This window comes from Heterocephalus glaber, unplaced genomic scaffold (assembly GCF_053883595.1).
Source record: "Heterocephalus glaber isolate CG9 unplaced genomic scaffold, H.glaber_assembly_v1.0 deba00001452, whole genome shotgun sequence".
Classification (NCBI taxonomy): domain Eukaryota; kingdom Metazoa; phylum Chordata; class Mammalia; order Rodentia; family Bathyergidae; genus Heterocephalus; species Heterocephalus glaber.
Window position 1 is genome coordinate 15,453,492 of NW_028258302.1, and position 143,543 is coordinate 15,597,034.

Consider the following 143,543-nt stretch of genomic DNA (forward strand, 5'->3'; position numbering starts at 1 on the left):
TTCGGCCTTTCAGAATTCAGGTTGGCTAAGGCTCAAAAGGTCTGCAACTGGAGATGGGTGCTTGGAGGGACAGACCCAGACTGCTGGCTGCTGCTCCCATGCCCCTCCTGGTTTCGTTGTCTCCTTAAACTCCAGAGCAGGGCTGACCAGCCAGAACAAAGCTGGCATCTGTAAGGCAGGATCAGCACACTCGCTGTAGGCCCACCCACAGACCCAAAGTCAAAGCGGCACCAGTCAAGGGTTTGGCAAGAAGGTAATCTTTATTTTGGTTATAAAAGGTACAGGACAGCAGACAAGCAGCCCCAGCCCTGGGCTTAGCTGATTTTCTGGGTCCTGGCTGGGCTCTTTAGATCCTGTGAGTAACATGGGGCTGGGCAGAGCCAGCTCCATCCCTTGGATTCCCCTGCATCCTACCCACAGGGGAGGGGCTGTGAGAACAGCACTGAGCTGAGCTGCTCAAGCTTTGAACAGTCACCAAACTTGCTCAGCAGCGTCAGCACCCCAGCTGGCTCCAGAAGAAACCTGCTCAGCTTGACTATGGCTATGCCAGATTTTGATGGGGGGGGGGGGCGGGCTGTAAGACAAGGTTCTCAGAGTCTCCTCACAAATCTGGGGAAGGGGAAGTGGGGAGGAGGAGTTTCAGCATAGTGCTACAGCATTGCGCTGATGCTGGCTATGGCTTTCTGCACTCTGGCTGGCATGGAGTGGAGGTGGGGGCCACAGGCCAGCCCCTGCCCCCAGGGGGGACCCATAAGGGCCCTAGAGACCATGTAGGGGAGGCTGGGGGCAGACCCTGTAGGCACAGATGGTGGCAGACGGGCCACAGGTTAGGCAGGTGGAGGTGCCGGGTGCCTGGCTCCCCCCAGGCCACTCCTGGAGAGGCAGAGAGCAGCGGTCCTCAGGAGGTCCTTAAGCCCTCGCACACACTGGAGATCCCCGGCAGGATAGTAAAGGAGAAGAGAGAGGGTTAGTGGGAGGGAGGGGAGGTGGCCTGCAGGGCCACATGGTGGGGACAGGGGCTGCCACAGCATCTGCCTCTTCCCCAAAGAAGGGCAGCAGGCAATCAGGCAGGACAGAAAACGGGCAGGTGAAAGAAAGCTTAGCAGGGACAGAAAGCCGGGACACAGGAGTGTTAGTGACCAAGGTCCCGTGCACACCAGGACACCACAACAGGCCCAGGTACCTCAGAGGGGCCTCACCCTTCACCTCCTCTTCCAGTGGGACAGCCGTTCTGTGAGAAGCCATTTCCTCAGTTCAGCCCCACCTGGGGGAGCCCTGGGGACCTACCACCACCAGTACACACACCACACTACACACCAGACAGATGGAGGGGCTCCATGGGGTGGGTGAGCATGCGATGATGATGATGAGATGGTGTGTGAGGGAGCAGCAGTGCTGGCCAACAGGTGAGTACAGTCTTACCAGCTAACCCTCTGCAAAGAGGCCTGTTAGCTCCCCTCAGGCTGTGCAGGAGATGGCAAAATCCTGACAGGTGTCCTCCTGGGGGGGAGATACCAGAGAGGTGAGCCCATGTTATGAGTTGTCTGGCTGGGCCCTGCTGCCCAGGTGGGGCTGGTGGTGGTCAGGGAGGCTCTGGCTGTCAAACTGGAATCTACTGTCTTAAACATTCTCTTAGCTGAACAGTTACTGGGGATCAGGGTGGAAAGGCGGCAGGGGGAAACTCAGGGGGCCCCAAGCCCCCGAAGCAGGGGAAAGTAGAGGGGCCGAAGAGGGGACAGGATGGCTCAGCCAGGCGCCCTCTACTCTGCCCCCAGCAGACAGAGCTGCAGTCAGGCGAGGGGGACCCCAGCCAGATGGCTGGGCTGCTTGTGTTCTTTCTGTCTCCAGAGGAAACACCTGTTTGTCTCAAAGAACCCAGAACTGTCAACTGGAGTCTCAGCAAAGCAAAAGCAAACAAAAACCAAACCAAAGCAAATCAACTCTTAAAAACAGAAGTTTTATTATAAGCAGGAACAAAGAATACTAGCTTAAATAAAAGGCAGTTGGGAGTCCCCACTAGTCAGCTTCCCCCCACCTCCCAGGGCCACTGTAGGGTGGCTCAGGGCCCTGAGGCTGGACCAGAGCTCTTTCTCCCAGTGGGGACCCAGTGGCCTCTGCAGCAAGAAAGGGTAAGACCTGGTGACTTTCTATGTCACTTTCTAAGGGCATCAGCCCACTAGAAGTTCCAACGAGGGGGTCAGAGGGACAAGTCTCCATTTTGAAAAGAAAGTACAGTTCCCAGCTTCTTGGCCAGACTTAGGCCAACCCTCACTTGTCTCTTAGCCTACCCTGCTGCTTCCTTCCTTTGCTTTTGATGAAACCCCTCAGTTGGCAGAAACACTTTGTCCTTTAGGCCCTAGCCCTGGGTCTCATACTCAGAGCTCGGGGGGGGGGGGTGTGGCTTGTAGGATGGCAGCCGTTCCCCAATGCCATCAGCCCACCACTGCTCCCAGCCTCAGCCTGTCTGGACAGGTCCCAGCTGGAAGCCTAACCTGGGGGCTGGGTGGCAGGGGGATGGGGTGGCAGAGTGTCCAGCTACTGGTTGTCTCAAGTCCATGGAGGAAGGAAAGATAAACTGGGGGGCTGAGCCTCAGTGGGAGCCCAAGGGTCTCTTGTGACTGATGCACATGCTCCCTGTCCCCATGACTCAAGCTGCTCCTGAACCCCAACAGGGATGGTGGAAGGGGGCAGCCCAAAGGATATGGGAGCCAGCCACATCATACAGGGACACACGTGAACACACACACACACACACACACACACACACACACACACCATACACTCACACACTCACAGCCAGAAAGTCTCTTGTAATAAACTTATTAAAATCCAACTAGCCTTCTGATAACCCTTTACCTGGCACTACACAGATAGCAACATGGCTGACTTCTTTTTAAAAAAGGTTATGTAAAAAAGAGGTCTATAAAATTGTGCAAAATACCCAGCATTAATAAACCCGTTTCAAGTATTGCCATCATGAGCAGCATCTGCCCATCCTCAGCTCTGCCTCGGGAGAAAGATGAGACAGGCTGGTATCCCCTGCAGAGCCTCCAAGGGCGGGGAGGGTGCGGCCTCCCTTCTCACTGTGCTGCCCAGGACTCTGAGCAGAGGTTCTGGGTGCCTGGCTGGCTGGTTCAGCTTCCTCAGACACAGACTGCCCCCTAACCCGATTCCATCCTACAGGCCAACTCCATACAAAACCCTCAAACCCACCAAAAATCCAACAGAAGAATAATGATCATCACAAACAGAGTGCAGGAGCCCCCAAGCCAAAGCAGCCTGAGGCATCTCTCCAGCCCGAGGTCCTCAGCCCTGTGAGCAGTCCTGTCTCACCGGATCAGCAAGGCCCAGACAGTGTCCCGCCTGGCACTCAGGTCACACCCTCACTCACACGGAGCTCACCCTGGCACAGGCAGACACTTGGCATAGTCCCCTTGGTGACCTTCAGAGGCTCTGGCTGTCCTGTCCCTTCTGCCACTGATTAGGGTCCAGGGGGACATAGGACCCAAGGCTGTGGGAACCTGGGTGTGAGGAGCAGAGAGGACAGCCATGGAACCATTCAGGGAAAGCCACACAGGTGGGAAATAAATATGAAAAGACTTGAGTCTTTGGCAGCCTTGCTTCCCTCGGATGGAATGGGGAGGGTCTCAGCAGGTGTGGAGGGCAGCAGGTGAGTTCGGAGGGGCAGACAGGCCAGAAGGTGGCAAGTGCTGAGCCACATTCAGGGGTGGCCTCCTACCATGCTGGCGTCTGGCTTGGCTCCACAGGCTGCCTCGTTGCTTCTGACAGGCGAGGGCAACACGGTGTCAGACTGCACAAATCCCCTCCGGTCAATGAGACTTCCAAAACACAAGAACAGGGACACATGAAGGATGTGGCCAGTGCCAAAACTCCAGGCCAGGGGCTGGATGGCAGAATCCAATTCCCGGCCAGAGAAAGACCCAGTCCCAGAAAGGCTGTGGAGAGGGGAGCCACTCTCCACTGGTGGGCTCAAGAACCTCCCTTCTGTAAGGCCTCTTTCTGCCCTCTAGGGACCTGGCTTTCATTATAGAATTTTTTCAGTGACCTACCTATCTGTCTGCCAAGAAGCCAGGATGCAGATGATAGGAAAAGCCAGGATGAAAAGGTGTTAGAAGATAGTGAGATTCCTACTGCGCCCCTCCAGGCTGGGCAGGTAGCTAGAATTCTAGGTGGGGGCAGGGATGGGGGGGACACACTGCATCGGGGAGGTCCTGTCCCACAGTGCCCATAGCCCTGTAACTCCCGTTCTGGAGCTCTGGCACCCCCTGGCGTTAGGATGGCAGGGCTGAGCCACAGGTTCCCTTCTGCCAGGAGAGCCTGCATGCCTCACCCAGTGCCGGCAGCAGAGGCCCTCTGGCTCAGCTGTGACCACAAAAGTCACTATGGTCATCCCTGGGGAGTAGGATCATATGTGACACATTTAACATTTGTACTTAATTTTTCTTTCCTTTTGGTACTAGGGATTGAACCCAGTGTCTTTGTGCTGAGCTACATTTCCAGCCCATTTTTATTTTGAGACAGGTTCTCGATAGGTTGCTAAGTTGCCTGGGCTGGGCTTGAACTTACAATCCTCTTGCCTCTGCCTCCTAGAGATCTGGTTTTATAGACATGGTGGTGCACCATGCCTGGCTTGTACTTAATTTTTTCCTACAATGAGCATACATGACTAAAAATGACAAGCTGTCACCCAATTTCTTTACTTGACAAACACTAAGTGCATTCAACGGGTGATGGTGGAAAGGGGGTGTCTGTGGCACAGTGAAAGTTCTGCTAAGGCCCAGAACCTCTCTGAACGGGGGCTGACTCACAGGGTCACCATGACCCCTCCCCTGTGCACCATCCCCTCTGGCTTACCTGGGAGGTAAGGGGCCACACAGCACAGCACAACAGTTGGTGATAATACTTTTATGGCTGTAGGGGTTGACAGAGGCCTCACTGCCCCTCTTGCTGGACCATGAGCCTTTGATCTGCAAACAGGAAGGAGGCCTGGGTCAGATACCTCTTTTTTTTTTTAAACATGGTGCTGGGCACTGAGCCTAGGACCTCATGCATGGTGGGCACACACTGCACCGCTGAGCAGCACCCTCAGCCCAGCTATTTCCTTCTGCTTTATTTTCTAGGAGGGAGAGAGATGGACAAAGCTGGCCAATTCTGAAACCAGTTCTGCTTAGACTATGGAAGGACTATGTCTTTAACCCAGGCCATTCAATAATGATATGGGGGATTGCTGGATGTAAGGGGGTCCCCAACAGAGATTAGGAGGTCCCAACCAGGAGAGAAGATAGTGAAACCAAAGACAAGTTTCCAGAGGAAAGTTTGTTGGTGACTCCTCCCTCCTCTGGCTAACCGCCACAGAGAGAGGGTGGTACTGGGGTCACAGGGCTGGGGGCTGACCTGGCTGGGAACCCTGGCCTTGGCAACTGGCTCCATCCCCCTGGACAGATCATCTCTCTGAGTCTGTCCTCTTCTGAAAAATAAGGACAATGGCACTCATTCTCAGCACCATTGGAACATTAGGTGATAGCTTGTCCATCTCTAGCCCTGTGAAGTCAGCTACTGAAGGTACTGAGGGATTTGGGAGTAAAGAACACCCACTTGACTGCTACCCAGTCCATATTATTGGGCCATGATGTCCCTTTCTGCTTAAACTCTGTAATATCCTGTAAACCAGCATCCAGGAAATCTCTCTGGGAGATGCTACCTGTTGTCTTTTCTGCTCTCACCAATCATCCAGCACATGATATGCTGCTGTGTCTGTTGAGTTTTGTTTCCATTTGAAGGGCTGAGTCTTAGATATATATTTTCTGCTGATCATCATCAGATGGCAGGCCAGGGAATGTGTACTCCTCTTTGCTTTTTATTGTTTGGCGGGTCGGAGGGGTCAAGTCTGGCCCAGGACTAGGCACAGTGGGTGCTCAAAACAATGTTTGATGGTGGTGGTCTCCAGGGACTAAGTAGGGAGGGTCAATGGAGTCCCACTGTCCTGTCCTGCTGCACCCTTCAATAAGGGTGCCTAGGGAGCCCCAGTCACAGCTCTGTTGCCTCCAGGTGCAGCGTGGTGGAGCAGAAAGAGCATGGCCATGACTTCTGGGCACCAACCTGGCTCTGCCCCTTCCCAACTGTATGACCCTGATGCACATCTCTGAGTCATCCAGTGAAGGAGAAGCTTCCCTGTTACTCTGCCTCAGGCTTGGCAAGGAGATGACAGGAAATGGAAGAAATCGGTAAGCAGTAAATGTACTGGCCAGACCCGAGTCTATGGCACGTGTGCTGCCCTATGGGCATGTGAGGAGAGCAACTCAGGGCCCGGGGAGTCTGCACTGAGGGGGTGAAGTATGCAGGGACCTCAGAGCACACAGCAGGGCTTCTGAGGCTGGGCCTGGGCACTGGGAGATGCCCGGCTGCTCCATGCCTCCACCCAGCTTCCCCCTCCGGAACTCCAGGCAAGACTGTACCTGGCCACCCCAGTTTCCCATGGCCCAGCTCCTGTCATACTCACGTCTTCATTAGTTGTCAGGTTGGAGGCGACGAGGTAAGTGTGAAACCCTGAGAGGCCCAGGATGGACCAGATGGAGAAGAAGCATATCACCAACTCCAGCACAGTGGCCCGGTCAAGGACACACACAGCAGTGCAGGGTGGGCCTCTCCGGGCCTGGGAGCTCACTAAGCTCAGCGTTTCTCCTCTAGCCTTCCCTGGGGCTCCTTCCCAAGGAGGGGACACATATTGAGACCTTCCTATGGCCCAGTTATCACTTCTCAACAGGATCACCTCCTGGGACCCCAGGAGGGGTTAAGAGTTCCCTAAAGTGCAAGAAATTGGGATGATGAGTGGCAGAGGAGACTGAGGATTCCAAACACAGGTTTGGGGCATGACACGGTCCTGAAAGCTTGGCATCTCAAGGGACATGCTCTCTTCCAGGCCCTTCAAGACAAGGACGGTGCCTTCTAAGAGTTCTCAGACAGTCCAGGTCCATGATACCCCATTTAGAATTAGCCCCAGCCTGGGGACAACAGAAGCAGCTGGTACACTGGATTCAATATGAACGCTAGCATTGCCCTGGGGGACCTACCCAGTGAAGGGACCCAGGTTCCCACAAGGGTATCCACTAGCTGACAAAGGATATCTCGCTGGTGTCTCCTTTAGAGTGGAGAGGAAGTTGCTTCCCTGAGAGCCTGAGGAAGAAGAGACAACAGAGGGCACAGCTCAGAGGGGTGGTGACCACAGCACCTTGACCTGGCTCAGCCTGCTGGCCAGTCCCTCCTGCTTCCCTCTATTGTCCCCTGAACTCACGCAGCGTCAGGTGAGTGACCACGCAGGCAAAGATGAAGGCCGTCAGGAAGGAGAGGGAGAGAATGAACGCATAGAAGAAGCGGTAGTTCCGTCTTCCCACACAGTTCCCCACCCAGGGACAGTGATGGTCAAAGCGTTCTGGAAAAGGGTAAGGGATGACAGGTTAGTGAGGTCTGGCCTACAACCAGCACAGGGTTTCAGAGGTTTCACCTCACAGCTGGGGCTCACCTACCCTTTCACTCTCTCCACCCAGCTGACTCCAGCCCCCTGGCCACGCTCTGCTGCTGTCTCTTGAGACTCAGTTCCTGCCGCCTACATATTCCTCTCCATCTCTTTCTGGGGAACAATAACTTCTCCTTCATATCTCAGCTACAGAACCACTTCCTTAAAAAGTCCCCTCCAGCCCAGACTAGGCCAGAGTCCCCTGATGTCTGCCCCCTTGCTCCTTTTTTGCAGCATGTTGCCCATGTGAGGTTTTTCAGATTTATTTATAATGACCAGAGCAGCCAACTGGCCCGCTGGATCACAAGCGCCATATGGGACTGTGGGGACCTCACACTGTGTTGACTCCCCAGCACCCAGTACAAAAACCACAAAAAGTACTTCTCTGACCTACTACTCTGGCCACATGCCAACAGCCAACAACCTGTCCCTTGCTCTAGGATGACTAGAGGCCCAGGGAGGGGCCAGGTCACTAGGTAACCATGGAGAGCCGGCCTCAGAGGCCAAGGCAGAGGGCTGAGCTCCCCGGGGGTTGGGATCACACCCAGACTGGTGAGGAAAGTCCCCGTGGGAATGTGGGTCACAAGTCTGATGTGAGCCTCTTGCCAAGGCTAGCACCCTTGCAGGAGGTGGGTGGAGCAGATGCTCAGGGATGAATGACACCCATTGAGTCACCCCCTTCGTTGCCTGCCGTCATGGGTGGCTCCCCACTGCCCTCTTGCTTGGGGCATGCTGAGCTGGCAAGATGAGGTCACTGTCCCAGGAACTGTGCACTGTCACTGTGGCTCAGCTCCCCTGGGCCTTCACGCAGCGTCTGCCTTAAGACACCTTCCGAGATGAGCCACCCTGGGTCCCCACAGAGCTGGGTGGCCTCTGGAAAGCACTGCGGTGTGAGTCAGGAGCTGCTTCCAGCCCCAGTTACATCTTCTCCACCTCACCAGCTCCACATGGACTCTGGTCCCTCCCTACCCCTGGGAACAAGATCAAAGTCTGCAGAGCTGGGCGGTAAGACACTCTCTCTTGGGCCCAAATGCATCTGGGATGTTGTTCCAGTCTCTCTTGGGGACTTGGACCTACTGAGGTCCAGGCTAACATGGGAGGAAGGCCTAGGGCCTCTCTGTGATCACCTTGCCCTTCATAGCTGGGGAAAAGGAATCTGCCAATCCTGGACTGAAGCCAATACATCACTATTCACACTCATAGCCCTTCCCCAGTCAGGGCAAATCTGGGTGAACTGGACCTGCTACCTGGCTCTGGATATTTCAGACATGGCACCTTGCCCTGCACGTGACCTCCTGTCCTCAGGACTCGGTCTGTCTCAGGGATCCCTGAAGGCCTCCCACTCACCCACACAGTTGTCACAGACGCTGCAGTGTGAGGTCCGAGGCGGTCGAAACATCTTGCATGTGAAGCAGTACTTTAACTTCACCATCTCCCCATTGATCATCACCTCCCTTGTCCTAGGTGGTGGCCGGTATGTGGAGCTGCCTGTGTTGTCTGAGGGTGAGAAGAGAGAAAGGTGAGGGGAGCCCAAGGCAGCCCAGTGCAGGAGCCCCAGCCAGGAGAAGATTCAGGAAAAGCACTGCCAAGGTAGCTGGGAGTGGTGGCTCATGCCTGTAATCCCAGCCCTCCAGAGGCTGAGACAGGAGGATCCCTGAGTTCAAGGCCAGCCTGAATTACATAGTGAGACCCTGTCTCAACCCCCTCCCCCCAAAAAAGAAAAAGCGGTGCCAAGGAATAAGCATAGGAATCATTGTCCCTGGACTAAGGCAGGGATAAATCTTAAGAGCTACCAGGAACTGAAGTTTCCTTTGTGCCAGGCACTGAGGTACAAGTTTACACCACTGCTCACACACCTGCTCGCCTTCCTCAACTCTGAAAAGGATCATCAGAGATGGGAGGCCCAGGAAGGCTTGGTGAGGCTTATGGACAGCTAACCTAGCCTCCACATAGGCACTAGCTTACAGGAGGTTTGGAACATGAAGGAACAAAGTAATCCCACAAGAAAACAATCAGACCTAGAACAAAAGACACCTACCAGACCACTGGCCTCACTTCTATTCAAAGTCAACGTCAGGTCCTGAGTTTGATCCCCAGTACCAAAAAAAAAAAAAAAAGTATATTGCCCTCACAAAGTCAATGCCACTTAGAAAAAAAGAGGAGCCAGTTGTGGCAGCACAAACCTGTAATCCCAGCCACTCAGAAGGCTAGGCAGGAGGATCACAAGTTCAAGACCAACCTGAGCAATTTATGAGAGCTTGTGTCAAAATTAAAAAAAAAAATAGGGCTAAGGATTCAGCTTAGTGGTAGAGCCTTGTTCATGTGCTAGGCCCTGGGTTCAATCCTCAGCACTACAGACAGACAGATGGACACACACATACACCCCCCCCCCCCACTGGGGATTGAATCCATGGGCTTCACATTGAGCTATATCCTCAGTTCTGTTTTTTTGGTTTTGTTTGCTTGTTTGTTTTTTTGGTACCGGAGATTGAACTCAGGACCTTGCGCTTTCGAGGCAGGCAGTGGAACCACTGAGCTAAATCCCCGGCTCTTTTTTGGGTTTTTTTGAGACAGGGTCTCACTATGTAATTCAGGCTGGTCTTGAACTCATTATATAGCCCAGGCTGCCCTCAAAATCATGCCAATCCTCCTGCCTCAGCCTCCCGCGTACTGGGATTACAAGGTGTGGACATCATGCCTGTCTATCCTCAGTACTTTTTAAATTTTGAAATAGGATGTTAATAAGTTGCCAAATTGCCCAGGATGGGCTTAAATTTGCCACCATCCTGCCTCAGCTTCCCAGAGTGCTGGGATAAGAGGTATACACCCCCACACCCAGTGAGATGGTTCTAAATAAACCATTAGATTTAGAAGATTTAGAAAATTTTTTAAAAAGCAATACTTGATCCTTGAATGTATTTTGTTTTGAAAACAAAACAAAAACAAACAAAATCCCAGTGACAAAAGACATTTGGAGAACACCTGGAAAAATATGACTGTGAATTAAAAATGAGGGAACCAGGGCCGGGGATTTAGCTCAGTGGTTCCGCTGCCTGCCCTGAAAGCACAAGGACCCGAGCTCGATCCCCAGTACCAAAAAAAAAAAAAAAAAAAAAAAAAAAAACAGAGGGAACTATTAATTTTCCTAGACATAATAATGGATTATGTAGGAGACTGTCTTTAGGTTTTAAGGATACACATTAAAATGTTTGTGAGTAAAGTATCTATGATGTCTGTAATGTACTATGAAATGGTTTAATATGAATAAACACAGATGACATAAATAAAATACACTACTAACAATTAGGGAATCTGGATGGTGAATGTATAGGCATTTGTTGTATTAATTCTTCTACCTTTCCGTATGTTTGAATTTGCATAGGTGTGTGTGTGTGTGTGTGTGTGTGTGTGTGTGTGTGTGAGAGAGAGAGAGAGAGAGAGAGAGAGAGAGAGAGAGAGAGAGAGAGAGAGAGACTCAGCCTTTGCACTGAGCTATATTCTCAGCCCGTTTTATTTTTATTTATTTATTTATTTTTTTTTTTGGTACCGGGGATCAAACTCGGGTCCTTGCACCTGTGCAGCAGACAGCGGAAATCACTGAGCTAAATCCCCAGCCCCAGCCCTTTTTATTTTTTGAAACAGTTTTGCTAAGTTGCCAGGCTAGGCTTGAATGTGTAATCCTCTTGCCTTAGCTTCCCAGAGTGCTTGGATAACAGGTGTGTGATACCACATCTACAAATTCAACCTGGCAAGACAGTCTCAAAAAAAAAAAAAAAAAGGTAAAAAGTTGGGTGTGGTGGCACACACCTGTACTCCCAGCACTCCGGGAAGCTGAGACAGGAGAATCACAGCAAGTTCAAGGCCAGCCCGAGTTACAGAGCAAGACCCTGTGTTATGGCTTTTGTCTAGATGTCCCCACAAAGCCTCATGGAGTCACAAGTGGGCTTTTTCAGTGGTGGGTGAATTTAGAGTGTGTGATTGATTCATGGTGCAATGCTAGGATTAAGGGTGCTAGGATTAAGGATATGTGATTATTAAATCAGTCCACTGATTGGTTTGGCACAGCCCTAATCCCAGTGGCCTGGATGCAATATAAGGGACAGAAAGAGGCTTGCCTTCTCCCTTGCTTGCTTTTGCTGTCTTCTGTCTGCCATGAACTGTTTCTCCCCTGCAATGTCCCTCTGCCATGCCACCCTGCCTTGGAGCCAGGTGATTATGGACTGAAACCTCTGCAAACTGTGAGAGTTAGGTATTTTGTCTCAGCAAGGAGAAAAGTAACTGAGACCCCCTGTCTCAAAACAAACAAACAGGCAGGAGATGCAGCTCAGTTGTAGCTCAATTATAGAGCATTTGCCTAGCATATGCAAGCCCCTGGGTTCAAACCCTAGTACCATAATATAAAAGAAGAAAAAAAAAGGGAAAAGAAATGAAGAAATATATCACACTAAATGACTAGAAGACTCAGTATTATAAGATGATTTATTTTCCCTAAACTAATCTGTAGATTTGACATAACTCCAGTCAAAAGTATCAGTAAAATCTACTAAGTGGGTTTAAACTTGCAATTCTCCCGCCTCAGCATTCCAAGCAGCTCGGATTTCAGGCCTTTACTACTGAGCTGAGATACTAGGGCACTTTTTTTTTTTTTAAAGAGTAGGAAAAATTTATTGAGAGAAAGAAAGCTTCTGTCTAAGAGAGACAGAAGGGGGACTGGAAAGTGGGTTACCCACCCACCCCACATTTCAAAGATTTGTTTTTTGGTACTTGGGATCGAACTCAGGTCCTCGCACTTGTGCAGCAGGCAGCAAAACCACTGAGCTAAATCCCCGGCCTTCAAAGATATTGTACACAGCAAAGCCATGTGGTGAGGCAGGTACAAAGTGGGACAAAATTATAAGACCCAATGGAAATTTACAAGGTGGGCATGAGGTGGGACAAAACCATGACCAACCAATAAGATTACAAGTACAGGGCTGGGGATTTCGAGGCCGCCTGCCTCGAAAGCGCAAGGACCTGAGTTCGATCCCTGGTACCAAAAAAAAGAGAAAAAAAAGAAATTGAAATAGTTGCCAGGGATTTAGCTCAGTGATTCCATCACCTGCCTCACAAGCAGAAGGACCTGAGTTCGATCCCAGGTACCAAAAAAAAAAAAATTGAAGTAGTAAAAAAGAATAAAAAAATAAAAAAAAAAGAAATTGAAATAGTGATTGTAACCTGCTGACTCTTAGATTCTTTCATTGATAAAAGGTTATCTATAAGTCTGATACTTTGTCATAAGTCTCTAGTTTCAGCTGTAAGAAGATAACAGACAGTTTGAAGAACAAATTTCACTAAGAAATATAAAACTCTAGCTGAGCTCTTATAGATTTTACCATAGTTTTTTTTCTAATGATCCATAATCATGGTCAGCCACTGGTAGAGCTGGAAACTGCCAGAAGGGGTCAGTGACTGGAGCCCCTTTTTATGTCTAGCTTTATTACTATGGCATTATTTTATACCTCTTGTGGTTATTCTTTTCTGCGGGGTGTTTAAGACCAAGTTAAAGTGAGACCTGTGTCAATCAGCCTGAACCCCCTGCTATCTATCAAGGTCAATTAAGTCTCCTCAGGCCATTACTTTGGAACCATGCATAGAGCCTCTCAGCTCCTCTATCAGTGTCAGCCGTTAGGATGGGTCACGGCCTTACTTAACCATGTTGCTTTCAGTGAAAGCATGGGAGATTTTTTCCTCTTGGTGACCCTCCTTTGGCACATGGTACATTTGTCCTCTGGTGCCCAGCTATCTCCCTGCTCAGGAGGTTGATTGACTTACCAAAGATGTAGGATCCTGTAGGAAAGGTTCCTTTGTGTCCTGGATCTTTGACCTTGAGGGGCCAGGGCCAAAATATTGGCTGTCCTCATAGCCCAGTTACCTTTCTAGTTTTGATCTCCAAACTTTAGTTGTTGAACACCCAGAAGAAAAGATCAGTGACTTAAGCATTTCAGTAGGAGCAGTGAGCTTAACTATTATAATAGTTAAGACATCAAGCACTTTTGAAGTATAAAGCACAGTTAGAGGGCTGTTATTTTTTACCAACCATGGTTGTTTTCGTAGCTGAACCCCTGTAGAATGTCAACAGACAACAGTTATATATTATAGAGAAACTTAAGATCAAGAGCCACACATAGTATTTCAGCATGACAATCATGATGACATTGTCTTTGTAACACTTACATGTCTATCTTAGTACAGAACAGTCTTTCAGTCAAACATCATCTGATCACAAGACATTAAATGACATAAAGAAAACTCTTATTTGTTATCCTTTAGTAAGACGCCATCTAAATTGGCCTATAAATGTATTTTAGGAGTTCATAATATCTAGCCTCTAATTTTAGTGTGTGACATTGTTTCAACTGTTTGGCAACTGAGCATCCACCAGGGCATTCTTGACAAACAAAGCTAATTGTTCATCATGCCAAACATCAATAATATGATCTGGTCAGGTCTGGTGGCACATGCCTGTAGTCCCAGCACTTAGGAGGCTGAGGCAGGAGATCTCTGTGAGTTCAAAGGCCAGCCTAGGCTACATAGTGAGTTCAAGGTCAGCCTCGGCTGGGAGACCCTGTTCCAAAAAACAACAAAAACAAATAAACAGATATGATAATGCTTAAGACAGTCCGGTTTTGGTGCAAGGGTAAAAATGCTGACCAACAGGACAGAAGAAAATCCAGGAACACACCCAACATGTAAATTGATAGGTCTCCCACCACCTCAGCAGCTATTATGTATAGTAGCTGCCCTCTTCCTATGGTGCCTTGCCCCTTCCCCTGTGTGATGTCATGCCAAGATGATTGCTCCCACCAAAGAACAAACTCTTCTTCCCAGCATGCCCGTTCCCACCTAGAGAGTAACCTAATACTCGCTCACCTCCTACCACCTAGTGACATCACCAGCTCCTCCATTCCCTAGTCTCTACCTCAGTCAACCCCGCCTCAGCCCCTACAAACCCCACCTCAGTCTCTATAAAAGACTCTCCCTGCCCCAGCCATATTGTTTTTGTCTCTCCTTTGTTCAGAGACAGCCCGGCAGATCTATTCCCCTAATAAAGGCTTGTTGTGGCCTGGTCTGGTCTTGGTCTTCGGCCCTTTTACCTGACATAAATGATCATGTGCTTTATGACAAAAGCTACAGTGGTGCAGTAAAGGAAAATGGTGCTGGAAGTAAAATGGGGAAGGGGTGTGTGCACCCCTGCCTCCCACCAAATACAAACTTCAAATCCAGACGGACTATAACCCTAAATAGCAAAGTTTTAGATTTTAAAAAATACACACAAACACACACACACAGAGCACCAAAATTTTCTGAAATAAGATATAAGGAAGCTGGGCATGGTTGTGCACATCTGTAATTATCCCACTCTGGAGGCTGAGATATGAGGACTGCCTTGAGTTCAAGCCTACAAGACCAGCCTGAACTACATAGCGACATCCTGTCTCAAAAACAAACAAACAAAAGGCTGTTATGGCTTGGGTCTAGATATCCCCCTAAAGCCTCATGCAGTCATAGGTGGGTCTTTTTCAGGGGTGGCTGGATCTAGAGTGTGTGATGCTGGGATTGACTCAGGTTGCAATGCTAGGATCAAGGCACTAGGATTGAGGGTGTGAGTGCTACCCGCCCTAAGTAGCCTGGATAAGATATAAGGGACAGAAAGAGCTGCGGTCATCCCTTGTTGCTTTGCTACCTTCTGCCTGCCATGAACTGTTTCTCCTCTGTGATGCCTGTCTGCTGTGCCACCCTGCCTTGGGGCCAGCCAACTATGGACTGAAACCTCAACAAACTGTGAGCTAAATAAACCTTTCCCCTTTAACTTTGGGTGTTGAGTATTTTGTCTCAGCAACGAGAAGTGTAACTAAGACAAGGGCTAAACATAAAAGAGTAACTTGATGAACTACATTACATCAAAATTAGGAAGTTTTCTTCAGGTAAAGGTACAAAAAGAATGAAAATGTAACTTCAGAGCGGGAAAAATATTTGCAATATATTTATCTAACAAAGGATTTATATCTAAGGTACATAATGAATTTCTATAAGTCAGTAAGAAAACTGAATACAAATGTGGATAAATATATAAGCAGGCATTTCATAAAGAGGGTGTCCAGTCAGGCTTCATGGTGCCTACCTGTAACCCCAGCATTCTGGGAGACTGAGGCAGGAGGATCACAAGCTGAAGCCCAGCATCAACAGAGTGACTTAGCAAGACGCAGTCTCAAAATAAAAAATAAAAAGGTCTAGGGATGTAGCTCAGTGTGAAGGCCCTGAGTTCAACCTGAGTATAGACACTCAGAGAGAGAGAGAGAGAGAGAGAGAGAGAGAGAGAGAGAGAGAGAGAGAGACTGTCCAAATGATCAATACACACAAGAAAAAGTGCTTCAGCTGGGAGTGGTGCATGTCTGTAATCCCAGCAGTCAGGAGGCTGAGGCAGGAGGATTGTCAGGAGTTCAAGGTCAGCCTAGTCTACACAGTGATACACAGTGAGTTCAAGGACAGCCTGAACTACATAGCAAGACTCAAAAACCAAAAACAAACAGGACCCAGGATTTAGCTCAGTGGTGCCACCACTTGCCTGCCTGCCTGCCTCACAAGCACAAGGTCCCGAGTTTGATCCCCAGTACCAAAACAAACAAATAAACACGTGCTTGTATTCATTAGTCAGCATGGAAATGCAACTTAAAACCACAATATGCCACGACTACACATATACCAGAATGGCCAAAATAAAAAAGATTTAAAATATCAAGTGTTGGCAAAAAATGGGAATCTCATATGACCATTGGACAACCGCTTAGCAGCAGCTACCCAAGCAGAGCATTTGCACACCCAGCATTCTGCTCCCAGCACCTGCCTGAGAGAGCTGTGTGTGAGAAGACGCATACCCACGGACGCACACAGGATCCTGCACAGCAACAGTTCTCACCAAAGCCAAACCCTTTGACTCCCAACTGCCCAAAATGCAGAACAGATTAGAAACATGTACGCATTCACACCACAGAATTCTATACAGCAGTGAGAATCAATAATCCTCCACTACACACAATATAAATAAATCTCACAAATATTGTGTAAAATGAAGAAACCAGATACCTAAAAACAATAATGTTCAAAACAGGCAAAACCTATCAGGAAAACTGATTAGAAATAAGGATCACAGTTATCTCTGAAGGGGAACAGAGAGTGGAGGGGGTCACTACCAGGGTATTGGTCATAAACTGCCTTGGTTGGGTGCTGATCCTGTGTGTGGTCGGCTTGGGAACATTTATGCAACAGAACACTGATAATGGGCAGACTTTGGGTAAGGCCCTTATATTTCTACTAAAAGAAAAAAGAAAAAGAAAGGCTGCAGTAACTTATTGAGGGACCTGTAGCTGGTATGGGAGCAAAGCAGAATCTGAATCCAGGTGTGCCATATGCAAAGTCCCAAATCCCACCCAGTGAGCCTTGCGGTAATCTGGCCACAGAGGGCCAAAGTCTCTGGTGCAGTGGCTCCATCTGAGACAGAAGCTGAGAGTCACGTGGAGCAGCCTGTGGTCCTCGGCCCTCAGCTGCACTCCCAGCTTGGCTCCTACTGAATGATGCCTCCAGTTTGGCCACCTGCTGCCAGTGATTATTCACTGAGTGCCTACCAGTGTGCCAGGCACTACTGTAGGTGCTTGGCACACATTGGTGAAGCACAGACACCAGCCTCACATTTCCAACTGACAAAGAGATCTCTGTTAGGCTGTTTCACAATCATCTTGACCCTAAGGTGTTCAAAATAAAACAAAGCATCTGAGCATTTCCTCCTTAAAACTGGCAGCATGAGCTGGGTGTGGTGGCACACAGCTGTAGCCCCAGCTATGCAGGAGGCTGAGGTGGGAGGACCAATTCAAGATCAGCCTGGCAACACAGCAAAACACACACACAAACACAAAAAGCAACACAGAGAAACCCTAAAGGGCAAGGGGCTCTGAGGCCAGTGGACACACTCTGAAACCTGGTTTTGTCACTGGTTGTGAGTCTGGGTCAAGTGAAATTCTCTAAGCCTCTTTTCTCACCTGTAAGATAGCAGGAAGAGGTAGAATGGTGAGTAAATCCTGGCTCCACTTCTTACTAGCGGGGGTTTCTCTGATGATATGATTTGCTACAACTGTGACTCGTAAAATCAATAACCTGCCCCATGCCCCAGTTTCCCCAGTCACTGAAAGGTATAATAATAGTACCCACCTCACAGTGTTGTTTGGAAGAGTAAATGAATTAATGTAAGTGTGAAATGCTATTATTAGCTCGAAGAACTACTGAGGAAGGGAGGAAGGGAGGAAGGGAGGAAGGAAGGAAGGAAGGGAGGGAGGGAGGGAGGGAGGGAGGGAGGAAGGGAGGAAGGGAGGAAGACAGGAAGGGAGGAAGGGAGGAAGGAAGAGAAGGAGGAAGGGAGGAAGGAAGGGAGGGAGGGAGGGAGGAAGGAAGGGAGGAAGGGAGGGAGGGAGGGAGGAAGGAAGGAAGGGAGGGAGGGAGGGGGCTGGGAGAGGGAGTGCTTCACTGAAAGCCTACTGTGTGCTGAGCACATTGCAGATATGATCTCCTGCATTGCCCTCTCAAGGCAAGATCATACTTGTCATCTCTGTGTAACAGCTGAGACTTGTTCAGTGAGGTTAAGTGACTTGCCCTGAGCTGGGATGTAGTTCAGTGGGACAGTGTTTGCCAAGCATGTGTGAGGCTCTCGGTTGATCCATAATCAATAAATCAGTTATTGATGTGCCCAAGGCCACACAGCTAGTACATGACAGAGCCTGGATGTGAACCCAAAATTATAAACCCTGGGCCTAAGGTCTTTCAGTAAACCAAGGTGTCATAGTAGGTGCCGTTTATCCCTTCCTGGTTCCTTATTTTTGCTGATGGCTATAATCCAAGAGCTGAAAGAATCTCAGGAACCATTTAACACAGACCCTGGTACACGGTAAATTCTTAAAAAATACCCCATTTGCTGAATGTCTAATGAGAAAACAGAGGCTCAGAGAGATCAGGGGATTTGCCCAAGGTCACACAGTGGAGAGTCTCAGTCTGGAGTCTTCTTCAAAGATGTTTCTTTTACCTCATGCCTGCCTGGCCAGTTGCCAGGTCTGGTCTGGTCCTTCCTTCCATCTTTTTTTTGGTACCAGGGATTGAACTCGGGTCCTTGCACTTGTGCAGCAGGGGGTGAAACCACTGAGCTAAATCCCCGGCCCTTGGTCCTTCCTTCTTCATAATCCTTCACCCTCCACTCCTATCATCCCAACAAAGCCAGGCTGTAATCACCACACAGCTTTCCTGAAGAATCCTTGCCCCTGGCCCCTCAGCCTTTCACCCCTCCTTGTACATGCTGCTGAATTCCTCTAAACACCCCTTCCAAGTCACTTCCTAGTGCAAACGCCCTCACTGGCTTCCCTGAAACGAAGCTCAAGGATAAACTTCTCACCTGGGACCCAACTTCCTTTCCCTGATTTCCTGAGCCTTGGTCTGCCCATCCCCACTCCAGCCACGACTCTCGTCCCTTCCTGGGTCCTCGGTCCATGCCAGCCTCACACAAAGCACCGAGCTCACCCTTCACTGCCAGATACTGTGGCGGGACTCATGTGCATATCTCATCGCTCTAACCAAACTGTAGGTCCTCAGGAGCAAGGAGAGCATAATAATAGACAGGCCTGAGCCTATGAACTATGAGGCAGGTGACAGGAGGAGAGAAAGAAACAAGCTTTGGGCTGAGGCAGGCCTGGGTTCAAATCCTGACCTTCCCATGTATAAGTGCTCAGGAAAGTTCCTTTACCTCTTTGTGCCTGCTGTTGCATGTGCAGACACACAGCAACAAGTGACACCGACCTGGAGAGTTGTAAGGATTGGAAATAGCACACACAGTGGCATGGGGTAAGCACTTACTAGTATTGTTTGCATGACAGAGCAATGCACTGGCTCTGGAGTCTGAACCCTGGTTGGAATCCTACCTGCTTGTCACTTAAGGAAGTCCTTTCACCTCTCTGAGTCCCAATTTCTTCATCCATAAAACAGATGAGATGGTCTCAACCCCACAGGATTGTGGTGAAGGCTGAGTGAGTCGCTCTAATCTCTAAGGACAGCACTGGGCAGTGCTGCTGGCACAGAGGCACTGACCCTGGTCCTGAACACACCAGAGAACAGAATTCCCATCTCTTTCAAGGCTGTTAATGCTACTGCAATCCCAAGCCCAAATCCTGCCCAAGCCCCCAGGGTCCCAGCTCCTGGCCATGTGTCCACTGCTGTCTCCTAGAATTGAACACAGGCTTTGGAGTCAGACAGGCACACTGGTATGAGTCTCTACCCAACCATTTACTGGCTGAGCAAAGTGGGTCAAGTCACTTCTCTGTACCTTCATCTGTAAAACAAACAAATAAATAAAATGTAATGGAATCTACCTCAGAAGCTTGTTGGAAGGACCAAGTTAGAATTCACCACGTTTGGTTTAGCAAAGAGTCTAGCACCTAACGGGAACCTCCTACTGGTTGAATATCCCCTATCCAAACTTGGGACCTCATTCACTTGTGACCAGGAATGTTTTAAATTTCAGACTTCTTCAGATTTTGGAATATTTGCATATGAATGTGATACCTCAGGGATGGGGCCCAAGTCTAAACATGAAATTTCATTTATGTTTCATATTCACCTGATACATGTAACCTGAAAGTAATTTTATACAGTATTTTTTGTGTGCCTGTGTTTTGACTGTACACTGTCATATGAAGTCAGGTGTGGAATTTTCCACTTGTGGTTTCATATTAGCTTCAAAAAGTTTTGAATTTTGGAGTATTTTAGGTTTTAGATTTTCAGATTAGAGGGCTGGGGGATTTAGCTCAGTGGTTCCAGAGCCTGCCTCACAAGTGCAAGGTCCTGAGTTCGATTCCTGGTACCAAAAAAAAAGAGAGAATTAATTTTCAGATTAGGGATACCCAGACTGTAAATATTAGTCAGACGTGGTGGCACATCCCATCTCTGTAATCCTAGCACTCTGAGAGGCTGAGGCAAGAGGGATACAAGTTCGAGCTCAGACTGGGCAAGAACCCAACTCAAAATAAAAAAATAAAAAAGAGATGGAGATGTAGCTTAGTGTGAGAAGGTCCTGGGTTCAATTTCCAGTAGACACACACACACACACACACACACACACACACACATTCACATGCGTGTGCACAACTCTCATCATTATTCTACGAAATACTACATACCACACAACTGAATAAAGAAACCTTTAGAAGACAACCTATCTGTCAATGAGGACAGCCACAGATCCTCTTGAGCCTTTGAGAAGTTACTGAAATCCTCTCTGAGTTCCCAGTGGTCCTTCCCAGGGCAGAGAGGAGCCCAGCCCCAATGTCCCCCAAGGCAGGAAAGGCGCATCACATCCTAGAAATATGCTCTGACCTCAGGCGGCAAGGCCTCTTCCCCTCTACACTCTAGAAATAGGAAGTGAAGCTCTGCAAACACAACTTCCTTAGCTGCCAAGAGCCTGGTGAAGGAGGTGAAGAGAGATCCAGGAGAGCAAGAGAACCACCCAGGCGGAATGGAGGTCACTAGAGCTGGGTCAGATGAGTCTTCGCAGGGCAGCCGTCCCACTGCTTATTCCCAGACCCAACACCGCTGAGCAGACACCACTGCAGACTCAGCCTCAGAACTTCTGCCCTGCTCCTCCCTGTAGCTACCACCACTGGCAGCCTATCAGTGCCCAGAGCAAGTCCACTGGCCGTTCCTGACCGAAAGGCTCACAGCTGCCAAAGTGCTGACACTGCCTGTCTCACTGGATCACAGGGAGTTCTCTGAGCTGGGCAAGTGGATGTGTGCCCACATTTACAGAGGGGCAACCAAGTTCATGCCAACAGTATGGGAAGGGGGCTGAAATTAGAACCCGCGTCTCCCAAGGCATTTGTGTGCTCCTTCTTTCAAACACGAGTGCAAGATATTATATAGGGCTCAGATGTGGCAGGGACAAGTACATATAGGTGAGTTAAACATACAGTATTTGTTTATTCATCCTGTGCCTATCTGGTAGGTGTTCAAAAAATATTTGCTGGAGCTGAGTGTGGTGCACACCTGGAATCCCAGCACTCTGGGAGGCTGAGGCAGGAGGACTGTAAATCTGAGCCCAGCTTGAGCAATTTAGTGACTTAGTAGACCCTGTCTCAAAATAAGAATAATAATAAAAAGGACATGGTATGTAGCTCAGTGGGAAGCCCCTGGGTTTAATTTCCAGTATGGAAAAAAACAAACAAAAACACCCAGAAAAATCAAACAGCTTGTTGAAGGAAGGATAGAGAGACTATGATCCTTGTCTTTAGGAATCTAAGATCAATTCCAGGGCTCTTTCTGCTATGTCCTGCTCTTTCCCAAGAACAACAAAGGTACCTTCAAACTATGGAGGCCCTCCTGCTGCCTTCCAGATGGGAAGTCAAAGTCTCCGAGGATTCAATTGGACAAGAGGATTCATCCTCTCCGACTGGATGACTGTGGGAAGCAAATGAATTTCCCTACACCCTCCTCCTCCTGATCAAGGGCTGAGCTGGGGTCTCCTCACTCCAAGACAGCTTGAATGGCTAAGGCTGTCACTGAAGGCCCCAGGGTGGGCCCTGGGCTACTGAGGAGGTTAGGGCTGAACCCAGGGCCTTAAGCATGCTGAGTGTTATGGCTTGTTATAGTTTGTGTCTAGCTGTCCCCACAAAGCCTCATGAGGTCATAGGTGGGGCTTTCTCAGAGGTGGCTGAATCTAAAGTGTGAGATGCTGGGATTAAGGGTGAGTGATTACTAAATCAGTCCACTGATTGGTTTGGTACCATTCTAATCCCTGTAGCCTTGACAGAGTATAAAAGGGGCAGAAAAAAGTTGCTAAGGTCCTTTGCTTGCTTTTTGCTACCTTCTGCTCACTATGAGCTGTTTCTCCTCTGCAATGTCCCTCTGCCATGCCACCCTGCCTTGGAACCAGCCGACTATGGACTGAAACCTCTACAAACTATAAAAAGTTTTCAATTAGCAATAATTGTGCCTCGGATAAACCTCATGGGCAATGATACTGCCACTGTGCAAAGCTACAAACTGTGAGCCAAACAAACCTTTCCTCCTTTAACTTTGGGTGTTGGGTATTTTGTCTCAGCAACTAGAAAGGTAACTAAGACACTGAGCAAGTACTTTACCACTGAGCTACACCCGAGCCCCTGAATCTGCTGCCCAGTGCTGCCCCTCTGGAGGAGAGAGCTGTAAGGCTGTGGTCTCCCAGCTGTCAGGGTCTGCTCAAGTCAGCCACAGAGCCCAGGCCTCAAACTTGGTCACCACGTCAATTCTTCTCAGAGGTTTATGGAGCTCCTACCCTCTATCAGGCTTAGTGCTAGGCTGAGGATACAAGAAGAGCTCAGCCTGAGGGCAGAGTTAGAAGAACATGCAGCTGCAAGGTCAGGTGGGAGGCACAGTGAGTCAGCTCTACTGTGGGGTGACTCTGTGGCAGCCTAACCTCATTTTGAAATCTGATGTGACTGCCTGTCAGCCTATGCCTTTGAGGAAGCTGCTCAGCCTCTCTTAGAGCCTCAGTTTCCTCATCTAAAATGGGTAATAACAACAATGTTTAAAAAAAAAAAAGAATTACAACCATGTAAGACTTTATGGAAACAAGAGATGACATAATACCAAGGTCTAACCCAATCTAGTCAATTATGACACTGGTATCTATATACCATCCTTGAGAGCGCAGAGGGGAAAAGCAGGGTCAAGCAAGGGGTAGCAGGCAAGGAAGGGAAAAACGTGACCATGACACTGGACCAGAAAGAATGAGGCTGCAGGCTCACTGGGGAGAAGGGCAGGACAGCAGAGGGAACAGCATGAGCCAGGCCAAGGCACAGTCCCTGGTGCACAGCCTGGCTGGGCTGAGGGGGTGGGTGGTGGGTGCAGTTGGCCTGTCCTGCAGGGCATGTGTTCAGGAGGATGGAAGATGATTTGTTTCCTGCCACTACACTAAGCAACACTGAATTGTGTGATGATAAAATTATTCTTTATTTACTCCTGTACTTTTTTTTTTGGTACCGGGGATTGAACTCAGGACCTTGTGCTTGTGAGGCAGGTGGCGGAACTGAGCTAAATTCCCAGCCCGAAAATTATTCTTTTTCCAATCTCTGTCAAGCCTTTGACTCCATCAAAGGGAGTGTCTCAACTTTTACTGCCTAACACTGTGAACCTGACAAGCCTCGAAGTGATCCTTTCCACAGGAAATGTAACCATCAGATCTGTAATGTTGTTTTTGCTTATGAGTATCTTCTACCAGAGCAAAGTGGTTTTCTACTTAAAGAAATGATACAAGTTTTTTTTTTTTTAAAGTATAGCTACTCACTGCCCAGGGTCAGGGATACGTTCTGAGAGAAATGTGTCATTATGTCACTAGTGATTTCCTTCTTATGAGAAAGTCATAAAAGTATACCTGTACAAAGTAAGGGCCATGACACCAGCAAGCAGTGTACTCCTATGGGACTACAGTCATATGTGAGGTCCACCACTGACTGAAATATTGTTATGGGTAGGTGTTTGTATTTAAAAGTGAGTTGCGGGCCGGGGATTTAGCTCCACCGCCTGCCTGCAAACTGCAAGGTCCTGAGTTTGATCCCTGGTACCAAAAAAAAAAAATGAGTTGTTTACCTTGGTGTGGTGGAACACACTGGTAATCCCAACACTTGGGAGGCTGAGGCAGGAGGATTCCCTTGAGTTCCAGGGCAGCCTGGGATACATAGTGAGTTCAAGGCCAGCCTGAACTCCATGGCAACACCGTCTCAAACAAAACAAAACAAAACATCTTGGCAACTCTTTTCAAAGGAAAGTCTTAGAGCCCAACATTCTAGACTCTACGAGACTGACTCTATCCTTCCAAGAGAAATTTCCTAATTCTCACAATACTCCATATATTCAGCCAACATGGGTTGCTCAGTGGCCCATATCCGTCCCTTCTCTGGCCACTTCTCTTCTTTGTTCTGTACATTTGCCTGGAGGGCTCCCCACCACATCTCCCTGTGCTTCAATCCCACCTAAACTTCAAGGCTGGCTCAGCTGTCACCTTTCCAGGTCCTCCAGGTGGCGGATACTCCTGGACCCTCCAATCATCTTCCAAAGCCTGACTTCACCCATGGCGGCCAGTCAGGTCTTCTATCTTGCACTGCCCTGGACTGGCAAGCTGCAGAGGGCAGGGTGCACACGGGGCGTCCCTCTGTGTAAGGGCAACAGAGAATAACCCACACTGGGCCTCAGCAGGAGACCCCAACAGCTTTCAGCCTGTCCCCTAGGAGCAGCATGGAGGCCTCACGGAGGCTCACGTCCTTCAGTCATTCATCCACCCTTTAATCAACATCACTGAGCCTCTGCATGATGATAAGGTGAGTAACACACTTGGGTCCCCACACTGCAGGGGAAAGGACAATTCAGGACTGACCTTGCAGCTCAGGGACAGAGAAGAAGGTATGAGGGACTGTGTGTTGGAGGGGCTGGCTCCACTGGGGTCAGGATATGGGATGCTACTGTGGAGACACAAGGACAAAAGCGATGAGTCTCTGCTGCCCTCTCAGAAGGCAAAGCAAGGCACCAGGGAAGGACAGCACATGCTCCACGCTCTCCTCCCACTCCCTGGCCCTGTGACTGCCCGCCGGCTCAGGGCCTGCAGCACACACCTGCCCTACTGGGCTGTCTGCACTGAAGACTTGGAGGGATAATGGGTGGGAAGCACTGAGCACTCGGTCAAGCTGTCTCCAAACACGGGTATTACTGCTGTCATCATTACCTCACAGCTCACAGGAGGCCAGAGGATTCTGGGTCGCCCTGACCTCTGAGTCTGGCTGAGCTGGACAATAATCCTGCCTCACAATTAGCCCCAAACTGAAGGGGAGGAGAAACCGAGTAGGTGCTGAGTTGTAGCAGCTGCCAGGGAGAGCAGACCAGGTCTGATGGAAGGATGCTAAGAGCTGAATTCTGGGTGGGGTGAGGGAGAGAAGGAAGTTCTATGGAGGCAAGATGAAAACAGCAGCTGTGGGTGTGGCTGTGGACAGCTGGGCATAGGAAGGAGGCAAGGAACAGCCCAAGTTCCACAGAACATCCTCTCCCTGCTGGTGCTCTCTCGAAAGGCACCCCGGAGAATTAGTAAAATGATTTCCAGTGATGGATGCAGCAGGGCTCTGACATTTACAGGTCACTAGATCTCTTCAGGGCCAGCTGGGCATTTAAAAGCCTATGTAAACAGTGCCCTGTTAGAGGAAGGAGCCAACCACAGACAGGAAACCCTGAGGTGTGAAAATACCCATGTCACTTCTCAGTAGGAAGGAGCTGGGGTGGGGCCAGCTGAGATTAAGGCCCTGGCCCAGGGTGCCCAGTGGCCCCCACACAACAGCGGGGGTGCCTGGAATCAAGGGTCAGCAGGGGTGCCAGGAAGCCACACAAGCCTTTCTACTGTCCCTCAGGCGCTACCAGCCTGTTCACCACTCAGCTTTTTCCTTTACTGTCGTGCAGATACTAGTCTTCCTACCACAACATTTGGGACACACAGCTTGCCCTGACTACCCAATCTAAATGAGCCAAGCCCCCCACCTACTGCACCCGTCCTCCCCCGACCCTAGCCCAGGCCATCAGCTGCGGAGGGGCCTCTTTGCTCAGAGGTTACCTCCATCACAGGACCTTCTTTGGCCACTCTCTTTAAAATCACCCACTCTCCTCTAGCTCTTGTTACCTCTCCCTGTTCTCTTCTGTCTGAAAAATCTAGGTATCTAATGATTTGTTTATACTCTCCCTCCTCCCCTGGAATATCACCTCCATGAGAACAGGGCTTACTGTCAGTTGTGTTTACTGCTGTATCACCAACATCTAGAAAGGTGCCTGGTATACAGTAAATGCCTGATGAATGAATGCATGAGGGTAAATGAATGTTTAAGAGCAGGGGCTCTAGCCAGACTGCCTAGGGCCTCATCCCAACTCTTTCACTTACTGAGTGATCTTGGACCATTTACCTAACATCTCTGTGCCTCAATTAAATCATTCAGTAAAAGGGGATATCAGCAGTACCTATCTCATAGAATTAGTGAAGGATTCAATAAGATTAGGATATAAAGAACTTAAAACAGTGCCTGACTCCTGGGAAGCACTCAGTTCCACACTAGCTGCCAGCACAGCTTTCACCACTAGCATTTCTTGCATATTTATTTGCTCATTTGTTTATCATTTGGCTCTCTCCACTCCAGTGTCAGCTCCAGCCTGCCTTGTTCACTACTCTATCCCCATCCCTAGCAAAGCGTAGGAAGAGGAAATCAGGCCTCCTCCTGAGTCCTGAAGCACGGAGCTGTGGAGACAGCTTCAGCTTAGAGTGGGAGCCTCACCGATCTGTTTCTCCAGGGCAGCTGCTTCACAGACCGTGGCCCGGGGCAGGATCCCGGGGTCGGTGAAACTCGTCTGCAGCAGGCAGCTTATGACAAAGAAGAAGAGGATGGCAGCGATGATGGGGATGGCGAGGGTCAGTTTGCTGGCCAGGTAGGGACAGCTAGAAGGAGAGATGGAGAGAGAGTGATTAGCAGAAAACCCAAAGGCTCCCAGGCCTCTCCCCATACAGCTAAGCCGCTTCCTGGTGAGGGTAGCCACTCCCCCTATAACTGCCTGGGACGGACATCACTAATTGATTCTTGTACACACACCTCCACTCCAGGGCAGATGTGACCAACAGATAGAAACAGGGTCTCCCCATGTAGCCCAGTCTGGCCTTGAACGTGTAACCATCCTCCTGGCTCAGCCTCCCAAGTGCTAAGATGACAGGTATGCGCCACCATGCCCAACACTAGCACTCTTTCTTTTTTTGGTACTGAGGATTGAACTCAAGACCTTGCACTTGCCAAGAAGACACTGTGTCACTGAGTTAAATCGCCAGCCCGAGCAGTATTTCTTTTTAAGAGACAATTTCAGGGTTTCATTTTGCTATGTTGCCCAGACGGGCCCCAAACTCCTAGGTTCAAGCAATCCTCTCACCTCAATCTCCTGAACATCTGGGTCTATAGGTGCACCCCTGCACTCAGCTTTGATCCCGGCACTTAGCTGTAGCCTCCAAACCCTGCTAAACCCAGAGCTCCACACAGCCACAGCCAATGAAGTGGACATCACTGAGATGAACCATACAGCAACATTAACTGACTCATTCATTTAGTCACTCACTCCACAAATATTTACTGGGTTCTCTTTTGTGCCAGGCAACACTTTCAATAAGTGGCAGGAATAATGGCCACAGATATGACAAGAGTTCCTCCCCCATGTGGCCTATGGTCTAGTGGGGGAGAGAGACGTGTAAACAGAGAATTGCCACACAGGTGATGTGTGCTCTCCCTGGAGAGGGGAAGACAGAGGAGAGGAAAGGTTCCTTGAAGGAGACAATGCAGAAGAATAAGCAGAGGGCTGAGTTCAGCCACTGCTTCTGTCAAACAAGGGATGTAACCATAAAGGGGTCTGTGGGGTACCCTGACCTGAGTTGGTTCAGGGAGCAGCCTATGCCTACTGGATGCACAGGCCTCCTCTCCAACAGGCAAGCTGCCTACCACAGGGCTCCACATCCCCCAAGCCCCTTCCTCCATTTCACAGCTAGAACATTCTACAACTTCTGGACATGGTGGGGGTGTGGCTTAAAGATGGAATAAAGCAACCAGGGCCCTCTAAGGCCAGTCTTCTCTGTCGTCACTCCACTGTCCATGCAGGAGCCAGAGGCACACTTTGGAAATGTAAATCAGGTCCCTGCTTGACACTCTTAAAAAGCTTCCCATTTTATATATATGGTGAGTTTGGGGGAGTTTTGTTTTGTTTTCAGTACTGGGGACTGGTATTCAACCACTGAGCTATACCTCCAGCCCTATTTATTTACTTTCTTACTTGTTTATTTTCTTACTTGTCTAGTGGCACAAGGGATTGAACCCAGGGTCTCTGCTCTGAGCTACACCCTGAGCCCTTTTACATTTTTCATTTTTAGAGAGTCTCCCTAAATCACTAAATTTCCCAGACTGGGCTAGAACTTGCAATCCTTCTGCATCAGCCTCTCAGAGTGCTGGGATTATAGGTATGTGCCACCACAATCCACTTCCAGCCCTTTTTATTTTATTTTGAAACAGGATTTCAATAAGTTGTCAAGGCTAACATCAAACTTGCCATCCGCCTGCCTCAGCCTCCCAAGTTGCTGGGATCACAGGAATGCACTACTAAGCTCAGCCCCATTAAATTTTCAATAAAACTCAAACTCCACACGATAGCCTTCTAGGCCAGGCATGATCTGGACCTTACTGAAGGTTGCTACAGTCTCATTCCATGAAACTCTCCCCACCCCTCTATTCCCTTTACAATAGCTTCAAGACAGGTCCCCAAGCAAACCTGACTCTTGCACCTCAGGGCTTTTGCACTTGCTGTTCCTTTTCTCTGGAATGTTCGTCTTTCCTCAGAAGGATCTTCTTTGACAACTCTGTACACAGTAGATCTCCCTAATACTCTTTATTTCCTGGATGGCATTTATTAAAACATTAACTGAGGGCCGGGGATTTAGCTCAGCAGTTCCGCTGCCTGCCTCGAAAGCGCAAGGACCTGAGTTTGATCCCTGGTACCAAAAAAAAAAACATTAACTGCTGATGCGTTGAATACCTTTTCTATGCCAGGACACGAGCTCCTGTGAGGGTACAGACCCTACCTCCTTACTTACCTTACATTCCCAACACAGCAAGTGAGCACCTGGACCAAGAAGGTACCCAATAAATAACTGAAAAACCAATGAACTGTGTTCACTCCTGCAAGAACACAGAACTTAGCTAGCACCCTTTAAAGGCTTACTATGTACCAGACTCTGATGTCATCAATAAGTTATTATTAATAACATCTGAAGTACAGCTACCATATACTAGGTTTTACACTAAGCAAGTCACATACACATTCTCATCATCTCTCTCTTTTTTTTTTGGTACTGGGGATCAAACTCAGGGCCTTGCGCTTGCGAGGCAGGCAGCAGAACCACTGAGCTAAATCCCCAGCCCTTCTCATCATCTCTTTACCATGACCCTCTGAAGTTATGCTCCTCACTTTACAGATGAAAAATGAAAACTCAGAGAGCTTAAGTAACCTGCCCAAGGTCACATGGTTCAGGAGTGCTGAAGTGGGACTCAAGCTAGGTCATATGAGGCACATATATCTATAAATACATATATATTTGGTTTTTTTCCATATTCTATTAACTACCCTCCCTCCTGGAGCCAGAGTGGACCTGATAGGCTGGGAGCTGCTGTCTGAGAGATGACTGGCTGCTGGGAAGACTAAGACAGCCAAGGTTCCAGGAGCCAGCACAGAAGCAGGCAGCAAACCCAAAGCCTCCATCCTCAGATGCTCTGGCCTCCAGGGAGGCTTTTTCCCTGAGGAGCAGGGATGCCCAGTGGGCCACACTCTCCTCCATACTTCTCACTGCTCCTAGGTCTGACCCTCAAACAGAACCACCCCGGCCTTCGATGTGACCCACAGGGCAACTCATCCAGTTCATGTACAACCAGACTTCTTAGCCAGGCATGGTGGCATGCATTAATAATCCCAGTGCTTGGTGACTGAGACAGGAGGATCATGAGTTTGAGGCCACTGGGGCAACCTAGCAAGTTCATAGCTGGCCTGGACTAAGGTCCCTATTTGAAAACAAGAACAACAGAAAGACAACCAGAGTTCTTTTAGGGATGGAGAAGACTTGAAATCTGAGACTTAAAGAACTTTCAGGAAACATCAAGCCCTAGCTCCCTGATTTCTCTGAAGCAGGCTCCTTGGCCCACAGCTAGACTGAAGATCACTAGCCAGCCAATGACAGACCAGGGTCTCTGGGCTCCCAGCAAATGATCTGTCCAGTCATTCAACAAGTACTGTTGCGCTGAACACCTACTGCATACCAGGCACTGGTTCTAGGTACTGAGGGTACAACAGTGAGAATACCCTGCTCTCATGCACAGACAGGCAAGAAACTATCAAACAGTATACATATGGGGCCGGGGATTTAGCTCAGTGGCTCCACTGCCTGCCTCGAAAGCACAAGGTCCAGAGTTTGATCCCCGTTACCAAAAAACAAAACAGTATACTCATGGTGCGGACTCACAGGGAGAGTAGGGCATGAGGTTACTGGAAGGGAGAGTATTCGAAACAGTGCAAAGCTCTGCAATAGGAATGTTTGGCAGGCTGATGAGCCTAGAGGGGAACATACAGCAGTGCAGTTGGAGGGAGAGGGAGCAGGGCCAGAGGAAGCCCACTGTCAGAGTCTAGCTCTTTATCTGGACAGTAAGGAGGACTGGATCCGACTTAGAATTAAAGGGGCATGCTGGCTGCTGTGTGGGGTTGGGAAGTAGGGCAGAAGCCTAGGGCTCTGCTGGGAGGCCTGTAGAAACAATCCACCAAACTAACAAGGATGCAAGGAAGGCCTGAGAGAGCCCCAGCACCTTCTCCCAGAGCAATGGGGCAATGTGAGCATCTCTCACTCTCCCTGTCCCCACTAAGGGGATTTCCAGTGCTCCAGGTCCTCACTGGAGTTTCACATCAGTCTAGACCTAGCTGAACTCTGGGCCCCAATCAAACCCTGCTGCAAAATCCACCACCCCAAGTGAGGACAAGCGGGGACAAAAGGCAAAATGATTCACAAGCTCTTGCCTTACTTCCTCCCTGGAAGGGGACAAATCAATCACCAGTAAAGGTAAAGCTAATTACTCAGCCACAGAAGGTCCAGCTTCTAAACCAACTGAGTATCACACTGCAGGGTCACAGGGTCAACCACAGCAAGCACTGCTTCCTCCTGCCTCAACCACAGCCCTGGAGGTGGATGGGGCTCTGAAAAAGGTGCTTCCACAAGCAGCCAATGTGGCTGGCTGGGCCAGGTGGATCTGAAACTCAGCCCAGGGGCCATGCTATGGGCTGCGGGCACCAGAGCTTCTGCTTGCAAATCATCCCTTAACTTTTTTTTTTTTTTGGTACCGGATATCAAACTCAGGTCCTTGTGCTTGTGCAGCAGGGGGCGAAACCACTGAGCTAAATCCCCAGCCCTATCCCTGAACTTTTTATACACCCTCACTCAGAAAAGGGAAGAGCAGTGGAAGAGTGAAAAGGAGAAGCCAATTTATAGGAAGTCTTCACCTTGCTTCAAGGGGAAACCTAAGGCTCCAGATACATGATCTGGCAACTGGGAGCTGGTGTCTCTGTGGCGTCTCACCATGGACACATGCCCTTGGGAGGTGCTTTTTGGTGAAGACAACAAGTAGAGCAGCAAACATCAGGTGCTTGTTACTAGGCTAAAGTGTGTGTGTGTGGCCTCATGCTAACCTCATGACGACTCCAGGGGGTGGGTTACTAAAAGTTTGGTTTACAGATGAGGAAACTGGGGCCCTGAGACGTGAAGTGACTGCCCTGAGGTCACACAGTCAGTGGGTGGTGGAGCTGGTCTGCTGGCTCTAGAGATGGAACTCTCAACCACACTGCATAATAGAGGAAGGTGACCACAAGGGATGGGGAGATCGAGGAGGGGCCTCCTGGGGTGGGTGTGCATGGGTGGGTGGGAGCTCTGAGCCTAGGAATCAGCCTAGGAATCAGACGCGGGGGGGGGGGGGGGGCTAGGAAATTTCCAGTGCACCTATGTGGTCCTGATAAGCAAACTGATAAGCATCTATAATCCCTGGTCACTGGGAAGATGAAGAGGTCAAAAACTCCTGGGGGGAAATAAGACCTGTCATAGGAAAGCACTGTAGGGTTTCCTGAAAAATCAAAAGGCACTGCAGCTGCTTGTGAATGTTGAGAAGGGAAAGAAAGGGGGGAAGCCAGGATGGAGGGTGGGGGCCTGGGGGGACCAGGGGGGCCAAGGGAAGGGCAGGAAACTCGGGAGAAACTAAGGAAGGTGCTGGAGAAGCAAGAAGAGGCCTGAAGCCCAAAGATGCTTGAGGGAGGATGACTTGGGGCCTAGGGTGAACATGATTGAGGGAAGGGGGTCCTGAAAGGAGACAGGACCCCGGGGGAACCAGGAAAAGGTAAAGAAACGCCCAGGAATTCATGGTGGGGTGTTAGAAGCCAGAGATTTGAAGCTGTCTGGAAGGCCTAAGAGGGAAGATGCCTTGAGGGGTCAGAAACATTTCGGGGGATGGGGAAGAGAGGGCCAGGGAAGAGAAGGGATCTAAGGACCGTGGGACAGGGGTGGGGTGGGGTTCTGGGAGAACAGGGGTTGTACGGAGGCACGAGGGGGCAGTGTCCCCGCAGAGGCTGGCAAGGACAAGCAGGCAGGGTCCAGAGCAGGGCAGGCCAGGACCTGGTTGCTGGGAGGGGTGGAGGGGACCAAGGCGAGCAGACACGAGATGGGCAAGGGGACCGGCGGGCTGGGACTGTGGGGTGCCCAGTCAGGGGGAATGGGGCGCGCGGCAGCCGCGAACTCACTCGAAGACGAAGAAGAGGATGGTGGTGCTGAGGATGAGCAGCAGCGTGAGCGCGAAGACGCCGCCGTGACCGGCCAGCATGAGGCGGCCGCCGCAGTAGAAGCGGTTGCGGCCCGGGAACACCTCCCACTTGCGCCGCGGACGGCGCCCCAGGCTCCCGCTGCCGCTCCCACTCCAGCGCGGCACGGAAGGCGCGGGTCCGGGGCCCGGGGCGGGGGGCGCGGCGGGGCCAGGGCCGGGGTTGGGGCGGCGCGCCCCGGGGGAGGCGGGCGGTGGGGCGGCCCCGGGGCTGATCTGCTGGTACTCGCAGTCCTTCATGCGGCCGGCCGCGGGCCTCGGCTCCGCGCCCCGCGGGCCGGCCGGGCCGCTCCAGGACCGGGCCGAGGAGCGGAGGTGGCGGCGGCGCGCGACGCTCGCTCTAGGGCTCGCTGGGTCCCGCCCCGCCCCGCCCCGCCCCGCCCCGCCCCGCCCCCTGGCCCGCGCGGCCTCCGGCCGCAGCGCCCCCTCCGCCGGGGCCCGGGATGGCGCTCCTAAGGCAGGGCCTGGCCCGAGCGGGGCCGCAGCCAGCACCTCCCGCTCTAGGAGCGGTCGGCCCGCAGATGCGCGCTCCAGGGCTCTTTCTCTTCTTTCGCAATCAAACCGTTGGTTAGGAGGCCACTGGGTGCCAGGCACCGTGCCAAGAGCCGAGATTCAGGTGGTGGCCCAATCTGTGATTCCAGGGCCAGGCTTCGACTATCTCTGGGGACTGATTGGAGGACAGGGGGCGGGGGAGCAATAAAGTCAAGGTGCCCAGTGGATGTGTGTGGCCCACCCCCTGGCCTCCACCACCCAGCTGTGTCCTGGGCCCACTCCCAGACAGGGCTTCCTATGTATCACCTAAGGCAGGGGTCATTCCCGAGGGCCCCGGTATTTTTTCAGGAATTCTGCGGGTATTAATCTTCTGCTGTGGAACAAATTACCACAAATTTAAGACTTAAAACAATGCACCTATTATCTCATGGGTCCCAGGTCACGAGTCCAGAAACAGGTTAGCTAAAACTTTAGCTTGGATTCTCACAAAACTACAATCAAGGTGTTACCCAGGCTGCACTCTCATCTGGAGACTCCAATGAGGAAAAATCTACTTCAAGCCCATTGCTGGGAAGATTTGTTTCTTGAGACCGGATGACCAAGGGCCTGGAGTTTTGCTGGCAGACAGAATGAGGCTTCCCTCAAATTCCACCTGCAGTTCTAGCGATTAGTAGAGTCTCCAGCTCCAGTCTGCTAAGACAAAGTTTTGTTTTGTGGTACTGGGAATGAACCCAAGGCCTTGCATACTAGGCAAGTGCTCGACCACTAAACTATATTCCCAGCCCTAAGACAGAGCTTTGTGTACTGTGACAGGAATAATGTGTTGTCACCTTTGCCCTAGTCTATGGTTAGAAGCAAGTCACAGGTGCTTCTTAACTCAAGAAGAGTAGATCACACACAAGTGGAACATCAGGGGACAGAAATCACTGGGGGTCATCTCTTAGGGTTTGTTCCTCACACTGGGGTTACAACAAAACCTAAGAGAAGGTGTAGGAAAAGAGAGCTGGAGAATAGCATAGCACAGATTATGAAAGGAAGTCAACATCCACAATGGAGAGTGGTAGGAAGTCAACAACAGTAACCTCAAGGATCACTAATTGGTACATGCACAAGGCTCCCCAGGCACAACCTTGGTGCCAAAGGCATTTGATTTGATGAGCCCCACCTTGGAGTGAACCAAGTCATAAACTTCTTACACTTTTGCTTCTCAGTTGTGAAACAAAGGCACAAACTACACATCCTGGGTCTAACACAAATTCCTTCATCCCACATCAAATAGGTCCTCTTGCCACCCTAAATCTTTTATTTCTTGTCACTTTACAGAAACCAAAGCTATCCTCCTTGATTTTCAGTGTTCCTTGTATCTCAGATTGTCTCTTGGAAAATGGATGCTCCTTGAGACCATAATGTTAAATGAATGGATTTTTTTTTTTTTTTTTTGGAACTGGGGATTGAACTCAGGTCCTTGAGCTTGCAAGGCAGGCGGCAGAACCACTGAGCTAAATCCCCGACCCTCATGATGTTAAATGAAATACATCAACACACAAGTTTAAATATGGCATGATTGCCGGGTGTAGTGGTGCACGCTTGTAATCCCAGCACTAGGGAGGCTGAGGCAGGAGGATTGCTATGAGTTCAAGACCAGACTGAACTACATAGTGAGACACTGTCTCAAAAAACAAAACAATGGGTGGTAGTATATGCCTGTAATCCCAACACTCAGAAGGCTAAAGCAGAAGGATTCCAGTGAATTTGATGCCAACCTGAACTATATAGTGAGACCCTGTCTCAACAAACAGAAACAAGGGGCCGGGAATTTAGCTCAGTGGTTCTGCCGCCTGCCTCACAAGCGAAAGGTTCCAAGTTCGATCCCTGGTACAAAAAAACAAAACAAAACAGAAAAAACTGATTCAGAAGATTTAGCCAGGGATTTAGCTCAGTGGTGCCACCGCCTGCCCCTCAAGCACAAGGACCCAAGTTCGAGCCCCAGTACCAAATAAATAAGTAAATTTGTAAAACAAAAACAAAAATAGCTACCACTTTATTGTTATCTATGGCTTCGTAACATTTTTACAACTTGGCCTCTTCTACAACACTATTCTAAATCTTCTGTCTTGGATGTCACCAGTGACCCATTTAGTGTGGTAAAAACTACTTGTTCTCATTGACACTCACAGTTCCCAGCCCCTATCACAGATACTCAGGGCCATGTAATTGAATTCTAGCTAATAAACCTGACAGGTACTACTCCTAGACTAGCTCATAAAACTCCCAGGTATAGCCAAGCACAGTGGAACATGCCTGTAATCCCAGCACTCTGAGAGCCTGAGGTAGGAGGATCACATGTTTGAGCCCAACCTGGGTAATTTATCAATTTAGTGAGACTCTGTCTCAAAATAGAAAATAAAAAGTACTGGGCCAGGGATGTAGCTGAGTGGCGCCATGCCTGCCTGGCAAGTGCAAGGTGTTAAATTCAATCCCTGGTACGAAAGAAAGAGAGAGAGAGAGAGAGAGAGAGAGAGAGAGAGAGGGAAGGAAGGAAGGAAGGAAGGAAAGAAAGAAAGAAAGAAAGAGAGAGAAAAGAAAAAGAACTGGGATTGTAACTCAGTGCAAAAGTCCTCAGTTCAATTCTCAGCATGGCAAAATCTCCCAGGTGCTGATCCGTACTTCCCTTCCCTTCCACCAGCAGAATAGAGGACATTCTGAAACTTAGACGGTAGAGCCACAAGATGGAAGGAACCTGGGCCCCTGTATAATCAAAGAGAGCACAGAGCTCCCTTCTATATATATATATTTTGGTACTGGGGTTCAAACTCGGGTCCTTGTACTTTCGCAGCAGGCGGCAAAACCACTGAGCTAAATCCCCGGCCCCCTCCCTTTTTTTTGGTATCGGGGATCAAACTTGGGTCCTTGTGCTTGCAGGGCAGCAGCACCACTGAGCTAAATCCTTGGCCCAACTTTTTTTTTTGAGACAGAGTCTCACTATGCAGTTCAGGCTGGCCTTGAACTCACTATATAGTCTAGGCTGACCTCAAATTTGTGGCAATCTTCCTACCTCAACCTCCTGAGTGTTGGGATTACAGGCATGTGCTTCCACACCTGGGTCACCTGATTACTGAATTCTGATGTAATCAAGAAATAAAATTTTATGGTATAAGCCACCAAGTTTGGGAGGTTGTTACTATCCTCATTAGCTGACCTTTTTAATGCAAAAATTGGTATTAAGAACGGGGTAGAAGGGGAAAAAATTGAGATGTGTTATGTACATGTACCAATTCCCCACAATGAATGTAATCATTATGTACTGTAAATAGATACTAATAAAAAATTTTTAAATTGGTATCAGGAATATGGAGCTAATATAACCAAAACAAAAATATCTGGCACTGAATTAATGGCTCAGGAAACATATAGCAGGTGGAATGGCTAGAGAATTCTTATGCTATAACAAAATATGTGGTGAAATTGTCATCTTCAGTAACTTGGAGAGCAGATCACCTGGCTATTTGGCCTGGAATCAGCTGGCCATTACTGGGGTGTGTGTAAGTCAGAGGCCAATTAGGAGAGAGAAACTTGGAAACTATCCCAGTTATTTTTCTTTCTTTGTTCTTTTTTTTCTTTCTTTTTTTTGGTACCAGGGATTGAACTTCGGTCCTTGTGCCTGTGCAGCAGGCAGCGAAATCACTGAGCTAAATCCCCGGCCCCCTCTTTTTCTTTTTTCTCTTTTTTTTTGAGACAAGGTCTTGCTATGTAGTTCAGGCTGGCTTTGAACTCACTACGGAACTCACTCAGGCTGGCCTCAAACTCACGTCAATCCTCCTAACTCTGCCTCCCAAGTGCTGGGATTACAGGCATGTGCTACCATGCCTGGCTATCCCAGTTACTTAAACAGAATGAATTTAATATAAAGAATTGTTAACCCAATGAAAAGTTACTAACTAGAGCAATTTCAGGAAGCAACTACAAATCCCTGGACCTAAGGAACAAAGGGGGTTGGAATTATTACAACTTAGAAGCTCAGAGCAAGAACCAGCTCCACCATCTCAAGCCTAAGTATAGGCTAGCTGGTTTGGAGCTGAGAAACAATAATGGGCACTGTCTACATCTTTGGCTATTTGGCATCCATATGCATGTGCATCCACAATTTGTGTGTGTGTGTTTGCCACTATTGCTTTTGTTTGTTTTAATTTTTCACTACTGGTTTTAGTCAAGAATGAGGACACAGTAATACAGAAAATCTAGATTTGTTAAACTATTTATCACTTTTTTTTTTTGAGACAGGATCTCACTATGTAGTTTAGACTGGCTTCAAACTCCTGGTGATCCTTCTGCCTCAGCCTCCCAAGTGCTGGCATTACAAACATGCACCACTACAGCTGGGATTTGTTAGGCTATTATGAAGACAAACCAATTATCATCAGGAGTACTTTGAGGACTTTGTCCCAGTTCACTTGTTCTGTTAAAGAAAACCAACGTAAGAGGTAGAAATTAAAGGACATAACTTAAAAGGCTATAAGAAGGCAGACTGGAAAAGTAGGACAGAAAGAGCAGAAGCTATCCAGAAGCATTTGTGTCAGTGGAAAGACCTACTGCTGTCATGTTTCCCAAGAAATGGGAAAACAATTCAGACCTACAGAGGTCTGAATTAATTGAGCCCCAAATTAATAAAATGCTCTTGCTCCTGTGGAGAATGACAGGTTTCTTCTGAAACCTGTACCTTTTCTTTCAGTAGTAAGGTTATTTTTTGAGGCAGCTCACTGCAGCCAGGAACACTGATACATAGCTCCCTTGGAGGGAGCTGGGCACACAATCCTCACTTGCAGGGGCCCACACCCCACATTTTAAAATTGTCATATAACAGCCCTTATTTTTCTGCCTAACAAAGTCCAACATCTTTTGTACAAATACATTCTCACCCATTCCCCAAAATAGATCCCCTAGGGACCAGGGATTTAGCTCAGTGGTGCCGGTGTCTGCCTGGCAAACGCAAAGTCCTGAGTTTGATCTCCGGTACCAAAAAAAAGAAGAAAAGAAAGGAAAATCCTAACAGTCATTGTATCTATCTCTGGGCTATGTTAATGATTCTCAAAACCAATCATGTTCCTATCTTATAATTAATTATATTACCAGAAAACTGAATTGTAAACTTTCTTTTTTAAAAATTAATTTTATTGGTACATTTTATACAATATAATGACATTCATCATTGGAAATTTGCACCTCTACATAATCTCTCTTGGTTCTTATTTTTTCCCCATTCCCCTGCCCTCCTTTCAACCCCTCCATCCCTCCCTATTTACAAAGATTTTGTTCCTTTTTTTCCATTTTCTCATATTAATTCCACTCCCTTCTTTCCTTTCCCCTACCCCTCCCACTTCCCCTTCCTCTTTGCCCCTTTTCTTCCTGTTTCACATTATCTGTTATATCTTTTAGTCCTTATTTACACTTTCAGTTTCTCACACTAGAGAAACTATTCGGTATTTACACGTGTCGTATTTATTTCACTTAAGAGTATCGCCTCAACGTGCATCCATTTAGCTTTAAATGTCTCTAATTTCTCTCTCTCTCTTTGTTTTTCTTTTGGTACTGGGGATTGAACTCAGGTCCTTGCCCTTGCGCAGCAGGCGACAAAACCACTGAGCTAAATCCCCAGGCCCTAATTTCTCATTTTTTATGGCTGAGTAGTACTCCATTTTATTTTTTTAAAAACACACATTTTCTTTATCTAGTCTCCAGCTGATGGGCAATTGGGCTGCTTCCAAGTTTTAGCTATTACATATTGTGCTGCTATAAACATGGGTGCACATATAACACTGTGGTATGATTCTTTTAATTCTTTGGGAAAGATACCCAGCAGGGTAATAGCTGAGTCAAATGGGGCTTCCAGTCCTAGTTCTTTGAGGTATCTCCATACTGATTTCCACAATGGTTGCATGAATTGTAAACTTTCAATTTGCATAAAATACAGGAAGGAGGGCCAGGGATTTAGCTCACTGGTTCTGCCACCTGCCTTGAAAGCTCAAGGTCCCGAGTTTGATCCCTGGTACCAAAAAAAAAAAATACAGGAAGGAAAAGACAGAAAACTATCTACATACATTATTTATATATTTACATGTGTATGATTATAATTATCATAGTATTTATAAATTATAATTATAGATATGTGTATAACAAGTGGAAGGAAACATCCATTGCCTTAAGAGTTCTCATTTCTGTAACTGGTCACAGGTCATGGTTAATATTTATAACTTTAGTTTTCTACTATTCATTCCAAGTTCCCTTCGCCCTCTGCCAGGATCTCAGCTGTTTAGTGTTCTTTGCCTGGTAGGTGGTCCAAATCTTTTCTGAAGGATTTGAATCTTCAGTGAATCTGCAGCACACCACTGTCCTTCAGGGCCACCTAAGTGGAGCCGTAATGTGTCAGCTGTTCTCTACATGTGGTGCCAGCACATGGTGCAGAGCCATCTGCAAACCAGGCTGTAGTCATGAGGAACTCCCCACGAAGAGGCAGTGCAGCAGAAGCTGGAGTCTAAGGAAAATTACCTGCTCATGCAGCTTACTCATATGCTCATCTTCCAGACATGCTTGAGCCACATTTCTTATATACCACTTCTACCTGAAGGTAGACTGCTGCTGCATTAGTCAGCCTCATTGCTTGGTAGGGGAGATAAATGACCTAACTCAAAATGGGAACCTCAGGTCAGATGGTCACTCAGTATCCTGTGGATAGACTTTTCAACATCTACCATGGCTCAGAAGCAAGCAAAATAAGAGCCGTTACCTACAGAAAAGGGTGTGGATTTACTCTCAAATCCTAGAAGTCAGTGCTGATCCAACTATTGCCAGAGACTCCATACAACATCCTTATTTGACATGAACATTTTCTTCTTTGTGTTTTTTTTGGTACTGGGGATCAAACTCGGGACCTTGCGCTTTTGAGGCAGGCGCCAGAACCACTGAGCTAAATCCCCGGACCCGACATGAACATTTTCATTGGATCTGCTGGATCCAATTGAGGAAGGTCCAATTGAGCAGCTGGTACTATAGCCTGGACTTAGAGAATTTTGAGGGTTTTTGTTTGTTAGTTTAGACAGGGTCCAGACGGGCCTTGAACTCATTATGTAACCTAGGCTGGCCTCAAACTTGTGGCATTCTTTCTGCCTCAGCCTCCCAGGTGCTGGGGTTAAAGGTGTATGCCACCATATTCACCTTTTTCAGTTTTTAATAAGGTGCCTAAAATACTTGCTACTTCCAGTATGTCAGACCCAATTAACAAAATATCATCAATGTAGCAACACTGTGCTACATGAAAGGTCAAGATTGTTACCGTGTGGTGGATCCCACAGAGAGATTCCTAACCCGAACCCTAGAAAGAACCTCTAGAAGGAGTCCCCAGCATCCCAGAACCCTAACAGTCACCCACTTGGGACCCAGGAACTATTCTCCTTCTTATTTCCAATAAAAACTCTATAGGGCTGGGGATTTAGCTCAGTGCCACCGCGCCTGCCTTGCAAGCACAAGGTCCTGAGTTCAATCCCTGGTACCAAAAAAAGCCAAAAAACAAAAACGACAACAAAAAAAACCTCTGTAACTTCCTTCTTTTGGTTCAAGACTTCATTCCTCAATGTAGTGAGACCGCAAGCTTGGTTCATATAGTAACACTGGGTTCAATACCCTGTACCACCACCACCACCAAAATAATAATAATAATAATAATCAAGCAGTCCTAAAAAAAATAAATAAATAAAAGAAGTCTTTGATGCCGAGCGTAGTGGTGCACACCTGTAATCCAGCACTCGGGAGGCAGGAGGATTACCACAAATTGAGACCAACCTGGGCTACCTAGTGAGTTCAAGGCCAGCCTGAACTGCACACCCTGTCTCAAAAAAAAAGAAAACAAAAAACAAAAAGGGCTGGAGATTTAGCTCAGTGGTGCCACCACCGCCTACCTCAAAAGCGAAAGGTCCTGAGTTCAATCCTTGGTACAAAAACAAAAAACAAAACACCCAAAAAAGTTCTTGATGGTGACATAATATCTGTAACTCCCCTACCATATGAATCAGCTAGGACTGCCATAAAACACTACAGACTGCATGTCTTGAATAACAGCCATTTATTTTCTCACAATTGTGGAGACTAGATGTACAAGATCAAGTGCACTCAGGGGTGGTTTCTGGCAAGGCTTGTCTCTGGCTTGCTGATGGTTGCCTTCTCACTGTATCCTCACATGGCCTCTTCAGTACACACAAATTCTCTTCTTGAAAGGATCTCAGTCCTACTGATGTAGGAGTTAGGGCCTGGCAAAACTGGCTGGGGAAGTAGGCGTGACCTGTTAATTACAAAATCCCAGGAGGGCCATAGATGCAAAAATCCTTAATAAGATACTGGCAAATAGAATGCAGAAGATCATTAAGAAGATCATACACCCTGATCAAGTGGGATTCATCCCAGGGATGCAGGGATGGTTCAACATATGCAAATCAATGAATGTAATACATTCTATCAATAGAGCCAGGGGATTTAGCTCAGTGGTTTTGCTGCCTGCTCCACAAGCGCAAGGACCCGAGTTCAATCCGTGGTACCAAAAAAAAAAAAAAATCCCAGAAGGAGAGGTGAGCAACCTGAAACTCAGTAACATTTATTTGAGGAGCCACTTTCAGAAGGAGCTACCCAGGTAACACTATTGGATTAGAGTACTATCCTTATGACCTTGTTTGACATCTTTCTCTGATTCTTCCTTTCTTTTCTTTCTTTGTTTCTTATGATACTGGGGAGTGCATCCACAGCCTTCACACTGAACTATATTCTCAGCTTTTTTTTTTCTTCATTTTTTTGAGACAGGGTCTCACTATGGAGTCCAAATTGACCTTGAACTCCTAGTGATCCTCCTGCCTCAGCCTCCTGCTGGGATTACAGGTATGCGCCACCATGCCCAACCTCTCCACTCTTTTTGTTTTTTCATTCTGAAACAGTCTCACTAAGTCATTAAAGTTGTATTCAACTTGTGATCCTCTTGCCTCAGCCTTCCAGAGTGCTGGGATTACAGGTGGACACCACCACACGCTATGCTCTTTAACCTTAATTATCTCCTTTATGGCCCTATCTTCAAATACAGATTGACAGGTTTGGGCTTCAACATATGAATTGGTGGGGGGGCAATTTAGTCCATAACACACGGTATACAGTTTATTTCTGGTTTCTTATCCTCATAGAGACAGGAAGTTCCAGGGGCAGGTACTTGGGCCTCCCTACCATAGTGGTGTTTATTCTGTGGGTCAGAGAGACAAGTGACCCATGTTAGTTGCTAAATACAGTCATGTATTTCTTAATGATGGAGACAATTCTGAGAAATCTGTCATTGGTTATTTTTGCCATTAAGTGAACCTCACGGAGTGCGCACACAGAAACCTAAACGGAATAACCTAATACTAACCTAGGTTACACAGTACAGCCTGTTGCTCTTAAGCCACAAATACGTACAGTTTGTTACTGGACTGAATGCTATAAGCAAATGTGATACAATGGTAAGTATTTAATGTATCTAAACATAGATCAATAAGAATAACCTAAAAATTCAAAATGAGCCAGCAAGGCAGCATATGCCTATAATTCCAGCATTCTGGGAGGCTGAGATAGGAGGAAGGCAAGTTTGAGTCCATCTCAGTCAACTTAGCAAGACCCTGTCTCAAAAACAAACAAACAAAAAACTCACCTCACCCCAAGAAGAATCAGTTACTCCATGATGGGACCCAAAGCAGCCTCCTTCCAAGCATAAACAATCACCTCATGGGAATCTAATTGCCCCTCAAATGATAAAGATTCCTCTGGAGCTATAAAACCAGGACTAAGATAATGACTTACTGGGGCTTGGCCCACCTCAGCTAATCTTTAAAAAGCTGGCCTCGAGCTTTTATGATCAGACCTGTGTGAATCCTCATATCTATCAGAATATGCCCCTTCCAGCTACTCTAGCTGGAGTCTTTTCCTACTCTCCCTTCTTATCTAACTCTGCCTAATATACCTATCTGTGCCTTCATAAATAAATAATAATAAAGGACAGAGGATGTACCCCTAGGTTCAGTCCTCAGTATCAAAAAATAAATATAAATAGCTAGATGTGGTGACACATGCCTGTAATTCCAGCACTCAGGAGGCTGAGGCAGTAGGACTGCCACAAGTTTAAGGCCAGACTGGGCTACGTAGTGATAACTGTCTCAGAAAACAAAAACAAATATATATTTAAAAGACACAAGGCAGAGAAGAGACAGTCTGCACATTCTCCCCAGTTTCCAGCACATTTCACACAGGAAAGGGAGACTGAACCTACAGAGACAAAGTGAAAGCTGTGAACTCCAGAGGGCTTCAAGGAGAAATTCAGTGGCAGAATGGACCAGTGGATGCGGTGATCTGCAGGGACAGTGTGGGATTCTACTCCCACATGAATCCTTAACAGGTAATAGCTGGTGAGTGACTCCAGTTCAAGCACCCACCATATTCCTGGAGAGAGTGCTTAGTTGGATGCCATTCCTGGAAAGGGCTGATTGTTTGAATCTGGGACTCAGAGCAGCTGCAAGACAGCTTCACTTCAGGGCTCCCAGTGTTATGTTCCCACAGTGACTGGGTGAGAGACAGCCATGGCAGACAGTCAAGACCAGGGAGCAGGCTAGAAAGAGACCCCTTGAGGGGTTTGAGAACACAGGCCTTGCTCCCTGGCCAGAGGCCAGACCCAGTATGAGTTGCTCTGGATTTGAAAATTTCAGCATTGGCAAATTCACTCTACTCCTACTGCCTGCTGGTGCTTGCATACTGCATGGACCTGAGGTTTGACTGCCTTCTTTACCAGTAAGAGCAGGAACATGTCTTGAATTGGGCACTGCCCTAAACTTGTAGATCCCAGAAGAATACCACACATTCAAAATCATAGAGAACTTTCTTTCTCTTTCTTTCTTTCTTTCTCTCTTTCTTCCTTCCTTCCTTCCTTCCTTCCTTCTTGGGTACCAGGGATACAACTCAGGATCTTGACTTTTGATGCGGGTACAGTGCCACTGAGCTAAATCCCCAGCCCTTTCTTTCTCTTTTTGTGTGAATGTGGAAGTCTTTTTTTTTTTTTTTTTGCTTTTGCTTTTTTTTTCCCCTTGCCTTTCCTCTTTCTTCTTCACCAATTTATGGGGGCTTGGGGAATTTTCTTTTGCTCTTTTTCCTTGCTTCTGATCACATTTTCTTCTCTTTCCCTTCTTCTTCTTTATGTTTTCCTCTTCTCCCTTTTCATTTTTCTTCCTTTAATTTTTTCTTCCTTACTTTTACTCCTTATATAATTTATTTTTTCTCTTCCTCTTTTTCTTTTATCTGCTATTTCTTGTCAGTTTTTTCAGTTACCTTTACCTAATCTTTTTTTTTTTGTACTGGAGATCGAACTCAGGACCTTGTGCTTGCAATGCAGGTGTGGTGCCACTGAGCTAAATCCCCAGCCCCCTTTACTTAATCTTGTAAACATCTTTCTACTCCTGAATAGGATCATTTGTCCCACTTCTCTCTACTCTTTCTCATATCATATAGTCTAAGGTTTAAAATTTTTCCTGTTGCATTCTCTGATTCTCAACCCTCTATATCTTTAATTGTATAGCCAGAAAGCTTTATTAATCTTTAGATAATTCTATAAAATTATGGTTGAATTCTTTTCCATCATTAGCAGAAATAAGGCTGTCACATTTAGTATATATTGGCTGGGCATGGTGGTGCATGCTTGTAATCCTAGCACCTGGGAGGCTAAGGCAGGAGGAGTGTTGCAAGTTTGAGACCAACCTTGGCTACATAGTGAGTTCAAGTTCAGCCTGACCTGCATAGCCAGACCTGTCTCAAAAAAAACAAAAAACAAAAAACAAAAAATAAACCAAAAACAAAAAACAAAAACAAAAAGAAAAAAAAATATTTAGTACATATTAGCTGTGAGTCAATATTGTCTTAATGTTTACACCATAATTGTGAATTTCTTCTCTAGGGTTAAGAGTGGTACATAATCTATTCTTATGGTATGTTAATATCCAATTTGTCTTGGATGATACTACTGTAGCTAATTTGCTTGCTATTACCAGGGTTGTATAATTGTCACTATTAATTTTTTTTTCTGTAAGCCAACACTCAGATTCCCTTTGTGATATTAACAATACTAGCATACACTCCCAGAAAACTTGGCATTGGGCCAATTACACTACAGCCTCCCCTCCTGTTATGGCTTGTATCTAGATGTCCCCCTAAAGCCACATGTGATCATGGGTGGGGCTTTTCAGAGGTGGCTAGATCTAGGTATGTGATGCTGGGGTTAAGGATGTGATACTGGGATTAAGGGTGTCCACCCTGGGTCTGAGTGCTACCTGCCCAAAGGTGGGTAGCTTGGATAGAATATAAGGGACAGAAAGAAGGCTGCTGCTGCTTGCTGCTTTTTTTGCCTCCTGCCTTTCATGCCATGAACTATTGTTTCTCTTCTGCAGTGCCCTTCTGCCATGCCATCCTGCCTTGAAGCCAGCTGATTATGGACTGAAACCTCTACAAACTGTGAGCTACAAAAAACTCTTCCTCTTCTAACTTTGGTTGTTGGGTATTTTGTCCCAGTAATGAGAAAAGTAACTAAGACACCTCCCAAATTAACTGAGGTGGTTGGATCTTGGGGCTGAGGCAAAGGACTATCGCAATGATGGTGAACCCTTTAGACCATTCAATGATAACAAATAGTCTGCAGTGGCACATGTGCCATAGGTTCACTACCACTGGACTACAGCTAGCTATTCCCAAAGTACATCACTAAAAAGTGACTACCTGGGGCCAGGGATTTAGCTCAGTGGTTCCGCCTCCTGCCTGGAAAGTGCAAGGTCCCAAGTTTGATCCCCTGTACCAAAAAAAAAAAAAAAGTGACTACCTAAAGATATCTCTATACTATCAACAAAGTCTTTACACTATAAGCTCCCAAAAACCTCAGCACAAAACCAACAAAAAGCAATAAAAACATGAGAAGACAAGGTGACAAGTGTTTCCCAAAACCCCAACTCCCCTGAAGCCAATTCAGGGGACTTTGAGGGAGGAGAATAACATAAGCCACACACCCAAATACCTTGAAAAGATAACAAAGGAGGTTAGAAAACAGATCAAAGAGTTACTCAGCAGGATCACAGAAGATATAACTAAACAGATAATGGAAGTAATTGCCAAAAATGATCCAGGAGCTTTCAGATGACACTAATAAAAGTAACTGAAATAAGTGAAAAATCAGAAGACAATACAAATGGCATTAAAAACCTGTTCACAAAAATAATGGCAGGAAATTTCTCAAACATAGGGAAAGAAATAAACAGATATGTGAGGTATATAGGAACCCAGAGAGCCACAACGGAAAGAAAACCTCTCCATCCCACATTATACTCAAGTTACCAGAAGTTCATCACGGGAACAAAATTTTAAAAGCTATTAGAGAAAGGCAGTAAATCACACACAAAAGTAAACCCAGCTGGGTGAAGCAGGAGGATCAATGTGAGTTTGGGCCAGCCTGGGCTACATAGTGAGTTCAAGACCAGCCTGAACTACTTAGTGAGACTATCTCAAAAAATGAAAACAACCAAGAAATACCAGAGTCAAACCAAACCTTCAAACAAATGGACTTAATAGATACCTCTAGAGTGTTCTTCCAAGAACAAAAGAATACATTCTTCTCAGCAGCACATGGGACTTTCTCCAAAACAGACCACATACTAGCTCACAAAGCATGCTTAAATAAATGCAAAAGAATAAAATTATCCCATGCATATTATCAGATTATAGTGAAATGAAACTAGAAATCAATGGCAAGGGTCAGGGATTTAATTCAGTGGTTCCGCTGCCTGCCTTGCAAGCACAAGGTCCTGAGTTCAATCCCCGGTACCAAAAAAGGAAAGAAATCAATGACAAAAGAAACCACAGAAATTATGCAAACATATGGAAATCAAGCGATACCCTTTGAATAGTCAAGGGGTCACAGATCAAATTAATAAAGAAATCATACAGTTCCTACAATCAAATGATAATGCCACTATAACATACTGGGACCTATGGGACACAATGAAAGTCCTAAGAAGGAAGGTTTTTTTTGGTTTTGGGGGGGTTTTTTTGGCACCAGGGATCGAACTCAGGACCTTGCACTTGGGAGGCAGGCACGGTACCACGGAGCTAAATCCCCAGCCCATTAAGAAGGAAGTTTATAGCAGTGAATGCCCACATCAGAAAAACAGAGCAAACTCAAGTAACCTAACAAGGCACCTTAAATTCCTACAAAAATAGGAACAAATCCAAAGCTTGTATGAGGAAGGAAATTATAAAGGTCAAAGCAGAAATTAATGAAATTGAAATTAAAAAGTACAAAGAATCAATAAATCAAAGAGTTAGTTCTTTGAAAGAATAAACAAAATAGACAAACCTTTAGCTAATCTTACCAAAATAAGGAAATAAAAGACCTAAATCCATGAAATTAGAAATGAAAAAGGCAAAATCACAATGGATTCTGCCAAATCCAGAAGATCATTGGTAACTACTTTGAGAATCTGTACTCTAATAAAATGGAAAATTCAAAAGAAATGGTAGATTCCTACCAAAGCTGAACCAAGAAGATATAAAATATCCTGAATAATCCAACATCAGCCAATAAAATTGAAGAAGAAATTTTTTAAAAACTACCAACTATAGGGGCCAGGGATTTAGCTCAGTGGTTTCGTCGCTGGCTGCGCAAGCGCAAGGACCCGAGTTTGATCCCCGGTACCAAAAAAAAAAACCCTACCAACTAAAAAAGCTTAGGTTCTGATGGATTCACTGCCGAATTCTACCAGAACTTTAGAGAAGACCTAATGCCAACACTCCTCAAATTCTTTAATGAAATTGAGCCAGGTGTGGTGGTGCATGCCATAATCCCAGGACTCAGGAGGCTAAGGCAGGAGGATCACCGTGAGTTCAAGTTCAGCCTGAACTGCATAACGAGACCCTGTCTCCAAAATTAAAAGAAGAAAAAAAAAAAAAAGCAGTGCTCTCAAAGTTATTTCTGGAAGCAAGCATTACCCTGATTCCAAAACCAGAAAAGGACTCAATCATAAAAAGAACTATAGGCTGATCTCTTTAATGAATATAGATGCAAAAATCCTCAATAAGACACTGGCAAACAGAATGCAGCAAATCAACAAAAAGATCATACATCATGACCAAGTAGAATCATCATTCCAGGGATGCAGGGATGGTTTCACATAGGCAAATCAATAAATGTGACACCATATAAACAGAACCAAAGACAAATATCACACGATCATCTCAATAGATGCAGAAAAAGCATTTGACAAAATCTAACATCCATGCATAACAAAAACCCTGAAGAAAAAAGAAAAACAAAACCCTGAAGAAAATAGATGTAGAAGGTCTTTATCTCAAATATGATATAAGCCATCTATGACAAACAAACAGCCAACATTGTATTAAATGGAGAGAACCTGAAGGCTTCACCTCTAAAATCAGGAACAAGATGAAAATGTCTGTCATCACCACTTCTGTTCAATATAATTCTTTTTAAAAAATTTGTTCAATATAGTTCTTTTTAAAATATATTAATTGGTACATTTTAGGTATACATTTACATTTATCATTGGGTGTTTGTACCTGAACATGATGTGTCTTAGTTTTTATTTTGTCCCCCATTACCTATGTGCCCTTCACCCCCACCACCCTTCCCTATTTACATAGATTTTGTTTCTTTTTTTTTTTTTTCTTTCTCAAAATTTTTCCTCTCTTTTCTTCCCTTTCCCCTTCCCCTCCTGCCACCCCTCCACCTTTGGACCTTTTCCTATTTCAAATTATCAATTATTTGTTTTAATCATTTTCATCCTTATTTACACTTTCAGTTTCTCACACTAGACATACTATTCGGTATTTGCACATGTGTGTCCTATTTATTTCACTTAAGAGTATGGCCTCAATATGCATCCATTTAGCTATAAATGACTAGTTTCTTGTTCTTTATGGCTGAGTAGTACACCATTTTATAAAAAACCCCACATCTTCTTTATCCAGTTTCCAGTTGATGGGCACTTGGGCTGTTTCCAAACCTTAGCTATTACAAACTGTGCCACTATAAACATAGGTGCACATATATTGCTGTGGTATGATTCTTTTAATTCTTTGGGGAAGATACCCAGTAGGGGAATAGCTGGGTCAAATGGGACCTCTAGTCCTAGTTCTTTGAGGTATCTCCATATGGATTTCCACGGTGGTTGCACCAGTCAGCACTCCCACCAACAATGGAGAAGGGTTCCTTTCTCTCCACACCCACACCAGCATTTGTTATTGGTTGATTTCTTGATAGCAGCCATTCTTTGTGGGGTGAGGTGGAATCTCAGTGTTGTTTTCATCTGCATCTCTTGAATGACCAGTGATGTTGAACACTTTTTCATGTATTTATTTGCCATTTTTACTTCTTTGTCTGAGAAATATCTGTTCATTTAGGATGCCCATTATTGAATTGGGTCTTTGAATTTGGGGTGTCTGATTTTTTTCAATTCTTTATATATTCTAGATAGTAGACCTTTGTCTGAGGTACAGCTGCTAAAAATTTCTTCCCATATTGTAGGTTGTCTCTTAGCTCTGTTGGTAGTTTCTCTTGCAGAGCAGAAGCTTTTTAATAAGATGAAGTCCCAGTTGTTGATTCTTTGTGCTAGTTCCCATGCTACTGAAGTTTTGTTCATAAAGCCTTTTCCTATGCCAATGTCCTTGGGAGTTCTACCTAACTTATCTTCCAGCAAGTTTACTGTTTCTGTCTTGATATTTAGCTCTTTAATCCACTTCGATCTTAGTTTAGTGCACGGTGATAGGTATGGGTCTAGTTTTAATCTTTGGCAGGTTGAAATCCAGTTTTTCCAATATCATTTATTGATCAGGCTATCTTTTCTCCAATGAGGCCGATTGGCTCCTTTGTCAAAGATGAGGTGGGTGAGTATGTCTGGAGTTGTTTCTTCATCTTCTAATCTATTCCACTGATCCTTGGGTCTGTTTCTTTGCCAGTACCATGCTGTTTTTATCACAGTAGCTTTGCAGGATAGTTTCAAGTTGGGGATTGTGATACCCCCAGCCATGTCTCTGTTGCCCAGAATTGCTTTTGCTATTCTAGGTATCTTCTGTTTCCAAATGAATTTTTGGATTGTTTTCTCTAGTTCTGTGAAGTATATTGTTGGAATTTCAATTGTTATTGCATTAAATCTATACAGTAGTTTTGGAAGTATGGCCATTTTCACTATATTGATTCTTCCTAACCAGGAACAAGGGATATCTTTCCATTTTCTTATATCCTCTTCGATCTCCTTCAGAGTGCTGTAGTTTTCAGTGTAGAGGTCTTTTGCTTCCTTTGTTAGGTTGATTCCTAGATATTTCATTTTTTTAGATGCTATTGTAAAAGGAATTATTTCCTGAATTTCTCTCTCAATGGGTCTGCTATTTGCATATAAGAAGGCTATTGTCTTTTGAGTGTTGGCCTTATATCCAGCTACTCTACTGAATCTGTCAATTAGGTCTAGAAGGCTTTTGACCGAGTTTTTTGGGTCTTCTATGTAAAGTATCATATCATCAGCAAATAATGACAGTTTCACTTCTTCCTTTCCTATCTTTATTCCTTTTATTTCTTTCTCTTGTCTAATTGCTATGGCTAATGTTTCCAGAACAATATTGAACAGTCAATATAGTTCTTGAAATATTAGCCCGAGCAATTAGGCAAGAGAAAGAAATAAAAGGGATATGGATAGGAAAGGAAAAAGTTAAATTATCATTATTTGCAGGTGATATGATCCTCTACATAGAAAACCCCCAAAACTCCACCAAAGGACTTGTAGAATTAATAACCAAATTCAGTAGTGTAGCAGGATACAAAGGTAACACTAAGGGCCGGGGGTTTAGCTCAATGGAGCCCTGCCTGCCTCACAAGCGCAAGGTCCTGAGTTTGATTCCCAGTACTGCAAGAAAAAAAAAAAGGCATTTGTCCACACAAACTTAACACTAAAAAATCAATAGTGTCTCTGTACACTAATAATAAACCCACTAAGAGAAAAATTAGGGAAACAAGCCCTTTCACAATAGCATCAAGAAAAATGAAATACTTAGGAATTAACCTAATCAGGGAAGTGAAAGACTTCTACAATGAAAACTACAATACTCTGAAAAAGAACAAAGAGGACACCAGAAAACAGAAAGATATCTACACATTCTTCAAAGAACTAGAGAAAGCAATCCTAATATTCATATGGAACCAGAAGAGACCAAGAACAGCAAAAGCAATTCTGGGCAAGAAGAGCAAGGCAGGGGACATCACAATCCTGGACTTCAAGTTATACTACAAAGCTATAGTGATAAAAACAGCTTGATATTGGTCCTCAAAAAACCCCCAAATAAACAAACAAACAAAAAAGACTTGTGGATCAATGGAACAGAATACAGAATGCAGAAACAACTAACACACTCAGCTACCTCATCTTTGACAAAGGGCCAAATACTTTCACTAGAGGAAGGTAGCCTCTTTAACAAATGGTGCTGGGAAAACTGGCTATCCACTTGCTAAAGACTGAATTTAGACCCCATATCTTTCACCACACACTAAACAAAAAGCAAAATAGATCAAAGATCTAAATATTAAAACAGAAACACCTAATCTGCTGAAAGACAAAATATGTAAAACTTTTGAAGACATAGGTGTAGGTGAAGACTTAACAGAAACCTGGTTGCATAAGAAATAATAGCAAGAATCAACAAATGGGATCACATCAAATTAAAAGCTGCTTTTTTGTTTGTTTTTGTTTTTGTTTTGTTGAGACAGGGTCTCACTATGCAGTTCAGGCTGGCCTTAAACTCACTATGTTGCCCAGGATGGCCTTGAACTCAGGGGGATCCTTCTGCCTTAGCCTCCCGAGTGCTGGGATTACACAGATGCATCATCACACCCAGCTCTAAAAAGCTTCTATACCATAAAGGAAACCACCAACAGAGTGAACAGACAAGATACAGAATGGGAAAAAAATTTTGCTTGCTACTCCTCAAATAAAGGACTAATATCTAGAATGTATAAAGAACTCAAAAATATTAGATCCCCCAAATTTAAAGACTCAAATAAAAAGTGGGTATCTAAAATGAATAGACAGAGGGCTGGGGATTTAGCTCAGTGGTGCTGTGCCTGCCTGGCAAGCGCAAGGTCCTGAGTTAAATCCTAGTACCAAAAACAAACAAACAAAATTAATAGACAGGGCTGAGGATGTAGCTCAGGGTGCTGGGCATGCCTATAATCCCAGCACTCAGGAGGCTGAGGCAGAAGGATCCCTGTGAGTTTAAAGCCAGCCAAGACTACATAATGAGTCCCAGGCTATCCTGAACTACACAGCAAGACCCTGTTGTGATAAAGAAAAAAGAAAAAAAATCTAAATAAATATTCCATTTGACCCAGCTATTCCCCTTTTAGGTATCTTCCTTGAAAGAGTTAAAGACATCATATTACAGTGATACATGCACACATGTGTTTTTGTTTTTGTTTTGAGCGTGTATTCCCTGGGCATGCATGCCTATGTTTATAGCAGCAAAATTTATAACAGCTAAATCTTCGAAGCAGCTTATACGCTCATCAACAGATGAATGTATAAAGAAAATGTGGTGATGGGGCCAGGGATGTAGCTCATTGGTTTCGCCACCTGCTGCGCAAGCACAAGGACCCGAGTTTAATCCCCGGTACCAAAAAAACGAAAATGGTGTTGGGGCCCGGGATTTAGCTCAGTGGTCGCACCACCTGCCTCAAAAGTGCAAGGTCCTGAGTTCAATGCCCAGTAAAGGTGGGGGGGGGGGGAGAAAGAGTGGTGTTTATATACAATGGAGTACTACTCTACTCTGCCATAAAGATAAACTTGAGTCATTTGTAGGAAAATGGATGCACCTGGAGACCATAATGTTAAGTGAAATAAACAAGACACAAGCTTAAATATTACATGATTTCTCTTACATGACAGACCCAATACATAAGTGCAAAATAAAAGACAGACAATAGGGGGAAAAAAGAGAGAGAGAAAAAAGTTGCAATCTGAATTCAAGGTCAGCCTGAACTATAGCAAGACCTTGTCTTAAAGAAATTTAAATAAATAAAATATATCCTTATTTTATAATTTTTTCAATTTTTATTTTTTCTACTTTTTGAAACTTTTAAATTAAAATCTAAGACACACGTATACACACACAAAACTAAGACACAAGACACATACATTAGCCTAGCTTAAACAAGGTCAAGACAATTAATATCACTGTCTTCCATTTCTATATCTTGTCCCGTTGGGAGATCTCCAGGGGGGAGCTGTCACCTCCTATGATGATAATACCTTCTTATGGAGTCCTAAGGGACCTATCTGAGGCTCTTCTTGTCACTCTTCTCATAAACATGTCCATGGTGGTTTGCTTGATGTATTTCTTTTGTCATAATAGATTTGATGTCAGCAGATAATGCACCATGAATATTCTTCTCCATTAATGAAAACCTTTCAGTATAGGTGACCGTGTTTTTAAACCTTTTAAAGGGCTTGTTGAGGTCTATAAAAGCTTCTACTAACACCTTCACTGAATTTTTGGGGTGGGGTTCTTCATCTTCTGCAGTTTCCTCTCCTCTTGCTCTTCAGCTGTGCGCTCCTGTTCAGTTGCAACACCTCATTAATCAGTTCTTCAGGAACCACCTCTTGAGATCCTTAATGCCACCCTCATCCACACCTAAGTTAGAGTCGTTTGCCATCTCGACCACAGTCTTGTTGATTTTTGCAAACTTCTCATCCTTGGCAAATTCTCTGAAGTCTTGGATGAACCTCTGGTGTGTGTTTTTCCAGATGCCTGTCTTTGGTAACATCACCCCAAGCCCAAGCAAGGTTGTTTTAATCCTTCCAGAATTTCATTAGTGTCTTTTCAGTATCTCTCTCAGTTGTAGCAACAGCCTGGACAAAGGTCCTCTTTGGGTAACAGGCCTTAAAGTCTGCTATAACTACTTGATCCATTGGCTGGATCAGAGACAGTGTTCATAGGAAGAACTATCATTTTGATATTGGGATGAAGATCATCAGTAAAAGGAGAATGTACAGAAGTTTTATCAACAAGAAGCAGACCTTGGGCTGGGATATAGCTCAGTGGTACAGTGCTTCCCTAGTATATGCAAGGCCCTGGGTTCAATTCCCATTACAAAAAAAATGTGTAAGGTATGTTATTCTCTAAATAGTACTTCATTTCACTGGCCTAACAATTCAGTTAGATTTATTTATTTATTTATTTATTTATTTATTTATTTAGAGACAGTGTCTTGCTGTGTAGTTCAGGTTGGCCTTAAACTCACTATGTAGCCTAGGCTGACCTCAAACTTGTGGTGATTCTCCAGCCTCAGACCCGCCAAATGCTGGGATTACAGGCATGCACCACCATGTCTAGTCCTGGGCTAGCAATTCAGGAAGGCATTTTGGAAGAGGATCTGGGTCATTCGTGATTTGTGTCTATGTGTATGTGTGGTACTGGGGACTGAACCCAGGACCTTCAGCATGCTAGGCAAGCACTTTAGCACTGAGCTATATCCCCAGCCCATCTGTGACTTTGTATTGCTCCTGGCACTATGTGCTTAGTGATAAGTTTGAGGGCCTTGGGATTCTCACTGTGCCATAAAAGTTTTCAATTCCTAGCCTGCAGCATTATCCCAAGCAAGACTCTTACCCTGTCCTTAAAATCCTTGAAACCTGGCACTGACTTGGCCTCCTTGTGGATGAAAGTCCTTTATAGACATCTGTTTCCAGAATAGGGAGGTTTCACCTTTACTGAAGATTTGCTCTGGCAAGTGGTTTTCCTCTATAGAAAGCTTATCTAGAGTTCCAAAGCCTTCATTAGTTTTTTTTTTTTGGTTTTTTGAGACAGTCTTGCTATGTAGCCCAGGCTGGCCTTGAACTCAAGGTGATCTGGTGCCTCACCCTCCCAAGTACTGGGATAATAGGTGTGCACCACCATGCCTAGCTGGTCAGCATTATTTTTTTACTAGAGAAGGACTGGTTCATCAAAGAAAACAGCTACTGGGGACCTAGGGATCCTGTGGACCATTTCTGTTGGCATCCAAGCAATCCTGATGTGTTTGTCACTGTGTCTGGAATGTGAGGTCTATAAAATGCATTGCTACTATGAACACTAAGGGCCAGACATCTGCTGGAGTCTTGATGGGCAGACCATTGCTGTAGGCAACAAGGATGATGTGGTGATCTTTCTTGATGCAGAAGAGCAGTTCAAGTTGGTGGTCAACAAAAACTCCTGGAACAATGACAATAACATGCTCTTCCTGATAAATTATAATGATTGTTAATAACATCCTCAGTTATCCAGAACTGAATGAAGCCTGCAGTCCACCAATGCTCATCTTTCTAACTGCATCTGTATCAAGTTTGATCCCATGGGAAAGTGGGTTTTTAGTTTGTTTGTTTGTTTTGGTACCAGGGACAGAACTTGGGACCTTGCTCTTTCAAGGCAGGCGGCAGAACCACTGAGCTAAATCCCCGGCCCGGGAAAGTGTTTTGCTCCCAGAAGTGTAGATGCTTTGGTCAGCCTTGGGAACACGGATGAGGTGGTGTGTGTGCAGTGCTTGGCCAGCTTGGTGTGTGCAAACTTCAATATTAGTCATGATGGGAAAATGCTGGCATCAGCATCAGAGGGTCATTTTATTGAGATAACTGAAGTAGAGACGGGAGGGGTCTATGGGAGGTTCAGTGTAAGCCCTGACCTTCACCATGGTGTAGCACCTCAAAAGGCCTCCACTAGCATTTGCCTCTGATGACAAAGATGGCAAATATGACAGCAGCTGGAAGCTGGAACTGGGAAGCTGTTTAGACTTCCTAATGACCCAAGAGGATTTACTTTGTGTAGCTTGGTCTCTTCTCTCAGACTTGGTGGGCACCCAAAATATCTATATATTGGTATAAAGATCCTTTGTCAGGTTGCCCACTCCAATTCTCTTCCTGTTTTTTGTTTTGTTTTGTTTTTTGGTACTGGGATTGAACTCAGGACCTTGTACTTATGAGGCAGGTGGTGTCCCTTCCTGTTTTTTATGTTAGCAGTTTCTGTTCTTTCTTCCCAGTAGCAGGTAGCTACTGTACACTCTGCAGTGTGCAATGACTTCAGCTTAGCTTGTCCTCTGGAGGCCTCCTGTCCTCCAATTTAGATCTGTGGTAGACTTTGTAAAGATTTATGCTGTTTCCACCACACCTAGTTTGGAGGGAAGGTGGGATGGGATTTTTTTTTTGTACTGAGAATCGAACCCAAATGGGATTTTTAATAATTAAAAAATAAAGTTGGATGTGGTGGTGCACAACTGTAATTCCAGCACTTAAGAGGCTGAGGCAGGAGGATTACCATGAGTTTGAGGCCAGCCTGGACTATATAGACGCTGTCTCAAAAAAAATCCAAAAAATAATTTTAAAATAAATATACAATAATTTTGAGAATTGAGGGCCAGGAATTTAGCTCAGTGGTGCCACCCCCTGCTTTGAAAGCCCAAGGTCCCAAGTTTGATCCCTGGTACAAAAAAAAAACAAACCCAAAACAATGAGAATTGAGTTAAATAAAACTGACTTTTTTTTTTTAAACCGGAGTGGTGGTGCACACCTATAATTCCAACACTTGGGAGGCTGAGGCAGGAGGATTGTCATGAATTCAAGGCCAGCCTGGGCTATATAGTGAGACCTTGTCTAAAAAAACCAACATATAAATGAATGAATGAATAAATAACTGACTTTTGTTATGAGACTTGTAGGATTTTTTTCTCTTTGGTATGGGGATCGAACTCAGGACCTTGCACTTGTGAGGCAGGCACGGCACCACTGAGCTAAATCCCCTGCCCAAGGATTTTTTAAATTATGGATTTTTTTTTTTGGTACCAGGGATCGAACTTGGGTCCTTGCACTTGCGCAGCAGGCGGCGAAACCACTGAGCTAAATCCCCAGCCCCTAAAATTATGGATTATTATGTTGTTACAGGAAGATATTGCAGTTTTTGTATTTTTAAAAATTTGAGTTTAAATGTAATAGTTCTGTTTAATGTTCTAGCCAAAGAATTCTAAAACATAAGGACAAAGCATATAGTGCATAGGCTACAGCAATCCTTAAAAGCATCCATTATTTGTATGAATGTATGTACGTCTGTCCTCATTGTACAGAGGATTTGTAGACAATCCTCTGCAGAGGACTTTTCAAACTCTGAGAAAAGTTGTAAAATATAGTAAGAAATACAAAATCAGGATAAGACAAATGTAAAATAGAATAGAACATCAAGATTAAGGACCTACTTGAATGATTTAACTAAAATTTTGGCCTTGGGCTCTCTGGTGGTAAAGGGAAGAAGGGCTCAGTCAGCTAATTCTTATTACAAAAAACACTTGCTCCTTATCTCTGAAAGGAATGGCTGATGTAGGGAGGTTGTTATCTGTGAACAATATGGTTTTTTTGAGATAGGTCTCACTATGTAGCCAGGCTGGCCTCAAACTCATGGCAATCCTCTTGCTTCAGCCTCCTGAGTGCTAGGTTTACAAGCGAGTGCCACCACCCCTGGGTTCCCCAGATTTCTGTGTCACTTTCCCATCACTGAGACATAATACCTGACAATAACAACACAAAGGAGGAGAGGGTTATTTTGGCTCTCAGTTTCAGCCCAGGGTCAGCTTGCTCCAAGGTAGAAACAGTGTGGCAGAGGGACACGGTGGAGGAAAAGGTGCTCGACCCATGGCAGCCAGAAACCAGACAGTGAGAAAGGAGGAGCCAGGGAGGGAGCTGTACCTTTCCAGGTCATGCCCTCAGTGACCCACCTCTTCTGACCAGGCCACAGAACACATTCAGCTATGATGACTACAGTGCCCTCATGATTCAGTCACCTTTCAAAAGCCCCACCTCTGAACACATGAGATTTGGGGAGAAATTCTAGATCCAAACAATAGTACTCCATAAGTCAGGAAGATCTTGCAATCATTTTAGTGTATAAGTTATTTCCTTATAAGTCAGATTTTGTACCTGCCCTCTTGGAGAATGCTGAGATTTGACCACAGTGACAGGTCCAGTGGCAGCAAAGGGTGGTCTGGGTGAAGAGGAGAATGGTGCATCTTTGCATGGCATGTCTTTTGTCCCATGGGACAGTATTACATGTTTTTCAAGCAAGCTGATCTTCTCAGACACAAGAGGACAAGATGCTTCTGCTGGCAAGGGGAAGCTCAGATGGAGTCGAAGATCATCTTTGAGACAAATAAGGTTACTCTACTTCAAGTTTCAGGGTCCTACTCCTTTGCAATCATAGGAAAGACTAAATTCAATGATTTAGTTCTGCAATATGCACAATTTTTGTGTTTTATTCATAGCAAGAAGTTTGGTGGCTGCAAGAAATAAACAGATTATTTTTTGGCTAGCATGGAAACTCTAAAGTTCTCTCACCATGGCTTGAGCTGAGAATTTTAAAATCTGAGCTTGTCATTTTCTTTCTATAAGGACTCTGATGTAATCAGAAGAATCTGTCCCATACTGTAGCCCTTACAGTCACTGTCAGTGACTGCCCTACCAGTCAAGCACAACAACCACTTGGGCCTTCAAGGTACTTGCTTTAGTTGGCACTTCATCACAAATAACCTTAGGTAATGATCTGATTAATTATGATGCCACAGTATGCCATGAATTGATACCATCACATTTCTCATTGGCAAGGAGCTCAGCACATTCAAACCCAATGACGCAACCAAGCCAATTTCCTAATCTCATCTTTTGGGGCCTAATTCTTGTCACCACTCCTAATACCAACTTCTGTATCAGTCAGGGTCTAGTCAATGTGACAAAAACCATAACAATTATTGGTGCAGTGGTGCACATCTGTAATTCCAGCACTCAAGGAGCCTGAGGTAAGAGGATTGCAAATTTGAGCCCAGCCTGGGCAATTTAGCAATTTAGTGAGATCCTGTCTCAAAATAAAAAATAAAAGGGCTGGGGATTTAGCTCAGTGGTTCTGCCACCTGCCTCGCAAGCACAAGGTCCCGAGTTCAATCCCTGGTACCAATAAATAAATAAATAAATAAATAAATAAATAAATAAATTTTTAAAAAGGGCTGGGGATGTAGCTCAATGTGAAGGCCTGGATTCAAACCCAGTATCTCCCCGCCAATAATAGTTAAGTAGATGGATGTTATGACCCACACCTATAATCCCAGCTACTCAGGAAGCTGTGGCAGGATTAAAATTTTGAGGCCAGCCTGGGCAACCTACTGAAACTCTCTTGCAAAATACAAAATAAAAAGGGTTGGATATGTAGATGAGGGGTAGAGCCCTGGGTTCAGTCCCCATTACCAAAGTGGTAGGGGGTAGTTAACTAAGTGTAGAGTTGTTAACAATAACAGATAATTATAAGGGTAAAACTTTCTCAATATCTTGGAGGCAGTAAGACAGCAGGAAGCATTTGTAATTCCTTGGCCTAGGAGAATGACAAGAAGGGTTTAGGAAGAGTAAAACTACAAAATCTAGAGGGACTCTGCAGAGCTGACACTCAAACCTGAGTCTGGGTCTGACATCTATTGTCTCTGAGCTTAGAGGAGGAACCAGACATCGGAGGAGCAGATACTATCCAGCTGGTGTCTCTGAGTGGAGAGCTATGGAGCTTGTTCTGCAATTAGAAAATAAACTTTAAAGTGGTTTCTGCTGCTGCTACAAGCAGGACCTGCCAGAGTGCAGGAGTATTACTAAGGTGGCCCTCACAGGAACAGGAAGCAAATGGGTCTCTTTCTCCTCTGGCCACACTACCTCCCTCTAGTGGCCCTGACTCACAATGCCAAACACAAACCAGGTTTGAGAGCAGAAATAAGATTTGTGGAGTCCCAGATCCAGTATGGGTGGATTTGGAGCTCAGAGAAAAAAACTTAATAATTAGCAAAGGTTATTCGTGTACAAGAAGGCTATTGATTTTTGAGTGGTGACTTTGTATCCAGCTACTCTATGAATTTGGTTATCAAGTCTAGAAGTCTTTTGGTGGTGTTTTTGGGGTCGTCTATATAGAGCATCATGTCATCCGCAAATAATGACAGAAAGTATGGCTGCTATTGAAATCAATGCAATGGAGACTAAGCTACAAGACTAATGAATCAAAAAAATCAGAGTTGGGGCTGGGGATTTAGCTCAGTGGTTTCGCCACCTGCTGCGCAAGCGCAAGGACCCAAGTTCAATCCCCGGTACCAAAAAAGAAAAAGAAAAAAGAAATCAGAGTTGGTTTTTCGAAAGAATAAATAAAATCGATAAACCCTTAGCCAACCTTATCCAAAAAAAAGGAAGGAAAAGGTTCAAATTCATGCAACTAGGAATGAAAAAGGTGAAGTCATAACAGATCCAGCAGAAATCCAGAGGATCATCAATACCTACTTCGAGAACCTATACTCTAATAAAACGGAAAACACAGAAGAAATGGACAGATTCCTAGATACATATGTTATTTATTTATTTCCTTTTTTTGGTACCGGGGATCAAACTCTGGTCCTTGTGCTTGCGCAGCAGGCGGCGAAACCACTGAGCTAAATCCCCAGCCCAGATTCCTAGATACATATGAATTACCAAAGTTGAACAAAGAAGATATAAAAAGTCTAAACACTCCAATTACAATCAGTGAAACTGAAAATGTAATTAAAAATTCACCATCAAAGAAAAGCCCAGGTCCTGATGGCTTCACTGGTGAATTCTACAAGACATTTAGAGAAGAACTATTGCCACTACTCTTTAAACTCTCCAGTGAAATTAAAAGGGAAGCAATACTTCCAAATTCATTCCTGGAAGCATTACTTTGATTCCAAAAGCAGAGAAAGATCCAGGCAAAAAAGGGAACTACAGGCCAATCGCCCTAATGAACATAGATGCAAAAATCCTCAATAAGATACTGGCAAACAGAATACAGAGGGTGATCAAGAAGATCATACAAACTGACCAAGCTGGATTTATCCCAGGGATGCAGGATGGTTCAACATATGTAAATCAATAAATGTAATACACTATATTAACAGAGTCAAGGACAAAAACCATTTGATCATCTCAATAGATGCAGAAAAAGCATTTGACAAAATCCAACATCCATCCATGATAAAAACACTACAGAAAATTGAAATAAATTGTCTTTATCTTTAACTTGATAAAGGATATCTATGAAAAACCAACAGCCAACATCATATTAAATGGTCAAAAACTGAAAACCAGGCCAGGGATTTAGCTCAGTAGCACTGTGCCTGCCTTGCAAGCACAAGGTCCTAAGTTCAATCCCCGGTACCAAAAAACAAAACACAAAAACCCCTAAAAACCACACCAAAATCAGGAACAAGACGAGGATGTCCACTATCACCACTCCTGTTCAATACAGTTCTGGAAACATTAGCCACAGCAATTAGACAAGAGAAAGAAATAAAAGGAATAAAGATAGGAAATGAAGAGGTTAAACTGTCATTATTTGACAATATGATGCTCTACATAGAAGACCCAAAAAACTCTGCCAAAAGACTTCTAGACTTAATTGACATATTCAGTAGAGTAGCTGCATACAAGGTCAGTACTCAAAAAATCAATAGCCTTCTTGTACACAAATAACAAACTCACTAAGAGAGAAATTAGGGAAACAATTTCTTTCACAATAGCATCAAAAAAAATGAAATATCTAGGAATCAATCTAATGAAGGAAGCAAAAGACCTCTACACTGAAAACTACAGCACTCTAAAAAAAGAAATTGAAGAGGATATAAGAAAATGCTCCTGGGTAGAAAGAACCAACACAGTGAAAATGGCCATACTTCCAAAACTGCTTTATAGATTCAATGCAATCCCAATTGAAATTCCAACAGCATATTTCACAGAACTTGAGAAAACAATCCAAAAATTCATTTGGAATAAGAAGGGACCTAGAATAGCAAAAGCAATGTTAGGCAACAGAGACATGACAGGGAGTATCACAATCCCCAACTTGAAACTATACTACAAAGCCACTGTGATAAAAACAGCATGGTACTGGCAAAGAAACAGACCCGAGGATCAGTGGAATAGATTAGAAGATGCAGAAACAACTCCAGACATACTCAGCTACCTCATCTTTGACAAAGGAGCCAACCATCCTCACTGGAGGAAAGATAGCCTCTTCAATAATTGGTGTTGGAAAAACTGGATTTCAACCTGCCAAAGATTAAAACTAGATACCTGGGGCTGGGGATTTAGCTCAGTGGTTCTACCACCTGCCTGGCAAGTGCAAGGACCCAAGTTTGATCCCCAGTACCAAAAAACCCACAAACAAACAAACAAACAAAAAAACACACTAGACCCCTTTCACCATGCACTAAACTAAAATCGAAGTGAATTAAAGATATAAATATTAAAACAGAAACACTAAACTTGCTGAAAGATAAGTTAGGTAGAACTCTTGAAGACATTGGCATAGGAAAAGACTTTATGAACAAATCCTCAGTAGCACAGGAACTAGCACAATCAACAACTGGGATCTCATCTTTTTAAAAAGCTTATGCACTGCAAGAGAAACCACCAACAGAGCTAAGAGACAACCTACAATGTGGGAAAAAATTTTTAGCAGCTGTTCCTCAGACAAAGGTCTACTATCTAGAATATATAAAGAACTCAAAAAAATCAGACCCCCCAAATATAAAAACTAAATTCAAAAAGGGGCAGCTAAAATGAACAGACATTTTTCAGACAAAGAAGTAAAAGCAGCAAATAAATATATGAAAAAATGTTCAACATTACTGGTCATTTGAGAGATGCAGATGAAAACAACACTGAGATTCCACCTCACCCCAGAAAGTATGGCTGCTATCAAGAAATCAAACCAATAACAAATGCTGGCGGGGTTGTGGGGAGAAAGGAACCCTGTCTCCACTGTTGGTGGGAGTGCAGACTGGTGCAACCACTGTGGAAATCAATATGGAGATACCTCAAACTAGGTAGATACCTCAAAAAACTAGGATTAGAGGTTCCATTTGACCCAGCTATCCCTCTGCTGGGTACCTTTCCAAAAGAAATAAAAGAATCATACCACAGTGATATATGCGCACCCATGTTTATAGCGGCACAGTTTGTAATAGCTAAAACTTGCAAACAGCCCAACTGCCCATCAACTGGAGACTGGATAAAAAAGATGTGGTTTATGGGCCGGGGATATAGCTCAGTGGTTTCGCCACCTGTTGCGCAAGTTCAAGGACCAGAGTTTGATCCCAGGTACCAAAAAAAAGATGTGGTTTTTCTATAAAATGGAGTACTACTCAACCCATAAAGAATGAGAAACTAGAGACATTTATAGCTAAATGGACTCACATTAAGGCCATACTCTTAAATGAAATAAATAGGACACACATGAGTAAATACCAAATAGTTTCTCTGGTGTGAAAAACTAAAAGTGTAAATAAGGTTCAAAATGTATAGTGATAATGTGAAATAGGAAGTAAAGGGGCAAAGGGGAAGGGGAAGTGGGAGGGATAGGGGAAATGAAAGAAGGGAAAAGAAAAAATATGAGCAAAGGAAAAAATGGAAACAAAGTCTTTGTAAATAGGGAGGGGTGGAGAGGATGAAGGGAGGGCAGGGGAATGGGGAAAAAAATGGGAACCAAGATAAATCATGTAAAGGTACAAGATCCCAATGATGAATGTAGCTGTATTGTACACCTAAAATGTACCAATAAACTTAATGAAAAAAAAAAGAATGGCTGCTATCAAGAAATCAACCAGGGCCGGGGATGTAGCTCAGTGGTTCTGCCGCCTGCCTCACAAGAGCAAGGACCCAAGTTCGATCCCTGGTACCCCCACAAAAAAGAAATCAACCAAGAACAAATGCTGGTGGGGCTGTAGGGAAAAAGGAACCTCTGTCCACTGTTGGTGGGAGTGTAGACTGGTGCAACCACTGTGGAAATCAGTGTGGAGATTCCTCAAAAAACTAGGATTAGAAGTCTCATTTGACCCAGCTATTCCCCTGCTGGGTATCTTCCCAAAAGAATTAAAAGAATCATATCACAGTGATATATGTCCACACATGTTTATAGTGGCACAGTTTGTAATAGCTAAATCTTGGAAATAACCCAAATGCCTGTCAAATGGTGACTGGATAAAGAAGATGTGTGGGCCGGGGATTTAGCTGAGTGGTTTTGCTGCCTGCTGTGCAAGTGCAAGGACCCGAGTTCGATTCCCGGTACCAGAAAAAAAAAAAAGATGTGGTTTTTAAAAAAATAAAATGGAATAGTATTGAGCCATAAAGAATGATAAACTAGAGACATTTATAGCTAACAGATGCATATCAAGGCCATACTCTTAAGAGAAATAAATAGGACACACATGTGTAAATACTGAATTGTTTCTCTGGTGTGAGAAACTGAAAGTGTAAATGAGGACCAAAGTGTATAATAGATAATATGAAATAAAAAGCAAAGGTTCAAAGGGGAAGTGGAAGTGTGTGTGTGTGGGAAATATGAGAAAAGAAGGAAAAAACGGAAACAAAGTTTTTGTAAACAGGGAGGGTGGAGGGTGGAAGGGAGGGAAGGGGAATGGGAAAAAACAAGAATTAAGATATAACATGTACAGGTACAAATTTCCAATGATGCATGTGATCATAATGTATACCTAAAATGTACCAATAAAGTTAATTTAAAAAATAATTATCAAAGGTATCTTTATAATGTATTCCAAGGAAGAGGTGAGCTTAGGTGAAAATTAGCTGATTTTCAGGGCTGGGAATTTAGCTCAGTGGTTCCGCCACCTGCCTTGCAAGCGCAAGGACCCAAGTTCAATCCCCGGTACCAAAACAAAAAAAATTTAGCTGATTTTCAAGCAGAGACAGCAAGGGAATAGAGAAAGTCCAGAGACCACGGGTCTCTCAGGGTTGGAAAAGCTGACTGCTTCTAGTAGACAACAAATAGTATAAGGTGAGATTAAAAAGGTCTTGAAAAAAAAAGGTCTTGAAAAACATGAGTTGAGCCAGGTGTGGTGGTGCAGGCCTGTAATCCCAGAACTTGGAAGGCTGAGGCACGAGGATTGCCACAAGTTTGAAGCCAGCCTGGGCTACATAGTGAATTCAAGTACAGCCTGAACTACATAGTGAGATCCTGTCTCTCAAAAAAGAAAAAAAAAGAGGTAATGATGTAAAGAAATACATCAATTTGAGATTCTAGGAAAAACCTGAGTGTCACATGGATCTGCCTAGAAGAAAATGGAGCCAGGCATGGGAGCACACATCTGTAATTCTAATATACAGGAGGCTGAGACAGAAGAGTTGTGAGTGTGAGGCCAGCCTGAGCTACATAGTGAGTTTGAGACCAGCACAAACAACATAATGAGACCTTATAAGAAAGAAAGAAAGTACCCAAAGATCAGTGGAATAGATTAGAAGATGCAGAAACAACTCCAGACATACTCACCCACCTCATCTTTGACAAAGGAGCCAATCACCCTCACTGGAGAAAAGATAGCCTGTTCAATAAATGGTGTTGGAAAAACTGGATTTCAACCTGCCAAAGATTAAAACTAGACCCATATCTATCACTGTGCACTAAACTAAGATCGAAGTGGATTAAAGAGCTAAATATCAAGACAGAAACAGTAAACTTGCTGGAAGATAAGTTAGGTAGAACTCTCAAGGACATTGGCATAGGAAAAGACTTTATGAACAAAACTTCAGTAGCACGGGAGCTAACACAAAGAATCAACAACTGGGATCTCATCTTATTAAAAAGCTTCTGCACTGCAAGAGAAACTACCAACAGAGCTAAGAGACAACCTACAATATGGGAAGAAATTTTTAGCAGCTGTACCTCAGACAAAGGTCTACTATCTAGAATATATAAAGAACTCAAAAAAATCAGACCCCTCAAATTCAAAGACCCAATTCAAAAATGGGCACCTGAAATGAACAGACATTTCTCAGACAAAGAAGTAAAAATGGCAAATAAATATATGAAAAAGTGTTCAACATCACTGGTCATTCAAGAGATGCAGATGAAAACAACACTGAGATTCCACCTCACCCCACAAATGGCTGCTATCAAGAAATCAACCAATAACAAATGCTGGTGTGGGTGTGGAGAGAAAGGAGCCCTTCTCCATTGTTGGTGGGAGTGCTGACTGGTGCAACCACCGTGGAAATCCGTATGGAGATACCTCAAAGAACTAGGACTAGAGGTCCCATTTGACCCAGGTATTCCCCTACTGGGTATCTTCCCCAAAGAATTAAAAGAATCATACCAAAGCGATATATGTGCACTTATGTTTATAGCAGCACAGTTTGTAATAGCTAAGGTTTGGAAACAGCCCAAGTGCCCATCAACTGGAAACTGGATAAAGAAGATGTGGGTTTTTTTATAAAATGGTGTACTACTCAGCTATAAAGAATGAGAAACTAGAGTCATTTATAGCTAAATGGATGCATATTGAGGCCATACTCTTAAGTGAAATAAATAGGATACACATGTGCAAATACCAAATAGTATGTCTAGTGTGAGAAACCGAAAGTGTAAATAAGGATGAAAATGATTAAAACAAATAACTGATAATTTGAAATAGGAAAAGATCCAGGGGGGTAGGGGTGGCGGGAGGGGAAGGGAAAAGGAAAGAAGGGAAAGGAAAAATTATGAGAAAGAAAAAAAAATGGAAACAAAGTCTATGCAAATAGGGAAGAGTGGTAAGGGTGAAGGGCACATAGGTAATGGGGGAAAAAATAAGAACTAAGATACATCATGTTCAGGTTACAACCCAGTGATAAATGTAAATGTATTGTATACCTAAAATGTACCAATTAATATAGATAATAATTGAAAAAAATTTTTAAAGAAAGAAAGTAAACAAGGAAAAGGAAGGAAAGGAAGAGGAAAAGAGAGAGAGAGACAGAGAGAGAAAGGGCCGGTGTTGTGCAAAGGCCCTTGCACTCAGGAGGATTGCCTCAAGTTCAAAGCCAGCTACACAATGAGTTCCAGGCTATCCTGAACTACATAGTGATAGCCTGTCTCCAACAACAACAAAAAAAAAAAAAAAGAAAAAGGGAAAAGGAAAAGAAAGAAATCAAGAAAAAAAAGTTTAGAGTGCTGGGGGATTGTGAACCCTGGGCCTTGTGAATCCTAACTAGGCACCCTACCACTAACTTACACTCCTAGTCCCTGTGAACATACCTTTTAGATAATGATAAATATTTAAATCAGTAGACAACAGAAAAATGACCAACTTTTCCTAAAAAGGAGGAAATTCTGCCAGCAGAGGGCCTTTAACTACAACCTGAACCCTTCCATAGGTCTCTAGCTGTCACCTTTCCTATAGATTTTGACTTAGCCTCTATAATTATGAGCTAATTCCTTAAAATCACTCTGCATATATGCATGGTTTTTTTTAATATGGAACTTCAAGGGACTCCACAACAGTAAAAACATTTTTCTTTTAGTAAAAACAATTTTAAACAAAAAGAATGAAGTTAGAGATTTCTCACTTTCTGATTTCAAAACTTACTACAAAGCTACAGTAATCAAAATGATGTGATAGTCGGGCATGATGGTGTAGGAGGATTGGGAGTTTGAGGTCAGCATGGGCTTCTTAGTGACTTAGGAGGCCCTACTTCAAAATAAAATATAAATAAAGGGGTGGAGATGTGGCTCAGTGTGAAGGCCCTAAATTCAATACTTAGCCCCCCAAACAAAACAAAAAACTGTGGTACTGGTATACAGACTATGTATTTATTTGGCAGTTCAAAGGATTGAACCCATTGCCTTCATATTGAGCTCATCCCCAGAACTTTTATCAAATTATTATTATTTTTAGACAGGGTCTCACCAAGTTACTAAGTTGCCAGGGTTGGCTTGAACTGGTGATTCTCCTACCTCAGCCTTCCAGAGTGCTAGGATCACAGACGTGTGACATCACACCTATGTATTTTTGCTACTGGGGTTTGAACTCAGGGCCTTGAGCATAAGCTAGGCAAGTGCTCTAACAATCAACACTATTTTATGTATCTGTTTAAAAAATATTTTTACAGTGGTTTCGCCGCCTGCTGCCCAAGCACAAGGACCCGAGTTTGATCTCCGGTACCAAAAAAATATATATATATATATTTTTAGGGCCATGGATTTAGTTCAGTGGTTCCACCACCCGACTTGCAAGTGCAAGGACCTGAGTTAGATCCCCGGTACCAAAAAGCAAAAACAAAAATATTATTAAAAGAACAGACATATAGACCAATAGAAAAATAGAGCTAAGAAAACAAAAACAAAAGCAAACAAACAAAAACTAGAAACTTAGGCCAGTGATGTAGCTCAGTGGCAGAACACGTTCCCAATATGTACAAGGGCTGGGTTCAATCCCCAGTACCACACACACAAAAACAAATAAATAAAATAAGATTCGAAAAAGTTGGCTGTCTTGGGCACTTTCCCATCACTGGGACACAATATCTAATATCCTAACAGCAAATCAGCTATAAACTGATAAATCAAGTGATAACTACCACACTGCCCCAATAGCCACCCAAAGATCCAATCACCCACTCAAAGATCCACCCATGAGTGTATGAGACTTTGGAGGAACATCTAGATATAAACTGTAACACTGGCCTTGGCATCTTAGTGAGATCCTGTCTCAAAAAAGAAAAAAAAAAAAAAAAAAAAAGTAAAGGTTGAGGATAGAGTTCAATGGTAGAGCACCCTGATCCCAGTATCAGTGTGATCCCAGTTGCATCCTCAGTATCACAATAAAAAAAAAAAAAAAAAAAAAACCCTGAAAACAAGGACACTATGTTAGGATATTAGTTTTTTGAGACAGGGTCTCGATATGTAGCTCAGGCTGGCCTTGAACTATGTAGCTCAACTCATTTGGTCTCAAACTCGTAGTGATCCTCCTGTCTCTGCCTCTGTTTGGGTGAAAAGGCAACCCACAGGACAGGAGAAAATAGGTGTGGGGTTGTAGCTCAATGGTAATGTGCTTGCCTAGCATGCACAGGCTCTGGGTTCACTTTCTAGCACTGAAAAAAGAAGGAAAAAAAGAATGGGAGAAAATATTTGCAAATCATATATCTGATGAGAGATTAATGTCCAAAATATATAAAGAATGCCAACAACTCAACAACAACAACAAAAAACCTCCAAAATATGAGCAAAGGATCTAAACAGGCATTTCTCCAACAATATACAAATGACTAATAAGCCCATGAAAAGATGCTCAATACAACTAATCAATTGTGAAATGTAAATCACAACCAAAACTAGCAGCTACTCAGAGGCTAAGACAGAACTGCAAATTCAAGGTCAGCCTGGGCAACTTAGGGAAATTATCTCAAAATTAAAAAAAAAAAATTTAAAGCTGGATATGGTGACACAAGCCTTTAATCCTAGTAGTCTAAGAAGCAGACGCAAGACTTGGTGACTTAGTGACTTAGCAAGATATTGTCTCAAAAAGTTGGGGGGGGGGCACTAGGAATGTAGCTGTGTGAAGCCCTGGGTTCAATCCCCAGTACCACAAAACAAAACCACCGCACACACCAAAATGTGAAACCAGACCCACTAGAATGACTATTAAAAAACAAAACAAGAGGGCCCGGGGATTTAGCTCAGTGGTTTCGGTGCCTGCTGCGCAAGTGCAAGGACCCGAGTTCGACCCCCCCCCCGCCCCCGTACCAAAAAAACCCCAAAAAACAAAAAACAAAACAAGAGGGCAGGGGATTTAGCTCAGTGGTTCTGCCGCCTGCCTGGCAAATGCAAGGTCCTGAGTTCGATCCCTGGTACCAAAAACAAGACAAAACAAGAGTGGGGTATGTTAGTGCATGCCTGTAATGCCAGCACCAGGGAGGCAGAGATAGGAGGATCCCTATGAGTTTGAGACCAGCCTGAGGTACATAGCAAGACCCTGTCTCAAAAAAACTAAACCAAACCAAACCAAAACCCAGAAAACAGCAAATGTTGGCAAGGATATAAACCAGAACCCATGTGTGCTGCTAGTGGGAATATAAAAGATGCAACTGTTGCAGAAAAGTGTGGAAATTCCTTTAAAAAAATTAGAATTATCATATGATCCAGAAATTCTACTTCTGGGTATATACCAAAAGACAAAAAAGAAAAAAAAAAATCAACCAAAAACAGGGACTCAAACGGATACAGTTAAGTCCCTGACTCGCAAATGCATTCCATTCTGGGAGAACACTCATAAGTTGGACAAAGTAAGTCTTAAACACCTTTGACACAAATATACAATGTACATTGCTTTGTGCTTCCTAGTAGTACCGTGCATATCACCACTGCTTTTCCTCTTGCAGAAGCAGACATCCTGCACTCTGAGCACTGTCCTACTGCACACTATCGCATTGCATAGTAACCACACAGCACCACAACTGTGACAAATGTCTGGCAGACACGTAAGCTACTCTTGAGATGTTTGCATCTACAAATGTTCCTAATGTGAAGTCCATTTGAATCTGTGAAAGTTTGCAACTCGAAGAATGCTTGTAAGTCAGGGAATTACTGTTATTTGTATTCCTATGTTTATAACAGCATTACTCATAAAAGCCACAAGATGGAAGCTACCAAAATGTTCACTTAGAGACAGATGAATGGGTAAGCAGAATATGATACAATGGAATTTTATTCACCTTTACAAAGAAATTATGGGCCATGGTGGAGCAGAGAGGGGAAAAAAATTCAATATGGATGAAACTTGCAGACATTATGCTAAGTAAAATAACCCAGACAGTAAAGAACAAATATTGTATGATGCCACTTATATGAGATACCTAGAGTAGACAAATTTATGAGAAAGTGGAATGATGCTTGCCAGGGGTCAGAGGAAGAGGGGAATGAGAAATTATTGTTATTATTATTTTGGGGGGGGCACTGGGGATCGAACTTGGGACCTTGCGCTTGTGAGGCAGGTGGCGGAACCACTGAGCTAAATCCCCAGGTAGAAGTTATTATTTAATGAATATGGAGTTTTAGTCTGTGAAGATGTAATGTCCAGGAAATAGTGGTGATGGCTGCCCAAAAATACTTGCCACAGTACTACAGAATGGTTAAAATGATAAATTTTATGTTAGGTGTATTTTAACACACAAAACCTTAGACTGAGACTTAAAACCACGGTAGGCCCATGCTTTCATGGCGAAAGCTGAACATTCTCCAAGGAGGTCACACTCTCCAAAGTCCATCTCCAATGAGACCATGAAGGAAAATCAACAAGGAACTTCCCATAAGGTACATCCAAGAGCCTCGGAGAACAATGGACTAAGAAGTCTTTCTTGTAACAAAAGCTAGGTCATTAAGGAACTTTCCCCAGCCCCAGAGAATAGGTTAGCCGTGCCTGACCAGTGGGAATTCAGAAGGGCTTCAGACCAGACTGCTGTATCTCTCCTGAATCCTTTTCAAAATGGGAGTCTGAAAAAAATAACAAAAAAACCAAAATGAGAGTCTGAACTGAGGTTATTCTTTTTTTGGTCTACTGGATGTATTTGTGAAGTGCAGATACTTTGTTTTCTTAGTGCATAAATCACGAGAAGCCATACCTAAAGCTGGTGAAGAGACTTCGAGCTGAACATAATGAATGACCAGATGAGATTTGGTGTTATTTCTCTAGGGAATGGACAAGTGTTTCTGAGAGAGGTATTGGCTCCTGATGTCACACTGTGACAAATATCTGTGTTCTTGTCTTCCTGAACCCACAGCAAGACTTCACTTCTCAGTAGGGCCACCAGATTAACAAATAAAAATAAGGATGTCTAGTACCATTTGAATTTCATATAAATGAAGAATTCCTTAGCATAAGGATGTCATATAAACTATCTGGAATATAATTATACTGAAAAATTATTTGTGGCAACCCTACTCTCTCCTCCTTGGAGTAGATGCAGCCATCTGACTTGAGTTCTTGCCAGTAGAATGCGATGGGAGTAGGCTGGCCCCTTAGTGCCCCTCTGGAGAATCACAAAATGCAGACTAGGTCCCCAATGACTGGACATGGGCCTTTCTTCCCAAACCTACAGAAGAACTCTTAAATGCTTAAGCCACTGAAATACATCCCTAAGGTTTTTAATTTTTCCCCTTAGTGCTGAGGATTGAATCCATGGCCTTGTGCATGCTAAGCATGTGTTCTACACTGAGCTACATCCCCAGATTCTCAACAGCTTTTTTCCTTTAAGACAGGGTCTCACTACATAGTCCAGGTTGGCCTCAAACTCACAGTGATCCTCCTGGCCTAAGTGCTGGGATTGCTAGTTTCTTATCCTTTCCTTAATCTTTTTTGGTACCAGGGATTGAACTCAGGACCTCAAGCTTGGCAGGCAGATGCTATGCTGCTGAGCTAAATCCCTGGCCCCTAAGTGCTTTATTCTTGTAACTGCTCTGTGTGAGAGATGCTATCATCCTCATGTTTCAGACAAGAAAGCAGGTTTAGAGATGTTAAGTCACTTGCCCAAAGTCTTTCTTTTTGGTACCAGAAATCAAACTCAAGACCTTGCACTCACAAGGCAGGCCCAGTGCCACTGAACTAAATCCCTGGCCCTGCCCAAAGTCTTTCCTTGTTTTTTGAGACATGGTCTCTCTATGCAGTTCAGGCTGGTCTTGAACTCACTATGTAGCCCTGGCCTCAAACTTGCAGTGATCCTCCTGCCTCAGCCTCCCCCGTGCTGAGACTATAGGCATGCACCAGCAAGCCCTGCAACTTGATTACCTGTAATACCTCATATGATGTAAATCCCATGTAAACAGTTGTTATACTAAATACTGTTTAGGGAATAATGACAACAAAAGGAGTACAATTGTTTTTCAAATATATTTTTTCAAATATTTTTGACTCAGTGGAATTCACAGATGTGGAACTCATAAATTGGAAGGCCACATAGGTCATTTACATGTCACAGATGAGTAAAGTAAGGCTCGGTATCTGGCTCAAGTTTACGTATCTAGTACACAGTGGAGCTGGACTTGGGGCTGATTTCAATGCCTAGATCTCAATAAAAATACTTCAATTACACTCAAACTAAACTCTCCTTTCCTATTCCACTTCCTGCCTTCTACACTCATTCTGTACTCTTAACTTTCAAATCCTAACCATCCTTCAAAGGTCAGCTCAACTACTATTTCTCCACTAAATCTTTTAAGGTATTCCAAATGGGAAGGAATCTATTTTGTATGAATTTATAGAGTACTTGTTCTCTTCCTTTCCTAAGTATACAATTAAAATTTTAATTCATCCTCATCATAAAAAGTTTAAGGCAGGCTGCAGTGATACACACCTGTAATCCAAGCACTTGACAGGCTGAGGCAGGAGGATCACAGATATCAGCCCAGTCTGGACAACTTAATGACTGAGACTATCTCAAAATAAGCCAGGCATGGTGGTACATGCCCATAATCCTAGACTTGGGAGGCTGAGCCAGGAGGATTACTGTGAGTTCAAGGCTACCCAAGCCTACAGAGTTTAAAACCAGCCTGAACTATGTAGTGAGACCCTGTCTCAAAAAAACCAATAAATGAATGTATGAATGAATAGAAAAACAGACTGGGGATTGGAATTATAGCTCAGTGTAAAGGCACCACACACACAGTTCAAATTGCTGGATGTGGTGGCACACATGTGTAATCCCAGCTGTTCAAGAGGCAAGAAGGTCACAAATTTGAGGCTTGCCTGGACAACTTCAAAAAAGGGCTGGAGATTTAGCTCAGTGGCGCCACACTTGCCTCCCAAGCGCAAGGTCCTGAGTTCGATCCCCAGTACTGGGGGGGGGGGGGGCTGGAGGTATAATCCTGTGATAGAGCACTTGCCTAACATGTGCAAAGTTTTGGGTTCAACAACTAGGACAAAAAAAAAAAAAAAAAGCAAGCAAGAAAGAAAAGAAAATATTCAATTCCAATTTTTTAATCCTGTATATATTTTTTGGTGAAGGTGAGTCAGTCTGTTAAAAAAAAAAGGAATAACTTCCCCCACCCCAGGGGTACTGGTAAAGACATGTCAAACACTCCCTCTCCGCCCATCTTCATTAAAGAACAAAAAAGCATCTACTAGTAGGTACACAAAGCCCAAGCTGGTCTGGTTTTTGTTTTAGCAGGGTCTCAGAAGGAAATGACTTTTCTCTGAAATCGTAGACACCCAACCTAGCTGTGGTATTGTTAGACCTCAGGGTAAACAGGAAGCTTCCTGTCTTGGGCTTTTCATGTTCCTCTTCCAGACTATTAAAGACTGTTAATAGGATGGTAAAAGGACAGCTGCTGGCCATAAAATCAGCCCATTCCTTAGATCCTCACAGAGTAGCAACTAGACCTCTTTCCAAGGTTAGAGAGAACCCTGTCCTTCTCCAGGTCATTCCAAGTGTGTCTACCTACCTAGAGTCTTCAGGAATATGGTTTCTGGGAGTGATGAGATCCAGTGTGACAGTTACACTGAGACTTCTGGAGTTGGAGTCACATCTTCTAGGAAAGGAACAATCAATCTTGACTATCCCCTAAAAGCAGGCAAAGAGAAGCCAAGAGCAAAGGACCCAGTGCTGTGAGATGGGCAATAAAGGATTGAAACAGGACCCCAACTCCTCCTGCACACAGGGTGAAAGTCCCTGGATTTGCAGCTGTTGGTGAGGAGAGTGAGTTTTTGCCAGCTGGAAAGACATTAGGACAGGGGTGATCATCTTTTGCCAAGGAGGGCACTTGGTGTCTTGGCAGAAGGCAGAGGACTGCCCTGATTTGTGTGTACATTTTCAGAAGCATTTGACTCCAGACCAAATGCTCGGCTGTGTTAGTGCTATGCCGATGAGTGGGAATGCTTATTGGCCAGGCTGGCCAGAGGCTCCCACAGAGGGTGTTGGGCCTCATCCAGGAGCTTCCCTTCAGCTGGCAAGTTTAACCTTCTGTCACGGTCAGAGGGAGTATGTCCAAATTCCAACTCTCAGGGCTCTCCAGAAGCTGCTGATTACCCATCTGTTTTGAAGAGTTTTTGCTTATTGGAATTTTTGGCTCAAATAGGGAATAAGAGGGATGATGAAACAGAGCCAAACTCATACCTGGCTCAAGGAATGGGCAAAAACTGCTCCGCAGGGTCAGTGATCTTACTACCGTTAGTGATAGGCACGTAACTAAAAGCAGGGGAGATGCCATCTCAATCTTGGGACTTGCCTACAATTTAGTCTTTCAGGCTGCTGTGTTTGCTCCTCCGACCCAAGTCTACCAAGTAAGCAAGCACAGGCATTTGAGAATGGCAGGAAAACCAATTGCTGCCGGTTACTTTATGCAGGACAAGACTTATTTGCCAGGTGTCACTGTTTTCCCTTGTTCAAAGAAAAGATCACCGCAGTTAGTTCTCAGAGTTGCACCCAAGGGTGGAGTACTTTCTTCTAGACTGAAAGCAGGAGAAACGGAGATACTTTCTTGTAAAGTTACATTTGAGCATCTACATAAGTGGTTAGACTGGGGCAATTCTGTTGTTTAAGGCACCCCTCAAGATCTTAGAGCTGAAAAGGACCTACAATGACAGCATAGCATCTACCCTCATTTCAGAGGCTGTAACAGAGGTTCTGAAACTTGCCCAAGGTCACAGAGCTGGGGTTGTATTAAGACAACTAGAATCTAGGGCTCCTGCCAGTTTTTGGCACTAGGAATCAAACTCAGGACCTTGTGCCTCCCTGACAAGCACAAGGTCCTGAATTCAATTCCAAGTATCAAAAAGAAAAAAAAAAGACAGGATCTTGCTAAATTGCCCAGGTTGGGCTCAAATTTGTGATCCTCTTGCCTCAGCCTCCCAGAAAGCTAGGATTACAGGCATGTGCCACCATGCCCAGCTTCCTGACACATTTTTACCCTGACATTTTTTCCAAGTGATTTTATTTATGTATTTATTATTTGATGTTGGGGAATCAAACCCAGGGTCTCATGTACTCTACAAAAGAGCTATAGCCCAAACCCCTATTATTTGTAAAATATAATTCATTGCATATATGACTAAAAATTATTTAATTAGAGTATCTTTGTAAGATTTTTTTCATATCATACAAGAAAAAAATCTTCAGAAATATCCCATTTAGAGAAGATAGTCCCACTTTCCTAATGGCACCACATTGTCTAAGCCTGCACTATCTTGTGTGGACCAGTCCGTTTGCTAGAGCCTTTGATCAAGCATACATTTAAATAACTTACATTAAAATGTATATGTGAGTTAGGAGCAGATTTATGCAGACTAACTAGACAGATCCAGGGGTAGTTTAGACAGACTTGGAATAAAATTATCTTCACTTATAGTGAAGATAGTTATTATTCTAAAACTTGTCCCAGAAGGGTCTCTCTAGTGCCTCATGCTTCTCCCATTCCTAACCACCATCCAAAGATCAGGGTGATTTGAAAAAGTTCCAATGGACAGAGAACTGATCCCAGGGCAGCACAGGAAGCCCCAGTGTGTCTTTTAACTTTCAGACCCTAGGTTAAGTCAGCTTCCAGGTTTCAGCCTGTCCCTCGAGACTTCAGGTCACGTCCAAGGCAGGAAGTTGCAATGTAGGAGTAGTCCCAGGAGCCAGTAAGTCAGGAAGTAGCCTAGAATGTATCGTGTGACTGGAGAACAGGTTTTCCAGTTGTACAAAAGTCCCATGACAGAATTTCTGAGAACCTTTTGTCCAGATGGGGAGTCTTCCACAAGAGGCATCCAAGGCACTACCTCTGGGGATCTCAACAGTGGCTCTTGATCCTGAAGTAAATAAGCTGGAAACCAGTACATGACAGGAGTGGAGGAGCCCAAAAGCCTGGTGAGAACCTAGAAATCATGAGAGGAAAAACCCACACATTTATGGGAAGTTCTCTGATGCAAGATGGATCAGCTTGGGGGTTCTCTGCTTCTGGATGAACTACAGCCCAATGACTAGAATTACATTGCACTGGAAAAGCAATTCAACAAAGCTGAGGATGTGTGTTATAAATATGCATGCGATACCTGCCAGTCAACCATGTTATAAACAAACATAACATCAGACTATTTACAATAATGGGACAATCAATGCTAAAAACTCTATGGGGTCTAATTTTAACCCATGACCTGGACTCTAAACTCTGGGCTGTGACTTGTGGCTTGGAAACCTAAGAAGGCTTCCTTATCCCACAAATGGGATAGCAGAGGGAAAGGGGCCGGAGAGTCTGTGGTTCAACTTTCCTCCTCTGCCAGGATTTCAGAGCCAAGTCTTCAAATGGCCTCCCCCACCTACTCTGGAAACCCTGAGCTTGGCTGGCACTTACTCTATCAGCCAATCCAGACACAAACACATAATGCCACTTTCTATTTTCCCTGTATCTCTGATCCACACAACTCAAAGAATCTCACAAATAGCCAATATGTGTCTCCAAGAGGTAGACACTGCTAAGGGAGAGGTCAACCTGGAGACAATACTTCCCAGGGGATGTTGAAACCAGGGCCACAGCCAAGAACAAAAGTCAGACTTAAGATCAACCCCCTCCTAATCCTTCTGTATTGTCACCACCAACCCGTAACAGACAAGATATCTCCTTTGAAAACAGCACCTGCCTGAGCTCAGATTTATTTCCAGAAGCTAACATAGGTATACTTGCACATTAGGGGAAGGTCCCCAAGATATCCTCTATGTTTATTCCTATAGCACAACTGAATCAGGTCCTTTCACAATCCTGATGTCTCTGCACATGTCCCCCTCCCCGCCAAATCTGCCTAGGGTGTTTCTCCTTTGCTTTTTATGGAAAATTCCTTCTTATTCTTCAGGATGCAACTTCAACATGATGATGGCTTCCTCAACTCCTTCAGTGAGTTAGCTACTTTTTCTTTTCCTCAATACCTCAACTGAGGTTTTAAAAAAATACTTTGTAAGTTTAATGGACAGATAAAGAGTAAGCATATCTGCCCTTGTTCCCCACCTTAAGAAGAAAGCATTGTATCTTCTCCATTTATATAAGGCATTCTCGCTGGAAGTATGGAGTACATGTCTTTAATCTGTTGAGAAGTTTCTGTTCTACTTCTAGTCTCCTGATAGCTTTTACCATGAACAGCTGTAGAATTTGGTCCAATACTTTTTCTCCAACTAGTGACAGGATCATATGGCTTTTTCCTTTCTTCTGTTGAAATGATGACTTTTGGGGGTGGATCTTCCAATGCTGAACCAACACTGCCATGCCTGTAACAAAACCACTTTCTACATCCTGCCAGATCTGACTTCCAATAGTTTGTTTTGTTAAACAAATTTCTATCTATGTTCATACTTTTTTCTTCTATTATCTTTATCCAGTTTTAGGATTAGCACAATGTTGAACTCCTAAAATGAGGGGAGAAGTGTTCCTTTTTTCTGCTTTAATTGTTTATATAATTTATCAGTTAAAATGTTTATGAGCCTGCTGTTGTCATATAGGTAGGTTTTCAAGCTAAGAATATACTTTCTTTAATAGGTGCTATTCAAATTTTATATTTCCTCCAGAGTCAGTTTCATTAATTTGTCTTCCAAGGTACTTCTTAGAAGTTGTCAAATTTATTTCAAAACAGATTTTTGTAATATGCTTTCTATATCCTTTTAAATTCTGTAAAATCTGTGGTAATGTCTCCTAGATCTTGATATTGTAATTTAAAAATGTATAACTGATATTGTGTAACAGGAAGAAAAGGTCTAAAAGAGCAGGGGAATTGGGAGGGGTAGGGAAAGGGAAAAAAGAGAAAGGAAAAAATCTGAGAAAAGGAAAAAAAATGGAAACAAGGTCTTTGCAAATAGGGAAGGGTGGAGGGGGTGAAGGGAGGGCAAGGGAAGGGGAAAAAAAATAAGAACCAAGAGACTCATGTAATGGTACAAGATCCCAATGATGAATATAACTGTATTATATACCGAAAATGTACCAGTAAACTTAATGGGGGGAAAAAATACTCTGTATTTCAAAACAGCAAGCCCTATTCCATTCCACTATACTATAATTGTATCTGTTCAATGTCTGTCTCCCTATTTATGCCACAAAACTCACTCAGGCAGAAATTTTATTTTACTTGTGTTCCATCCTGAGGTCTGACTCAGGGTCTGGGCACAAAGAAAATCCCCAACTGGTTGTTGAACAAATAAATTAGGTACTAGTCACTCAAATGCAAAAGGTTAATCTGTCTTCTGTGTGCTGGGTGTTTTGCCTATATTCACAGCCTTACCCCAAGCAGGAATTTACCTCACCTGAATATGCATGCACAGACCTCCAAACAGCAGCAGAGATACAGCGTGAACCAGGTAAACAAACACCTGTGGACTGAGGAAGCCGAGACTGGACTTCTCTAGAGTCTTACTGTTCTTGTTCCTTCGCAGTCCAAGTGTAAGGCAGAGCCAAGGGTGTGTGGTCACATAGGTCCAAGTTGCCCAGGAAACCAATATAGCCACTGGTGCAGCCAGCAGAAAATTGGGCACCTGCTTGAACTCATAGTATCTCAGAAAGCCCACATTCCAGTAAACATCCTGGATATAGCTGTATATTAGAGGAAGATCCCAGGAGCACCACGGTGGTTCATTCCCCTCTGCAATCCGATAGCCCTTGTCCATAGCTAACTGCACCAAGGGCTCACGAATGGAGCGGGCTGAGCCTGACAGACAGAACTGGGTATATGCATAATACTGAAAGAGGGCAAAGGGAAGGCTGAGTGTGAGGAATGACAGGCACACAGAGGCCACCAGCTTAAAGAACTGTCTGAGGGGGTTTGACACCACAAGAGAAGAGAAAAAGCCTCGGCACTGAGAATGCAGGAGGAAGCCAACACTGACCAGTCCATTGGAGCGCACTCCAGTGGCAAGAGCAAAGAGCAGCCCACTAATCCAGCCTCGGCCTCTCTCTAGTTGCCCCATAGAGCTAAATGTAAGGAAAGCAAACAAAGCTTCTGAGTAACCAGCTGCTAGGAAAACATTCGCAGGGCTGAGGCAGAAGAGCAGAGCTGCATAAAAGGCCTGGCGGGGACAGTGCAAAACTAGACAGCCCAGGTCATGAAGCGCTACTGCGGCCAGTATGGAGAACAAGGAGTTGAGTGATGCTACTGAAATAAGCAGGCAACTCCGTTGATTCAGTAACCCCCGCAAGGGTCTCAACAGTTCAGTCCCTACCAGTAGGGCCAAGGGGAAGCCAGGAAAGAAGGCAAAGTTGTGCTCATAGAGGTAGCCATGCTCAGCAATGAACAGGAAGTGTTCAGCATCCCAGCGAGAGAGGCCACCCAGAAGACCTTCTACAAGCTGGTCCACACAGCCCGAGGGAGCCAGGCGGGGCGGAGAAAAGGCTTCTGCATGATGATCTGGGATGATGGCATTGAAGAAGGCCTGTGGAGTGAACGAGAACCAGGATTTTAGTTGAATAACTGAAAGAAAAGAATTATCACTTAATAAGATGAGGAAGACCAGGGCTGGGAATGCAGCTCAGTGGTAGAAAGTTTGCCTTACATGCATGGAGCCCTGGGTTTGATCCCCAGCACTGTAAATACACATAAAATGAGGAAGAGCCCAGCAATTGGGAGGCTGAAGCAGAAGGATCGCTGCAAGTTTGAGGCTAGCCTGGGCTCCATAGTGAGTTCAAGACCAGCCTGAACTATACAGTGAGACCCTGTCTCAAAAAAAAAAAAAAAAAAAAAAAAAAAAGGGGAAAAAAAAGTCAAACAAGTGTGAGATGTTCAAGTCTGTGAATAGAAACTGGGGTTGAAGATACAAATTAGAGAAGGAAGTATATGGATGGACAGATGGTGTTTACAGGTGTAAAACTTCTTACTGCCTTCACTGCAGAAAGAACAGATCTAAGAGTGAAGGCATGGACATGTCAAGTTAAGAGGTTTGAAAGGAGGTGAGGGTCTAGCATGAAAATAAAGAAGGAACAGTGAGGTGGGGGAAACCCAGGAGAGCATGCTATCTTAGAACCAAGGGAAGAACAGGAGGGAGCAACTCTTTTTTTCTTTTGAGACAGGGTCTCACTATATAGTTCAAGCTGGCCTTGAACTCACTATGTAGTCCGGGCTAGCCTTGAACTCATGGTGATCCTCCTGCCTCCTGAGTGCTGGGATTAGAGGCATGTGCCACCATATCCAGCAAGGGAACAACTTTTTTTTTTTTGGTACTAGGGATCAAACTTGGGTCCTTGCGCTTGTGCAGCAGGTGGCGAAACAACTGAGCTAAATCCCTGGCCTGGGAACAACTCTTTTAAATGCTGCTGATAGTGCTTGCTTTGGCAGCATATATATTAAATGTTGCTGATAGGTTGAGTAAAATGGGGATTGAACTCAGTATTGTGAAATTCCCTGGTAAGTTTGACTAGAGCTATTTCAAGGGAGTGGAGAGAAAGAAGCTTCTCTAAATAGGTTCAGTAGAGAATGGGTGAAAGAAAACAGACTTTACCTGGTAACAAAAAAACCTGACTTTAAGAGTTTTGCTGTAAAAGGGAGCAGAGAAACAAGGCAGCAAGTCTGTGGCAATGTAGGGGTCAAGAGAAAAAAACATGTTTTTTCCCCCAATACCATGGATCAAACTCAGGACCTTGCACTTAAAAGGCAGGCTCAGCACCACTGGGCTACATCCCTGCCCCTAAAAGAGAAAAAATTTTTTAAAGTAGGATCCCACTGCAAATAATCCAGTGAAAAGGAAATCACTGAATATCCAGAATAGAGGGGAAGCTAGCCATAGTATCACATGCCTGTAATCTCAACACTCAGACTTAGGCAGAAGGAGCAGAAGTGAGGCCAGCCTGAACTAAAGAGTGAGACTCTTGTCTCATGAAAAAAAAAAAAAGAAAGAAAAAAAGAGTGAAAATGGTTGGGGAGGGCAGGTAATAAGGGATGGAATCTGTTAAGACAATGGAGGAGCCAGCCTTAGAGACTGTTCATACAACCTTCAGCAGTGAAGGCACACCAGGTACAGATATAGGTAGGGTGATGGATATAGTGGGAGGATATAAAAGGTCTCTTCCAATGCCTTGGATTTTTTTGAGTTTTTATTCAAAATAAGTTATCAATTGAAAGTATTAGGACAGATTTGTTAGAGATTTGAGAAAAGAGAAAAACATGTAAAATAAATTACCTATTGGCCAGGCATGGTGGCACATGCCTGTAATCCCAACACTTGGAAGGCTGAGGCAGAAGGATCACCATAAGTTCTAGGCCAGCCTATGCTACAAAGTGAGTTCAAGGCCAGCCTGAACTACACAGTGAAATACTGAGATTCTATCTCAAAACAAAAAAAAAATTACTTATAACCTTCAATTTCAAAATAGTCTATGCCATAAAAATCACTCAGTTTCAAAAAATACTGATTCCTGGAGTGCTCCCAGAGATTTCATGATTTAAGCACCATGGGGTACAGCCTGGGAACTGGATTTTTCTTTTTAAGTCAAACAGATGATTCTGATGTGCAGAAATTTTTGAAAGAATGGGAGTGGATGGCCGGGAATTTAGCTCAGTGGTTTCACCGCCTGCTGTGCAAGCGCAAGGACCAGAGTTCGATCCCCGGTATCAAAAAACAAAAACCAAACAAAGAAGAATGGAAGTGGATGGGTTAAGAAAACACATCAAGATTGCCATAGCTCCGGGGATTTAGCTCAGTGGTTTCATCGCCTGCTGCGCAAGCACAAGGACCCGAGTTCAATCCCCCGGTACCAAAAAAAAAAAAAAAAAAAAAAAAAGATTGCCAGGTGCTACTAACATCTCGCTTGGATTAACGATCTTGTATAAAACAATGATTTATCAGTACAATTACATGTTTTCTCGGAGTAAATGCAGACATGCAGGAAGAAGAAAATTGGATTTAATCAAAATTGGACTTGTCTTATGAATAAAGCATAGGGAGAAGGGACAAAGATAGTTCAATGTATATGTATAGGAATGATTATGAGAGACCACTGAATCTCATCTGGGTGAAAAAGAGAGGTGAAGCCAAGAGATGTGGGGGTTGGTTAGGGAAACATCGGGAGGTCAATGGATATAAATCCTGAGAGGATAGAAGAATCATTAGAACTAGAGCAATACGAATCAGCTGGAGAGATAGGCGAGTGGGGTCACAGATGGGATGTTTAAAACATTATTTGGCAGGGCTTGGGAATACAAGGTGTTAGAATGAGAGTTGTGAGGACAAGGAAGTGAGAGACCAGGGCACTGGATATATCAACATCATTAATATTGAAACCACAAAGACATCAACAGAACCAGTGCTGGAGAGAGTGACAACGACCCATGAGCCAAACCTTCAAGGAATAACTGTCACTGATAGAGATGACAGCAACTATGAAGGGTAACTGGGGATATTACTACAGCTGATGGTATGTGCTTTAAGGCTAGAAATAGTGCTGGGAGAGGAGATAATGAAATGGCCTTTTGTTTTGGCGACAGGGTAGCCTCAAACTCACAGGGCTCCTCCTGCCTCAGCCTCCCAGTGTTGGGATTATAGGCATGTGCAACCATGCCCGGCTCACTTTTATTGTTAAATGTCATTTTCCCCATTAGATTGTCAACTACTTAAGAGGAAAGTGACAACTGTTTTTTTGCTTGTTTTTGGCAGTACTAGGAACTGAACACAGGGGTGCTCTACCATTGAGCTATAACCCTGGCCCGTTTTATTTTTTATTATGAGACAGGGTCCAAGTTGCCCAGGCAGTACTCAAACTTGCAATCCTCTTGACTCTTCCTCCCTCAGTGCTGGGATTATGCCCTGCTAACAACATTTTGTACTCACCACCTAACAGTTCTTGGAATACAATAGATACTTAATAAAATTTTGGTGGTTGAATGAACTTCTGGAATTGAGGAATTTGCTATTTCCAAAATCTCCTACTGAATCAGAATCCAGCTGTCCTGTTCCTTAGTCTAGAAGCTGACTTGCAGTATTGCTCTTTTGGTTCTGCCAAAAACTCAGCTGATGCTGGTTCAGTCACTGAGTCAGTCTCCCCAGCCTGGCAATAAGAGCATAACCCTATTTTTGGGCCGGGGATTTAGCTCAGTGGTTCCGCAGCCTGCCTTGCAAGCACAAGGACCTGAGTTCTATCCCTGGTACCAAAAAAAAAAAAAAAAGGGGCATAACCCTATTTTTATGGCCCTTTATCTTTTTGATCAGATTTTTTGTCAGGCCATATCAAACACTGAAAACAAATGGGACAGGAGTGACAGTCACAGCTAATAGCCCTAGCCTGCAAGTTGAAATCACTTTAATTAAACTTGAAACCCAGCAGAACCTAGAAGAAAAGGAAGGAGCTTTCCACCACAGAACCAGCCAGGTGCCTCAGAGAGAATGGTACTGGTGATATAAAAGCATACATAATTATGTTAATATAACATCTCTAGGGTGTGGGCATACAGTCAACAACATTCACTCATTTATGAGCATATGCTGAGGACCTACTAAGCACTGGGCACTGTGCTAGGCATCAAATAATTCATATATGTGTGTGTGTGAAATTTGATTAAAATATGTATCGGGGCAGTCTTTGGGGAAAAGAAGTTGCAAAAGGGCAGATGCACTGAGAACTGTCTGTAGGTGAGGCAATAAGGGGGAGACACTTGGGCAAAGAGAAATCATTACTGATAAATATACATAGGTGGTCTCAGGACTTGGAGTGTCACCTTTTTCCCTCACCTGACACAATGCTCCGTCTCCTGGTGAGGACACCAAGGAAATACTTAAAAGCACCACTGTCTGTTGGAAAGACCATAAAATCATTAAAGTCTGTTTGAAAGATGATTACCTTGTAAGGTAAGAAACCTGGGGTCTAGCTTTGGCCCTTCTCTAGTTTGCTGTACAGCTTAAGTGGTCTGACTTTTCTGGGCCCTTGCTTCTTCATGTGTAAAACAGGGTTAATACTGTTTCTAAGATTCCTGTCCACTTTTTGACTATAAAGTCTGTATCTTTATAATTCCAACCACATGGAGGGACACACCTGGGAGGTAGAAAGGAGACAGGAACTAATCTTTGTGCCTGGGGCAGTCATGTAGCAACAGCATGTTCAAGACAAAGGATCTGAGACTGACCTGTAGCATCAGAGTCAGGACACGGCATCTTATCGCAAACCTCAGCACCTCTTTCCGGTATGGGTCCAGGGGCCACATCCTCTCACCTACCAGGAATTCAGGTGTCCTGGTACCAGGACTGATCTTCCTTGTACCTCTAAACTCCAAAACCCAAGGAAGAATATATCACATATAGGCTAAAACCAAAGGATTGAAAATGTCCTTCACCGGAAGCACCTCCCTCCTTCAGCATTACCATGTCAAGCTTAACCAGGATTTAATCTCTAGTACTACAAGATAAATTCCTAAAAGGCACAGGGAAGTGAGGGCACAACACATTGTTTAGAGAGAATAAGAGAATTCCCAAAACAGCTGAAACCTAAAGGTTTGATAAGTATTGGCCTATCAACTTCCCAGAGGAGGGAAAAGCATCTTGAAGGCAGTTGGGACCATTGAGTGGCACTTTGAAGCACTGTATTCATGTTAGACAAGTTCCATACTGAGAAGCCTTAAGCTAGAAAACTAAGCTCACAGAAAACCTTTAAAATCCTGTTGTGTATTCTTATGCAGGAACTAAAAACCTGGGTTCAAATTCTGACTCTGTCACTTACAAATTCTTATTTGGTCTCTCTGAGCCTCAGTTCTATATGTATAAAATGAGATCAGAATATCTTTTTTTCCTATCTCACAAAATTATTATGATGGTGAAATGGCCTAATGTGTGAAGTATTACACAAATCTATGTTGTGGTTGCTATTATTTGGTGTGTGCCCTTTTCCTCTTGCCCAGAATAATACACTAAGCTCCCAAACTAGTCCCAAAAGAGGGGCCCAAACCATACCGGAAGATCCTACTGACTACACATGCCAGCTGAGCTCTCTGATGCGTGTTCAGCTGGTCTGTAAAACTAAGTGGAGAAGGAAAAGAAAACCACCACTCAGAAGGACTTCAGCCAGTTCCCACTGCTAAAACAAACTTAGGGTGAAGACAGAACCTACTACTAGGGATGAAGAAAACCTTATTTTCCATTCCTTTTTTCGAGTAGCAGCAACATATAAACAACTGAAAGCCACTCTGAGGCAAGGAACGCACTTCAAGGCACTTTTTACAATTCTTGGGGCTAATAGTGGCAGTGGTTCCTGCAGAACTTTCAAATACCACCCTGGGAAATTAGAAAGGAAGGGAAGAGCATCAGAAGTAGCTCATTGATTTGAGGTGAAGAATTATGCCTAAAAGAAAAAATATTAAGCTGGGCATGGTGGCACACACATCTAATCCCAGCACCTGGGAGGCTGAGGTAGGAGGACCGCTGGAAGTTCATGGCCAGTCTGGACTACATAGTGAGACTATGTCTCAAAAAAAAAGGACAAAGGTAGAAGCCTTTTTTTTTTTGATACCAGGAATCAAACTCAGGACCTTGTGCTTGTGAGGCAGGTGCAGTGCCACTGAGCTAAATCCCTGGCCCACTTCTTTCTGTTTTTATCTGGCCAATACCTATCAAACTTTTAGGTTTCAGCTGTTTCAGCTTATTCTCTCTAAACAATGTGCTATGCCCTCACTGCCCTGTGCCTTTTAGAAATTTATCTTGTAGTACCAGAGATTAAATCCAGGGCCTTGCACTTAACTACACCCCTAGCCTTTTTTATCTATTTTTTATTTTGAGACAGGGTCTTGCTAAGTCACCCAGGATGGGCTCAAACTTTTGATCTTCCTGTATCAGTCTGCCAGAGTGCTGGGATCCCAAGTAGGAGCCATCACTCCTGGCTTGCTGTCACTTCTGCAGGTTATGAGGCAGGGGCTTCTTATCAATAACTGTATTCCCAGGGATTAACAAACACAGGATTGTGTGTGTGTGTGTGTGTGTGTGTGCGCGCGCGTGTGCTTGGGGACTGAAGCACTCTACCTCCAAGCTACATCCCAGCCCTTTCTAAAAATTTATTTTGAGACAGGTTCTTGATAAGTTGCTCAGGCTGGGCTTGAACTTGCAATCCTCCTGCCTCAGCCTCCCCAGCAGGCAGGATTACAGGGGTGTGCCATTATGCCCAGCCTCAAACAAGCACCTTAAGCAGAAATAGTAGAGACAAGACACAGCACCACCAGTTCTCTGACTAGATGTAAAATCACTGCTCAAGTATTCCTCCCATCATATCTCATGTAAAAAGCAAAATGACAAAGTAAAAGTAGCTGCAGAAAAATAAAGTTCTCCAGAAAGGGATCAAGGTTGGCCAGTAGCAACTGTACTCTCTACTTGGCACAAGGGGGCGCCTGCTGCTTACTCCATCACCACGAGGTCAGGAGGAAGGGAGGGGCCCTAACGCCACACAGGTTTCACTCACGAAAATTCAGTTTAAAGTCAAAACTCCAGAGGGCAGTGTTATTTTCTGATTCTACTCATTATCTCCAATATCTTGCAGAATCGAGAGAAATCAGAAACAGGCACACCCGACCTGACTCTATTCTGGGTTGAATTCACTATTTTCCCTTCCTTGGCTTCTACTCACATGCAGAAGAGAAGTTGGGAACAGAAAAGTGCTTAACCCACCTCTGCCTCGTGACCAGACTTGCATTCTTCCTTTCCAGGGTCAAACTCTGGCCTCAGCGACCACAGACTTGTATCCACTTAGTTTAAGGTAAACCAAGTAAAAGCAAAAGAAAGCCAGTCAATTCTCCCTTTCAGCTATTTTCCAGCCTCACTTCCCATCAAGCCCCTTGCCAAATCAGACTCTCTTAATGGCAAGGCATTTACAGATCAAGTAGTTTCACTTTTATTTTCCCATGAGATAAATAGGATCCAAAGATCTCATTAGAGACTGTCAGGACTGTATAATTACCATCGCCATTTTATGGACGTGTAAACTGAGGCTCACTGGGGCCAAGTGACACACCCACGACTACTTGACCCTCATCTCTGCCTGTGAAACATCACCCACAACCAAAGGGTACGTGCTCTTTCCCAGACAGGATTGTAAGCCAAGTCCAAGGCCTAGCCCAGTACTTCCTCCAGTGATACAGCATGTATTTGCTGTATGCTTACAGTACGCCCTGAGAATTTGGAAAAGACTATGAACTAGACCCTCTGAGTAAGACTAACATCTTCAGAGGGGCGGCGTCGCTCAGCGTTCTTCAGGGCCTAAGGCCTCGCGGGCCGTCCCGAGCCTGGAGTCGCCTTCGGCCACCCCAGCCGTGTCTGAAGCCCATGCTAGCCTGCTCCTTTCGGACAGTCCCTACCGGGGACACAGCCCCAACCCTCATTTCAAAGGAGCCACGGCCCAAGGGATACTCCCGAGGGAGCCAGTGGAGTTCTGACTAGGAACAGGGCCGGAAGCAGGCGAGGGCGGGAGGCCGTAAAGGAAGAGGCGGCGCCCGGGGACTTTATGGCGGAGAGGTGGGGCTCCACCCTTCTCCGCAGCCTCCGCCTCATTTCTCTAAGCCTCCGTTTGACAGCTTTCTTCCCTCCCAGAGATCCAAGACTCGAAAACCGGTAACCCGGTCTCCTGTGCCTGTCCATCCCGAATGCTCCGGCCGGAACCAAACCGCAGTACCTCCATCCGGATCCGGAGCTGCCCACGCCTGCGTGCTAGCTCCGCCGATAGCGTCTCCGCCCCGCTCCTGCACGGACTCGGGGTTGTCCCACCTCCCTCGGCGGCGGCCATATTGATTCCGGGCGAGCGGGGCGGGGACCACGGTTCAGCATATTTCTGCGGAGCATCTTTCCGCCTTGGTGTCACCTGAGAAATTCTTTCTCGCACTTCGACTTCCTTCCAGCCCCCTTCCTCGGCTTCAGTAATACGCCGGAGCTGCAGTCTCAGAGTCAGTGCTCTCGCCCCAGTTCCATCTTGCCCCGTTCACTGAGTTCCCAATGTGGGCTGAGGCTCTTGTGGTTGAAAGGTGCCCCGCTGCCTCTTCACAGAAGCCAGAGCCTCGCTTTCCCTTCTGTCAGGCAACAACAGCTCAGCACAGTGCCTGGTACACAGTAGGTTTTCAATGAATAGTCAGAAGCCTTTTTGGGGTTTGTGTGGCCAGCAGTGGCACCCTGCGTCCTGGGTGTGAAGAAAGTGGGGGATCCCCTTGACTTTCCCCTCCTTGCTACCAGGAACCTCTATCTTGCTTCAGTACTCCACCCTACCTCAGGTGGCTTGTGAGGATGGTGAAGGAAACCTTAGAGACACCTCTAGGACTCCTCCCTTCACTCAAGCAGTTTCATGGGAAATAGGACCAGATAAAAGGAAGCTAACTCAACAAAATCGTCTGTTAGGAAGGAGCGGCCAGTTGGTGCCCCTGTAACGGAAACTGTTAGAACAACTTTGCACCCTCCTTAAAAGAAACAGATAATAAATCCTTCTCCGTTGGTGGATTTCTCGTTTCTTAGGATTCCAAAGCCTTCTGTGGTTTCAGTTATCTGCCTTCCAAAACGAAGCTAGGGTCTGAGTTAGACTCTGGCCACAGCCCTGCCCGAGGGAGGGGTTTATCTTCTCTAACTGCCACTAAAGTGGGTGGGAACAAAGAGATGGCTGCTATCTCTCTAGGCAAAGAAAACTAGCCCACTTCAATTCTTGGGGAGGCGGAGGGGGCGCGGCACAGACTGTATCTTTTGATTCTTTGTAACGCATTTCATGTCCTGAGACCTAACCCCAAATATTTGTTGTATGTAAGGTGGATGAAGGAGGCATATTTTAGTGGTTGTGTGATGGAGAAGGGGGGAAAAAATGAAGTTTAGAAGGCTTCTCCTCCCAGGTTTTTCAGTGGCATGCATTTTTTTTTTTTTCAGCTCCAGAGGCCTGTTAGTAAAATGGCAAAGTCTCAGGGCACTCTTGTGACTGGATCCCAAGGTTGTGACTTGAATCTCTAGAAGCTTATGAGGCTCCAAGCCCCACTCTATTTGCAAAGATTAAAATTGAGAAATGGACTGTCCTTGCATTGTGAATTCACAAAAGAAAAAAAAGCCATGTATTCTCAGGGTTCTGTCCACAGCAGAGTCCCTAAAAAATCTGTTTGTGAAAAGGCCAGTCTTTTGTGACAAGTCAGAATGTTTTCTAAAAGCTCAACTGGCACCCTTTTAGCGGTAGGACTTTGTCCAGATCTTCAGCTCCACTTTCCTGCAATTTCTCTTTCCTTTCCTTCTCTGCTACCCAACCCCCGCCCCTTCCGCCCTGTTTCCTGTTTCATTTTCTGGCTCCTGCTCTGACAGGAAAACAAGGACGCTGAATTTTGTGTTCTCAAAGCCCTGGATCCGTGGCTCTTCAGGTTCAGAGGTGGTTAGATGGGATGGGAAGGGGTCTGGGGCACTAAGGTTATGAGAGGTGAAATAGGCAGCTCTCCTCAGTCTGCTTTTAGAGTCTGCAGCTAAAATGGAGGCTGCATCAACACAAGAAGCCAGCTGAACTACCAGATCTGTGGGAAGTGTGTGAGACAGCCATATCCCAGGGCTCCAGACTCTACACTTCCCCAGCCACTTCCATTAAGGAGCAGATACCTCACACCACCAACAAATAGTTTCGTAATAGAAATCCCTAAACAAAGCAATGCACCACTATTTCTAGAATTCAAGAGGGTACATCATTTCTGTTCCCTGAACTTGCCTGGTGCTGCTCTTGCTATTAACTCCTGTTTGAAACATTCTGCCATCAAGCCAGCCCACTATATTTGGGGCTTGGTGGAATATTACCTGCTCAGAGGGGCTTTCTCTGACTACCCAGCCACAGATGTCTCCCTGTCCTATCCCATCACTCTTATTTTCTTCATAGCACTGAACACTATTTGCTTATCCTGTCCATGAATTTTACTTGTTTATTGTCTGTTTCCCTTTTCTGGAATGTAAGTTTCTGAATATAATGGAAGAGCAGGACTCTTGCTCAGCAATGTATTCCCAGTGCTTAGGACAGTGCCTTGGAGATGGTCTCTTCAGTAAAGATCTAGTGAATAAATCAGTTTAACTAGATACCTACTTTTTGTTTGTTTTTTTGAGGCAGGGTCTCCCTTTGTAGTTCAGGCTGGCCCTGAACTCAGTATGTAGCCTTAGGCTGGCCTTGAACTCAGGCAGTCCTCCTGCCTGCAGCCTCCCTAGTGCTAGGATTATAGGTGTGTGCCATGCCCAGCTTTAGATACTTTTTTTTGGTACCGGGGATCGGTTCCTTGCGCTTGCGCAGCAGGCAGTGAAGCCACTGAGCTAAATCCCTGGCCCCAAATACTTTTTTTTTCTTTTGGTACCAGTGATCAAACTCAGGACCTTGTGCTTGTGAGGCAGGTGCTGGAACCACTGGCTAAATCCCTGGCCCTAGATACCTATTTTTTATGGATGATAGAACTAAAGCTTATAAAGGGAAAATTGACTGGACCAAAAAGTCATACAGTGAGTGGCAGGGATGGGACTTGGTTGGGTTTTTGTGGGGTTGTTTTTTTTTTTGCTTTTGAGAGAGGGTCTCACTATGTAGTTCAGACTGGCCTTGAACTCACTATACAGCCCAGGCTCAGCCTCTGGAGTGATGGGATTACAGGGGTGCATACCATGCCCAGTTTTCCTGTGCTGGTTCTGTCAATCCACATTATTTTAATTTTTCCCAGGTTTATTCCTTTTCCTCTCTTCCTTTCATCCCACAGAGCTAAATGAAGTATTTACTAAGAATCCTATGGTGAGAATCCTACAACCCTTGTCCACAAACTGGAGTTGCTTACCCTGATCTGGGATGTGGGTTTCCATTGTAGGGCAAAAGTGACCATACTGGCCTGAATCATGGCACTATCAAGTGTTAGCAGCCAAGGCTAGTGCACTTGATGACAAGCAGTGCTGCCTCACCAGAACTTTATGCTACTTCTTTCTACTATAGGTAAAACGACATTCATTGGCAGTTTCCACATTGTGTTTGGTGACATATTTATCCTGACACCTGGAGTCACACCAGTCAGTCTTGTACATTTATTTTTTACCTCTGTTGGATCTGTTGAATATGTCCATCCATTCCAGGTCAAAGACTTTGCCATGCCTCTAATTATAGGAGCCAACACTGATGCTTCAAAGATCACAGTCAGTTTTCATCCTTCCTTCAGTGTTTGATTTTTAATAGAAAACTTTGATTCCACTGTGAGGCCTGGTGTGAAGGCCTTAGCCACTTGGGGGTGGCAGTGGCTGCAAAGCTAAAGAGCCAGTGAGGTTGAGAGTATTATTTAGGCTGGACTTGGCTGCTGTCCAGCTATGAAAGAAGGTTAAGGTCACTGGGGGGGGTGGGGGGTGGGAAGGGAGGAGCCTGGGAAAAGAACTACTGGCCACACCCCTAAGTTCTCTACTGGCAAGGTTCTATTTACTTCTCAAAAGCAAATTACTCTCAGCTCAGTGGTTAGCAGTTCTGTTGGCTGTAGTAGCTCCAGTCAGAAACTGGAGACCAGGCTAGGCCCCCACTGCATTGCAGGGGAGCAGATGAAAGGAACCCAGGAAACCCAGGAAACCGAACTCCTAGGTAATGCTCCTTGTATAGCCCAGAAATGCGCTTTCTAGATTAGAAAATGGAGCTCAGGAGGCAGAGAGCAAAAAATAGCCATTAGCAGTATTGCTTGCCAAAATATAGATGTGAAAAACCTCCCATGTTGTTTTTTTCCAGACAAGTCCTAGGAAGGCATCTTGGTTGATAAAAGGTTTTTCTCTCAATAGAGAAATATTAATTATTCTTTCTGGTCCCTGACCCAAATATTAACAGCCACACTTAATTTGATACACACTTGACTGAAATTCTTGGGACAATTTCACCTCATGGCAGATCCAATAAAAACAAATCTTGCTTGCTATACACCACAACTAGATTCAGTTATTCCTGGTTGTCCTCCCAACTAGAGAGGAAGTGTGCTGTGGTACATTGGGAAGAGCTCAGGGCCCAGTCAGGTGGGCCTTTCTTAGCATATGAACTTAATCAGGGATTCACTTTGGACAGCCTTTTCTCCCAACTGTAAAATGGGAGCCAGAACACCAAATTCACAGCCACAAGGCTGCTGTCAATTGTGATGTACTATGTCCAGCATTTAAGTAGGTACTCAACAGAAAACCATCTCAAGTCTCACTTCAAAGTGTTTGAAATCATTTTCTGCTGCTGCCTGATTTCTCCTCAAACCTGAAATTGAACTTTCTCCCATGATCCCTAAGGGGATGAATAGAGAAGCTGTATCTTGTGACATTAACCTCATAAAAAGCAGCTGCATGTAGCCAATTTCTATAATATCACTCAACTACTTCTTAAATAAGTACCATGTGCCAGGCTATGTTAGCACAGGGATATAGCAGGGAACTTAACTTCCCTGGTTTCAGAGATTTTACATTCCAGTAGAGTGCAGGTAAGTACAATATACAGTAGACCAAGGGCCGGGGATTTAGCTCAGTGGTTTCAGCGCCTGCCTTGCAAGGCAAGGTCCCGAGTTGGATCCCCAGTACCAAAAAAAAAAAAAAAAAAAGCAATATACAGTAAACCAGATGGTAACAAGTGCTGTAAGGCAGAGAAGGAAAACAAGGCAGGTTAGTAGAAATTGGTACTCTACCATTTATTTTTTTGTTTGTTTTGGTACTGGGGATTGAACTCGGGTCCTTGCACTTGCGAGGCAGGCAGCGGAACCACTGAGCTAAATTCCCGGCCCCGGAAATTGGTATCTCTTTGGGGGGCCCGGGGGTGCTGGCGATTGAACCTGAGGCCTTGTGCATGCTCTTTATGGAGCTACAGCCACAGCCCTTATAGTATCTGAACAGACCTGGAGGACTTGGGCCATACAGCTACCTGGTTAGAGAAGTTCATGCACTGGGAACAAATACTATAAAGATCCCCAAAGTGGAATTAGCCCTGTGTAGTGCAGTGAGTCATGGAGACAGATGGTGTTGGAAAAGTAGCAGATAAATGGGGGCCTTGTATACAAGTTGTAAGGATTTGGACTTTTACTTAGAGAAACACTGGAGTTTGCTCTGGTTTTCAAGGGGTCATTATGGTTGCTGTATTAAGAGATTCAACTGAGCAAAGTGGGAGTGGAAAGCCAGTGTGGACAGCATTGTAGAATATAGGAAGGAACTGGATGTGGTGGCACACGTCTGTAACCCCAGCACTTGGGAGACTGAGGCAGGATTGCTGCGAGTTTGGAGTACATAGTGAGGTCAAAGCCAGCCAGAACTATATAGCGAGACCCTGTATTATAAAAAAAAAATGCAGGAAGGATATGATAGTATCTTGAATTATAGTAATGGCTGGATTGAGATTTTTTTTTTTGGAGACTGGGTCTCACTATGCAATTCAGGCTGGCCTCAAAATCATAGTGATCGTCTTGCCTCAGCCTCTCAAGTGCTGGGAACACAGGCATGTACTACCATGCCCAGCTGATGATTATTTTCTGAAGAGGAGGCTAACAGGCTGGATGTGGAAATGAAAGATGTCAAGGATTTTTTTTTTTCCTCTGTGAAACGATGGAAGTCCAACCTCCTATTTACTGGGAAAACTGTAGAAGCGGCTCTTTGGGAGAACAACAAGCATTTTAGCCTTCACATATTCCAATTAAACTTCCAGCAGAGATGTTGGAACAGACTCTAGTCTGGAGCCAGAGGAAAGGGATAGTCTAGAGATAGAAGTGATTAAGATTGAGTCTGCCTTCAGGTAAATGGGTTGTCTTAGCATTAGAAATTTCTAAGAAAGCAGGGGATAGTTGGTGGTACATGCCTATAATCCCAGGCTTTCCAGCTACTCAGAAGGTTGAGGCAGGAAGATTTCCAAATCTGAGCCCAGCCTGGACAATTTAGAGCTCAGGGCAGGACTGAACTACAGAGACCCTGTCTCACACACAAATAAGAAACAAAAATAACAACAAAAAACTAAGAAAATAGAGATCCTCTCTTTGCCATCTATTTCCAAGTTTTGTTTTGTTTTTTTCCCTCCTAGACTACCATCAATTCTTTTGCTTTTGTTTTTTTGGTACCAGGGATTGAACTCAGGACACCTTGTGCTTGTGAGGCAGGCAGTGGCACTACTGAACTAAACCGCTGGCCCTACCATCAATTCTTTTGTTACTTAAATGCACTTTATTTCAATGAGCTAGCATGCTCTTCATGCCTGGAATTTCCTCGTGGAGACTCAATTATCTCAAGTTTTCATCATTTTTTCAGTACCGGGGATGGAACCCATGGCCTTTGCACTGACTTAAATCTTCAGGCCTTTCTTAATTTTTTAATTTTGAGGCAGGATCTCACCAAGTTGCCCAGGTTCATCATTAACTTGCATCCTCCTGCCTCATCAGAATGTTAAATTTGGACTTACACTGTGGAGGTTTAAATTGAAATATAGAAAAGATATGGCAGGGTCCAGGATGCCACCACTTAATGGAGAAAGCGTATTAAGGGCCATTTGTTTTTGGTACTGGGGATAGAACTTAGGACCTTGTGCTTGTGAGGCAGGCGGCAGAACTACTGAGCTAAATCCCTAGCCAACTAAGGGCCGTTTGTGAGAACAGGACTAGTATTTCCCACTCTCCACACAAAAGGTCAAGCTTTATAGTAGTTTGAAAACAATAAAAGTCTCACAAGTCTTACCAAGATTTAATGTACATTTATTCTTAACACGTGGAACATATAGTATAAAGATTTCATACTGAATAAATGATATTCATTAAGCCAAAAAAGGAAAAAAAGGAGGAATTTACATCAAGTTTTAGCTACATTGTTGAAATACAAATATGCAGATTTTATCACTGAAAAAATCTTAATTGTGTTTCTTCATCAGGAACTTCAACTGAACCTAGAACTTTTTCACACCTCGATTAGAAAGAAAAACAAAAAGAAACAAAAACCCAGAAAAAAAAAAACTATAAGTTGATTGGCTGCTGAGACAGCAAGGGCTTTTTACAGAGACCTGTACAGCATCACACCAAGAGGGGCGATGTCTGGCAAGAGATTAAATAGCTGTGTCTCGCTTTGTGCAGGTCACCAACTTGTTAACTCGTCATACTATAAAGGGGTAGCTGGGAGGGGGACCAAACTGTGGGGCTCCAAGGGTATGTGCAATGTACAACATCATATATATACACACGTGGCAGCATAGCCGCTGCAGCTAAAGGTTAAAACCAGTTCTAAGAGGTGATCTCAGGGTTATTCATACAATCAAGGAGGAGAGAAAGAGGTCAGGGTGTTGTAGGTTCACACATGATACTTTGGGGGAAAAGCCTTTTTTTTTCTCCTCAACGTTTAACTAAAAACATTTTAAAAACTACAGCTTGCTGCTGACCCAGCGTCTTCTCTCATTTCCAGGTGAGACATTATTATTACAGTATGTTTACAGTATCAGGTGTACAGTACAGTACATGAAAGGGTCTACACTCTACTGCACAGGCCTCTCCAGTGAACAGGGTCTGCTCACAACTGCGAACTTCTTGGCTCCTGCAAGATTGTGAATGTACAACAATAAACCACACACAGTTCAGCAGTCACTTTTTTGTCCTTCAGGTTTTTTTTTTTTTGTATTTTTTTCCTTTTTTTTTTTTTACCATTAAAAACAGTTATGAAATGTGGCATCCCATTGATGCAAGGATCGGGAAAGCCATTTTTATTTTTATTTTTTCCCCAAACTCACTGTAAACAACAGTAACTTTGGTTAAAATAAAAAAGTCTTCTATTTAGGCAGAGCTTTATCTTTTCAAATAGAGTGGGGTCCTGAGGGAAGTAAGGTAAGGACAGGAACAGAAAGGTGTGAGGGGGAGGGGGAAGGAGGAGGAAGAGAAACAGGAGAGACTTTTTTCCCAAGGGAGAAGCTGGACAGCACAGGGTAAACTGGATTCTGAGGTGGTTTTGCATAAATAAAGGGCAACAGTCAGTTTCTAAGTTCTCCACACACGCACACACACACAGGGGGGAGAAGTCCCACAGCTGTCATGACTGGCCAATTAAAAACAGTACATCACAAATGACTTGCGAAACCAATGAGTTCATCAACGGTGACACGGAGATGTCCAACAGCCGTGACTCATACAGAGTGAACTCTGAGTGGTTTTCGTCCACCTTGGCCAAGGCAAGCAGTGCACGGGCAGCCCGCCGCATCATGTCCACACTAGTTGGCTCAAAGGGTGGGTTCTGCATGTGGAGGAGGCTGGCCTGACTCTGCTGGAACTGTGTGGCAGCAAGACTGTCCTCGAGGAAGCCCAAGAGGTTGCCAATGCTGCCCTTCTGCACTGCGATGGCACGGGCTGCCAGGCTGTCCCCCTGTGCCAGGTTGGCTAGCAGTACCACCGCCATCTCCCGGCATACTGGGTTCTTTCGGTCACTGAGGAAGCGCACCATGGTGCTATACAACTTCTCCAGGCGGCTGAAGGGGGGTGTGGCTAGGATCAGGTCCACATTGTTGTCCTGGATACTGAGTTTGCTGAGGGTTTCTAACACCAGTCTCTGGGGGGAAAGGACGGCATTGGGGCCCAGAGTGGAGAAAGGGTCTTGGGCTTCAGCTGACGGGCAAACTGCCCAGTGTAGGAGTCCATCCAGAACAGGTAGACAAATGCTCTCAGGGTATGGGGAGAGGTCTAACTGCCCTGAGATGTTGGCGAGTGTGACCAAGGTGTTTTCCCGGAGCATCTCCAAGCAGTCCCACCACCACTCCACTTTGTTACAGCTCACCCCTTGGTCCTGTTCCTCCTCTTTCTCATAAGTTAGTGGTGCCTGCTTCCGTTCTGGATGCTTGTGGTGCAGCAGGATCAGCTTGCCCAGGATGAGCAGCAGCCCTGGGTGTTTAGACATCTCAAAGTCGTTGCCTGGCACAAATGACAGGCTTCGGATGGTATTGGAGACACAGATGCAGCGCTTGGCAAGTGAATCCTGCCAGTCCAGAAGGGTACACAATGGAGTTTCATCCTTACTGTGAGGTTCATCCTCTAGGATCTTGATGTTCCGGTGGCTCTGTGCTGGGCTAATGCCAAATGGAAACTTGCTGCTTTCCTTAGTGGCCTCTGCACTCTTGGCTCCCTCCTCGGTCAGTGTGCTAGACCGAGTAGATAACATATCATCCATGGTGGCTGTGATCCGTTTTTCTGGAAGGCCATCAGGTGGGGGTCCCTCCTGTTCTGTCGTCCCAGGAGTACCCTCTACTGTTATGACATGTTTCCGGGGGGCTGTTGAGCAGGGCACATGAGACCGGGAAGGCAGCAGCTCTGTCTTGCTTTCAAAGTGGGTCTGGATATGTTCAGTAGTGTCCCCGCCACCAATCCGCCAGTGCAGCAGGCCACTATCAAACTCCTGCACCCGCCCAAGCTTATCTGAACAGTCCACCACAAATGGGTCATTTTTCTGTACAACCTTTACTGGAAGCTTGTCAAACTTACTGATTAGCTTCTCTTCACTGTTCTCTGACGCTGGCTTGTCCTTACCCAAAAAAGCCATCTCCTCATCATTTTCAATTACTTCTTCCTCTTCATCCTCCTTTAGTTTAGGAGCTAGAAGTTCTTCTTCTTCCTCACCCTCTGTTGGGGTTGGACTAGACACCTTGTTGAATCTCCCAGGGTCCAGTAGCGTTCTCTGTCCTGGGTCACCCACCTCATACTCTTTTAAAATGCCAAAGATCTCAATCAGGCATCGTCGGAAGTATTCCACAAGGAGCTCTAGTAACCCTGGGAGCTGAAAAAGAAAGCATAGAAAGTAAATTAAGGAAGAAAAGAATCCTTGATTTGAGAGACCTCTCAAGTTCCATCCATCTCTCCTCCACCCTCTTTTTGCAGGGGATTAAGCACAGGGCCTTGTAAAGGCTAGGTAACTAACTGCTCTATGACTGAGCTACCCACTTCTACCCGATCTTCCCTTTTCTTCTTGTCACTCAGTATCAACCTGGTAGAGGCAGCCACTCATTTTCCAAAGCTTCCGCAAAGCAAACTGCTCATCTTCATCTCTCCTACGCCTATGCAAAGCTCTTCCTTTCTGTCAGAACAACCACCCCATAAGCCTGCCCTTAGCAGGATGGAAATTCCAGCCACAGCTTAACACTTCACCCACAAATGCCACCCCATCTCTCAGCCTTCTCTTTTTTTTTTAGCCGCCTCTTTCTCAACCAATATTCTGGTTTTCTTTACCAGGCCAACTTCCTACTGGCTGGTCACTGCCACTATCTCTCTATATCCCATTGCTAAGTGGAGCCCAAGTCTAAACCTGGTGGAATATCCCCTTCCAACATGAGCAAAGGGAAGGGAATGCAGTGAGGACAGATATTCATCTGCTCTGTTTTCCAAGCTCCCCAACATTCCAGGAGGCTGAACCTCCATGAATCTTTCAGCATGAGTGGGACAAAGCTTTGGCTCTCCAAACACTGATCCAAGCAAAAGGCTCAGAAGACTCAACCCAGGTTGGCTCTTCCATATGCTGTGTACCTCTAGAACAGAATACTGTACTGATCTCTAGACTAGCCTTTGGCTGAACAGTATAGCAGAAAAGAAAAGAAAAAAATATGTACTGGTACCTCAGTTCACAAACTCAATTCTCTCCACAATTCTGGTCACAAACTGAACTGGATGAGAATCAAATCAAATTTCCGCATAAGGTCAACATTGAACCTAACCACTGAATTTGTAGTTGGCTACAAATTCAGACTATGTAATTCTGGCTGGCTTTGAGCTTACTATGTAGCTGAGGCTGGCCTCAACTCACAATGATACTCCTGCTTCAGCATCCCTATTGCTGGGATTATAGATGTGCAACACTACGCCCACCACCTAATCAATGAATTTGATTTGGTTCTCAGATTTGTGGAAAGAATTTAGTTTGTGAACTGAGGCACCACTGTAACAGACTTTGAAAGATCCAAGATTGAATTCTGGTTTTTATAGGACCTAGGTGTATGAAATGATAAAAAATGTCCCAACTTTAACAGGGCTATTCTGAGGTCTGAATAGAATACATCTGATGTCTACCACATGGGAATTGCTCAATCAAAAACTGTTCTTTTACTTTCTCACATGAGGCAATATTATGCAATGGAAATTGTCAAGTTTTGGATATAAAATGTGTTTTGGCGGGGGGAAGGATCGAACTTGGGACCTTGGACTTGCAAGGCAGGCACTAGAACCACTGAGCTAAATCCCCTGGCCCAGAAGTTTTGGAACTAGAACGGTTGTACTGACAGCTGTGTGAACTTGAGCAGGGGCAAAACTCTGAGCCTATTTACTCATCTCTAAATGGCTACAACTCCTGTTTGGGCTGAGGTCCTGTTGGGTCCAAAGGATGATCAAAACAAAGTAGGATAGAGGAGCACAAATTTCTCCCCGCTATTGGGAAAACTCAAGGTGCACTTCCTGTGCAGAGTGGGGCTGGAGAATCAGCTTTACAAGAATACAATAAAAAAGAAACCAAAAACTCTCATCTACTCTCTATTTAAAGAAACTGGGATTGACAAAGTACCACTCAAAACAAGAAGGTATAAGAAGAAAGGGAAAAATAAACTGCTGACAGAAAGATCATGAGTTCTTGGTAGTCTAGAAAATATGGTGCCCTCACTAACATCAATAAAACTGTTTTTTTTTTTTCTTCTTTTCCTTTCTTTCTTTTTGGCAGCAGTGGGGCTTGAACCCAGGGCCTCATGTATCCTAAGCAAGTGCTCTACCACTAAACTACATCCCCAGTCTCCCAAATGCTGGGATTACAAGTAGGAACCACTACACCTAGCTTATTTTTTTTTGTTTTGAGATAGGGTCTCACTAAGTTTCCTGTAACCCTAACTACAGGACTTGGGAGCCAGAGCCAGGAGGATCTTGAGTTGGAGGCCAGCCTGTCACATGTAGGTAGGGAGTCTAATTCTAGGCTGGCTTTGAACTCATGATCCTCCTGCCTCTAGCTCCCAAGTACTGTAGTTAAGATTATAGGCATCTGGCTGTATTTTGAGGTTTTGTGGGGTTTTTTTTGGTACCGGGGATTGAATTCGGGTCCTTGCGCTTGCACAGCAGGCGGCCAAACCACTGAGCTAAATCCCTGGCCCCTTTTGGGTGTATTTTTATTTGTACCGGAGATTGAACTCAGGACCTTGCACTTACCAGGCAGGTGCAGCACCACTGAGCTATATCCCCAGTCCCTGGCTGTATTTCGTACCAACACCAAGACCAAAATATTTCTCCCAAATAAAATTCCCTTTTCCCCAAGTTAATCCAGTACTAAAGCACCAACATGAAAACTTACTTAAGTTATTACTACACTCAATATCCTGGGTCCATGCCCAGTGGCAAAGGAAGCCAAGTACTGGCATAGAACACACCCAAGAAAGACAAGACTATGTTGGCTGTGGATGATTTCATTCTCTGTGTCACTCAGTATTGTCTACGTTAAGATAATCCCAGGTCCTCCCAATCTTTCCCAGGAACCTGTACTCACCTGACTGAGATTGAAGGTCATGATGCTGTTGTCATCATATAGTAGAATGTTAATGGTGTCTAATGCCCATGTGCTCTCTGCCAGGAGCCCAGACTTGAGGGACATCATTACCCGCCATGCCTCCGGTGTTCCTGAAATAAACCTCCGTGTTGTCCATCCACCAAGCCCAGGTTGGCTGGAGGCACACCCAGGCCTCCCCATCAGTCAGGCTACTCTGAAGATAACACAAGGTGGAAGGCAGAAGGCACAGTTCCTATCTGGGACATAACACAGACCTGCCCCTCATGGCTTCTAAGATCTCTAGGACATCACTGCATGGCAGTGTCTTAAAGGAAACTCTGAAATCAGTTTATTTCTTCTTGCCCAAAGTTCATCAGCTCTATTTTAGACAATCCTGGACTAGATTTAACCTCATCCAGAACATCAGGATGTAGGGAGGAATGCACAAGGTGAAAAAAAGGGGTAGATTAAGAAACCCAATGAAGGAGGTCTCCTTACCAATGTCTTTCATTGTGAGCCGCCTTCTCTGCTTCAACACAGGCTGTGTGGCTTCAACAGAGCCAGGTGGGAAGGTGATATCCCGCCGAATCATCGGGGGCTGCACAGGGGCAGGTGCTATGTGTGAGGCAGGTACTGGTGGGCCTGCTTTCTGCATTTTCATCCCAGAGTGCAGGAATGGAGACTTGCTAGGAGAGGTACGATTCTCCATTGGCCGGGGCAGGGGAGCGGGGCTGGATACCTGAGGAATGTGATTCTGCATGCTTGGCGGGGGCTGATAGTTAGATGGAGGGGGCCTTGTCATGGGGGGTACAGGGGTAGAGGGACCATATGGAGGCTGGCGTGTGCCATGAGAAGGCCATGGGCCTTCATGGTTGGCCCTCTGATCCGTGTGCAGCATTTCGTCTGTTCGGTTAACACCATGATAAGCAGGACCCTGCGGGGCAGAGCCCGTGCTCTGCCTGTTGGCGTAATTATAGGTCATGTCATTACGACCCTGCCACATGGTGCCCTGCTGAGCAACCTCAGCTGATGCCTGTATGGGGCCACTCATCATCTGCGGTGGCATGTTCTGCTGGGCATTGGAGCCAGGGGGTGCAGAAACACGGTCTCGGCCAAACTGGAATGGAAATTGGTTCTGGGGACCGCCTGCTGGTCGACGCTCAGTAGCAGCAGTGGCAGTAGCAGGATAGGCATTGCCATACTGGTTGTACACATCTTGCTGAGGGGAAGGCTGGGCAGCTTGTTGTTGGCTGGCAGGCTGGGGCTGGGCTGGGGGCAACTGCTGCTGAGGCTGCCCCTGCCCAGTGCTGTATGGCACACTGTACATCTCCCCTTCATGCCGCTTGGCAGGAGGGCCATATGTACCATCCATTGGCCGCTTATAATTCTAAAACAGAGATAAGGAGAGGGGAAATAAATACTCTGCACTCCGGGACACAGACCCACAGATACCAAGATGGCAATAAACACTTGCTTATTCTACTTCTGTCCCTCTATAAGAAAACAAATCACGGAGGCCGGGGATTTAGCTCAGTGGTGCCACCGCCTGCCTGGCAAGCAGAAGGTCCCAAGTTCGATCCCCGGTACCAAAAAAAAAAAAGAACACAAATCAAGGTTACAAACTATCTTTTGAGGTTGTTTCTGAGAGCAGGGGCTCTGCACCGAGGTATATTCTCAATTCTTTGTTATTTTTAATTTGAGACAGGGTCTTGCTAAGTTGCTCAGGCTAGCTTCAACTTCTGATCCTCCTGTCTCAGCTTCCCAGAGTGCCGGAATTAATGATGTGAACCACTATGCCCACCTTTGTCTTCCTCTTGCTTCAAGTAGAAAAATGTATCAGAAGGCTGAGGCAGGGGGATAACTGTAAGTTCAAGGCTAGCCTGGGCTACATAGCTACATAGTGAGTTCCAGACCAGCCTGAACTACAGAGTGAGATCCTGTCTTGAAGAAAGAAAATAAACACATAAATAAATAGGTCTGTTTCTAGCCCTTTCAGAGAACTAGGGAGATGGACCACACACCAAGAAAGAGAGTAAGGATATCCTTAATATCTGGTAGCAGAATTGGATACCCAGGTGAGAAAAGAACAGTTCCTAAAGTGAGATTCTTAAGACTGCCACAGACTAGATTAGGTCACTCACTGCTTTTCATAGGGATCCTGTGAGTCAGTTCATTCCCAGATACCCTCCTTACCTGCTGCTGCTGCTGATACATTGTGGTCTGCTGGCTGGGGAAGGGACTGCCAGAAGGGGTGCCTTGAGTGGAGAACTGATTGCCATAGGAATCATGTCTACATAGGAGGAGAAATAGAGGATGAGGGTGGGGAATGGCAAAGCCTGAGCCACAGTGACACTGAGATCAGGCTTCGCTCACCGTTGCTGCTGCTGCTGTTGCTGCTGCTGCTGCTGCTGCTGCTGCTGCTGCTGCTGCTGCTGCTGCTGCTGCTGCGGGGGGTAGCGGCTAGGAGAATACATCCCCGAATCTGGGGTGGAAGGCATGAGATTCGGCTGGGGGGCCCCAGTGCCCATGTTTCCCTCAGGTCCTATTCCAGGCTCCGTCCTAAACAGATTTAGAGAAGTAAATTGAGTCTACTATACCTGTGGGGTGCCAGGGCTGAGAGCAGAATGAAGGACATGCTTACCTCACTCTGTCATAAGGACCTCCATAGGGATAGTGCTGTCGTGGTCCCATAGCCACATTTCCGAGCCCAGGGCCAGCAGCACGGCTGTAGGGGTCACCCATCCCGCTGCCGTTGGGGCCCTGACCTGAGGACATGAAGGGATCACTCCCTGGAGCTGGGTACAAAAAGGAAGGCAGTGAGCATCCTGACAGGCTGGGAGGCTCAGCAATGTATACCTTGCCTGCTCCAAAGCCCCAGGCTCTCTTTAGAGTTTGGGTTTGTACTCAGTGTTTTCCTGAAAGGTTTAAAACAGAGATCTACAAAGCCCCAATCAACAAAAAGCACTAACTTGTTAAAGGGTGACAAGGCAAGACCAGAAGATTAAAAAAAGGAAGTAGGGATGAAGAGGATGGTTAGGTCAGGCGGTTACATCTAGACATGACGCTTGACAAGAATTCTAAGGCACTGAAGATATCCCCCCGAAGTCCCTCTCCCATCCCTGGCCCTATCTTCACAAACACAATGTTAACAGCAACTGGTCACCTTTCCTCATGCTGCCATAAGGATCCTTATTTGGCTCGTAGGACATGCGCCCCATCATGTCAGAGGTATTCATACTGGGCTGGTACCCAGGGTTTGGAGTCATGGAATTCCGCTTTTGGAATGTGGGGTCACTTCCATCAGGAAAGGTATCCTGGATTCCGACTGAATTGCTCCTGCTCCAGAGTGAAGAAAAACAATTAAAACTCCCAACAGAGTATTATGAGGCAAGACACAGAGACTGGCTGGAAAGGCAGAAGCTGCAATCACCCTTGGGCTGAACAGAAGTTGCCATGCACTTGTCTCCAAGGTCTCCCAATCCTCCTGTTCCTTTCCTAGCCTTACCTCATGCCTGGCAAGGGGGGGATCTGGCTGTGTGGTGTGGATGCTGGAGTTGGTGGCTTCAGGTCTCCTCCTTCTGCCATGGAACTGCTGGTTGACTGAGGAGTCTGGGGCCCCTGCATAGACCCTGATCCCGCTGTGGAAAGAGATGAAGAGTGAGCAGCTTGCCTGAGGAAAGTGTTTGACTCTCACAGAAACACACAAATGTCCCAGGATCTCTTTGTAAATGATTTTACTAACCTGCTAACCCTTTTCATAGCAGGTAATCTGCAAGGCAAGGTTACAAAGAGGGGACTACGTTATGTTACTCTTGCTTTTGTTAACAGTTAAAGTGACGTGGTTATTGTGTCATCATCCTGGTCATTTCCTGAGCCACTGCCAGCTTCCCTGATAACCTGTCCTTATTGCTCCAAGGGAACCCATCCAACATTGTAATGCTGATGCACACGGTCCCAGTCAGTGTCCCCAATACCTGGTGTGGGGAGGATTCATCTTGCTCCCAACCTATGATACATTTTAGGAGCTTAGATACTTCTGTTCTCATGAACCCAGCACAATGTCATCCTCAAATTCAAATGTTCTCTCACTAACCTGATGAGTAAAAAACTACCAGTAATTAATGTTTCCATTAGCCACCATTCCCAGCAGCAGATACCACAGTGCTGAGGCCTCCCCAGCTGATGAGTCACCATCTCAGGCCCTCATTACATCCTCAGAGGTCATCACCAGGGCACATGTGTTTACACCCACCTTCAGTGCCCTGGCCTTCTTCCCTCCTTATGCTTGCCTAGGGCCTCCTCTGAGAAAGGAGGGTGGGCAGAGGCACTCCCATCAGAAAGTTCCATTCACATCCCCACCCAGCCCCTCCTTCCCATTCATTACCCTCTCAGTTCCCTGGGGAATTCAGGGTTCTTGTATGAGCTGCATTCTAAAGCACTGACATCAGTGGGCCAAAGCTCCCAGATGGCCTTGCCTTCCTGCTATTTGTCAGGTTTCTCCTCCGGTGTCCCTCCTACTCACTAGTTTACAAACATTGGGCAAGATGCCAAGTGCACAAGGAAAATTAAAACTTAAAAACTGTTACAGAGTATCTCCCTGCCACTGCCCCACTCTTTATAGTTTGCCAACTTGTTAAGCCTTGTGGTAGGGCAGGGTAGAGCACACATTCCTGGCATCTGCTCTGCCACCTTGGAGGCAGGCACCACTGAACGAGGAGTCAAGGGCAACAGGCTCTTGTCCTTTGTGGAGCTCACCCCATCCTTACCAGGAGAGGGAGGCTGGATCTTGGGTTGAGACTTCTTGGAATCAGCAGCTGCAAAGATGTCTGGGGGAGGGTCTTCTCCCCGTTCAATCTTGCACTCAAAGGCATAGAGACACTGGATATACTGCTTTTTCAAGGAGCTGGCAGCACTGCTCGATGTGCCCACATTGAGGTTGGTCGCAAGTTCCCGCCATTTTTTGTTCTTGTTGACCTATACAACCAACCAAAAGAGTTGGGGAACATCTCCCACTTCTTGCCCACAAGCCCCAAACCTTCACCAAATGCTACAAAGTACTCATTTTTTTTTTTTTTTTGGAATCTGTTCTTAGGTAACTGAAAAAGTTAACCTTATAGCTTGGTGGACAGTCCTCAAGAAATGTTAAATCTGTAGTTGGCTTCACCGCATGCTATACTGCAAATACCAGACAGCGCTTACTCAAAACACTAAAGAAACTTCAAATCACTATTAGAACAGAAATCAGAGCTAGTCTTTGCTTTATGCAAGTGTACTGCTAAAATGGTGTGCAAATCACTTTCAGATCCAAACCCTACTTTAAAAATCTATTTGTTTGGGCCAGGGATTTAGCTCAGTGGTGCCGCACCTGCCTTCCAAGCACAAGGTCCTGAGTTCCATCCATGGTATACAAACAAACAAACAACTTGTTTGTGTAGTGCTGGGGATCGAATCCAGGGCCTCATGCATGTTAGGCAAGTGTTCTACTACTGAGCTAGAGCTCCAGTCCCAAATTCTTTCTTTTTGGTGGTATTGGGGTTTGAATGTAGAGTCTCTTGAGACAAGGTCTCCCTAAGCTGCTAAATTGCTCAGGCTGGATCGCAAACTTGCAATCCTCCTGGTCTCAGCCACTGAAGGTGCTGGGATTACATGTGGGTCCCACCACACTTGGCTCCAAATCCTATTTTATTCATTTATTTATTTTTGGACACAGATTCTCACTAAATGGTTCAGGGTGGCCTTGAACTCACTATGTAGCTCAAGAGGGCCTTTAACTTCTGGCAATCCTCTTGCCTCAGCCTCTTGAGTGCTGGGATCACAGGTGTACAGTACCACACCTGGCCCAAATCTTATTTTGAGTGCACAATAAAAACGTTTTATAGCTCTGCATGGTGGCACATGCCTGTAAACCCTGCCCTACAGAGGCTGAGGCAAGAGGACTGCTGTGAGTTTGAGGCCAGCCTGGGCTACACAGTGCGTTCAAGGCCAGCCTGAACTATAGTAAGACCTTGTCTCAAAAGACCAAAACAAACAAATCAACCAACCAACCCACATTTTATAAAATAGTAACATCAACAATCACCCTGCTTGATTCACTTTGTCAAACTGGGGGATTTTCTTTCTTTTTTTTCCTCTGGTCCATGGAGAAGGGGGGTGGATGCCCCTCTATAAATTTAACATTTTTATGCTATTGATCCCCTACATCATAGTGATACATAACTACAAGGCCCTTTCCTTCACCAGTGTCGTGGTTTTCTACATGTTCACCACCTTGTGATTTCTTTTGTACCTCCCTAGCAGCCAGGTGACAGTACTGACCCAAGACCACTCCCCAAAAGCTCCCTAAAATTAATCTTTCTGCTCTAGCTGGGCAAGTCTCCTTCATGTATTTTTATTCATCCACCATATGGTAAGTTTGTCTCTCAAGGACTGGGAATACTGGCATTCCAGTCCCAGTCCATAGGGAAGTTCAACAGATTGTGATGCTTTTGGTCTGGTACTTCTGATATCTGAGAACAGAGAGTATGGAAGCACACACAGGGACAGCCTAGACCGAAGAAAGGTGACCAAGAATAGTTTCTGTCAGAGTGAGGATGGACACCTGAGTTGCTTTTAAAGTTGCCTTGGTGGATGATATGCAAAGTTCTCTATGATCTCCATGCCATCTGGCCCAACCCCTCCATGTAAATTCTATTAATCCTTTAGAAAAGCTCAAGACTCACCTTTTGCCTTCCTAGAGCCCTCACATAATAGCACTCTTCCCTGTGAATTCTCAGTGTCTTTAGAATTTAATTCTATCACAGAATCTAAAAGGCTTCCATCCTTTTGCAAACTGGAATTCCGGCCTCCCTTGGGGATTCTCTCTGTACTTCATCCTAGGCTCAGTGAATCCAAAAGCCCACCAATCAGAAGCCAGCCAAACTTAATCCAATCCCCTCTTTATTGGCAAGAGAGGCCTGACCTTGAGAAGTCAGTTATCAGAAAAAAAAAAAAAAAGCAGAAAATACACCCAGGGTTAGGGGCTGGGGATTTAGCTCAGTAGTGTTGAACCTGCCTTGCAAGCTCAAGGTCCTGAGTTCAATTTCTGGTGTATGGGGGGGGGGGGGGACACGACACACACCCAAACACTCAGGGTCACCTCAGAAGCCCTCTATGGCTTTGCTTCCCATGCCAGTTATATGGCAGCATGCATGTGTCTTGTTTTGTTTTGTTTTATTTTGCTTTGTGGGGAAAGGGAATAATGTCTGAAGGGAGAAGGAATTCATAACTGTTGGTTGGCTTCATTCCAATTACTTTCTTTTTTACTGGTGACAGCTTTTTTTCTTTGTTTTTTGGTACCAGGGATCAAACTTAGGACCTTGTGCTTTCGAGGCAGGTGACAGAACCACTGAGCTAAATCCCTGGCCCTGTTTTCCTCCTTTGATTTAGAAGGTTTGGAGTAAGTTCTTCCCTGCCACAGCCCCCTCAGGGCTGGCTACAAACTCTGATCCAAGAGCAGGTTCTGGTTTGGAGACTACAGAACACACCAACCACAAGGAAAGTGTGCAAGGCAATGTGCTGTGGGTCTGGCAGTGAGGCCTCACTTGTTTGGCTCCTGAACTTAAGTCTACAACAAAACTTTAAGGTATCAGGGAAGGGGCACGATTCTGGGTGGCATCTAGTTCAGAGGTTTTCAGTAAGGATTAATCAACTCATCTAAAGCTCCTACTTAGAGTAATTAGACATGTAATTTCCCACCACTTTCTTCAGAAATTATGATTATTTTAGGGGGGGGGTAACAGGGATCGAACTCTAGACCTTGAACTTTGAGGCAGGCGACAGAACCACTGAGCTAAATCCCCGGCCCTAGAAATTATTTCTATTAAGCAGCTCCTGAAATCCCTTCTCCATTGTGAAGCTTTCTGGATTTAAAGGGTCAGCAACTACTCTGGCTGGCCTTGTACCATCTTGCAAATCAATTTGTGTGGCAGAAACCTTGGTGAACAGCTGGGCGTACTGGTGCATGCCTGTAATCCCAGCACTCGGGAGGCTGAGGCAGGAGGGTCATTCCAAGTTTTAGGCCAGCCTGGGCTACTTTGTGAGTTCAAGACTAGCCTGAACTATACAGTGAGACTCAGTCTCAAGAAAGAAAAAAAAAAAAACCTTGGTGAAAGCTTCATATTTATTATTTCTAATTTTTGACACTCTAAAAGGGCACATACTATCCCTATTTTGCCAATAAGAAAATTAAGGTTCAGAGTAATTTATAGAGCTTGATTAAGGTCACTATGTTGTAAGTGACTAAGAATGACTTCAAAACTAGGCCCATCTCTCTCCCTAAACCCTGGACTTGCTATTATGCCAAATTACCTCCATGGAATGTTCACAGATGAACAGGAGAGTGCTGTCCTTTGCATGGAACCATGGGGAGCCAATGAGTAATGAGAAGAATGGAAACCACAAGGAAGTCAACTATTAGGCACTCACCTGAGTCAATCCACCAATCTCCTTCACAGACACATACAGACGATAGAGGTCCAGAGGCTTCCTACCCACCGCAGGCAGGTTTGTCATGCCCATGGCCTTCTCCTCTGTGAAGGCTAAGTAACGGTCCACCCACATCTTCCTCTCAGGCTCTCCACCCAACTCATATAATTTAGTGATCTTCTCATTGGTGGTAGTAGAGGAACTGGATTTCTGGAAGGGATAGGTCAAAATTCATAGAATACATCACATCCAAAGCCAATGTTAAGAGTCTCAAAAGTCTCTGGAGGGCCGGGGATTTAGCTTCAGTGGTTCTGGCACCTGCCTTGCAAGCCCAAGGTCCCAAGTTTGATCCCCAGTACCAAAAAAACCCCAAAACAAAACAACAACAAAAAGTCTCTGGATAAGGGCAGTAAGCAGTAAAGCTTCTGGGTCTAAGGTGGTCACTAACACCTGTCCTGCCTTTACAAGGCTGAAGGGCCTAGAAGGAGCTAGACTTTCTTTTTTTGGGGGGGGGGGTACCGGGGATTGAACTCGGGTCCTTGTGCTTGTGCAGCAGGCGGCGAAACCACTGAGCTAAATCCCTGGGCCGAGCCAGACTTTCTTACTGGAAAGGAAGGAACCTAATACTGACTATATGTTATGTATTGCAAACTAAGTTAGATGCCTTTACATATCTGGCATTTTAATTTATCCCTGCCCTTTTAAAAACATTTTGTAGTACTGGTAATTGGATCTAGGGGCTCCTATGTGCTAGGTAAATGCTCTACCATGAGCTACAATCCCTAGCCCTTTTTAAGACTTACTGAATCTTGAGACAGAGTTTTACTATGCTACACAGGCTGACTTCAATCTTGCAATCCTCTTGCCTCAGCATCCAGAGTAGCTGGGATTACAGATGTGAGCCATCACACCTGGCTATATATTTATTTATGAGACAGGCTCTTGCTATATATTCCAGGCTGTCCTTGAACTCACTATGTAGCCCAGGCTGGCCTCAGACTCAAAGTGATCCTCCTGCCTCAGTCTCGCAAGTGCTGGGATTACAGGCATGTGCCACCACACCTGGTGATTTATCTTATTTTTTTAAGAGACAGGGTCTTGCTATGTAGTTCAGGCTGGCCTTGAACCCACTATGTAGTCCAGGCTGGCCTCAGGCTCCTATCCCTATTTTTGTTTTTGGTACCGGGAATCGAACTCGGCCCAGTCCTTGTGCTTGCAGCTTGCGCAGCAGGCAGCGAAACAACTGAGCTAAATCACCGGCCCTCCTATCCCTATTTTTAAAGACAATGAACCAGGCTGGGGATTTAGCTCAGTGTTGCCACAGCCTGCTTCTCAAGCACAAGCTTCTAAGTTCAATCCCTGGTACCAAAAAAAAATAAAAATGAAGACAAGGAACCAGATTCCTAAGATCACACAGCTTTTAGTGGCAGGGCTGAATTTAAACTCTTGCCATCTGACATCAAAACTATTACAACTCTCACTCTACTTTCCAGAGGCCTGGACACATTTATCTTGTTCAAGAAACTCAAAACATCTTGAGACAATGGGTTAGACTAAAATGAAAAGAAACAAAACGTTTCCTCCTCATAAGAAAGGATGGGTCCCTCACCTGGCTGACAGACTTTAGATATTAGCCTGCCAAGATAGGAGTGTGCTCAAAAGGGTTGGGAGCCAGATGTGAAATAGGAGGAGGTGTAGATATGATTTTTATTTCCCCTGCTTATACTGATAAGGAAAGTGAGGTATTATCAAGGCCAGAAATGTTTAAAAGGCCCCAAATGCTGAGCAAATACTGTGGCTGTCACACAGCCTAACAAGGAGCACAGCTGGGACCAACCCACAGATAGCCCAAAGATAATCCCCAGCTACCTCATCTCCCCCTTTACACAACATAGGGTACCAACCACTCCTGTTGCTATAAGGTCTGGGAAGAGAAAGGCAACTAGCTGGCCACTGCATACATTATTTATCAGTGCCTGAGTGGAAGAGACACTTTCATAGAAGTATCAGCCAAACAGTACAGAGGATTCCATGCTGTAGTGACAAACACTTCTACCATAACATGAGATAAACAATGTTCTTCATTACTTACATCAGGATCCCTCAGGCTCACTAAAACCTAATTCAATGAGCTACTATTCTGGGATCCTTCATAATAAAAGGAGGCAACAGATGCTTTTTCAGACTAGTTAGTGTCATAAAAGGTTAAAATCTTGTTATTTTCTTTTCTTTTCCCTTCCTATCATTGAACAGGATAAGACACAAAGTTGAAAGGAATATAGACAAAAACTATTACCTTGGATTTGGATTCTGTCTTAGGTGTCCCGTCTGCCTTGTTATTCATTTTGGTGGCTGTAGTTAACTTGACTTCACCAAGGCCCATCATCTCTGGGCTGGCTGCCATGCCTGTAAAAGAGAAAAACAAATTCTCAAATCCAATAGGTTTAGCTGTGGCTTGAAGAGCATTTTTTTATTTGGGGGCTAGGGGGTCGCTGTTGGGGTTCACACTGAGATATACCCCAACCCCTCTCCCTTTTAAATTTTCAGATAGCTTTCCTACCACAGCCTCCCAAAGGACTGGGAGTATAGCCCAGATCACTCTTGAAATCCCTAGGGTGGGCAATGACTAGGATTTACCTGCTGAATTGTTGGCCATGGTTCCACCCATGGGATATGGGGGTCCCTGAGGGTTGATCATGCCAGCCATACTATTAATCCCTTGTCCATAGGGAGGTCCAGTTCCCATCATGCCCCCTTGATTCATATTGGGGTAGCCTGGTGGCCTGAGGAAGAAAAAAGTAAGAGACAAGAATTAAGAGATACTAGGCTTTCAGATATGGACTTGAGCTAAATAAAGTCTTATAGTTGTCTTAGTTAGCCTTAAAAAGAAAAAGTTCATGGGCCTCTCAAATCAGAACTATGCAACATCTATATATTTTTATTTTTTACTTCCCACAGAAAGATCTAAGAGGGTTTGAGCAAACACTAACTTAATTTTAAGAGGTCCATTCATTGAAGAATATTATAGAGTCCTACTATATTGCCTAAGCATGGCCTTTATCTAAGACACCTCCAGAGCCAAGGCATGTTTCTATTAAAGAGATCTCTCTATGGCAAAAGGCCTACATGAAATGCTCAAGTGTACTCCTCTCTTATACTAAATCCCAACCAGTCTGGACTCCTCAGCATAGAACCTGGAGGTAGCTCTGCATTCATTCTTCCTTTTTTGAGATGGCAGGTCTGAAACACCTGAGTTCAAGTAACCCTACTGCTTTAGCCTCCCAAGTCGCTAGTACTATAGGCATATGCCACCATACCTGGTTTTTATAAAGTTCTTTACATATGATAGTCATGTGAAATTTGACACAAATCTAAAATGCTTAAGAATTGACCTGCTGAGTTTATTTTTACACTGCAAACAGCTTTCTTTTTTATTTTTGGTACCAGGGATTGAACTCGGGTCCTTGTGCTTGCGAGGCAGGCAGCGAAACCACTGAGCTAAATCCCCCGCAAATAGCTTTCTAAAGAGCTCTCAATAAAAATATATTCACTAGTTATAAATATATACACACATACATACAAACAAATCTCACTGCACTGACACTCTCTTCATGTTCCAAATCTTACCTGTTTTGGATAGAGTTGGCAGCAACGTGCATGGCAACAGCAGATTCTTGAGTTTTTCGATTCATGCCCCCTGGTGGGGGACACATCCCTGACCCAACCTGAGGTGGCATATTGGCCATGTTAGGGCCATAAGGCCTGTTGCCCATGGAGGCATGACTCATTCTCCCCGGAGGGAGTGTGCCATAAGGTGGGATGCTAGGCTGCCCATGCATCTGACCTCCAGCACCCATAGGGTTCATGCTTCCAGCCATTCCTGCACTGGGATAGTTGGCATTGGACAAGGCATTATAGTTTGGCTGCCTGGGGTAGCCTCCTGGGAGGGAAGGGAGAGAAGACACAAGACTTGGTTAGTGACTTGTTAGCAATTCATTTAATACTTCTCAACACACATCTGCTTGCCTATCTAACCTTCCTTGTTCTCTCCCCCATCTCTCTCTCTCTGGACCCAAAGTGCTGCTCTGTATTCCAGGCTGGTATTGAACTTTCGATCTTCCTGGTATAGTCTTCTGAGTCCTGGGATTATAGGCATGTGCCACCATGCCTGAGTCCTTCATTTTTTGGTGGTACTAGAGACTGATTGACCTCCTAGCTTTGTGCATGTTAAGTGAATGGTCTACCTCTGACACACGCCCCTAGCCTGTCTCCCTCATCTTTGTTTTGTTTTTGTTTTTTTTTGGTACCGGGGATCAAACTCGGGTCTTTGCGCTTGCGCAGCAGGCGGCAAAACCACTCAGCTAAATCCCCGGCCCTGTCTCCCTCATCTTAAAGGCAGCACAGATCAAGCCTGGCTTACTACTATCTAGGGCCTTTAATTCACACATAAATTCTTTCTTTGCTACACATTCATCTTGCTTTTTATCCCATGTTTTGTACAAGACACTTAGCTTTCAATCCACTTACACCTGATTTTAAGGAAAGAGCTATTCTATTAGGACATAGTAACTAAAAAAAGAAAAAGAAATTACAATAATCAAGTTACCTTTTTTTTGTGGTCCTGGGAATTGAACCCAGAGCTATTGCACTGAGCTACATCCTTGGCTCATTTTATTTTAGTTTTTGAGACAGTGTCTCACTATTTCACTAAGCTGCTCAGGCTAGAGTCTAAGTTGTGCTTCTCCTGCATCTGCCTCCCAGAATGCTGGGATTCCAAATGTGTGCCATCATACCTGGCTAATAGCTACTTTTTTTTTGGTACCAGGGATCGAACTCAGGACCTCATGCTTGTGAGGCAGGTGGCAGCACCACTGAGCTAAATTCCCGGCCCAGTTACCATTCATTAAGTGTCTGTTGCTTAGTTGTAAGCTAAACACCTTATCTCCATCTTACGGATGAAAGAGGTTCAGCAACATTCAAAAACTTTCCCATGGTGACAGAGTTTAGTGAAGACAAGCCAGGACCCTGCCTTGCCCTACGTCAGGGCGTGGGCTAGGTAGATATAAAGGAAAAGACAGTCCTACTCTTATAACCCATATCAGTACATCATACAAGGAAATGTGTTTTGTTCTCACAACTATCTATTCCTAATGGGTATACTCACCTTGTGGGCCATACTGACCCCCTTGGGGACCATAGTTCCCCATGGAATTCTGCTGGTAGGAACCCATGCCTGTATGCATCTGTCCTCCAGAAGGCTGACGTGGAGATAAGGCCGAGCCGGGCTGGGGGGAACTGTACTGGGGCATCTGGGGGTTCCTCTGCATATAACCTATTTGTGAGTAGTGTCCACATAGTTATTTGTTCAGCGCAATGGTAACAATGTTTTTCCCTCTATCTTAGGACATCATCTACATTTTCATTAGCAGTTATTTGTACAGAGTCTCAACCTGATCAGGCCCTTTTAGGCAACTCAAAAGTGACACTGCTAGGGCCGGGGATTTAGCTCAGTGGCACCATGCCTGCCTGGCAAGGGCAAGGTCCTGAGTTTGATCCCCATTACCCCTCCCCCCAAAGAGATACTGCTCACAGAAGACATGCCAGTTGTTGACACTAAATGGACATTTGAAAAGACAAAGAAAAAATGACAAACATGGCAAATGATTTAATGAATGAAGACTCAATGCTGAATCTTCAGCAACTGCTAACCAAATTAGGCACAATATAGGAAGAAACCTATTGAAACAGAGACACTGAGAAATGAGTGACTACTGGGGGATGCAGTTCTAGAGCTACCAACATGGTCAAGGCCACTCTAACTTTCTCAATTTGTTGCTGAAACTATCCTAAGCTTCATGGTCAGAGTTTCCCAAAAGCTATTACAGTGCTATTCAGTGTCTGCGGTAGCCTACCACCCCTACTCCAAAGCCCAGGCTATTACCTCGATCTTGGGCAATGCTTGATTGGTTCATAGAAGGATGCATGATGCTGTCTGACTGGCCACTGGGTGGCCGAGGTGGCATCTGGTTGCCTGTTCCATAAATAGAAAGAAGTAAGCAAACCATGGCTAAGCCTTAGAATTTTAGCTAGGAAGTGATATAAAGCTGGAATTGGCTCCCAGAGAGACCATGCAACTCCCAAGACCATATACATAATAGGGGTATCCAGTTAAGGAATATCTTTTCACAATGCTAAAGGGAAACTATACAGACATAAACAAGGGCTCCCTATCCCTCGGACCATCAATTTCCCTCTTCCCAAAGACCAACACTGGTGGGTACCTGGCACTGCAGCAGGCGAAAGTGGTCCTGAGCGAGACTGAGCAACACTGGCGGGAGAGCCAACAGGGGATGGGGAGGGGCCTCGGATGCCAGGCAGGTGAGGGGAAGTATGAGGAGAGAAAGGAGACTGAGCTGGATTACTCTGCTCTCCTTGGCTGCTGGAAATCCCTGATGTGCTCACTCCAGGACTCAGAGCTCCTTCCGTCCCCATAGGGAGATCGTCTATTGAACCAGACAGATCCTGAAAATCATACACAAGAACAAAGATCAGTAATATATGGCAGAAAAACCTTCTGTTTTGTTTTTGTTCTTTTGAGACAGGGTCTTGCTATGTAGTTCAGGTTGGCCTTGAGCTTGGCAGTGACCTTCCTGCCTCAGCCTCCCATGTGCTAGGGCTACAGGCATGTGCCACCATGTCTCCCTCAAGACTCTTCTAACAACCCTACTACATGCTTAGAATTTTCCTTAAATGACCAAGGGCAAATACACCACATATGTCATCATTAGTCATGATACTATAATTTATATATAGCAAATTTTGTTAGGCACCAGGTATAAAATACTTTTGTCAAAACTACTCAATTCTGCCATTGTATTATAAAAGTAACTATAAATAAACATTAAAAATGAGTATGCCTGTTTTCCAATTAAAGTTTACCAATAAAAATAGATAGCTGAACCACAAATTGTAGTTGTTGACCCTTGTTTTTCCTCCCTCAGATCTAGTACTTTCATTTATTCCACACTTTTAAATTCTACAGTCTTAAGAAACCAGCTATTTCAGCAAATGGAAAAACTACAAGATATTTCCAGGATGGTACCAAGAACTACAAGAAAATGTTAACAGGCTGGGCATGGTGGTGCATGTGTGTAATGCCACTCTGGATGCTGGAGGCAGGACCAGGTAGAACACAGCTAGCCTGGACTACATAATTAGTATGAGGCTACCTAGCGAAACACTGTTTCAAAAAAACCAACCAAACAAACAAAAAACAAAAAACAAAAAAACAGGAAGGAAGGAAAGAAGGGGCAGAGGGAAGAAACAAAGGAGGAAGGGAATAAAAAAAGAAGTAAAGGAGAGAAATAAAAGAAAGTTAAGAAGCTGGGGCAACATTTACAGGTTGTTGCTCCCTCAAATTAATATATTCTCATGTACCAAGGACTCCATCCTTTCAAGTTACTATACAGTACTTTGCAATATAAGGGGTAGGAGGTGAGAAAGGCATACAACTGCATGGGAAAATATTTCCTAACTGCCAAGAAGGTTTGGGACGATATTCCTTAATACCTGGTATACAAGAGATGAACAAATGCTTGCCAAGTGAACAAATTCAGATTTCCTTCCAGCTTTCAGTTTTTCAATGAGAAGCTTGTATTTGAGACCTTTGTCTGTCTTGAATTAATCAGTAAAGAGCTCACTTGGGGTCAGTAAACTCCAAGACTAGCAATCAAGGGCTCAATATGAAAAATATTCATCCTGCAAAATGTACTCCAGATCTAATCACATGTTTGTTCTCTAGCAAAACCATTTCAGGCTGGGAACTAGCTATTCACCCAAAAAAACTCCCACCTTGATATGTAAATAGTTAAGAGACACATCAGCTGGCCTGATTTGAGTCTCTTTCTACTCATCTAAATAAGATTAGCTGGGCCGGGGATTTAGTTCAGTGGTTCCAGTGCCTGCCTCACAAGTGCAACGTCCCGAGTTCGATCCCCAGTACCCAAAAATAAATAAATAAGATTAGATGAAGTGAGTGTGACAATAACACCTGAGGTTAGAGGACCCTTAAAACACTCTCCTTCAAGTTTCCACGGTGGTCAGATTTTCCACAAACCACTTGGCTGCTTAACTTGGGTGGGAACATTTCTGTTGAGTTCTATGGGAACAAAGCTTGATTTCGAGGCAAGGTAGGAGGTAGATACATTTGTATTTATCCCCAGCTCTCAATGTTAGCTGACAAGTCAGAAAATGCTAGCTTTCTTGCCGGTAAGTAGTAGAACTAGTATACCACAACATACTTTAAAACTGTAATTAGGAGGGCCAGGGATTTAGCTCAGTGGTTCCGACGCCTGCCTCGCAAGCGCAAGGACCCGAGTTCAATCCCTGGTACCAAAAAACAAATTGTAATTAGGATTACTTCTAGTGCAGAGAAGAACTCAAGGGGCCAACCTGTAGGTAACAGTAAAGACTTTCAAAAAACTAAAGCACATGGAATTAAAAAGAGGTCTGGGTTCATTCCAATGGAGAGGAATTTTGTGTTTTCATTCTTCTCCCTCTCTCTCCCTTGTACTGCGGATTGAACCCTGGGCATTCACATTGAACTACATCCTCAACCCTTTTTGATTTTTTGAGGTGGGGTTTCACTAAGTCACTAAATTTCCCAGGCCGGGGGGTGGGTGGGGGGTGGTTGAACTTGTGTACCTCCTGCCTCAGCCTCCTAGTGTGGTGAGATTACAAGTGTGCAACACCATTTCCAGCTTCCACTCTAATTTTGAAGGCTAAGTTATACCAGGGATACCTGGCTTCTGAGCAAAGGACAGCAAAATTGGTCCGTCCTGGCTCTATCTTGTGGTTCTGAAAAACTGTTTTGTTTGGAATGTATTTGTCTTTATACAAGCAAAATATAAACACTCTGTAAAAACATTTTAGAAAAAAACAAATGAAAAACATTTTAGATAATTTAAGTGAAATCAAAATTTCCTTTGTAGTTTTGCTGCCCTCAGTAGAAGAGTCTGTTTAAATTTGGTGTATATTTTCAGAGACCTACTGAGGAACTGAGAATGCAGACAGATTAAAAACAAAAACAGAACACAGAACACCAAAACCCACCAATCACTGCTGAGAGTCAGAGCAATAATGGAGGAGATTGCTTTAACTATACTTTCTGAAGTGGGGACCAGGGCTGTGGATGTAGCTCAGTGGAGAACCGCTTCCCTCACATGTATGAGGCCCTGAGTTTGATCCTGAACATGGCAAAATAAGTCATTTTGCTGGGTATGGTGGAGTCATTTTGAGAGGCTGAGGCAGGAGGATTGCCAAGGTCAAGGCTAACCTAAGTGACTTAGTGAAACCCTACTTCAAAATAAACAATAATAAAAAGGGCTGAAGATATAGCTCAGTGGTAGGGTACTTCTTGGTTCAATCCTTGGTACCAAGGGATGGGAAGAGTAGGGATCACCACAGATGTATAAAGCAAACGCCACTAGTATAGCCGAGGGAGCACAGCAGCCAAAACAAAACAACAACAACAACAACAACAACACCACACACACACACACACACACAACCACCTTGCAGTGAATGGGGCTGAGGTCTCAGGACTCTTGAGGAACCTGTGGCTGGCAAAGAGGTATCTTCCTTCACAGAGGTCCTTTGAAGAGAGCTATCAGTTTTGGTAAAGTGCTCTGAGATCTCTGAAGAAAAAGTACTAAATAAAACCATCAACAACAGCCCCAAGTGGGTTGGGATGCCTGGGCACAGAATAATACTAGGGAAAGGAGAAACATTAATCTTATCTCTTTTGATTTGGTTGGTTTGAGGGAAGTCTCTCAAACTGTTATATCTTTATCACGTGGCAACTAGTCTGAAACAATTTGATTTTTTTGTTTGTTTTTTGGTACCGGGCATCAAACTCTGGACCTTGCACTTTCGAGGCAGGCGGTGGAACCACTGAGCTAAATCCCCAGCCCCTGAAATAATTTGAGAACCAGCATTAGCACAGAAAAAGGCAAATCATACTATTAACAATAGCTATCATTTGAGCAACCACCATGTGCCAAGCACTTTGTGAAGTTACCTAAGTTTTCTATAATTTTTGGTGGTAGATACCACCACCATCTTGAAGATGAGAAAGTTGATACCCAAAGAAAGACTGGGTTACATGGCCAAGCAATCCAGAAGTAAGAGGTGGTCTGAACCCAAGCCTGCTGGATCTTAACCCTAGGTTCATTCATACTCAATCTTTCTTCTTACATTATGCTCTCTTTGGTACTATATGAACTGAGAGAAAAGGCACCATATCCTTGAGTTAGGAGGCCAAGGCCTTATTTTTTGTACAGTACTTAGTTGTAACCTTGGGCAAGCTGGCAACAAGCTGGGCTTCAGTTTTCTCACTTATACAATGAGACGGCTGTACAAATCTTGCTCTGTGACACCCCTAGGGCATGTGCATCAAACCCACTGGCACCATATGGCCAGGGCCAAACGACCAGCAGCAATTATGACACACAAGTGGTAGAAGACATAAGGCATTCCCATCAGTTTTAGGCACTAATCACAGTAAATATTTTTACTGGAGAATGAGAGGGAGTAGTAAGGACAGAAGGCTCCAAAAGACGTCTCCCTTTCTCTGTACTACACAAACAGAGATTGCCCTGAACTCCATGTCCTTTCATTGCACAGATACACCTCTGTTTTCTACCCTTAAAAAGCCAGTTTTTCAGGTCTTTTGTTCCACAAAAAGCCGGATGTCTGGTTGTTGAGTCAGACCTCAATGTGCCTAACAAGTTCGGTTTTCTACAACACAGTTATAAAGAACAAGTTCAATCAATCCATAGCCCTATTTCGGTAGGGGCTGCTTTGGCATTTCAGATCTTTTAAGTTCTCAGCTTTTCACTTGATCTTAGCCAAAAGGCCGAGAAGTGATAGTTCTCAGCTTTTCTAAAAGGGTCTACCTAACAGGTATCTTCTGGGGTCATTGCCAATTCTGAGTCACAGCAATGTCCCTTTAGTGGAAAGCCATCTATTTCTGGATAAAAAGGTCTCCAAGTAAAATCCTGCTATCCTCCAAGTATAATCCTGCTGAGAGATGGGAGGTGGGGATCAGCCCACTCAGTGCCCTGCCAGTTCCAAGGAAGCAGCAGGGCCAGGAGAATTTCCTCACGTGTTTCCAGTGTGTTTCACGCGTTTTATTGCTCATCTACCATGCAGATCAAAAGCACTGGAGCAGGTCCAACTGTTTCACAGAATCTCACACTTCAGGCTGGCTACAGCCCCGAAAGCCTTCATTTCTTCACTTGAAATACTGCCCAATGTTATTTTGGGATATGACCTGATAGAAGAAGCCCATAGGGACTCCATGACGATAACTGTTCCAGCTGTGATTGGTTGCCGAGGCCCAGTGAGTGCCAGCATGGGTTTGTCAGGCTTTGCTGACAAACAGAATTCAGTAGCTAACACCTTCTCTTCACACCACAACAAAACTGTGCCTGAAATCACACAGTCCATACTTCATTTGGGGGTGGGGGAGGGTTGTGCTGGTGCTTTCAGAGAATCACAAGCTCTAACATGAACTAGCTGCCTGGGGAAGCACATTTTTAAGCAGGATGATATGAGATCAGGTTTAAGGGAAGGGGTTTAAATGATCTCCTAATAAAAACCACAGAGGATGACAGTTCATTTTGATGAGCAGATTAAATATTGTTAATAGGCCAGTCTAAAGATAGGGTCATGGTAAGCTCATATTTATAGAATTTTCCTATAAATCTGGATGACTCCCTGAAGAACTCAATGGAGTTCTTGTATTCACTTAGTTGTGAAGAGCTTTTGCCTATTTGTGTTGACTACTGGCAAGTTTACCCCATCAAGAGAACCAGGTAAATCCCACACATATTTACAGTAAGTGTGTGTAGTACTATACTTGCAACGCAGCCATACCTGTTTAAAATGAAAAATCAAAATGCATAATATGAAATGACCAAATCTATGTTATCAATATGCCAGGTCTCCCCTACCTCAGCCCAATCTCACAGATCCTGAGACATGTAAGGAGGATGCCATGCTGGAGACTGGGAGAAAACCCTGGAGATACAAAAGAGCCAGAGACATGGGCCGGGGATTTAGCTCAGTGGTGCTGTCACTTGCCTTGCAAGCGCAAGGTCCCGAGTTCAATCCCTGGTACCAAAAAAAAAAAAAAAAAGAAAAAAGAAAAAAAAAGAAAAACGAAATAACAGAGACAACAGCAGAGAATAGTAACAGAGACGACAGCTTCAACAAATTCCAAGGAAAAAAGACCAACACAATTACTTTAAGGCAAGTTGGTTTTTGGAACACCTGGGTTTTCATAATACCTTCCTTAAACTTACAATGTATTTGTCAAGGGTACCAGGAGAGAAGAAACTACATCTATCAAACACTCCTTAGGGCCAGGGATGAAGCTCAGTGGTGCTACGCCTGCCTGGCAAGCGCAAGGTCCTGAGTTCGATCCCCAGTATACCCCTCCACACCAAAATTCAGTATAATAAGTTTCAGTTGTAGGTTCTCCTCTCTTTGGTCTTTGCTACAAATGTAAGGAAGGGCAATCTGACCCACTTCATACAGGTAGGGACCTAGAGTTACAGATCCACTACACCGCTGTTTCAAGGAGTGGTCTCTGTCCAAAAGATTAACTGCCATCTATGCCTAGAGAGCAGGCTAGCTAGTGCTGGCTAAAGTCCTAAGAATGAATCCAAACACAGAACAGTGGCCGGGGATTTAGCTCAGTGGTTTCGCTGCCTGCTGCGCAAGCGCAAGGACCCAAGTTCGATCCCCGGTACCAAAAAACCCCCCCAAAAAACATAGAACAGGGGCCGGGGATTTAGCTCAGTGGTTCAGTGCCTTCCTCGAAAGCACAAGGTCCCAAGTTCGACTCCTGCTACCAAAAAAAAAAGAAAAGAAAGAAAACATACAACAGGCTGCCTCTTACTCTGGTGGTACTGCAGGGGATAAGCAGGTGGTAAGGAAGGGGGAAAAAAAAAGACAAGAGACTGGCACCATTCTTTTAATTTAGGACCAAGCACTATCTCCTGTCTGGCCAACACATACTGTTTGGAAGAGCACAAACTGTTCCAGCAAAGGCTCAGAGAACTCCATTTGTTACTGGTCCCACCACGTTTCCAAACTTGGTTTGTATCCTAGAAACCACCACATAGGATGAGATCGCTCACCAAAATCCCTCTTCTCTTTTTCTACAATGGGCTATTGTTCTGGGGATAATGGTTCATTCTTCCTGGTACCTTCTGTCTGCCTGGTGGGGAATACACAGCAAAGAAGGGTCAGACACTTTTTGTTTCCAGAATGCTTTTCAGGGACCCTTCTCCAAGAGGAAATACCCTATATAAGTCAGAATTCATAAAGAAAGCTCTAGGAGACCAGGTCTCCGAATTCAAAGGAAGCTGGAAAGAAGCTAATAAAATGAGTTCTTTTATATTTCCTTTTTGTAAGGAAGTAGAATTGATATGAATATGTGACTGTCATGTTTAACTGTAAGGTAAGGGCTTGACTCACATTTGATTTTCACAATTATCTTCTGATGTTGCTACACTACACGCCCCCCCCCCCCATTTTAAGCAGGTTCGGAAGTTAAATGACTTGCCCAAGGACAGACAGCTATTAAACACAAGAACTGGAGTTCAAATCTATATTTCCTTTACTCTTTCCATAAGGTAGAAGCTTGACACTATCAAAGGCTGAGCTCCGCACTTCAAATGAAGTAAGCAATAACCTGTCTCGAGACATGCTGGGTAATCAGCCATGTGCTTTGAACAGGCTAACCTCACTAGGTCTCTCTTTGCTTCTTTATAGAAGGAAAGACTAAAACTAACCCAAATACCACTCTACAATACTGTGTTTCTTTCCTAACTGTACATCTAACTTTCATGGTTTATTTAAGAAATCCTTTCACCTATCATCCTTTCAACTTAAACTTAACTTTGTCTGTGCTAAAGGGTTTGTTTTATTGGGTTTTGTTTTGCAGAACTGGGGACTGAACGCAGGGCCATCACAGTGAGCTATATCCCAAGCTACTCCACCCCTCCCTTTTAAAAATTTTTCATTTTGAAACAAGTCTCACTAAATTGCTAAACTGCCCATGTTGGGCAATCCTCCTGCTTTGGCATCCCAGAGAGCCTGGATTACAGGTGTGCCACTCTAGCTCTGTGTGTGTGTGTGTGTGTGTGCTGGGGATCAAACCAAACAGTCCTTTGTACAATGATAGCTAAATGCCCTACCACTGAGGTGTAACCCAAAATGCCCTGGACTTTCAAAATGGCAGTTAATATAAGAAGGGCTAAGGAGAGAATGACTTGGAATCTAAGGAAACAAAGTTAATCGATATGAAGGTTAAGAGTCTGGTCTCTGCTGGAAATTCAAACTCAATGTGTTCAAATCCTATTATCAAGCACAAGGGTGTGGCTCAAGATATTTCTGGCCTCTAGATGGCCCAATCTCAGGAGATTTCAAACCCTCATACTTTCTTCCTTATCTGGCAATGCAAAGACCCTTCTAAACTTTGGTACAGTTGGGCCTTAAGGTCCCATTCTATAAGGTACAAGATGGGAAGATTCTTTTCTGGAGGTAGAAGCCAAGCAACATTCAACCCCCCAAGCCACAGACAAGTTCCAAGAACAGATCAACAGCTCTCCTTTAACGCACTTCAGGTTGGCTGATTTCCCAGCCAACCAGAACAGAACTAGGTGGGACCAATGGCTTAAAGATACACTATAGGTACAACTATAACCAAAATATTTTTTAGCTGTGGGAACTTCAAATATGAGAACAAAGCCAGATACCATGGTATTTGGGAAGCTTAAGTAGGAGAATTGCTTGAGACCAGGATTTTGAAGGGAGCCTGGGCAACATAGTAAGACTTGTCTTAAAACACACAGGCAGCCAGGGATTTAGCTCAGTGGTTCCGGCGCCTGCCTCACAAGCTCAAGGTCCCAAGTTCGATCCCCAGTACCCAAAAAAAAAAAAAAAAAAATCGGGCCAGGGATTTAGTTCAGTGGTTTTGCTGCCTGCTGCGCAAGCGCAAGGACCTGAGTTCGATCCCCGGTACCAAAAAAACCCACAAAAAACCACACAGGCACGTACAGATGAGAACAGTTTTGTGGGGGGCAGTGGAGAAATCGGAAATCTCCCCCCTCTTAGGAGAAATCTAGTAGTCATTCTGTTTTGTTTTGTTCTTGGTACCATGGATCGAACTGAGGACCTTGCGCTTTTGAGGCAGGCGCAGTACCACTGAGGTAAATTCCCAGCTACTAGTCATTCTGTTAAAGCATCTACTGTAAATGAAAGTCACAGGATAAATCACCTGTCCCTCCCACAACCTTACTCCAGAATTCCTCTGAGGTTGTACACTTCAGTGTTATAGGACTAATGGCTTTGTGCTATATTTGTCCTTTTCCCAGAAGCCTACAGGCCCAGAGCAGGATCAGACTATTAGTGACCGAAAAAAATGCCAGTTACACAAAAGACAAAATGCTTGTTGGGTACAGTAGCACATGCATGTAACTCAGCTTCTCGGAAGGCTAAATAAGGCAGGATTGAAAGTTCAAGACTATTTAGTAAGATACTATCTCAAAATAAAATTTTAAAAAAGGGATAGAAGCTAGCTGTGGTGGCACAGCCAAATGAGGTTGGAGGACCTCAAGTTCAAGTCCAGGCTGGGCAACTTAACAAAACCTTGTCTCAAAATAAAAAGGGATGGGGATGTAACTTAGTGCAAAGGCTCTGGATCCCCAGTACTGGGAGGGTATTGGGGAGAAGGCAGAAGGTCTGGGGATGTGACTCTGGACGTTCACTAGCATATTCAATCCCCAGTATTAAAAAAAAAAAAAAAGACAAGACACTTAATAAATGTTGCTCAATGAACAATCTTCTCAAAAGCATCCTCTTTTAAATCCCATCTCTATCAGTCATCTCTTTCATTTCCATTCCCATCCTTCCCTGGTACCTGAACTCTAGATTCCACACAGGGGAGGAGGGGCTCTTGGCTGCTGCCACTAAGAGAACTGACTCTCTCACCTAAAAACAGGAAGTACAACCCTGAGTGAGCCTTGGCAACTTGGCTTTTGCCAGAACTGCAGCAGTACAGGGAAGGAATGTTTGGAAAAAAGGATGCTGGGAGGTGGGGCTCTGTGTCAATGAAGAAATTTCAATTTAATTGCCAAAAACCCTAAGAACCTGCTGTTCTAACGCACCTCAGCAAAATCTCTTGAGGTAGGCCTGATTCCTGCGTGGAGGCTGAGGGTATTGTTCCTGAGGTGAGAAAGGGGAAGAGAAGAAAAGACTGCTGGGCTGCTTACATTCCTGCAGTGGGATCCCTGAAAACAGCAGCTTGGCCACTGCAGCAGCCATTGATTTTTCAGGGGTCGATATTCTGCTCCCACAGATCTGCTCAGTTGGAGGTTTAATCACATCGAGTGTTTCTGCTCAACATCTCCCCTATGTGCCTCCTCAACCAATAAAACAAACACCAAACGCAATGAGAGTTGGCAAAGAAGATGAGATAGTGCTCCCCACAGCTGTGGCTACCCTCAGAGAAATTTTAGGCACCAGCTTGCATGGAGTAAATACAGAAGAAAAGGAGCCACAGCTACACAGTACAGTCCACAAGAAGCTGCAACAACAGAACCACAGGTCTCAGAGAATCTAATTTACTGGCCAACATATCTCCATGCAGACCAATGTAAACATTGGGAGATTTTACATAAAAAATCCAGGCTTCTAAATTCTTTAAAAAAAGGCCAACGTGCTGACCCACACCTGTAATCCCAGTACTTGGGAGATTGAGATAGGATCTAGGAGGCCAGCCTGGGCTACATAGTGAGTTCAAAGGCAACCTGAACTACTTAATGAGACCCTGTCTCAAACAATAACAACAACAAAAAAGGTGATGATCCTGGAACTCCCACGGGGCACACTAATTGGTTGAAACCACATTCCAGTTTGTCATGGTCTCCAAGAGGCCTCTGCACAGTTACCTGACTAGCACCCTCCACCCCATACATGTACCCTGCCTTCCAAAGTCTTCTCAGTTGGGACAGAGTGGAATGTTTTATCCAACCAGTAACCACCTCTTGGCCAAAAATGTACACAAAAGGGCTGGGAGTGTAGTTCAGTGGTAAAGCACTTGCCTAGCATGGACGAGGCCCTGGGTTTGATTCCCCAGGACTCTCCCTACCCTAACTCGCAACACTGGGTATTTTGAGGGTCACTAGTTAACAGACTCAAATTGGAAAAAAAAAAAAGAAAGAATCTGGGTCAGAGCTGGGCCTGAGTTACAGCAGTGTATATTTATGGAATAAGGGCTGTTCTAATCCCAGCAGGTAACAAGAGCATTATAAAGCTAAGAGAAGGCAAGAAGTTAGAACCCCTACTTTCTCAAAGTCAAACATTCTGTTAGGAAGGCCAACACAGAGCCTGTTCCATGATAAAGATCACTGGCTATAATAATCCTACACCTTGAGGAAGGTGGGCAGGAAAGCAGGGTGGGGTGAGGAGCAAGAGTAAAAATCAGAGAAATGCAACCAGAGCGCTGGATATCAGAAGTGTAACAGGGAGGGTATGTTGCCTTAGGGTTCCATATCATCTGGCTTTCCTCTATATGGCAAACCTGGCTGCCCTCAAAATTGTAGCAACCTGCCAGGGATTTAGCTCAGTGGCACAGCACCTGCCTGGCAAGCACAAGGTCCCAAGTGCGATCCTCACTACACACACAAAAAAACTGTAGTAACCTTCTTCGAAAGCAAGCAAAGGGAAGATGAAATTCATTGTGCTGAATATGACTTAGAACTAACTAAGGGGCTGGTAGCCTCTTGGTTCTATAAAGTTCTAAATGTATATTAGCCAGGGGTCTCCCTTACCACAGCCTACAGGTCTAGATAAAAACTCCAAGTACAGCAATTCCTTGGTTCACAAACAAAAGCATTTGGCAAAATTTTGCTTCTATTTGCAACTCCACATCAGGTGACAAACATGACCATGGCCATCTTCACCATACAAACACAAATGCAGCCATCTTCCCCCAAAAATCATAAAACAAACTATGTTCATAAACCAAGGTACCACTGTATTTAGCCAGGCATGGTGGTGCATGCCTATAATTCCAACACTCAGGAGGCTAAGGTAATACTTTGAGTTCAAAACCAGCCTAAGCCACATAACAAGACTGCCTAAAAAAACCCAAAAAAAACAAGAAACAGAAAGAAGAAAGGGAGGGAATGAGGAAGGCAACAGACAGAGAGAAAAGGAAAGAGGAGAGAGAACATCCAAATATCCTTATAGAACAAGTAGATCTGAAAGTGGGGAATGGACAGAATCTGGAAACAGCAAAGGTGGCCACTAACCCCAAAGGCCTTTAAAACCAAAAGAACAACTCTGAATACAGGGAAATCACAATCAAATTTTAGAAGACATTCTAGAAACATTCTTGATGATGCTTACTCTGAACACTGACCTCTTTTATTTGAAACTTGAGTTCCCTTTTGACCTTTCCCAAAAGGTCAGGAAAGTACCTTCACTCATCTCAGCAAACAATATTCAATATTCCTCTAGTATCAAAGCTGGCCCTAAGGGATAGGTTTGCTGATTCTCACACTTGAGACTTCTATTGTTACTTTTCACTTTCAGTAAGGCAGTTTCTTAGCTTCCTTGGGGAATGTGAAATGGAAAAGAAACTAGCAGCTTGGAGGCAGGCTCTGCTGCATGGCAATCACAGATTATGTCACAATGCTAGCCAATTCTATGCTGATACTAGGTTGAGAAGATGGGACAGGTTCAGGCCCCAGAAGACGGACAAAGCATAGGGTCCCCAATGTTAATAGCACTGAACATATACCAACTTCATCATGCTTTGAGGAAGGACACCAAATGTCTTAGAAACATGAGAGAAAGACAACAGAGCTAATTCTTTTCCGTGCTTGATTTATCAGTTTTGTTAACACAGTTCCATATATAGATATTTGGACGATATCTCTGGACCAAATCTGATGGAACAGATTCTCAGCCTGGCTTACGGGGCTGTACTGATTTTTGCAAAGACAGCATTTCTAGGTGGAGTTGGCTTATTTCTTATTCCAAAGACCCAAGTCCCCTAAGCATGAACAAAAACCAGCTTGGCAATTATATACCTGCGGCTTATTTCCTGATTTTTGGCTGCTCTTTTCTGCAGAAGAACAAGAGCAGAAGCCAGGAAACGTGCTTTGGTGGAGCAATCCCCAGTCAACTCTGCAGAAGCTTATAAAAGCACTAACAGGATGCTTGGCATGGTGGCACACAGCTGTAATCCCAGCACTTGGGAGGCTGAGGTAGGAGGATTGCTGTGTTCAAGGCCAACCTAGGCTACACAGTAAATTCAAGGCCTACATAGTTACTATGTAACTACATAGTTAGACCCATAGTAACTACATACTTAGACCCTGTCTCAAAAAACCCAAAACAAATAAACAAAAAACCCAAAAAACATAAAAGCGCCCAAAGGAAAAAACGGTATGAGTGGAGGCAACTAAGTCCATCCATATATTGACTCAGGAATTTCAGAATATTTTAGTTTTAAAGGAATTTTCTTTCAAAAGTAAATGCTTCTTTTTCTTTTCTTTTTTCAGTACCAGGGATTAAACTCATGACCTTGTGTTTGCCAGGCAGGCATGGCACCACTGAGGTACATTCCCAGCCTTCTTTTTGAGTTTTGGAAACAGGGTCTCGCTTTGTAGTGCAGACTGGCCTTGAACTCATTATGGAGCTCAGGTTAGCCTCGAACTCATGGCAATCCTCCTGCCTCAACCTCCAGATTACTGGGATTACAGACGTGTGGCACCATGCCCAGCTAAGAGTAAACAATTCTTACATCCTCCTGGAGAGTAGACCTAAATCCAGAACCTATACTATCACTAACTTTGCCTAAAATCACAATCTTACATCTTTCAACATTTCCTTCTTTTTCTCCAAAGAGAACAGAATATAGAAAGCAAACTCTATTTTCTGAATATAGGATCTCTCCCCTACTCTGGGTGCTAGGGATCACACCTAGGATCTGCAACATACTAAACTTTTTATATGCACTACCACTGAGCTAACCTGTGACCTCTTTCTTTTTTAAGGATCTTTCTGCTCATCCTTTACAGGAGTTGATCCTAATAGGAAAAGCACTAGACTGGAAGTCAAAGAACCCAATGTTTTCATTGACTGAATTACCCAGCTCAAGTTCCTTATTCTTTCTGGGTCTTAAGTTCTTCATATATGAAGTGGGAGGTGGAAGGGGAGAGGAGCAGTGGTGGTTACCATAGTAAATACTCAAACTAGCTTATGTTGTCTCCATTCTACTCTTTCTGTAATTGTTTTGGGTTTTTTTGGTACCAGAAATCGAACTTGGGTCCTTCTGCTTTCAAGGCAGGTGGCAGAACCACTGAGCTAAATCCCTGGCCCTCTTTCTGTAATTGTAAAAGTTAAAACGGCCAGATATGATGGTGTACACCTGTAATCTCAGGACTCTGAGAGACTGAGGCAGGACTGCCAAATCTGCGTACCATGTTTGGGGAATTTAATGAGACCCTATCTCAAACAATAAACAAGGTTGGGGAATAAAGTTCAGTTAGATAATGCCAAGTTCACTCCCTAGTGCCACCACAAGGTACTGGGGAGTGAAGAAAAAGCTAAAACTACATTTCCAATAAACCCTTGCAGATGAGTTTTGGATACAATTCAACTTCTGCTAATTAGAAGCAGACTCATGAGATAACACTCAATTGTGGAAGAGACCATACTTTTTTTTTTTTTGGTACCAGGGATCAAACTTGGGACCTTGTGCTTGCGAGGCAGGCACCAGAACCACTGAGCTAAATCCCTGGCCGGAGACCATGCTTTTGTCACCCTCGTCTGCTTCTGCAGGTTAGTTTCATCCTCCACTTAACTGGGTACTGGTTTTGGCAGTAGCGCTTGCTACTTTTTGATTCTAGCTTACTTATCCCTGGATAGTAGATGTATGGCTATGACTTGAGAGCAAGCAGATAATGTCTCAGAGAGTGTGGGTCAAATCTAGGTCAAATCTGGGTTCCGTTCCTGGAGGCCAAACCTACAGCATGTTCCCTCCATACTTCCTTTGTAAAGCCAAAGTTCCCTATATTAAAATCCTCTCTATTAACTCTATGGTAACCACCACTGCTCCTCTCCCCTTAAGGTTTAATACAAAAATACTTTCTGATTTAGTATTATGATAATGCCAAAAGAGTAGTTGTGAAGAGAAAAGAACAGATATTCCACAGAGCATACTGCCTGCTAGGTGATTGCTTTTCTTGGGGGAAATAGGTAAGGGGAGAATTTACACTTTTAAATATATTTGTCCCCAGCACAGCCTCTTTTATTTCTTCCCTTTTACAACCACCCTGCACTTTCTACCTCCCACTGTAAGCTGGGGCTGGGGTGAGGGTGGGGTGGGCCATGCAGGGGTTGAATAGCTCACACAGGATGGAAGGCTGAGTCAGCACACGCTTTCTTTTCCATGTTCTCGGCAAGCTGTTATTCTGAAGATGGCATTACCACCCCAGGCAAAAGTAAGTATCATCTGGGCTACAGGAAGGCTTGGGCTAGATAGGACAGCAAGTATCTTTCTCAGCAACAGGAGATGTTTACAAGCTCCAGGTCCAAAAGAATCAGGGCACACCAGTTCTGACCAACCTGTGTGGCTAATGAGGGAGAATAGTTTGACCCAACTTATACCCTTATACCAATTTCTTGTCTACAACTGCTTGTAGAAGGCTAGGGACAAAATGAAAAACAAGGTCAAATTCATGCAGTGTGGTTGTTGGAGAAGAGATATCTCCCACCAGTCCTCAGTAGGACTGACTGACTCTGGGAGACCTCATACTAAAGATAAGGCTATACTGCTTTTCAGACTGAGGTTGTTCTAAAGAAAACAAAAGATTCCAGCAAGAGGAATCTTTGTGAGACACACAGGCAGGAAGCAGAGCTGAGCTACCAGTGACTAGAATAGAAACAGGAAACAGGCCCAGGAACAAGCATATTGTAATCTGCTGCTGCAAGCAGCACAGGCTCCAACAGGCACCAGGCAGTATCGAGGCTAGAGCAGTAACTGAGGTGGAGAAGTGGATTGCTCAGCCCTGCTAGAGAACAAGCATTCTAGAGAAAAGATACCTATGTGCACAGGGTACCTGCTGCTCTGAGCAGTCTGTACAGATGTGACAGAGGGGGTGGGGACTTCCTTCCTGAGACTGTGATAGCACCTGCACTATAAATCAAGGGGAGCAAGCACAGACACATGGTCAGATGTAAAGAAAACAGATCACCAACCTTAGAACACCTAGCTCCTCTGCTTACCAAAACTGCCTGTGGCATTTATTTATGTTCCCTTAGAAAATAATAAGCCATCAAAACCCTAGGCAAAGGCCGGAGGTTTAGCTCAGTGCCACCAGCGCCTGCCTGGCAAGCACAAGGTCCTGAGTTTGATCCCCAGTTCTGCAAAACAACAAACAAACAAACAAACCCCTAGGCAAGAAGTATTGGCCACCTCTCCTACCAAAACAGATAGAAGGAAACAAAATCTGTGTAAGATTAGAATCACTGAAATAACCCATTTTTCTAAGTATTTAGAGCTCTTCTGTCACTCCTCTAAATAAACCTAGAGGCAAAAAGCTGGCTCCCAAGCTCACCCAGGTTACAAGAATCTTGGGGCCAAGCATTCACAAAAGGCACAGTTTGGAGTCAGACAAAGTTCTGAATGTTCAAGTAGAGATCAGCAGAATGCTATTCCAATATGAAGAAAATGAGAAAGAATCCCAGAGAAGGTATTTCAGCAGGGTTTTGAAGCCAAAGCAGAACTTCGTGTACATTAAAAACAGAGAGAGCCAGAGATACAATCATCCCACAAAAGAGGGACAGCAAAGGGCCAGAAACTGCAGAGGTGTTCTGGGAGCTGTGGATAGTTCCACTGTAGGCTCTGGACCACAGGTGCAAGGAAGCAGGATCCTAACACAACACCCACAAAACGGCTGGTGATGGTCTCCAACATTCAGAGAGTCTTTGAATTTTACTAGACACAGTGACTAAAATGTGCTGCATTCCAAAGTACTCAGTTTGATATTTTCTTTTGAAAATTTTACTCTCAGCTTTTTCAGGCTCTAACTCCATGCCCCTCAGCCATTAGACATACGAATCACTCAAGGGTCATATTAACAGGAGGGGCTGAGAATGGCAATCTAGCCAAGTGCCAGTGTGATGTCAGTGCTGTGATGATGGACCTTTATCTGAGTAACAAGGAGCTGATTAAAGTTAGTATAACCAGGACCCTGTGTTGTTTAAGAAGGGTCTATAGAGGGCCAGGGCGCACCTACAGAACAGGGCTTGCTCCTCCTATCCAACACAGGAAAACCAAAGAACCAAACTCAAGACAACATTCCACTAGGTGAGGATGTTCTTTAGATGGTTAGTTCCTCCAAGCAGATCCTACAGTCCTGGCCAGCTTCCTCTTCCACCCAAGGCCCTCTTTCACATCTTATCTCTGCCTCTAACACAAAAGAGGCCTGGAAAAACAAAAGTAAAATGCAAATTTATATTTCTTCCTTTCAGAATAGATCCAATAAATGTTAAATGGCAAAGAGCTGAGGGTTTTGTCTAAAAATGAACAAAGGATCAGACTGTCCAAGACTTTTCTCTACTGGATGGCATATAACAGGAAATATTCCACCTGAAACATCAGAGCTAGATTCAAATCCTGATTCTGATCCTTGGTTTTTTCATATGTAAAACAGGAGTGGGGGCCTGCTCAGTGGCACCATGAATGCATGACTGCCTCACAAGCACAAGGTCCATGGGCCGGGGATTTAGCTCAGTGGTTCCACCACCTGCCTCTTGAGCACAAAGTCTCGAGTTCGATCCCTGGTACCAAAAACACAAACAAAAAACAAAACAAAACAAGAGTGGGTGCTCAGAGCATTTCAATTCCTGTCCTCCCAGGACCACTAGTGTTGACTATAGTTCATTCCTTGGCCTTACTCTTGACCTCTAAGATTCAGATTCTATAGGATCAGGATACCCCCCCCCCCATTTCCGCTTTCCAGACCAATGCATCTAACCTCTCAGGGCCTCAGAACATCACAGAAGTAAAACAAGTGCTAATAGCTACTATGTTGTTAAATGAAATCCTAGAATGGCTTAGAAATCTAAGAGATAAAAGAGCATCTATGGTTAATTTAATAGACATTAAAAATCCTAATACTGTTCTCCATCTCATTCCTAACATCAATAATGTTCACTTTTCCTAGGCATGGTGGTACATGCCTGTAATTCCTGCACTCAAGAGGCTGATACAGGAGGATCGTAAGTTTGAGGGCAGTCTAGGCTAAAGAGAAAATACTTGTCTCAAAAAAAACTAAAACAAAACAACAAAAGAAAAAGGAAAAAAAATAGCCAGACATGGTGGCATGCTTCTGTAATTCCAGCACTCAGAAGGCTGAGTCAGGACTATGAATTTGAGGCCAGTGTGGACTACTCAGTGAGACTCTGTCTTAGGAAAAAAGCACAACTCAGATGGTCAATCTGTTGAAGACTATCTTATTCAGTAAAGGAGGGCTGGGGATTTAGCTCAGTGGCACCATGCCTGCCTCACAAGTACAAGGTCCTGAGGAGTTTGATCTCAGTACCAGAAAAAAAAAACAACCATACAATCTTATTCAGTAAAGGGGATAGTGGCTAATGCCTATTATAAGATAACTGCACAGGTGCCTTTGATTTCTTCTCACTCCAGAAAGATGTACCTGTTTATACTCTCTGAATATCCTTCCAGCATCTTCATCCTTTCTTCTTCTATCTGCCTTACTCAGAGTATTGAGATAAAGCTGAGGAACTTCAACTGATTCAACAACCTCTCCTTTCAAGAGTGCTAATAGCTGGGCATGGGAGCCTAGTCCTAATATCTGGGAAGCCGAAGCAGGAGGACTACAAGATTAAGCCCAGTCTGAGCAACTTAGCAAGACCCTATCTCAAAATAAAAATCGAGCTGGGGATGTAGCTCAGTGTAAAGGCTCTGGGTTAAACCCCAGTACCATACACACCAAATGGGGGGGGGGGGAGAGGAGGAGAGAGGAGGAGAGAGGAGGAGAGAGGAGGAGAGAGGAGGAGAGAGGAGGAGAGAGGAAGAGAGGGAGAGAGAGAGAGGAGAGAGAGAGAATACTCTTTACCTTTCCCTTAGCCTTCAGTAGCCAGGTGCAGTGGTGCACACCTGTAATCTCAGCACGGAGGGAGGCTGAGGGAGGAGGATCACAAGTTCCGAGTCCCGCCTGGACAACTTAGCGAGACCCTGTCTCAAAATAAAAACAAAACGGGCTGGGAATGTAGCTCAGTGGTAGAGCACCCCCTGGGTTTTGATCCCCAGTATCACAAAAACTAGAAATCAGGCCCTTTCCCTATGTAAAAAGAATCCCAATAAAAATGCGTCATGATAAATCTACTGTCTGTTTTCCTTGAAATATAAAGTTGATGTGGACCATTTTCCCTCTTCCTTTTGCTTCCAAAAATATCACACACTCCTGGTCCTCTGCCGATTTCTACAACTCTGTTGGCTGCATCCCTCTGGTGATTGCAGGCATTGTTCAGGGCTCCATCTGGCTCTTCTTTACATTTTCCAATCACAGCCTCTGAAGTCTAGTTCAGTCCACAGTTTAACTATTATCTAGCACACAGACAACTCTGCAACTCTATCCAGACTCAACTCTTACCCCAAGTTTTAGTTTTTCATCTCTGTGGTTATATTGTATTTTATATCACAAACATGGAACTTCTACTCAAAAATGAGTTTTCCCTATTAACCTATTGCTGTCAATGAGATTTTTTTCTTTCTCTCCCTCCACCCTAAAGCAATCAGTCCAGACCTTTAAAGTTGGCATGGTGGCCCATGTCTATAATCCCAGCACTCTGAGAGGCTGGGGCAGGAAGACTGGAAGTTTAAGCCTAGCCTGGGCAACCCTGTCTCAAAACAAAAAATAAGGAAGAGCTGGGAGTTGTAGCTGGGGGTGGAAAAGCCCTGGGTTCAATCCCTACTACTGCAAGGGGAAAAAACAAAAAACAAAACCCACCAACAACCAATAAGCAAACAAAATAATTTTACATCATTCACCCAGTAGAATTCATTATTCTCGATTCTATAGATTCTTTCCCACACATCTTACATGTGGGACTAAATAGCTATGCAAATGAGAAAGAAGGGTAAAGCTGCACATCTTTTTTTTTTTTTTTTTTTTTTCTTTCTTTTGGTACTGGGGATTGAACTCGGGTCCTTGTGCTTGCAAGGCAAGCAAGCGGCAGAACCACTGAGCTAAATCCCTGGCCCCTAGCTGCATATCTTTTGCCAGAATTAGTTCAACAGTTTAAATTATTCTCTTGCTTTCATACTCTCCTTTTCAAATCCTACTACCAATAGATCATTTTTGAAAAAATACTGTCTGTAGGCTTGTAAGATCAGATCCTAATGGGCTTACTTAGCCCAGCAGGGTGTGAACACCTCTGTGATCTAGCTTTCCTTCTTGCTATTCCCCACCAAGAAAGCCTGATCAGCACCCAAATACCTACATTCCATTCCCCATCCCTGCTTGGTCTCTGCACAAGCTGAACTTTTCCTTTTCAACCACTTAAATATACTCATGTCTACCTCATACTCAACTTGTTCCGTGATGACTTCCCTCAACAATTATGACATAAATGAATCATTGAGTTCACCAAACTGTGACAGCACACATTAGAACATTCAAGCACATGTCCTTCTGTTGTATGTGTATTTCACTAAGGAAACAGGAGGATCCTTAAAAACAGCAACCATGTCATAGTCAGTGACCCAAGTCAAATGCTTATCTAATGTCTTTTTTCCTTTTTATTATACCCATAACATCAGGGACAGAAACTTACTACATTTCAAATATCTCAATCTTCCACATCACAAAGGAAATTACATGTTGTCATGCCTAAACTTAACTCTATAAAAAAAAACAACAAAAAACTGGCAGCCAGGGATTTTAAAGCAGTCATGTAACTTCATCAGGACTGTTTTCTGGCAATTATGTTGAGGACAGACTTGGAAGTAAAAGGGGAAGAAAAGAAACAGAACAGCCCAAAGTCTGTGGCAAGACACCAGGTGAGAGGTAACCGGGACCTGGAAAAAAAAGGCAGCAAGGAAACACAGGAAATTGGATTTGAAAGCCATTTTTGAGGCAGACTAGGATATGATGACCAAATGAGTGTGGCTCCACTAATGGAAAGGATCCAATGATGAACACCACAGAGCAGAGGTGGAAAGCTCCCAGCAATAATGCTAACAGCATAAAAGCTCCCTTATACTTCACCTGCCTTGCAAGTGCAAGGTCCGAGTTTGATCCCTGGAACCGGGAAAAAAAAACACAACACATAAAAGCTGCCTTAACCCAGGGATACTTGAAGGCCACAACTCCAAGGCAGTATCAGCTCTTCCAAGCCTCTTTTCAACTCACAGCCTGCCTTTCAGATTACCAAAAGTACAAAGATAGTATGTAAGTCACTATTTTTCATTTGTTACCACTGTGTCCTCCTAGTCTAGTAGAAAAAAAAATTTTTTCTCTTTCAAGACTATACACCTTGGGCCGGGGATTTAGCTCAGTGGTTCTGGTGCCTGCCTTGCAAGCACAAGGACCCAAGTTCAATCCCCAGTACCAAAAAAAAAGCCAAGCATGATGGTGCATGCCTGTAATCCCAGCACTCAGGAGACTGAGGCAGAAGGATAGCTGCAAGTTGGAGGCCAGCCTGGGCTACGTGAGTTCAAGAACAGCCCAAACTGCATAGCAAGACCATGTCTCTCTTTCTCTCTCTCACACACACACACACACACACACACACACACACCTAGCTCAGTGTAATTCCAATTGTGGTTTATGAACTGGCAGCCTCAGTACTGCCTGAGAAACACAATTCTTGGGTCACACCTGACAACTAAACCAGAATCTCTCAGGTAGAATTTAGTGTTTTAATTAATCTCCAGGTAATTCTTAACGCATGCTAAAATCTGAGAAGCACTACCTAACTTATCCAGATCCAGGTTTTAAATTCTGTATTCTTTTTCCATTATTATCTCCACAGTAGAGTACTTGCGCAGCACATGAAAGAGCATAGGTTTTGATTCCCAAGAACTGCAAAACACACAGACACCCATCCATCTTAGGTACCATTCAAAATCAAATGTAAATTTACAGATATGCTCACTAAGAAAAACTAGGGAAGCATGTATCATTCTAGGGAAACTACGTATACTTGGATGAAGAAAAAAAAATTTTTTTTGCACTGCTGGGGAATTAAACCCAAGACTCATATGTGCTGGGTGAGCACTCTGCCACGGAGCTACAGCCCTAGCCCATCTTTTGGGTTTGTTTTTTTTTTTTTTGGTATGGGGGATCGAACTCAGGACCTTGCACCTGCAAGGCAGGCACACTGCCACTGAGCTAAATCTATGGCCCTTTTGGGTTTATTTTATTGAGATAGGGTCTCACTATGCAATCCAGGTTGCCCTTGAACTCATTATGTAGCCCAAGGTGGCCTTGAACTTGTAGTGATTCTCTTGCCTCAGCTTCCCAACTACCATTGCCTGGCCTTGGATGAATACTTTAAATAAAAGCTTTTATTTTTAAATTTTTTTTAATTAAAAAAAATTTTTTTGAGTCAGGGTCTCACTATGCAGTTCAGACTGGCCTTGAATTCAAAAGCAATTCTCACGCCTCAGCCTCCCTAGTGCTAGGATTACAGATATGCACCACCACACCCAGCTCCCTAAATAGCCTTTAAAGATGTAATTCCAAGTCTCTCAAAAATAACTATAATCAAAACTCAGATACTACTTTTCAGATGAGTCCCTCAAAGGTTTTGCAGCAAAAAGACAATTAAAGACCTTAATGAAAACACCTAGAGATCTGCTCATTTATCTCTTACAAAAGCTTTTCTTTGGGGAGGGTGGGGTAGTACTAGGGATTGAACCCAGGGATGCTCTAACACTGAGCAACATCCTAGTTGTTTTGGTTTTTTATTTATTTTATTTATTTTATTTTTATTTTTTTTGGTACTGGGGATCAAACTCGGGTCCTTGAGCTTCCATGGCAGGGGGCAAAACCACTGAGCTAAATCCCTGGCCCCTGGTTTTTTATTTTGAGACAAGACCTCACTGAATTGTCCAGACAGGCCTCCAACTTGTACTACTCCTGCCTCCTTCTCCCAAGTATCTGGGATTACAGACATGCACACCACTGCGCCTAGAAAGAACTTTCTTCTTTTTTTTCTTTTGTTTGTACCAGGGATTGAACTCAGGATCTTGCACTTTTGAGGCAGGTGCAGTAGAAAGAACTTTCTTAACATAAGGTCAAAATGTAAAACAAGATGGATGACAAACCCTAATCTCACCTCCAAAGGCCACTATTAGTAAGCATAAACACATTAATTTGTCCTCTATAATGTAGTTTGGGCATTTTAACAGTCTGTGGTGTTCACCTTGCCTTCTCAGTGGAAACAAGTTGGTAACATGGTTATGTTGTCCCAATCAGACATATACTTCCTGTGTGAGCATGTTATGGACACTGCTCAGGTTCATTTGTTCAAAGAGTGGGAGCCTACAATAGTGTTAGGCTCTGTGATGGCAATATAAAAGACAAAGCAAATCAGCCCTCACTGAGGGTACTAAATTACACTTGAGATAAACACTGACAAGGATAGATGCCAAGTCCACTAGACCAAAGGAACCTGACAAAATATGGATCTCCATACTTGGGCTACAAACCAGAATTTCTTGGGACACCTTCTAAGCTCATACCAATGCCTAAGCCCTACCCCAAGACCACAATCGGAACTCTCTCTTTTTTGATACTGGGGATTGAACTCCGGACCTTGCACTTGCAAGGCAGGTGTGGTGCCACTGAGCTAATAATCAGAACTCTTGAGAACCCTTGGCATTGGTTTGTTTGGTTTTTTTGGTACCGGGGATTGAAATTGGGTCCTTGCGTTTGCGCAGCACGCAGCAAAACCACTGAGCTAAATCCCCGGCCCAGGCATTGGTTTTTAAGGTGATCTATTCCCTCAGGTAGTTCTAACACACAGCCATGAGAAAACAACCACTGCTCATATGGTTAAGTGGGGAGAAGGGGGAGCACATAAGTCAGTAACAGTGCCTGCCTTCAAGGAGCTTACCATTTGATTAAGTAGGGCTTATCAGCAAAATGCTGTTAACCAGAAGCAAACAAAATTCAAATACAAGATAGTACCTCTCTGGGTATATGGAGGGAAAAGTGATCCTAGGGGGCTATATAAGGCTTTTACTTATGTAAGTATGGATTGGTTTCCAAAGATGAGTACTCAAGCATTAAATTATTCCTTGTAGCTGTTTGTATGTCTTAAAATATTGCAGCGCTTTTAGGTAAAATAAAAACTGCCTTTGATAGGAATGGTAGTACATGTCTGTCATCTCAGCTATTCAGTAGGTCAAGGCAAGAGAATCTCAAATTCAAGGTCAGCCTCAGGAGTATAGCAAGACTCTGTCTCAAAATAAATAAAAAGGACCAGGATGTAGTTCAGTGGTGAAATGGCCCTGAGTAAATTATTTAAGCTGTCTTGAAACTTAACTAGCAAAGTTTTCTGAGGAAATTATCTAAGTGCCATCCCTAGTCTTGCAGCATCAGAATCATAAACAAACTTGATAGGATTGCAAATTTTTAGGCCCAATTTCAGACCTACTAAATCAGAAAAATGGAATCTGTGTTTTTGATGCCTAGGTAATCAGATACAACTTAAAGATTTTAGGGGTTTTTTGTTATTGTTTGTTTTTTGTTTTGAGACAGGGTCTCACAATGTATTCTGGCCTGGCCTTGAACTATGTGGCCCAAGCTGGCCTTGAACTCATAGTGATTCTCCTGTCTCAGCCTCATGAATACTAGAATTACAGACATGCAACCCCATATCCAGCTAGATTTTATTCTAAGGCTAATGAAAAAGTAATTCAGGTTTTAAATACTAGGATAACATGATCAGGATACAGTAGCTAAATGGTTTGACATTAATAGCTAAGCAAAAGCTTCTCAGAATATGCCTTTAGAGCCAAAGTGAAGTGAATGAGAGAAGAGGGAGACGTGAAACTAGAAGAGCTGTTGTCCCAGGCAGCCTTGTATCTCCTCTGGTGCTAAACTCAGGATGCCCCATAAGTCCTTGGTGTTTTTTGTTTTGGTTTGGTTTTGGATTGTTCATTGAAATAGGGTCTCACTATTAGTCCAGGATGGCCTCAAACCCTCAACTCTCCTGCCTCATTATAAGCAAGTGCCACTGTGCCGTCATTAGTCCTTGTTTAGTGAAGGAATGCACTGGCAAACCTAGGGATCCTTTAACACAATTTGTTAAGAAAGGATAAAGGTTCTTGTAGGGAAATCCAATTTCTTATTTCTTCAGATATTACCATTTCTTAGCTTCGTTAGGCAAACCTAGGATCAAACCAAATTTTCAAAGAATAACCACCTTTTATTTCTTGGTCCAAGTAGCAGAAAAATAAAAAGCAATTCAAAAAGAAGATGCTTATTACCCAGCCAGCTTATCTCCCACAAGTAGCTTCTACCACAGAGCGAATGATGCATCTGAAAGAATCTATAGCAGCAGAGGACTAAACTTGGGAATATTCCTTGTTCTTGGGTTTCCCAGGAACAACCCTGCCCTGGGCCTAAAAGGTTGTCAATATCTTCACTTCAGGAGGAGAAATTAGAAGCTCTTGGATTACCAATCCTTAGAAAACACATGGAATACTTGTACATGAGCCTTCTCAGGATTGAAAATACCAAATACATTTCCATCAAAATTTGGGTCACCAGAAGCTGGGCATGAGGGTGCATGACTGTAATCCCAGCACTCTGGGAAACCAAGGCGGGAGAATCACAAATTCAAACCCACTCTGGACAACTGAACAATTAAAATCCTATCTCAAAAATTAAAAAAAAAAAAAATTTAAGAGGTGGAAATGTAGTTCAGTGCTAAACTCCCAAGTTCAACCCCAACTTAAAAAAAAAAAATAGGGCTGGGGATTTGGCTCAGTGGTTTTGCTGCCTGCTGCGCAAGTGCAAGGACCAGAGTTCGATCCCCGGTACCAAAAAAATAAATAAATAAAATAAACAGAAAAAAAGAAAAGAAAAAAACTTTCTAAACAGGAGCAACTTACAGCACTAACAGAAACTGAGGTTTCAGTTTCTTGCCAAAGTAACATACCACCCAGATTTAGCCTCAGACTATAGATGATGAGGGGGTGGCTACACATTTCTGACTGAATCAGGTTAAAAAGCACATTCCATACAAAGCTACTGTGATAAAAACAGCATGGTACTGGCAAAGAAACAGACCCAAGATCAGTGGAATAGATTAGAAGATGCAGAAACAACTCCAGACATACTCAGCCACCTCATCTTTGACAAAGGAGCCAACCACCCTCATTGGCGGAAAGATAGCCTATTTAATAAACTGTGTTGGAAAAACTGGATTTCAATCTGCCCAAGATTAAAACTAGACCCCTATCTATCACCATGCACTAAACTAAGATCAAAGTGGATTAAAGATCTAAATATTAAAACAGAAACACTAAACTTGCTGGAAGATAAGTTAGGTAGAACTCTTGAAGACACTGGCATTGGAAAAGACTTTATGAACAAAACCTCAGTAACACGGGAACCAGTGCAAAGAATCAACAACTGGGATCTCATCTTATTAAAAGCTTCTGCACTGCAAGAGAAACCACCAACAGAGGTAAGAGACGACCTACAATGGGGGAAAAAATTTTACCAGCTGTACCTCAAAGGACTACTATCTAGAATATATAAAGAACTGAAAAACAATCAGACCTCCTAAATTCAAAGACCCAATTCAAAAATAGGAATCTGAAATGAACAGACATTTCTCAAAGAAATAAAAGCAGCAAATAAACTTATGAAAAAATGTTCAACATCACTGGTCATTCGAGAGATGCAGATGAAAACAACACTGAGATTCCACCTCACCCCACAAAGAATGGCTGCTATCAAGAAATCAACCAATTAACAAATGCTGGCAGGGATGTGGGGAGGAAGGAATCCTTTTCCCTTGTTGGTGGGAGTACAGACTGGTACAACCACT

General features: G+C 44.5%; 3 protein-coding genes and 1 pseudogene across 23 annotated transcripts in view; all 4 read right to left on the minus strand.

Moving 5' to 3' along the window:
• Positions 1 to 241: 241 nt before the first annotated feature.
• On the minus strand, positions 242 to 33,403 carry Zdhhc18 (zDHHC palmitoyltransferase 18). 2 transcript variants are annotated; one of them, XM_087215493.1, is made up of 10 exons: positions 33,005 to 33,402; positions 26,935 to 27,095; positions 8,882 to 9,031; positions 7,313 to 7,450; positions 7,146 to 7,194; positions 6,521 to 6,623; positions 4,876 to 4,988; positions 3,740 to 3,839; positions 1,423 to 1,500; positions 242 to 926 (listed from the first exon to the last, which is right to left on the minus strand). In XM_087215493.1, the coding sequence occupies exons 1-9, from the start codon at positions 33,319 to 33,321 to the stop codon at positions 1,459 to 1,461; spliced, it is 1,173 nt and encodes a 390-aa protein (XP_087071619.1). In that variant the 5' UTR covers positions 33,322 to 33,402; the 3' UTR covers positions 242 to 926; positions 1,423 to 1,458. The 2 variants fall into 2 exon arrangements, with proteins under 2 accessions (XP_087071619.1, XP_004850722.2); XM_004850665.3 differs by lacking the exon at positions 1,423 to 1,500 and having other exon boundaries at positions 33,005 to 33,403.
• LOC147827241 (U4 spliceosomal RNA) lies at positions 22,555 to 22,634 on the minus strand (annotated as a pseudogene).
• Positions 33,404 to 41,671: 8,268 nt separating the features above from the next.
• Pigv (phosphatidylinositol glycan anchor biosynthesis class V) lies at positions 41,672 to 89,823 on the minus strand. 14 transcript variants are annotated; one of them, XR_002396995.2, is made up of 6 exons: positions 89,045 to 89,821; positions 88,101 to 88,177; positions 85,188 to 85,247; positions 79,782 to 80,903; positions 74,968 to 75,051; positions 71,661 to 72,024 (listed from the first exon to the last, which is right to left on the minus strand). XR_002396995.2 is itself a non-coding variant. In XM_004850670.4 (6 exons), the coding sequence occupies exons 3-6, from the start codon at positions 85,655 to 85,657 to the stop codon at positions 77,093 to 77,095; spliced, it is 1,542 nt and encodes a 513-aa protein (XP_004850727.1). In that variant the 5' UTR covers positions 85,658 to 85,715; positions 88,101 to 88,177; positions 89,101 to 89,782; the 3' UTR covers positions 73,399 to 77,092. The 14 variants fall into 14 exon arrangements, 11 of the variants coding, with proteins under 11 accessions (XP_021118783.1, XP_004850731.1, XP_004850727.1 ...); XR_002396994.2 differs by having other exon boundaries at positions 74,968 to 77,374; positions 89,045 to 89,790; XM_004850670.4 differs by lacking the exon at positions 71,661 to 72,024 and adding an exon at positions 85,580 to 85,715 and having other exon boundaries at positions 73,399 to 77,374; positions 89,101 to 89,782.
• Positions 89,824 to 96,094: 6,271 nt separating this feature from the next.
• Positions 96,095 to 143,543, minus strand: part of Arid1a (AT-rich interaction domain 1A) — an 87,672-nt gene continuing 40,223 nt past the window's right edge. For 5 of the 7 annotated variants that reach the window (XM_087215490.1, XM_021263121.2, XM_004850663.4 and 2 more), the window contains 16 exons: positions 116,639 to 116,879; positions 116,299 to 116,388; positions 115,522 to 115,689; positions 113,985 to 114,297; positions 112,995 to 113,140; positions 112,654 to 112,763; positions 110,358 to 110,567; positions 106,661 to 106,868; positions 105,400 to 105,532; positions 105,058 to 105,233; positions 104,536 to 104,689; positions 104,268 to 104,453; positions 104,088 to 104,184; positions 102,393 to 103,281; positions 101,895 to 102,025; positions 96,095 to 99,161 (listed from right to left, as the gene is read on the minus strand). In XM_087215490.1, coding sequence (XP_087071616.1) covers positions 97,431 to 99,161; positions 101,895 to 102,025; positions 102,393 to 103,281; positions 104,088 to 104,184; positions 104,268 to 104,453; positions 104,536 to 104,689; positions 105,058 to 105,233; positions 105,400 to 105,532; positions 106,661 to 106,868; positions 110,358 to 110,567; positions 112,654 to 112,763; positions 112,995 to 113,140; positions 113,985 to 114,297; positions 115,522 to 115,689; positions 116,299 to 116,388; positions 116,639 to 116,879 — 4,983 coding nt within the window. In that variant the 3' untranslated portion in view covers positions 96,095 to 97,430. The remainder of the gene's footprint in view (positions 99,162 to 101,894; positions 102,026 to 102,392; positions 103,282 to 104,087; positions 104,185 to 104,267; positions 104,454 to 104,535; positions 104,690 to 105,057; positions 105,234 to 105,399; positions 105,533 to 106,660; positions 106,869 to 110,357; positions 110,568 to 112,653; positions 112,764 to 112,994; positions 113,141 to 113,984; positions 114,298 to 115,521; positions 115,690 to 116,298; positions 116,389 to 116,638; positions 116,880 to 143,543) is intronic. The other 2 variants (XM_087215488.1, XM_021263120.2) reach the window with 1 other exon arrangement.

Coding starts and splice junctions, on each gene's coding strand:
- Zdhhc18 (XM_004850665.3), bottom strand. CDS start 33,321: ATGAAGGACTGCGAGTACCAGCAGATCAGCCCCGGGGCCGCCCCACCG. Junction 7,451..8,881: donor CGTCTGTGACAACTGTGTGG/GTGAGTGGGAGG, acceptor ACCCTTTTCCAG/AACGCTTTGACCATCACTGT. Junction 3,840..4,875: donor TGTGGCCCCTTACCTCCCAG/GTAAGCCAGAGG, acceptor GTGTTTTGGAAG/TCTCATTGACCGGAGGGGAT.
- Pigv (XM_004850666.4), bottom strand. CDS start 89,066: ATGGACAGGCACAGGAGACCGG. Junction 88,178..89,044: donor GGACAGGCACAGGAGACCGG/GTTACCGGTTTT, acceptor CCTTAAACTAAG/TGGATACAAGTCTGTGGTCG. Junction 85,248..88,100: donor AGTCTGGTCACGAGGCAGAG/GTGGGTTAAGCA, acceptor TCTTTCCAACAG/ACAGTGGTGCTTTTAAGTAT.